General features: G+C 40.0%; 5 protein-coding genes across 10 annotated transcripts; 2 read left to right on the top strand and 3 right to left on the bottom strand.

Annotated features, from left to right (window-relative positions):
- Nucleotides 1-2,540: 2,540 nt before the first annotated feature.
- BEST3 (bestrophin 3) lies at nt 2,541-27,734 on the top strand. 3 transcript variants are annotated; one of them, XM_032107589.1, is made up of 10 exons: nt 2,541-2,763; nt 6,480-6,649; nt 8,309-8,403; nt 8,966-9,199; nt 14,863-15,017; nt 15,708-15,785; nt 16,199-16,351; nt 19,617-19,697; nt 21,006-21,157; nt 23,514-27,734. In XM_032107589.1, exons 2-10 carry the CDS (start codon nt 6,498-6,500, stop codon nt 24,418-24,420), a joined length of 2,007 nt encoding a protein of 668 aa, XP_031963480.1. In that variant the 5' UTR covers nt 2,541-2,763; nt 6,480-6,497; the 3' UTR covers nt 24,421-27,734. The 3 variants fall into 3 exon arrangements, with proteins under 3 accessions (XP_031963480.1, XP_031963481.1, XP_031963482.1); XM_032107590.1 differs by lacking the exon at nt 15,708-15,785; XM_032107591.1 differs by lacking the exon at nt 6,480-6,649 and having other exon boundaries at nt 2,683-2,763.
- Nucleotides 27,735-29,581: 1,847 nt separating this feature from the next.
- LOC116443084 (cathepsin E-like) lies at nt 29,582-42,069 on the bottom strand. The gene is made up of 9 exons (XM_032106945.1): nt 38,592-42,069; nt 38,238-38,415; nt 36,105-36,222; nt 35,475-35,593; nt 34,777-34,976; nt 33,989-34,111; nt 32,929-33,073; nt 30,399-30,497; nt 29,582-30,306 (listed from the first exon to the last, which is right to left on the bottom strand). The coding sequence occupies exons 1-9, from the start codon at nt 38,645-38,647 to the stop codon at nt 30,127-30,129; spliced, it is 1,218 nt and encodes a 405-aa protein (XP_031962836.1). The 5' UTR covers nt 38,648-42,069; the 3' UTR covers nt 29,582-30,126.
- Nucleotides 42,070-43,171: 1,102 nt separating this feature from the next.
- On the top strand, nt 43,172-46,643 carry LRRC10 (leucine rich repeat containing 10). The gene has a single exon (XM_032106947.1). The coding sequence runs from the start codon at nt 43,251-43,253 to the stop codon at nt 44,085-44,087; it is 837 nt and encodes a 278-aa protein (XP_031962838.1). The 5' UTR covers nt 43,172-43,250; the 3' UTR covers nt 44,088-46,643.
- CCT2 (chaperonin containing TCP1 subunit 2) lies at nt 46,644-57,347 on the bottom strand. Its single transcript, XM_032106946.1, has 16 exons — nt 57,238-57,347; nt 56,367-56,441; nt 55,836-55,901; nt 55,626-55,737; nt 54,722-54,798; nt 53,886-53,998; nt 53,143-53,345; nt 52,844-52,944; nt 52,636-52,763; nt 52,123-52,226; nt 50,468-50,587; nt 49,786-49,914; nt 49,597-49,700; nt 48,483-48,582; nt 47,627-47,768; nt 46,644-46,952 (listed from the first exon to the last, which is right to left on the bottom strand). The coding sequence occupies exons 1-16, from the start codon at nt 57,238-57,240 to the stop codon at nt 46,922-46,924; spliced, it is 1,608 nt and encodes a 535-aa protein (XP_031962837.1). The 5' UTR covers nt 57,241-57,347; the 3' UTR covers nt 46,644-46,921.
- A 1,643-nt stretch (nt 57,348-58,990) lies between these two features.
- FRS2 (fibroblast growth factor receptor substrate 2) lies at nt 58,991-108,909 on the bottom strand. Of its 4 annotated transcripts, none has more exons than XM_032106008.1 (7): nt 108,795-108,909; nt 77,658-77,763; nt 75,210-75,301; nt 73,170-73,356; nt 69,989-70,147; nt 69,015-69,178; nt 58,991-66,672 (listed from the first exon to the last, which is right to left on the bottom strand). In XM_032106008.1, exons 3-7 carry the CDS (start codon nt 75,273-75,275, stop codon nt 65,722-65,724), a joined length of 1,527 nt encoding a protein of 508 aa, XP_031961899.1. In that variant the 5' UTR covers nt 75,276-75,301; nt 77,658-77,763; nt 108,795-108,909; the 3' UTR covers nt 58,991-65,721. The 4 variants fall into 4 exon arrangements, with proteins under 4 accessions (XP_031961899.1, XP_031961900.1, XP_031961901.1 ...); XM_032106009.1 differs by lacking the exon at nt 108,795-108,909 and adding an exon at nt 96,212-96,283; XM_032106010.1 differs by lacking the exon at nt 108,795-108,909 and adding an exon at nt 88,993-89,016.
- Between the last annotated feature and the right edge of the window lie 16,323 nt (nt 108,910-125,232).

Here is a 125,232-nt window from a genome sequence, read left to right on the forward strand (position 1 = left end):
GTGACATTGTGTGTCTGTGCCTTTTGCCAATAAAAAGGATTGTTGAGGCTGATAAGAGTCACAGTAATAATAGTTCTAATAGCAAACTCAGCACTACTGCATAACAAATGATGTTTATTTCATTACAAGGAAGTTGCAAAGCATAGTGTTTCTGATTGCAGTTTTACAGTACTCAGAGAATTAATCTGTCAGGACAGCAGGCTTTATCCTGCAGACAAATTCATTTGTAATCCTCTCAAGTATTCTACCATGTGACTTCAGGAGATAAAAGAGCCTCCTTTAAAGTATATTTTCATAACCCACATTGAGTGATGCTAAGTACAGTGGTATCTCTCCCACTAGATTAACTTTTAATTATTGCAATTTCTCTCATGAAAGAGACTGTTAGATAGCACAGCAAGTCTCTACACATTCATTCTATGGGCAGAGGACATTTTATGTTAATTTACTGATTTATTTGAGACAGGAATTCCAGCAGCAAGTGACAGTAAGTAGGAAAGTATAACAAAACTCAATTTATTCTCATCTGAGAAAATCTGACAGCAGGTTCTTTAATACTGCTCTCTTCCCAACACTTAAATTATTCACTTCCTTCCAATAAGAAAGTTCTTTCATGTTGTTCAGACCACATTTTAACGTATTTTATGGCATTTCTTTGGATATTGGCATTATGTGTTGTTGTTACAGATACTGAAGTGCTTGTTTGAAGCTTCACTAGCACACAATATGTATTAATGTCTCTTCCAGAAATCTCCCAGTATAAATGGGCCCAAAAATCCAGAGGAAAGAGAAGCTGGAAGCATAAATATATTAAATAACTTTTATTTGATGGATTTCTACTATCTGTTGCACTGAGCTGTCTTGTTAAACACCCATGGATGATACTAGCAGAAACCTGTCTTGTTACATCATGCTCTGGTTTTGTCTCTCATGTGTGTTCAAAGTACATCAAGAGAAAATGAATGCAAAATACACCATTATTGGTGATCATTAGTAGAACTGCATATAGAAAGGAACTTCTGAAAACTGTTTTTGTAGATGAAACCACATTTCCCTAGAAGGAAACAGAGGAAGAGAGGTAAAAACATTGCCTATCTTTGGAAATATCTGACAAGGAATTAGGGACACCTTAGTAATAAAAAAAGGAGTACTTCCTACAGAACCATTCACAATGGAGCTACACAGCTGGAAACCTGTATTTACTTCTGCTTCTGAAAACATAGGAGCTCTAAATCTCATGTCTTCTGCAAAACAGCTCAGAGCCAGTAGAACAATCTCAGCCACTCCAATCTGCAGGAAAACTGAAGAGCCACCAGGAAAACCACCTGATACCCACTGACACACAGAGGTGCTATTATTTACTGCTCAGTGAGACCAGTAAACGATTATTCTCAGCAAAGAAAAATGTTTTAGCTCTAAGTAATTATTTTACCAATGACCTTAAAATATCCCTGTTGTTAAGAATTTTCCCTTCACAGGGCAGTCTCTGTAATAGGATCAGGCAGTATGTTTCTTCATGCCAAGTCACTGAATGCTAAAATGATTTGTCATCTTTCGCCACAGGCCACTGCCTGACACACACATGCCAAAGTCTAATATCTCGCCCGCTTTGACATCAAAGTGTCTTCCTTCGGCCATTAACAACAAGAAGAAAGGCAGACAATGGCAGAAACTTCCATTCTTTCTGAGAGAGTTTTAATTAAATAAGTGGCCTCAAATAGTTTAATGGGACTAAGGCAGGGGGGAAAACCTTTCATCATAAAATGAATTAAATCTATAAATCTTGCTTATTCTCTTACCCTGCATTTTTTTGAATTTATTTCACAGTCACATTATTTCATTCTCTGTTGAAGTTTATGACAACATTATGTGATATCTCCTGGGCTTTCACAGTCTATCACCTTTTACAGCTCACTCTTAATGCCCTGTGTCATAAACGACAGAGTGCATCTCATTTTACAAAGGGGAAGAGGGAAAGAAGTCCTATGTAAAAACTCCAGTTGCAAAGGGTTTTCACATGCTGAAATATACAATTGTGAATAGGTCCACTGAGACTTTTGGTAGCAGCAGCTCTGCCTGTTTTGAGGCATGAGTGATTTCTACAGCATACCCCAGAGACCTGATTTCCCAAATCAAATTAGCAAAGCAGAAATGCAGCAACATCTGTGCTCCAGGGTGGGATCAAGGTGCAGATGGAGCACATATTCAGGTTTGGTGGGGTTGTCTCTGGTCTTCCTATTTAGATGTATTTATTCAGTGCTATTCACTGATGTGTCTTCACAGGACCGTGCTAGAGACATAACACTTTTCAAGAGAAGTTGCAGAACAAAATGCTCTCTTCTTGTCCATCCCATTTTGGAGGAAATAAAATGCAAAAAACTGTATGTGCCAGCCAAAACCATTGCAAGATTCTTCATTCAAATGAAAGAGGTCCTTCCGATGGCAAGTGGCGTTATAATTATAGACTAGAAAAGAGCAAGATCAGCAGCTGCTGCTGCTGCTGCTGCTTGCGTTTGTTCCCTGTGTAACTGACAGGACAGAGTACTTGGCAAAAACAGACTTCCAGAAGTGGAAAGACATTTTAACCCCTGTTCTTGTCAGTCCACTCCTCTTAGGGCTCAGCAGCAGCAACCCCTTGCTTCAGGTTAAGGGAAGAGCAAGGTGATTATTGCGGATCTGAAGGGGACTTGGTTTAGGACGTCTGAGAAAGAGGAAGGGTCCAGGATTTGCCTTCGGGCTTGGATTGCTGAATCAAAATAGCAGGTCAGTGAATACAACATAAGCTTAATATATTTTTATAGCTGGCTTAACTCAAATCTCTCTCACTCGCTTTCTCTTCTATGCCATAAACTAAAAAATAAGGTAAACAATGATAAGGGGTAGGTCTGCCTTGAGGTACTATTTATTTATACATTCTGTAATGTGCCTTTCGTGGTCAGTTAGGAAATACTGATAGCTGTGATTTTTTACTGTGGTTTCTCTCTGAATCCTAATGCATCCTGAAATTCTCAGCCAGGCAAAAATCCCATTTACAGTTGGGTTCGATATTAATGGAGAGGACACACTTATATTTTAGCTGTTTATGCCTTAAGTCTTTTGATGATCTTAGCAAAAGTGGAGTAATATATAACTCAGATTTCAGTCTGTGCTTGAGAAAGTTTCAGAAAGGAAATAAACACTGAGTAAAAAAAAAGCAGCATCGTAGATATGAGTCAAGGTCTCTACAGGCATCAAATGGGCATAACTTATGTTATGTCCTCAAAACTCACAAATCCATACCAGCAAAAAGCCTAGCCCTATATCTGCTGATGAATTTAAGGGCAATGTGATTAATAGGAACGTTTTTCATGACACCGGTGCCTGTGGTATCTGATCTAATGTACTCTGTCCTTCTTCTGCCCTGGCCAAAAGAGTGCTCAGGAAGGAATGTGCTGGGGGGCATCATTATGCTTTGCTCTTCCTGTCTGTCTCAATTTTAGCTTTTTAATTTCCTGTAGCCATAAGTAATGTAGGAAGGACTCTCTGCCAACATGCTCCCCGTGAACCAAGGGCTTGGGACCCACCGTGCAACAGCCAGAGTCAGTGCAAGGCTTTACACCAAAACTTGTCGTTGCAAAGGGAGGCCGTACCTAAATGGTTGTAGTTGTTCTCAGAGAAAAAAACCACAAATGCAGATATAAATTTGTGTTTGTTGTCTTGAGAAATCTAACCAGACAAACACATAGCTGTCTTTCATAGCTTTGTATAGGCTAAATTGTTCTATAATCACCTAATCTGACCTAATGTATATTTTAAGATATTGAATTATATTATCCTGAAGTCCCTATATGAACCCAATGGTAAATGTTAGGGAAAGCATTTGCTTAGCAGGAAGATAAAACAGAGTGTACCACAGGCAAGGCAAGGCAAAGAAACGAAGGCACCAAAACCTAAAATTGCTGTAACAGTCCCACTTTTCTTTGCCCCATTTCAGAGGCAGAAAGAAAAAAGCAGGGGCAGCCAGTATCTTCCAAGAGTTTCTGTTCAGAGTCAAGGGCATTAAGTCCTAAGGGATGGCTGGAGTGTGATTAAGTGAAATATAATTGCTAGAATCAAGCAGACAAATTGCATTTCATGGATAAAACTCTCTTCTCCCAGTCTAATGTATGGGGAAATATTCTTAATCCTGATTCCCGTTATCACCACAGCTCTCCATTTGTGGCCAAAGCCCATCCACTAGGCCTTGCAAGACAGGATTTGCTTCAGGTCTGTAGAGAAGGTAGACCCATTTTGTCCAGCTTAACTACTGGCTGCTTAGTTTCTGGCTCTTTGCAGTCTCAGATACCTGGGAGGAATGAATCCTTCCTGAATCTCCTATGCAGAAACCAAGGGTCATGGTTTTGACACTAATCACTGCCTTCCTGCAGCGCTGCAGATTCTGCGAAGGTGCTGCAAGCAATCTTTTTTCATCTATGGCCCACAACACAAGAGACCTCATAGAAAGTTTAACAGATGCCCAGATACCAGGGAAGACCAGCAGAGCCCCTCAGCCCCTGTATGTCTCAGCTATGTGAATTTTTCCTGAAGGTCATCTTCTGTCCTACAATTTGTCCTCAGCTTAAAGATCCTAAACAAGAGGGTGACTATCCAGTCCCCTGTTCTGATATTTGGCTGCCCCCACAGTTAGCAATGTATGTTTTGTTTCATCCTGCATTTGTCTAACTTCACCCTCTCGTTGTGGCCCTGTGTTGTGCTGAGGGTCCGGGTTCTTGCCAGGCTATAAACCCTCCCATTATCAGACATCTTTTCTAGATCTAAGTCCCTACATTCAGTCATTCCTACTGGAGATTTCCATTACAAAGTGGATATTAATGGGGAGATAGAGACACACTTGTTGGTGATATGGCTTAAACACATACTCCACAGCATCAATGTGCAAAGTCTAAAGGCTCCTACAGCAATTCCAGGAAGCACAGTGTATTTTTAAGCATTTTTTTTACCCCATTCCTCCCCTATAGCCTACCCACAGATTTCTTTCATCGTTTATAAAGCCCCACTCTGCTGGAGAACGGAAATCTTTGCCTCCATTTTCTTAAGCACTGCGTCCTGACCACAAGCTTTTTAGCAGACAGGACTGCATTTCCATGCCAGTCTGACAGGTTGGCTCTTGCATTGAACTTCTTGGAGTACAACAATGACAACAAAAAATTTAAAGGTCTGTGCCAAGGCTCAGGAAAAGAAAAACTATCATTTGGATTCTAAACACCAAAACCCATACTTCTTTAAAAAAAAACAAACCTAAAATAATCTTCAGGCCCATGCTGGCAAATATTGAGTAGTCATTCTGCAGAGGAAAAGAGACAGTATGTCAGCAGTACAAGGCTTATGGTGTCTTTTCCCTGCTGATTTCCTTGGTGACTACAATAAGAAGTGGCACTTTTACAGCTGAATTTTAATGGCTTACTTTATGCTCTGCATCAGAGACACAGCCAAGATGCACAAAATACTACCAAGTTATCTATTAACTAGGAGTTCAGATTTTTCTCCTCCCTCCCTCCAATAAATTTGCTACAGTGGCATCACAAAAATATAGACAAGAATCATATTTGTGATACACAGTAACTTTCTTGAGATTTTGAGCTTGTCTTAATTATTCTCTTTCTTGCATGCTGTATAAAACTTCTTCCATCCACATTTGGAGTTAGGATTTGTGTTGTAAGCACACAGAATTTCCTGTAGCATTTCCCTACGCTGGGTAAGCAAGTACCAAACCCAGCACAATTTACCTGTGTATTTTCAGTAGTACTTTAATTACACTGTGTCTCACCCTACCTACCCAAGAAGCCCTATGGCTTGTTTTGCGTGGCCATGCAATGCTGAAGTCTTGACGAGTAAGTCTAGCTGCCAAGGAGAGAAATAACAGCATTCCTCAGCTGATTTCAGCTGCTGTCGTAACTGTTAATGAAAGAGGCAGTCTCCAAATCTCATTTGGTTTTGAAATGATTATAATTACTATAGCCAGCTAAAAATACTGGCTGGAGATGTACATGCATTTGTGGAATTTAGCTTTACTTCTCTTACCAAGAAGCTGAAAAGTTTTGAAAAAAAATTTTAAACAAATTTGCTTCCCATTCTTCATTCACGCTAGAGTGGAGCAAACTGAGAGTAAGCAGAGATTTCAGAGGTGTAACATGTCCCTGCCACTGCCACCCAGGAAGGTGGCCACATTCAGTGCTAACTGCTGGGTTTGGGTGGTCATTGATGCAAAGCCCAAATACAGCCTTGCATCAGTCGATCTCAACAGGGCTTGCAAGATTTTCATTTTTTCCCTCCCTTTCTATATATATATGAATACAAACACCATGTATTTGTGTACACATTCAATTATATATTTAAATTTACATGTATATCCATGTATCTATCTATACAAGGGTACATTCAGGTTAGGATATGCTGTCTAAAATGTTGTTGGTGTCCTGCTTCTCTTCTACCGTTTCTAGGCCCAGCCTACCAAGACGATGACAGTCACTTATTCCAGCAAAGTAGCAAATGCCACTTTCTTTGGATTTCACAGATTACTCCTAAGGTGGAAAGGCAGCATCTACAAATTGCTGTACAGAGAATTTATTGTTTTTGCTACTCTTTACACAGCGATAAGTGTATTATACAGGTACACTCTTTCCAATTCACATCTCATTAAATGTTATACTGAAATTTCAGACCTCCTTGTGTTAGGCTGATGAATGATGGGGGGAGGTTACTATTTACTTATTGTCTTTTCCTTGAACATTTTCTAACGTGCTTACCTTTCCATGTTTACTTTAAGGTTCCAGAGGAAGTACCTAAGGTGTCAATACTGTTTATCATATTCAGCTGATTGCACTTTTAGCCTAGCATTGAGCAACCGTCCCACTGAAGTTAGACTAAATAAAAACTCAAAGCTAGCCTAGGTTATACAGCTTTTGTCATTCTGACATTGTGACATGAGCATGCCTCCCTGCTTTAGGTCATAGGTATAGACCTTTTGTTCTCCCTGCAGAACTCTGTTTTGGTTGCTTGGTGGGAATATAACAACCTTGAGAGGTAATAATTTTAGAGTGAAGTTATATAGCCAGAAAAAGCAAAGTTTTGCTTAAAGCAAGGAAGGCATGCAAACTTGATTTTTAAGCTTGCAGAGAACCAAGGAAAACTGCCTGGAAGCCGGACGTGGTTATTATCTGTGTGTCATCCAGCACGCAGGAGGAACACAATAGAAGAAGAATTGCTTTTTCCACCAAGGTGTGAATTAAACACCTGTATGACAGATGCAATGCATCAATTAGTACAGTGAAACTTTTAATGGATGAAGTACATTACATAGAAGTATCAAAATTATGGTTCCATTCTTACCATGATCTGTAATTAGATCTCTGCTTTTTATTGGAAGCAAGGAGAAAATGAGCTTCAGTTTGTCTCTGATTAATCGCTATTTTTTGTTCAGTAATCTATACCTGTGAACAAAGAAAGAAAATTATGGCATTAATATATAAAGAAATAACAGAATGTCACGGTTATTTAAATTAATCTAGTTTTACTGAAATGTCAGGCAATAGAAGACCATGGTAAATACACCACAGAAAGCTTTCTATATGTGCTCCAGTTTTTATTGCACAATTGTAAGCAAAACCCACCAAGTACTTGTTATATGTTCCTTTTATAAGAAATGAAAGAATAACTGTAATACCTACACAAATGAAAAAAAAATTATATTGAAGCTTGTATTTCACTAGGTATCTTTTCCCATGGGCAGAAGCTGCCATGGTCCATTTGCTATCATTTGGTGAATATTTTCCTCATTGCAAAATAAATACAGTTGTATTTTAATCTTGTGCAAAACAAAAATTTCAGAGTAAGAATAAAAAAAACTGTTGCAGCAATGTAGCATTTTCAAATCGGAGGAATTATATTGGTAACTTTTTGCAATTCAAGCAGACCTGAACATTTCCATTAAGTACCACTCTGAAAAAGGAGAGTAAGCTCTACTTGAAGACTTAGACCTCTTTGGTCTGTATGGGACAGCAAACTGATTCTCCAGGCATATTGATCCAATTAGTAGTGCCAGTCAAATTAGTCCTGAGAGAACTAAAAAGACTAGGGAAAAATACTGTTGTCTCCTCCAGGCTCCTTAATACATGCTAAAGTGTTCAGCCTTTACCTTTAAGAATTTGTTTGAAGACATTAGCCAAGGTTGCTCCCGAGTGCACATATCTGATTATTTATACATGTTTGCACTTAGTAGCTAGTGCCAGAATATTATGCAAGGACAGATAACATTTTATTTTTGCTGCAGATTTTTTCTTACAGGTAGCCAAAAACGGTTCTTTGAAAAATTATCGATTTACTGTGACAAATATGCTGAACAAATCCCAGTAACTTTCGTGCTTGGTAAGTACCAGTTAAATGTGAAATTATTCTCCAACTCTGTTCAGGCATTTTGTGAATGTTGGTGCATGGAAGTGTTTCAGAGCTGAGGGGCATGTGGGAGGTTAGAGGTTCACAATAAATCATCCGCTTCCAACAGGTCTCCTCAAGTTCAAGTTGCTTTTGTCACATCAACATTTATGCTCATGTTCTTAATATATATTCTTATATAGCAAAATAGATTTCCCTATATTTAGATCTAGACACATATATCTAGATCTAGATCGTACCCACTAACACCGATACCTTGTACCTGATCTTTCGATGAACTAAATCCACCCTAAGTTTTACTACAGAAGAGGAAATTTGGAAGTTCGTGGGTATGAGATACTCAGCTGGAATGTACTGTTACACTGCAATGTCTATTAAATAATTAGTATTTATTGTGTCCTGGGTTTTGGCATTGCTTATTGCATTTATTCTGGGAAATGTAGCAGCTTAGCTGTGTGAACAATGGTCTGCAAACTAAAATTAAAGTAACTGAAATCCTGATAGGCACTGGACGTTTTTTCCTTCTAACTCTCAGGTTTCTACGTTACTTTGGTGGTGAATCGCTGGTGGAACCAGTTTGTGAACTTGCCATGGCCGGATCGTCTGATGTTCCTCATCTCCAGCTGTGTCCAGGGCAGAGATGAGTATGGGCGCTTGCTAAGGAGGACTCTCATGCGTTATGTGAATTTAACATCTCTGCTGATCTTTCGCTCTGTGAGCACAGCTGTGTACAAAAGGTTCCCTACCATGGACCATGTGGTAGGAGCAGGTACTGGAGTTTGCCTCCCCACAATTGCTTTCCTTTCCCTCAGAGGTAGGGGCTCAGGGAGGGAAGGAGCCAGCCTCATTTTTCTTTCCTGTGGCCCCATGTGTGCCTCATACTAACCCACGTCAAAGCAATCATCTTTTAGTTAGTGACTTAAATGACGTAACCTTAAGAGTGCATCTCTAATGTTCTTAAAGTCTTCATCTAGCAACACTGTTGCAGAATTATTGAGGGATCAGGGGCATGGATCATTGATAGAATTACGGGATCAATAAAAGAACTATACAAGCAATAGGCCTGCAAGCAAAAGGCCTGTGTGTGAGAAAAACTCTGCATGAGAAAAATCCCTGTGAGAACCAAGCAGGGAACAAGAAGGGAGTCTTGAGAAGGTACAGCTGTGTAGATAAGAGCAGGAGAGAAGGGAGGTGAACTCTGAATTCTTTTAATCATAACATAACTGTAGAAGCTTACCAGTGTAAGTCCAATTATGTAGACCCAGAAATGCGCTTTGGTAAGTTTTGGGCCACTTAAGAGTTAACAAGCTGGTATGCTATATAAGTGCCTCTGGATTGCTAATAAACGGAGTTTGCTCTTATCAACCACATTGGTTTTGGACTGCAATTTTCTCCCTCCGCCGGAGCCACCGGGCCTTTTTTCAATTCCAATACAACACCATAGAAATCAAACAAGTTTGGCACTCTTACATGAATCTGCTTTCAGACATCATGGAGGCAATAGGCCTGCCCCAAACACTCAGGTGTATGGAGCAGGTACAGCATTCTCTAAAGCACAAAAAATAACAAAGTTGTGATATAGCATGATGCAGTAGGAATGGTGACTTGTTATATGGCTCTGTCTCAATGTCTGGGCTATAACCTGGTCTGGTGTATCAGAGACTGATCTCTGAAGGCACTTCACAAGTACAGCTTTATCTCAATTTTTTTAAGTAGACTGTATTTTAAATAGATTGTACATTTTAAGTGTTGTGATTTACTCAAAAAAACCTTCAACCCCAAGGGTTTTTTATTTAAATTGAACACCTTACCTTAAACTTAGTTTTCCAAGGATAAATATACTAAGTATTAAGTATGTCTTTGTTTTCTGTTTCTTTCAATAACACAGTGAGTGTGATGATGGTGAAGAGAGTTCAGTCACGTAACACTTTGATTGTCTATCAAAGACTGGCTGCTCAGTATTTAAAGGCAAGGTGTGACACTGTGCCTTCTGACTGGCATGGTCAGTGTCAGAAGTAGAATACCAATGCAAAGATAATGGGGATCTGTTCCAAATAGGTCATGTTTTCTACCGAATGTCTTGAATTTCTTACAATTATTCCTTTGGCAGAAATTAGTAAGCAAAGTTGTAGCAAGTTAAAATATGCAGTGTGTATATACATATACACATTTCAAATATGTGTGAGAAGCTTTGGATATTAAAAAAAAAATTGCAGGCAGAATGCACCGATCTTACTGAAAAAAGAAAAAACCAAACCATTTTTGTTGGATTCATTGAATTTTAAAGCTCTCTTCCTTGTGCTGTTCAACAAAACTGTTTACCTGAGCCTGTGAGAGGTCAAGGAAGCTTCTGTCACTCTCCCCAGCAATCTGCTTCTTCTGCACACTGGAAAATTACAACATTTCCAGGCAGCTAATCCAGCTCTGCCTCCCCATTGCTAAAGACAATCTGTTCCAAAGATACAGAATGTCACAGTGTTGTACCAAAATTGTAGACTGGAAAGCAAGTTTTGATTGTTGGTTTTTTTAACAGTGAAAAATCTTCTACTATAAACTGTGTATATAAGTATTGATAGTGTAGTCAGCTCTGTATTTCAGTACATAATTTGTAACTTTTAATGCATATTGTGCTGCAGAATTTTTATTGATGCAGTACTGAGCGTTTGAGGGTATATTTTGCTCCTATTAACATCCAGTGACTTAGACAATACTCTGAAATCATTCCCTCCCTAGCTCCCTGTGGCATTGCATATCAGACTGCATGGGAGGGAAGCATTTAATATGAACATGAACAGCACAAATCTGATGCAGGACAGTCACCATTGAAACAACTTGTGACAATCTTGCATTTTTCTGTCAAACTGAGAACTGCCACAACATAACTATTGCTACATACTTCTTTTTTCAGCAAACGAACTGCTTAAATTCAAAGATCTTAAATTTAAGAACAGTGCCATGATAATCTAGTCTGACTCATCTGTAACACAAGGCACAAAAGCTTGCTAGCAGCATCCTCTATCACGCTGCAATTTCTGACTGAGCTATAATACCTTCTAGGAATATAATCAGCCCAGATTTAAAATTCAGATGGATATACTGGAGGCTACACTGCATCCTAGGTGAACAGACATTCACAACAGTGAACTTGCTGTTGAAGAGTGACATTTTATTCTCAGTCTGAACTTGCACAGTGTTATTTTGTATTCACTGGATTTTGTAATAGGTTTGAGTTCTTTTTTTAATTAGAAGGAAACATAACTTTTCTCTCGATAGTTGCCTGTTAGCAGACTGCATAAAGGCTTGAATGAAACTCAGGAGCTTCACCAACTGTAGTCAAGACTGTAGTCTTGAGTGCTGGACCTTCCTTCTGACTCTTTTTCATGTTTTAACACTTTTTATGGAACTGTAGACAGTAGATGCATGTAGATTCACTCCTTTATGATGCTGAGTGCTGGGGCACATATGCCATGAGTGTCAAATGTCCAGCAGCCGTTCTGAGCCTAGCAATCCTGTTGGCTGCAATGTGCAAGAGGGAAGTTGGATGCTGAAGAACACATCTCTTAAAAAACAGAGTAAAGAGTGAGCAGCTGAGCAGAGAGCAGCCCAAAAGAGCTGATGGGAAGTGCTGAAGAGAAACATGAGGTGTGAGCTCAGCAACATGAATACCTACGGATGGCTGAAGTCTGCAGTCCCAAATCCTCTACTGGAAGGAGGCACCTAAATTAACCCTTTCCCACATAACACAGAACCAGAAAATGAAACGTCTATCTACTTGATCATTTTCCTTCTTCTCTTATCACTATACCAAAATATTTAGTGTGAATAACCTGAACCAGTCTTGTCTCAAACCACTGAGTTTCAACAGGAGAACTGAATATTCTTTGAATCACTTAAGGGAGAGCATGAGTGATTTTTTTCCAGCCAGGCTTGTGTTCTCATCAATAATTTTCCTGTAAGATCTCTTTGGCTGACACTGTTCACATTAGTGTCCCTTGATTATTTATTGATTGCACTCCATGTCACTCTTCTCATCCTTTCACAAGGATTCAGTACCCTGTCATTCCTTAGATCATCCTTTTCAAGATCTTGGCACAATATTTGACAAATATTTCCTGTTTTCTGGAGCTGCTCCAGTCTTCCAGTGCTTGTCAAAACCAGTGTACTTGTTTATAGAGTTTCTTGATTAATTCTTTGAATACTCCTAAATAAAAATAGCATGACCATATTAAGAAACCATGTAATTTTAATAGCTGAGGTTTGATATCCTCCCCTGTATTTGATGGAATATAAGGTGTTTCTTTACCACTGCAATAACAGCGAGATATTCTCAACTGTATGTTGTCTGTATTGCCAGCAGTAAGAGCAATCCAGAATTAGTATTTTCTGCAATAAGAATACTAGGCATTATTAATATTCAACAAAGAGAATATTTAATCAATATTAACACAAAGACTTTAATGTCAATTTGAACTTTATAATTAAAAGCACCATACTTTGTTGGGCTTTCCTGAACAAAAAGTGCTCCATTTCAGTGGAAAGTTGAACTGATCCTTGCTGTTCTTTGTCACCCCCTCAGGCTGTGTCTTTCCAGAGCCTCCAAGTGACTTGCATCCAGTGTTTACTCCAGATTCAATTTTTTGTTTTTCTATCTGTTGTTTCAGCCTGACAGAAACATCTTTTCCTGTCCTGTAATGAGCAGGCTGGCCAGACAAAAACTAAAGGCAGCCTGAAAGACTAACTTTCAGGAGTCAGGAGTCATGACTAGCAGGTTAATTTGTCTGGTTGCCTGATTATTTCTGTGAAGTTGATTATGAGAGATGGCTGTAAAATGCCCAGGAAACTTTTAAAAGCTTTATGTTATTCTGTTCTCAAATTCTATGATGCTGCATGAGTACTGTGTCTTGCTGCTGAATATTTCCTCTTCCACAGTATTTTCTGGCCAGTCCTTGCCTTCCTTCTCAGTAGTTACAGTATTTCATACCTCCTGTGTAGTGTTGTTCCAACTGTACAATAATGACATTTCCCTCAACAACAAAATATTTAAGATCACTGTGTTTAGCAAATCTCCTTTAACTTTATTCACATTTCTATGCAACACAACTGAGTTTCTATATATTTATTTGTCTGCTGCCTCATGTATCTTTAGCAATGTTAGCAATAATGGACATATCCTTAGTTACTAGTTGGAGTCTACTGTCAATTCCCTTACAGGATTTTCAGCATTCAAACTTGTAATTGATTGGCTGAGCTCTCTATTTTGAGGCTGTCATGTTACTAACTTTGTCCTGTTTCAGAGCTATGTCAACACAACAAAAGAAGCTTTATACCCACCCTGATAGATGTCACAAACGTGAGCAAAAACTAAGATCCTCCAAACATGATGATTGCTCCAATATCAAAAAATCCAGGACTTGGAAAAAGGAAAATGTGAATTTTCTGAGGTTGTTTTTGTCAAAGCCTGGGTGGAAGGAGTACAGCAGAGCAGAGTTTTCTTCCCCAAGGGGGAGGAGGTGTTGCTTCAAAAGCCAGCTGCTCCCATGCCAGTCCCAGGCAGTGATTGGCTCTGGTGCAGGATTTGTCACACGCAGCCCTGGCTCCCGTGTTATGTGACCTTGGACTTGCTTGCAGCAGGGGGAAGCAGGGCTTCACGAGGCAGGGGAACTCTTCAGGAAACCTAATACCTTCCCAGCACCCCAGCAAGACAAGTTGCCAGGCGGTGAGCAGCTTCAGCCTGCAGCCCCACAGCATGTCACCTGGCCCAGTGTCCACTTAGCAGCGGGATTTCTGTGCATGATTCCCTCTTCATCTCTTTGCACGCCTTCATAACCCAAACGAAAACATGAAACAATCTGTCAGGAAAGTATTTCACTGGCAGAAGGCACACTCTCTGTTGGGCTCTGTTTCATGCGTGCACTTGTATCCTCTGTTGCTTGCTCACTGCTTTGCAGATTTAACAGAAAATTATCAGATTCAGGTCATGTAATTGCCCTTACAGTGTATGTCGAAATGCTTCTGAAAGCCATCATTGCTGAAAAGTGATTGTGTCTTGACTGATATATCCAGTTCCTTATTTTTCTGAAAGTAGAATAGGAAACTAGAGAGTCATTTGTACAATTCTCAGTATTCTATGTATCTACCATATGTCAGCAGTTACATATGAGAACACAGTGATAGCATATTATTGCCTGTATTGGTAAAGAGGAATTTAACATACGTAATTAATGCAAAAAGAAGTTGTTTCAAGAGAGACCTGTCCTGGAAAAAAAAAAAAAAAACAAAAAGAGGAGGTTACTAGTTAGAATTATAAGTTGTGTTTAGCAGGATTCTATGCAAACATTACATCAACAGATAGAAACATATTCCAAATTTATAGTATCAATAGCACTGAAGGCACAGAATAAATGAAGGTTGTTTCCATTTTTTGGTAAACAGGTTTTATGACAAGATATGAAAGAAAACTTTTTGATGACCTTAAGTCTCCACACCTGAAATACTGGGTCCCATTTGTCTGGTTTGGAAATTTGGCATCGAAGGCACGAAAAGAGGGAAGAATTCGAGACAGTGTGGATCTGCAGACACTGATGAACGTAAGTAGCAAAAGTAAATCTACAAAAAACTAATCCAAAATTGCTATGTGGTAGCTTTTCACTTACATAATTGATTCTATTTAGTGTGCACAAGTCTCCTGTGTCATCTAAATGACCTTACTCAGGATTTATCCCACTTTTCTTTGTGTACCAATGTACACACAAAGCAGCGTTCCCTGGGATTTTTTTTTAATATGACTAAGAAGGTATTGAAAGAAGCAACAAATTGATGGGTAAAAAATTGTTGTAACATCACTGTAAATTCATACTTGTTCCATTGCTGAGAATATGAGAAATGAGAATAATTTGGCATTTTGAAGATTTTATTATCAGTTTCAGAGACGATAATCTCCCTGAATATTTCATTAAGTGGTAAAACATCCTTTTTATGATATAATATATTCTCTTTCATGTATCACTAGACTACGGATAAGATGGAAACAGAAGATGAATTGTGAAGAAATACAAAGTATACTAAGCACTCCAACTCCATAAACCAAGTCAATATTCAAATAGGGTGCTGGGTACAGTTATAGTATCAATTTATATAAACTATACTTTCTTTTCTCCCTGTCTTTTTATATGTGCAAAAATGAACTGTAACAAAATATTTATAATTCAGAATTGTACCCCACACAATTATATTTTGTTGTGGTTTCTTGCTGTTTGTGGCTTTTTTCCCCCTCTTAGGAGATGAATAAGTACCGGTCTTGGTGTAGTCTTTTGTTTGGTTATGACTGGGTTGGAATTCCACTGGTCTATACCCAGGTACTGAGCTATTATTCTGTAAAAAATTCAAAACACAATTTCCATAAAAGGGGGGGTTGGTACAAAACATTCATGGTATAAAACATTCATAGTCTTAACCAGAATCTCTGAGATATTGAGCATGGGTTCACTCATGCAGGATTGTGGAGGCCTGGCTAACTATTTAAGGCATATTTAATGCAGAGATGTTCTGAAGATCTTGCATAATTTGGAAGAGAGAAGCACTGAAATGTTTTTATGTTTGCTGAGTGTTCTTCCTGGTCATAATTATTCCTGTGGCCTCTGTATGTGCAATACCTCCTACAGATTTATAAATTATATGGCAAAAGGCAGTCAAAGGCCTTCGGGTATGTGTTGCCTTATGCATAAGACTGTATTATTCCATTATTTCAATGAAGTTCTGTTCTTTGCAGGTTGTTACTCTCGCAGTCTATACTTTTTTCTTTGCCTGCCTGATAGGGCGCCAATTTTTGGATACTGACCAAGGGTATCAGGGACATGACTTAGATATTTACATTCCAATCTTCACGCTGCTGCAGTTCTTCTTCTACGCAGGATGGCTCAAGGTAAATTAGCTTTCTGGACAGGTGATGGGGGAACCCTCCCTGAGGGTCTGGTCAAGGTGTCAAGATATATGACACACATGGAAAATCACCAGTGAATACTGAAGTTACACCAGAGGTGAATTCAGCCTGAAGTATTCTGTAGTCATGTAGAAATATCATGCAATGCATTTTTAATTCCACCTGAGAGACTGTATGGTAAGAAATGGCCGTGAATATGAAAGAACCCATTTTAGTAGTACCAATGCAGCCACAACTCCCCAAGGGAGTATTACTCCCACAAAAATCAGGTCTCAGGACTTGAACTATAAAGTGACAGAAAAGAGATTAAAAAAAAACTTTCTCCCACTCCATCCTGCAATGAGAAAATATGGCTGCAGACCTGGCATCAGCTGAAAGGGACTGAATGATACTTTCCTCTTATGATCAAAGCCAGTAGTATCTGCTGTTAGCCTCATCAGATGCAGGTAATTAACGGTCCTCAGTTCCAGAGGGCTATGAAAGAGTGACAGACAATATTGGCTAGAACTCCGCTGCATAAAAATGTTCATTAAAGAGTTATAGAGGAATTGGATGCTGTCCATCAGCCCATTGATGACTGCTAGGCTAACATATCACAATCAATCTGATAGTGGAGTTATTAAGCCACATACCTCAAGGTGGTTCTCTCCTCTGCAATAAACTAACTGGAAAACAGTTTCAAATAAAAAGCAAATTGTTACACTGGGGTCTATGCACATTAAGATTTCCTTTTGTGTTTATTAATCATGGCTGAAAACATACAGCTATCTTGTCTGTTAGAATATAAATTGAACAAAGTTGGCCAGTTTTAGAGACACCTTCCTGCAGCCAGCTCCAAAGGGCAGAGTAGAGAAGGCAGCACACCGAGCTGGCAGATTGTGAGGAAAAGTGAAGCACCTGCAGGACAAGTCCCTCTAGTCCTGTGTCCTAGGAAATCGGGGGAAAGGGATTTTGCTGCATAGGGACCAGCCTGAATGGGAGCAGAAGAGAGAGGAAGGGAGGCTGGTACAGTGAAGGTAGCAACTTCTCCTGGAGAAAAGTGAGGCTTTATCTCTAGGCAGTGTCTTCCAGGGTTATACTAGATGGTTAAAAACTGTAAGCTGTTCCTCTTGACTGCCCTGCTGGTGCTCCTGAGAGGAAATGGGTTTTCCTTCTTCAGCACCCAAGGATGTTAATAGCATCTCTTCCAGTTAGGCTCAGAGCTTCCAGCCAACTCCTGCCTGTGGCAGGTATGAGGTGCCATTGTAACAGAAAAATCTTCTGCATAAGGAAATGAAAGGGAGGAGAAGAAGTTTTAAAAAGCTAATTTAATATCAGCAGTGTTTCCTCAGACTGAAGGTTTGTCCAAACCTTCAGTGCCCCAAGTCAGGAAATTTTTGTCTTGAAGGTTACAGCCAGTTTCCGGCTGAGTGTGTTGGACTTTAGCTGCCAGGCAGCAAAAAGGGCCCTGAGATATTGACTTCCAGTAACTTGGCAATTCCTCAGAAATAATGGGTAAACTGAGCTCATTCCTTGGCCTCAAGCCTGGTCTGTTATTCCTATAATACAGGGCCAAAGTTTCCCATTACATGAGACATTTCTAAATCCCCATTTTCATTACAGGGGCAGATGGACTGTCCAAATACAGAGTTTAGTTGTCCAGCACTATATTCCTTTCTGGAGAATAAAGTCATGTCTCACATGCCAGGACCAGGTCAGCCAAAAAAAGGCCACCATTGTTGTTTACTCTGTCCCAGTCCTGTTCACATTTTTAAGCTGATGTGATAGGTTTTATGGTGGATTTTTGGGTGGTGATCTGCTGGTTTACATGAAGCTAATTCATGTCTTCCCTGGAAAGCCACAACACAGACTGTATTCTGGTTCCTTCCTATTGCAGCTGTACCCAACATTTAATACCATGTCAATGAATGTGAGCAGAGGTGACCCATGTCTCCTTTCACTCCTCCCACCTTACAGGTGTTTTTGTAGTGTTAACCTACTCAGCCGTTCTTTTGTTGTGTGTCAGTGCTGGCCTGGGAAGTGGTGGCCTCGGACAGTCAGCAAGTGCTTATCCACAGATACAACCTAGAGGCATGTAGGAAAAATATCCAGGGACCAACCACCTTACAGCTGTAAGTTATTTAGATCATAGCTGTCCACAGTGAGGTTAATGAACAGGAGTGTTTAATCATACAGTCGCTTTACCCATACGCACATTAAACCAAGGACCTGACTCCTGCTCCTGGGCATGGCCCTGATGACAACTAGGAAGGTTTGGAAGGGTTATCAAGAATGTGATCAGCTTCAAAACCAGGGATTAAAAATATAAACAGAAGGAGAAAAGCATGGAGGAGAAAGGAAATAGAGAAGCAGTCTGAATTTCCTAAAACTTTTTTTTTCTATTTAGTATTTTTTTCCTCCCACAGCAGCTATGTGCTTACTCCTTGCAATGTACTTCAGTGATTGTGGGATGGGGGGCAGTCTTTGGGTTTTTTCCACTGGATGTGGGCAGCCAGAGAGGGTTCCCTTTACAGACTAGTTCCCAGACAAAGGTGCCTCACCATGAAGGTGTCTCAGCTCACTGTTTGATTGTGTCCTCCACAGGATGAACTTCTGCTCTGCAGTTTCAACCACTTCAGGTACAGAAACCCAAACCAGCAGGCTGAATTAAAGAACAGACTCGGATTCTGTCTCTTGGATTTGGCTAGCATGATGCACAGAGTTGACTTGAGTAAAGTTCTTTTGTAGGCTGCTTTTTCTCAAAAGCCTTGGAAGGTTGCCATCAGGGTTAACCCCGATAAAGAAGCAGGGGCTGAGGGCTGAGGTGGAGAGATGAGCTCTACTCCCTCCAGCAGAGTCCAACTGCAAGGCTTGGGAATACTGACCCCACGGGCTGGTGGACTATTGCAGACAATAGTGCAATAACAGCCTCTAGCTGCTAAACCATTCATTTTAATGAGCCAAAGACAACATTAAGGAAAGGTAATGACTATTGTATGTGACAATTACCTTGGTCCAGACATATCTCAGTTCCCAGTAGGCCAGTGCTGATGATTATGATTGACAGCACCAGCGAGGCACAGAGATATGAATCTATAGTGAAAGCAAGCTGTTCCTTTGCTAGGCTGGCAGAACCATCACACAGAGCCCAAGCTATGATTGCAAGTGACAGGCAGGGAGAGAGGGAAAAATCCAATCCTACTTTCTCTGCAGCAGTAGTTCTGACATGACATTCCAACCTCTCTTCACTGTCTCATTTTCTTTCCAGGTCGCTGAACAACTCATTAATCCGTTTGGAGAAGATGATGATGATTTTGAAACAAACTGGTGCATCGATAGAAATTTACAGGTTGCTGTTGTTATTTCTACTTCCAGCTCTACTCTACCATACGTTATCGTTACATCTAATACAATGTCATATATAGAGGAACAAATTAGGGCAACAAGTGTCAGCAAAACATACTCTTTCCCTGAAGGTTTACCTATGGCTGTGATCCACAGAGTTTGTTTTTACAAGCTAATTCGTCTTGATTTTGGTATTTGGCATTTAAAATGCCTGAATAAGCATGCAAACAGCTGACCTTAAATTATAAGATCACTCTATGCCTGGAAAAACTTGTAATGTAGGTCAATCCTGCAAAATCCAGAAGCCATTCCCACATAGATAAGAACATGTTTTGCTAATCTGAATGTCTTGAGATTAAAATATTGCACATGAACCTTCCTTTAAAAAGAAAGGCATCAAAAATACTAAAAAAGACCAAGCAGGGCCCTGAACTAATAAGCAGGGCCAGTACCATGATTCATGTTCTGATGCTGCCAGGCACGGCAGTATCCATGGTCAGCACAGGAGCCAGTGTCCCCAGTGGCAGGAGCTTTGAGATGACAAGGGCACGTGTTTATTGCAGGTACCCCTGATTCCCAAAGAGCCCTGTCGGTTGTGCTGTGAAGGAGCTCAGAGACATGAGGAGGTCTCACAGCACCTGCTGTTCCCCTTGCATAGAGCCAAACATAGGGCTGGCTGAGCTGCTGTCGGACTCCACTTCAGCAAAGCAGAGCCCAGGAGTTAGGGGGAGCAAGGGCCAAACAAACCACCAAATTAAGCAAAATAACCAAAGTAATCAGTGCAGGTACGTGCAAGAGTGGGAAAGGACTTCACACTGACAAAGATGCCCTCTGGCTTAGCACCACTTCAGGGTATTCATGCTACTGTGCCTTAGAGCCTGTTGTGTAAAACTTATTAGAAGAATATTCACATACTTGATTCAAAATGTCTTAAAATGGCAATGAAACCTATCAGAAAGATTCTTGACCTCTGGACATTTAAGGAACACGTGTAATACTTTACACAGACTTTCCATAGCACGTGAAGGATCACATTTAACTCATTATATATGTGGGAAGGACTTCAATCTGGCATAAATATCTTTGCAGTACAGAAGACTCAAGTTATGATAAAATTTATGCTTTCATGAGTATAGGCAGATATAGGGGGATTATTTTATCATACTGAGTCTCTTCCTAATGCCCAGGCCATCATACACAGCTTATGTTAAAGGGTTTCTGAAAGAAATGTTGACCCAGGGAGTATAAAGCAGACTATTTCTTATACTGCACTATGTTGAAAGTGACATGATTTATACAAAAAAAATCTAAGGTTTCACTTCTGGCGGTGGATGAGATGCACATGAACTTGCCAAGGATGGAGAAAGATATTTACTGGAATGATACCTCTGCCCGGCCACCCTACACAAAAGCAGCTGCTGATTACTGTATTCCTTCATTTCTTGGATCAACTATTGAAATGGGGTGAGTGGCACTAGGGGTCCTTAATGCCATCAGAAAGATCACCACCCCGACAGCCCACGCTGATTGGCAGACAGTCAGTGCAGGGATGCGGGCTCTGACAGTACTGCAAGAGGGCAAGATGGAAATGGAAAAAGAAATTAGATGGGAGTGGACAGGCTGCTATTGGTGGGATGATGTCTCCAGCGGTCCATGTGTTCATCCAAATTGTGCATGCATATCTTAAATTGTATAACCAATAAATAGAGCGTGTTTGCAGGGAGGGTTTGTTGATAGCCTCTGAGCACAGGATGATACCTGAAGACAGTGACTGATTTCTCTTAATAGTGCTTTCTTTACTACAGCTTCTTCATGCATCCCCAGTTAGTAAAATAGCTATTTCTTTGACAGTTAAAATCAGTTCAGATTTTTGTGAAGATCAACAAGAAGTCATCTTAAATGTTGTATGACTTTTCATCTGCTAATAATCTAGGCATGGAAGTTGAAATGGTCAGATTTTGTGAGGGTATGAAGAGGATTTATTTGCAGAGATCAGCAAAGAACAATGGTTAGAAAGAAACATAGAGGGTATAGGATTGCCCCCTGTTGTCAGGATCTATATGAGAAATCAGGGATAGGCAAGTTAGCTTAGAAGCTGTTAGTTTAAATACTTGTGACATGCTGTAATATAGGCGGGTCAATAAGTATAAAAATATCATGCCTGAAAAAATACCAGGCAAGTAGATGTTCTCATCTGAAAATCTTTTTTAAAACTTTACAGAAGCCATTTTTTTTAACTTTAAAAATTATCTCAAGATATTTACAATTTTCCCATCATTTCCCACCATTATCAAAATAAAATGTCTTTAATTTTTTGTTTCATTTGGCCTCAAAATTGTGGTTTTCTCATTTTTGTTCCTCTTATTTTTTCATTTTCGCATGCATTCTACTACAAAGGACAATGGTTTATATGAGTTCCTTTTATCACATACCGCCTCTTCAGAAGTTATTTCCTTGTGGAAAAACCATAAAATGGCAAAAAGAAAAGTAAAGAAGAAAGTAAAAAAGTAAAGAAGAAAAATTCATAGAATGTAATTCATTTTAAGGCAATTTCTAGGGGGAAAAGGTGGCAAAGAAGAAACATCATTAAGTCAGCAAACAATTTTTTAATAAGAAGTACTTCACACAAAAAAATTAAGGAAGGAGTGAATGAAAAGTAGCTCCCTGATAGCCCCTGTGGAATGCAAACAGCTCTGATGTGTTGATTTTTTTATTAATTATCTTCTCATCTGAACCACTTCTCTGTTTGTATCTCTAAAAATAATGGGTAGATCTTATCAAACGTCAAAAACAAGCTCTAAAAATTCTTCCAAGTCCAAAGCAAATATATAAAGCTTGAGCCCAAAACCAAAGTCTTCTCCAGTCACCTCAAGCTAACATCTGGAACAGGTTGCCCAAAGAAGTGGTAGATGTCCCATTCCTGGGAACATTCAAGGCCAGGTTGGATGGGGCAATGAGCAACCTGATCTAGTTGAAGATGTCCCCACTCATTGCAGGGGGTTGAATTAGATGCCTCTAAAGGTCCCTTCCAACACAAACTATTCCATGATCTTCACAAATGCTGGATGAAGATCCTCTGTCCCTCCAGGTTAGTGTTGCCTGCCTGTGCTCCTTGCCTCAGATTTGGCCCAAGCCCCTTTGCTGTTCTTGTCCTTAGGACAGGTAACTGGGCCCGTTTGGCTTGTCCGGCCTGCACTGAGTCAGTGACATGTACTGAATTGACTGGCACGTGCAGCAGTAGTTGTTCTCATGAAGCACCAAGGCTGTGCAGGAGAAGAGTACCGAGTACAGGTGAGACCTCCAGACACACTGTCATGCCCCAGAAGTGAGAGAGATTTGGCCATCTGAGTAATTTCAACATTTTTTGAAACTGTTGTCCTCTGTTTCCAGCAGTTGCTTTTTCACTGTTGTTATTTTGCCTGTAGGATTCTCCTGAAAAAGTAACTACAGCACCGAGTTCCTACTCCTTTCTCCCCTTTCCCTCACCCTTAGCACAAGCTTAATGATGTGGAGCTGCCTCAGAAGGCTGCAGCTCAAATATGAAATGGTGCTAGATGCCTGGCTGGACGCCCTCCCAGCCTGGTCCTTAGGAGAAGAGACACCTGGATGTAGAGAGTTCTCTGTGTGATCTGGCTGCATCAAAGGCACTGACACTCTTTCCTGGCACCCTCATCCTTTTCCTGCTTTTCTTTAGGGACACACTAGGGCCTTGGTTCCTGTGTCTTGGCTCCTCTCTCTGAAACAGAGGGATATATATGGGCACAGAAACCCAATGGTTCCTATATTTAAGTGACATCTACTACCTGGCTTTATTTGGCAGGCTGGCTGATACAGAATTCCTCTATGGGGAGGAGTGGCCTTGGGAAGAGGAGAAGCATCAGAGACAATATTCTGTTTTGAGAAGAGTCAAGAGGTTTCTCAGCGTCCATGAAGGTCCTTCGTACCCAACTCACCACCGCTACAGTCGGCAGACAAGTGAGAATTCGGTCTTTTTCCCAGCAGATGAAAAGGGGCACATCAGACGGCTGCAGGAAATGCACACAAGAGGGAGGCGCTCTACCTCAAGCTTCAAGAAGAAACATGAAGGAGTTAACAGAAGTAGCAGACTTCATGGTAGCCGAGAGCTTGGACCCATAACAGAAACCTCAAGGAACGAGGCACAGTTTGGTGACAGTGACACCTCATCCGAGACAAACAGGCCAGTTCCTGAGGTTATCATCTCTGAAGCCAAGGAGATTGCACCTGATATGCTGGACAAACCAGACCTGCCCACAGAGCGCTCTGCAAGCATGCCAGAAGAGAAGCTCCAAAGGATCCTATCTGAGGCAAATGTGGCCCTTCTGAACCAACACTTTTTCCCACCAGAAATGACTCCATACGTCTCAAGTTCAGACGTGCATCAGTCACTTCCTAGTGTGATAGGAGAGCCCAAACATGAGCCCCAGGTTAGTAACATAGCTGGTCTCATAACAGATCATGAGAGAAGCCTTCAGAGATGGAGTTTACCAAGCTTCCATAGTCCTAGTACAGCATCAAATGCTGATGCTGCACCGCCTTCAACAAATTCTGGGACAACTTCACAACAAAGGACATTCAGTGATGCAAAAAATGTTACTTCTGCTTCTGCTGTGCAAACATTTGAGATGCAGGACTTATGGGAAAACCTGGACAGCAAAGAAACAGCCATAGTAGAATTTTCTCATGCGGAAAGTGAAAGAAAACTTTGACCATTCTTCCTCTGGGTTTGACTGAACTTCTTGTCTTCTCTTGTACATGGTTCTCACACAAATTTGCTGAAAGTGCAGAAGGGCAGACTCAATACTCAGACAAGTCACAAACAAGAACCAACAGAGGATTTGGGCACCTAAATAGGAGGTGACATACTTTAAGCCACTTGGTCACTGGCTTGAAATCTGTGACCCTGTGGGAAATACATTTACACAGAGAACTGAGAGCCTCAGGAGTGGGTGCAAATCCACTCAGCTGGTGTATATGGCAGCAAGCTGTGTAGGCTCAGCTAGAGGAAACACTAAGGTTATCAGAAGAGTGGGGGTGGTTCTGTCCACTTTGGATACACACTGAACTCTGCTGCCTTTGTCTGCTCCATCAGCTTGAAGTCCATGACATCCCTGTAAGATCCACCAACAGTTTTGGTTTCTGCTTATGTGGCTCAAAGGCAAGATGGTGGGCTCAATTCCCTTCTCAGCCTGAAGAGATTCAGCCCACCATCTCTCACTGCCTGAAGGGACACTTGAAAAATCAGGCCCCTCATTTGCGTAGGACAGTATCCTGCCCTGCTCCTGATGAGGCTATGCCACTAAAGAGAAGAAAAATTAAAATTATTAAATATTTAATTTCATTTTTAAAAATGGAAGGTGCAAAACAGCTGATGAGCTGGGCATGGGATGTCTGAGCCTTGGAGCACATATGTGGCATACCCAGTGACAGTCTATTGTAAAAGGAGGCTCTCAGGCAGCCTCCCTAGTGATGACAGGGCTTCAGCACTCTATTAAGAGCTGATAGAGCTGCAGGTGCTACTAAGCTTAGGGCTCCAGTCTTGTGGAGATCTCCAGCTGGAAGCGCATGGGCTGTAGTCATCCCAGGCAGAAAACAAAGTGGTCCATGGCTGCTAGCAAAATTGTTCTCCACTTCCTAAACCTGTCCCCCATTCCCATGCTTCCCAGATGTACCGCACACATACAAACCTGAGTCAGCATTAGGTGGCTCTTGCTACTCCAGGGGTGACCAAGCCACCTCCCTAAACCTCCTGGGAGTGACCTGGCCTTTCAGCTATGACTCCTGCAAGATGTCTCAAAGCAGGCCAGGAAAGCTGCCACAGCTCCTTGGTTTTGCTCTCACCCACATTTACCGAAGTGCAGCCTGGAGCATGTTGCCAGCATTCTCCCATGAGTGAGTATCCAAGTAGAGGGTCTCCCCAGACAAGGGAGAGACAAGGAAGCTCAGGGACTGGAACGAACAGAGAGAGGGGGAGACCGAAAGTTATGAGTCTGCTACAGCCAGCAAAGGCAGTATGGCTGCATGGACAGCAAGTCCACCCAGCCCTCTTGCTCAGAAGGGTGCACTTCAGAAAACAAACCGGCCTCTCTGCATGGGTAACTGGCAACACCAGTGGTTCCTGGGAGACTTTAGGACTCCCTGAAACTGGGAAGGGGATGAACAGACCTGCCTGCTCCTGCTCCTATGGCCAACAACTTAGGTGAGAAGCCCTTCTAGCAGGCTGTCACATACAGCAGGACTCCATGTCATCTGAGTAGGCTTTGAACAAAATCAACCACTCTCCTCACTTCTACTTCTTCCAGCTTTATTTCAGTCTGGGAATTGGCTCCTGCTGCTGTATATTAGGCAAGGTCTGAGCAGAGCCACACTCTCAAATCCTCCAAGACACTAGACAAAAGCACATGTATCTCATTGGTTTAGGAAACACAGGACACTTAGCCCAAGGAAGCACCATTTAAACCCACATTATGGGAATTCCAGATATGCAGAAAAGCCAAGCACAGATTTGTCAGGCACCAATGGACAGACTTCTTCACACCATGAGATGAGCTGACACTGGTGTCTGACAGCAGCTTATTGAAATTTGATCACAGCTTGGAGTCCAGTGTTCTAGTGCAACCTCACCCTTGCCACTCCACAAGTCTTCAGGCAATTCAGGTTGCTATGTTCAGGTTTGACCAACAAAATGAGAAACTCTATGGAGTGAAATTATACTGAAGTAAACAGCACCTCAGCCTAGGAGTCCAATTTTCTGAATGCCCCTTACCCAACTTCAGGAAGCATTCCCTTTTTTCTCCCAATTCCTTCTTTCTTCTTGTAGCTGAAGCCACAGTTTCCAATTAAATGTTTTCTCAATCTAATTGTATCTGCAATTGTCAAGGAACTTAATTTGCCAATGAGCTTAACTTAAATAAATGGCAAATTTTAAGTATCAACAACACATTTTTAAGGATAGCCAGACAGCTCCAGTCACACAGCTAGAAACAAAGTAAAAGTAACTGCTGCTCCCCTCTATAGCACTTTTTTAAAGTCAGGAGAGCAATACAAATTCCTGGGGAGTTTGGCCATACTCCTTCCAGCCGTGCATGTATAGGAAGAGCTTTCAGCAGCTGTGAAGGAAGCCTGACCCATTATCTAGCTCTCTTCTCACAGTATATAAGCTTGAGGAGCTGTGCTTCACACTGTAAGGGAATTTAAGCCAGAAATAAGAGATGACTCTCAAGTGTCCACCACAAATCTGCATTGAGAGTCCAGTTCCACCATACCTCCTCATTCTACCCCACACAGCTTCCACCAGGGCTTAAGGTATTGGACCAAAGTGCTCTGTGTCCACAACCCAGACACCAGTTTGTTTCATTCCAGCACTGCTAAGCATCCCAGCTTCTCATCATCCAGCTCTGCTCATCTTCTTCTCAGCCTGGCCGCTGCCTAGGATGCACGCTGCTGCTTTCCACCAGGACATTAGACATCTGATCAGCAATGATTTTGCTACCTCTCCCACTCACTCTGCCAGCACTCCCTGGCCCTGAAACTGTGCTCATTATTTGATGGAGGTGAAGGTGGCCACACAGCAGCCATTAGGTAGGTAAGAGCTTCAGTTAAGCCCCACAGAGGTGTCTATTAGACATGTAGATGCATGCTAAGTTAGGAGTTACAGCTCTGAAGCCACACAATGCAATCTGTAATACACAACCAACATTTCACACAGTGGGCCAGCTCCACATTAGCTACAGTAATCTGTTAATTGCTTGTGAAGAAGCTAGTGCTGGGATGAGTTACCAGAAAAATTTGCTCTCCTTATTTACTCTGTTATCTCACTTTTTGCAAACATCTGTGGACTCTGATTTGTATTAAATTATCTTTTGGGATTATGGGTTCTCTTGGGCACTTCTCTCAGTAAACTATTTGCCATAGCATGGTAAATGGGTTATTTTAGCAAACCCAACAATCTACAATTCATGTTCACGGGTATAAGCAATGTTCAATAAAGGCACGTTGAGAAACACCATCGTCCTGGTTGTACTGAACTCTCAAGAAACACTTCTGGCAAAGGTTTGACCTGTCGTGCAAATCAACTTGATGTCTACCAGGAACAGCAAGGCAGACTTACGGAAACTGGCAAAGCTGGAAAAGGATAGAACAGGGCCAGGATAGACAAGTAGGTCAGAGCAGCAATTTGCTCCCATCAGATGGTGTTAATCTTGAGCAGGATCAGATATATCAGAACAAAGAGAGGGCTAGTTCTTCTGCATGCTGCCTGACTTTCCACCTGTTTCTAGGATGTGTTCACACTCTGTGCTGGAATTCATAGAGCCAAGATGTTGGTTCTGGGACCAACTGGCTGCGGGGACATGTCCCAACACCCTTAAAATCTTCTGTCGTAAATAACGGATCTCTACCTCTGACTGCAAACTCATATTTGAGGAATATATGCATATTTTATACATAATGAAAATGTACCAGAGTGTTAAGTCTGCTGCATAGTAGAGAAAACAAAAATACCCTGCTGCTGTTAAATGAGGGATGGGGCTTTATAGATGTTTGCTTGTCTTGGTTCCTAACCAAATGAATGGCATTTTCTAGACAAATAAGTTAGCTCATGGTCAATCCATTCCTTAGGAGTGACATGGACAAAGGGCAATCAAGGCAATATTGGCCTGAAATACACAGTAACTTCACACAGTTCAGTCTTGTCTGCAGAAAGAGACAGCTGGCAGCAAAGTCTCCTTTGCTAGAGGTTGATAGCCTGGATGCCAAATGTGTAACACAATGTGGCTGCAAACAGAATCATGAGAACAGGCACCAGAGAGAAGGAGTATTTCATACTGGAAGGCAAGAGCAGTATTTCAGAGATACCTACAGTAAACCATCCTGGTTTTGTAATACTTACTGAGTCTTAAAACTGACAACTTAAAATCTAAGGGGTTGTGATTGTGATACCGCCAAGGCCAGCAATGAATGTTGGCTTTGGTCTGTGCCAGGTGCATCCAGACAGACGGCAGCAGCAAGTCCCTGAGGGCCACCAACCCCTGTCCCAGCGATGCCACCATGGGGCCAGTCTCTGTCTCCCCATGGCTCTGCCGTGCTGGGAAGGTGCCCAGTGCACAGGGCTGGGACTGCAGGCTTTTTTGGCTTTAGGAAGATACAAGCAACCCAAACACGCCAACACATCACATTTTCTTCCCTCCAGGACACAGAGGAACCTGAATTTCCAATTGGTTTTCCACCCCCAACTCCCCTTCCTCTCCAGCACTGGAACCACTGTAAAAAACCATAAAATGTAACTGAAACAGTGCTAAGATCAAAGCAGATTTTGTTTGGTTAATTTTTATTCATGTGTATGGGGGCAGCATGTTTAGCAATCCAAACAAATACTCCAATGGGCATAATTTCAGTGAAACTTTTGCCGAATCAGCACAGCTACCTGTGGCTGTTTTGTTTGAAACTGCTGCCACTGCTGACAAGAACTGGCTGAGCAAGAGGCAGTAGATGTGTAGTGCTGGTGCATGGGTCCCACAACTCCTCCTCTGAGGAGGAACACTGTGGTATCTCTGCACGGGCTGCAGTCTGGGTTTTCTTATGTGAATAGATGCTGTTCCAGCTGCTCACAGTGCCGGGGGGCAGAGGAGTCAGGCGCTAATAGCAGCATGTGACCTAAGGCACAGATATCAAATGCTGAGACCCAAAAGAGGAGAATTATCAAGGGATAATGAGCCCAAGGGAAAAAGCAGGTTTGAGAGACTGCTGAGACTCAAAAGAGGAGAATTATCAAGGGATAATGAGCCCAAGGGAAAAAGCAGGTTTGAGAGACGGTGTAAGGAGCAGGAAATTGTGCAAGGAACAGTAGTCGAAATTAGTCACCCCACAGGCATCAGTCAAATTCCCTTTTATATAAGCTGGTTGGAGCAAGCTAATTTAAAGAGAATTTCCATGGCACTCAGGAAACAAAGTTGAACAAGACTCAAACCATGGAAAATAGTGACGAAAAGGAAATCTGTAGGAAATGAGGTGGAAACTAGCACGCAAGAAGAAAAAAAAAGGATAGCCAGACCAGACAGGACTAGGATTAGTTTTGCCCAGTAAGAGCTGCTATCTTGTTAGCCTGGCACAGTTCAGCATTTTTATTCTTCCTGATCTTTTGCAAATCTGAGTGCTGAGCTGTTCTGCTGCTTTATCCTGGGAGCTGTAGTGTCCGTGAGTTACTCAGGAAAAATTGTTTCTCCATTGTAAACATATAGATATTTAACCAAACTATATAATCTGGGACAAGGATCACTGCAAAGTCCTTAAAACGTGGAGGGAGAGAACACAATATGCATTTAGGTCCAGAGTTTCAGTAAAAGCTCTTCTTCACACATGTGTTGAAGATCATTACATTAACATTTGAGTAAAGACAGAATAAATGCTATTACGGCTCAGTGGTAATCCTTCCTGTGAACAGCTTTTGCAAATCCCACTCTGTCATTCCCACGGTCAAAAATGCAGTAAAATGCAGACATGAAGACATCTCCTAAAATCCAGAGCGAGCCAGTGCGAGTGGGGATGTCGAGAGACTGAAAGCCGCTCATGCAGAAGGTTTGGTCATCAATAGACTCCTGGAAGAGAAAGCACCTGTCCCTGCAGCAGCCTGCTCCCTCCCCAGCTCAGGGAGTAGGGAACAGGGAGCGGGGAAGCTGCAGATACGCACCTTGATGATGTACTGCTCTGCAGTCAGCTTGTACTCGCGGTGTCCGATCGCGAAGCTTATGTGAGGCAAGCTTGACAATCTTCTGCAGTCTACGAGAAACTGGACACGATGCACTGACTGAGACGGGATCGCTTTGTCTTTCTTTAAGTATTGCCCTTTGAGTTCAAGGCTTTTGGAGTAGGTAATAGTGAATTTACTACAGAGAAACAGCATCGGGCTGACTAACAGCCTAACACTGCCCCCCAGCTTTCCAGTTCCTGTACTTGGTCAAACCAGCCCAGCAGCCCACACCACAGCACCCTAGGGACCCAGGGTTGATGAAAATCCTTGCAAGTCCCAAAAGAAAGGAGGTGAAGTGGGCTCTGATATCCTCCCTGTGCAACTCAAAGGCAAAACTAAGTGTGAGAGCCCCAGCGAGCATACATCAGCAAGGTCTGCTGAGCAAAAGTCCTCCAGTGCTCCGACCTTGACAGGGTAGAGGGAGCTGCTCCAGCCACAGAGGGAGCACCCGATGGCTGCAGCTCACCCCAGGTCCTCCCGTAATACCATCATGTTAGGGGAAAAACAGCTAGTGAGGAATACAGCACTTTATGCTTATACTTTGCCTTGGAGTGGGATTTAAAGAGTAGAAGGACTAAACTCTGGCATGGTCGTTAATTTCCATAAATAATACATTCAGTTACAGTAACAGAGAAGATAATTTCCTGTCCTTTCTAGTTATTTCATAAAACAACTGGTGTGTGAAATGGCATTGCAGAATGCTCCAAGTCCCAGAGCTGCTGTAAACTGTGTAGTGTTTAAAGCCATTGTTGTAGAGGCTTCCCAGAAGGAAGAATCTGCTTTTTGCTGTTTTTCAATCTGTTTTATGAAAACATAACCTTACATCTTGTGTACACTTACCAACTGTCATATCATTAGAACAAAACAAACCATGGGATACAGAGGACAAGGGTAGAAAAAAGCCAGTAAAAGGATTTGTAGGATACAAGAAGCAAGATATAATTCTTTTACATAGCTATTACAGAATAGTATATCCAGAACAAATCAATCCTTGCTGAAAAGAGATGAAAATTCTGGTAAAATCCTGGATGGATACAGTCACTTTTACTGGGATAAATTTGAGCTGATATGTGCAGTCTGTCTTCGATTGCTAAAAATCAATCATAGAAAGTCTTATTTTCAGGCTGCTTTCTTGCGGAATCTGAGATGCCAGCTGAGTGTTCTTCCGTCAGCACTAGCATATATGAACTTACACAGCAATGACCCATTCCTTGTTTGTATTAGGCTAGTATAAGCACATTGGAAATACGTATTTTATCTATATTCATTAGCATGAACCGTTATAAAATCAACTTGTTATCAAAGCAGACTCTTCAGCATGTATCTAAAAATTTGAACAAAATCAAGATTAAAGGTTTAATTGAGAAAGAATCAGGAGCCTAAGGAGTTACAGATGTCACTCCAAGCCCTCCTATTACAAATGAAAGTGGATCAAGAGTCTACTTTTGTCTTTGCTCCTTGTCCCGTGCACTGGGCACTTGTAATACTCTTAATTTTCTTCCAAGAGCAGTTTTGGATCAGGATAAAGACGAATTAGTTAGAATATGGTGCTAATAACACCAAGGTCGTGGTTTTGATCCCTGTACGAGCCATTCACCTGAGAGCTGGACTTGATGATCCTTGTTGGTCCCTTCCAATTCAGAATATTCTGTGAAATGCAAAGTTAACAAAAGCCATACACAGCAGCTTTCCTTGGGCACCAGAGCTGTGTAACGTGCTAGTGACCTGTGGGAGTCAGCCAAGGACCAGCAATAAGGCACGCTAGAAATAAGCTGCTCTTTCCCTGGAGGCAGGGACAGGAAAGAGTGGTGAGGAGTGTCTGCAAGGGAGATGCAGGAGACAGCAGCAGGGAAGAAAGGAAAACCAGCAAGTGATCAGAGGAATAAGGTTCAGGAGGAAGAGTAAGAGACAGCAAGCTTTGTCCTGTACCCTCTGACTCATCTGCAAGGAGACAGAATTGTGAGTGACACTGATGTGCCTCCCTCCCAGGAGCTCTGGCATGACACCAACTGCTCCACTGCAAGCTGACAGTGAGAGGTCCTGTCAGTGAAGCCACTGTGGGGTTGTCATTAAAATACCATTCCCTTTCCATTTGATGCTGACATAGCTGGCCATCAGCACCAAATCCCTCTTGGCCTGGGAGAGCCAACAGCTAGAGCTGGGGGTCTTGAAAATCCTCTGAGCTTCCAAAAGAAAATTCTCTCTCATGCAGAGTACAGATCGATTCCTCAAACAGATGTGCCCATTGTTTCCTTACACACCAGTAAAGAAGAGGAGGTGAACATTTGGGAGGAGAGCTGGGGTGAGGCATACAGGTCAAAAGCAGCTTGGCTCAGAGTTCAGTGCTGTCCTGGAAACAAGGCTTTCACTGGCACCTGTCTAAGCAATCATTTTGGTTATTTTCCAACTCTTTGCATCAAATACCAGTTTCTCTTCCTCTCTAGCTGTTTTCTGGCTGCACAGTTCTTACCTCTCCAGTATTTGATGGACTTGCCCCAATATATTCCTGCAATCGCCTGATTTGTGAAGAAGGGCCGGTGATAAGAGAAGTGCCCGAGTCAACGATGGCTTCGCAGCCATGGGAGCAAAATGCCACCCGGCCCTGGATCTTTATACTGTAAGTAAACAAAAAAGCAGCTTTAAGCAAACAGCATATACACTGTGACTGAAACACCATATTATTGCTAGCTAAAGTACCAGAGTACTGACCGAAGTTAAACCCAGACAACAAGTGACAGGACAAGAGGAAATGGCCTCAAGTTGCGCCAGGGTAGATTTAGATTGGATATTAGGAAAAATTTCTTCACAGAAAGTGTTGTAAAGCATTGGAACAGGCTGCCCAGGAAAGTGGTAGGGTCACCATCTTTGGAAGCGTCCAAAAGATGTATGAATGTGGCACTTGAAGACATGGTTTAGTGGTGTACTTGGTGGTGGTGCTGGGTTTACAGTTGTGCTCAATGATCTTAAAGATCTTTTCCAACCCTAATGATTCTGTAATTCTATGATTAAAACTAGCTGCCAAGCTTTGCTTAAGACAAGAACGTCTGTGGACCCACTGTTCTCTCTCAGGTCTCCTACAGCTCTAATCATGTGCTTCCTGCTTATGAATTTGTCCTCATCCCCAGGTATGTGTTCTCATGAATTTAGGCAGGGTGCTAGAGGTGGGACAAAGGAACACTGGCTACTTTGACCAAAGTTATCAGGACCGATGAGAGCAGGACCCAGAGCTGGATTCCATTCCTGGGTGCCTTAACCTCTTAAATGAACAGCCCACCAAGACTCAACTTGACCACTGGTGCATCATATTAAAACATACTAACGTGCTCTCCCAGAAACCAGCTACCCACATCACAGCAGATTTAGAGAACTAACAAACCCCAATCTCATCCTGGAGAAACCCCTCTTTGAGAGGCATGGAGGTACAACACTGCAGCTGAGTCCTCCTGCACCCATGTCACCAGATGCTTCTGTCTCTGGGAGTTTACCTAAGGAGGTGAATTCCACCAGGTTTTTTATATATACATACATACTTGTTCATGTGTATTTGCCAGTAGCTTTTCTCTGTGACTGGGACCCAGTGGATTGAACCTTTGTAGAGAGAATGGTCTATTCCCCCCAGAATCAACTCACCACCATTCTCGGTGTCGTCTCCTCTGAAAGCAGAAAACAGTTTAACACAGGCATGGGAGTGTGCCAGCAGGCACCAGTGAGATTACACTTAAAAAGCAAAAGACAAATCACAGCCCATTCTAAATTCAGATATGGGTGGCTGAAAGGGATTGTTTCTAAATTATAACTGTATATGCCCCAACTCAGACCCTCCAAACAACCTCTGAGAAGCCTTACTGTAGACACCAAGGTGGGCATCAGGAGCAGGCTGAGACAGTTGCTACTCTCAGCTAAGAATAAACACAAGTGAAATAGGTGGAGTTGCAGCTAGGTCCAGATTAGAGAACAGTATTTTTCTGAATTGTGGCTATTTGGGTGTAACACAGCATTTCTGTTCATCTCCATGGGCCAGAGGGAAACCTCTGGCAACAGACATGGAGAGTCTGAGCTGGGAACTTTTCTTTTCTTTATGACCAACTCCAAAAAGAATAAATCTCTGTCCGAAAAGTCATGATCCTCCCCATAACATTTTTTCTTTTCATGCCATAATCTTCAATGTCAAATTGAAAACAAAAAAAAAATAACACAAAGAATCTTTAAAAAGGGGGACATTTTCTAGGGTTGAAGCTTTATAGAGATGCACAGTTGTTTCTATCAACTGTTGAAAGAGATTTACTTCTTTTTTGGCAGTGTCATTTTAAAGACAGACCTTTTCAGATAGAAAGAGAAGACCGGCTCCTCTACCAGGTTCTGGTTCATGATGCTGTCAAACACAGGCAGAGCATTGCCCACTGCTAAGGAGGGGTAGCCTAAGCCCAGTATACCATCAAAGTGGGCAAGGATAAAAGTTGCTCCTGGCTCAAACACTGACTCGCCGAAGTCCTGTCCCTTGATGGAGATGTTACTTATCTGTTTGGTAAAAAAACAAAGCAAAAAACAACCAAGCAAAGAACAACCACAACTGAAAGTAATGACACCATCTATATCAAGAAATTAGCCATATTTCTGATCCATATCAATGGATTCATTCAGTTTAAAAAGCCTCGGTATCTTTGTGCGACTTGCATCAATATAGCACGTGCACACTTGGCAGGTAGGCTGCACTGATTCCTTATTTATTATAGAATTATATTTAGTAGCCATAATTACGTGGCTGCTTGTTCATAAACCCAGGATAGGATCCAAGAAGACAAGCAGAAATGAAAAATAAAATCTGAGGCATTTGTGTTGGTAGTCCAAAGAGGTGTGGGTGTTGGAGCAGCACCCACACCTCTCAGAACCTGGCTTGGTGGGACCTCACCCTGCCCTTGCCTAAATGAACAAGGTTTTCCAGGACAAGGACAGTATCTGAACTGCCCTGAAAACAGCTGATGTGGCGGCCGACACCCATTTTAGGTGGGCACTCACCTGCAGTGTGTCTTTGCCAGCAATGCCCAGAAGCTGTCCTGAGCCGTACTGCAGGGAGAAGGCTTCCCCTCCGTGCTCATATGAATCTGACTTGAAGGACTTAAATTTCTGATGCACCCCTACACAAAAAAAAAATGACATCTCTACGCTGAGGGGAGGTCCTGGCACTGCACCCACTCCTCAATGCGGAACCAGATGAGATGTAGGAGAGCCAGATTTCTGCTTCTCTCATGAGAAAAGTGTTGAAGAAGTACTGCAGGTACCTCAGCTCCCCTGCAGGCACACCAGTTTTTCTGTACCTGAGAGGTAATTTTGCATTTTAAAGAAAAATTAGAACAAAAATGGGAATTTCCACCTCTGTTGGTAGGTCTCCCAGGTCTGTTGTCATGCCTTTTACCCCATGGTGCAGAGGGACTCTGGGCAGTTGCAGCTGGCGCCTGCCCTGGCTGCAGCGTGACACGAGGGACAGAGACAGAGGAGCAAACTGGGGAGAGGAGAGCGGCCCTAAGGGATGCTCCAAATCCTCGCCTTGCAGATCCCTGCTGCAGACAAGCCTCTTGGGAAAGGAGAAGTGGGCAAGGTCTCTGGACCCAAGACACGAGAAGCATCAGGGAGAATAACATTTCTTACTGCAGGCCTCGCTGATGCAATAAGCGGAAGGGACCCAGAAGTTGGAGGAGCCAGTGTCGAACACGACGGTGAACCTCTGGGGCGGTGTCCCGACGCTCACAACCCCGTAGTACTGCGCCTGCAGGAGGAACAACCCGCTCAGCCCCGGGGCAGCCTCCAGCCAGCTATTCCTGAGGAAGAGGCCTGCTGGGGAGCATCACACAGCACTTCCTCAGGGGGTTCTGTGCAATTCCACTTAAAAGTAAATGCACACCACACAAAGCGTGTCTGGTTCCAGTGGCTCCAGGCAGCAGGTTTCACTTCAGCTGAATGCACAACAGTGTGGCATTTTGAAAGCGTTTTAAGCAAACGTTCAGTTGGGCTCCCTATGGAGTCAACAAACCCACTTTCACTGGCTTCAGAGGTGGCAAGGTCATCTCCAAGATGAAACTCTCACATGACCACACAGTCTTTCAGGCTGTTCCTTACTGATGTCAATAAAAAATCAGTGCAAAGTCAGCATGACCTGCCTCTGCCAGCTTCAGAGGGTTCCAACCAGTGGCACAAACACTGTCACATGTGGCTGCCCTTTTTCCTTTGTAATTATCAGGTATTATAGCAAGTCAAAAAGTATTGTGTTGCACAAACTGTTCCTGATGTACTGGACAAAGTTCATCCAGCAGATGAAGAAACTACTGACCATCCCTGGATACTGAGATAATCTGTGAACACGTGAATGCTGGAGTGAAGTGCTTATCCACATCCCATATACAAGTGTCTAAGTGCTCCTATCTGGCCCTGGAAGAGCACTTCAGCATTAAGAGGCCTATTTTTAGGAAGAGGCATTTCTGGAATTCAACCACAGATAAAGAAGCAATAGCTAGTGCCAAACTTTGTTCAGCACTACAAGTATTTGAATATGTACCTTCAAGTGCATACTTGTTAATTAATACACTGACATTTCTGACCCCAGAATTTACTGTCTGAGATACTCTTGAGAATGCAAGCAAGCATGCCATTTAAGAAAATATCCAATTGTACAGTAGGATTGTATTTCTTCCTGCATTAAATAAACCTAAGTGATGTTCATTAAAAAAAAAAAAATTCCAAAAAGCATACAACCAGAAAACCCACATACACACTGCAATAAAACCTCCAGACACACTGCAATGAAACCATTCCTGGTGCTACCTGAATATGATGGGGAAGTGGGTTTTGCTTTGTTGTTTTGAGATTTATGCCTCTTTGAAATAAGCTTTAAAGCAGGTTGAAATGCTTCAGTGTCCTTTGTTCTTCTTCACATACTTATTTCTTCATGGCCCTCAAGTGTCAGTAAGCTCTTGCTGAATGAATTTGGCCTTCCCTTCAATTCTGTTCCCTGTTCAGATGAAGACTTCACAACATTTCTACAGCTTAGTTTTCCTTGAGATAAGCATAGCAGAAGAACCAAATAAAACAAAAATCAGAGACCATCCAAATGGACAAAATTGTAAACCCAGGAAAGACACCTTACAAAATGGTAGACCTGCTGACTTGCCTGTCTGAGATCCAGTGAAATTAATATTTTTCCTTTTTCAGTTTAGATGGTAGATCCTCCCAGGTCAGTCTCCAATATTTAATACATAAAAAAACTCCAGAGATAAAAGCAGAAAAATAAAAAACTCTACTTAGGTCTTTGTTATTGCTGATTTATGGCTCCACCTGATCAAATAAATGAGATTTGGAGGATTTTTTTATAACACAGAAGCATCCATGTGTCTGGTAAATAGAATATGACTAAATGAAGTAATCAGATTCTGCTATGAAAAACCCTATGCTTCCCCAAGACTGATACAGGCAAAACTCCCATATTTCTTTGGGGACCCAATGGAGTCCAACACAGACCTATATAAAAATAAAGCTTGTCACAGGACTACCACTGCTACTCTACATCAGCTTTCTACCCAGGTCCCATGCTATCCTAGATCTAGACATGCTCTATTTCGCAGATTTCAACCTGGTTTTTTATGCTCTAATATTTATAGCATAAAGCAACGAGATACCTCAAGCCCTATAATTTCATTGACAGAATAGATTTGAAATGTGCTGGGAAAAAAAACCTGCCTTCAATAGAACGATGAGTCCTAATGATTGCATTACCAAAACTGTACTTACATTCATGTAATCATACAGCCTTTCTGAAGCAGTTCCTACTGATAAAGCAATATCTGCAGGGAAACAATGCAGATACCTCCGGGCAAAAACATCAGGGTGGTGATTCCTCCAAAATTCCTCTAATTCTCCCTTTTCCTTCAGCTGTTTCTTGATAGATTTGAATCGAATCAAGGGGATTCTATGCAGATAAAATAAACACACAAAAAAATAACAGACTGTCCTTTCCAGAACTGTCATATACTCAATTTTTTTTAAAAAAGGCTTCTTTTTTGAGACCTCGAGTAGCAACAAGCACAGGTCACCCCATGAAGCCAGCTGAGATGTGTGCCAGCCAAGCCAGACATGTTTTCTTACCTTTCCACAGCCACGATGAATGGGATGTAAACCACAGCCAACAGTATTGCCCGCATGGCTCCAAGCGGTTCAGAGCTAATGACACTCCTTTGCTCAGAAGTCCCTTTTTTATGGCCTGTTGTCAGCTGAGGGTCGTTTGCCAGGTCAATCAATCGCAGGAGGTCAGTGCTTTGGCAGAAAAGGGATTAATTTACTCTCAGACTAACCGCTGGTTTGTGCAAATAGTGGTGTCCAGTGGAGCTACTCAGGCACAGATAACCAGGGCACAGTCTAGACCAAACAGACATTTCACTAACAATCCTAAATGTCTTTTACATAAATACAATACATGGGGTGAGCTTGGCTCCTGTTAGCATGAGGAAGAGGAAGCAGTCCAAGGACTTGCTGCTTTTCAAGTTGCTTTAGTGAGATGTTGCTCAGAAGTGTTCAACGCAGAGAAAGAGGACATTATAACCATTTCCCTTTTGCATGGAGACATTTCAGCAGGGCTGAGCAGACAGACATTTGATGGGCTTGTGACAAGTCACCCCCTGACAGCTGAAGTTTAATTCCCTATTTATGGGAGAGCTCCAGTCTGAACATAAATGCGACTGCCACCCCATAAAATGGATCTTCAAAGTAAAAAACACAACAGTACAATACTGCAACACACAGTAAAAAACAGCAATAATTTTGCACACATTTCAGCAAGACATTTGGAAGAGTTCTTTTGGATTTATTTTCCTGCAAATTTCCTGAGGTTAGTGGCTCCCACCCCTGCCTAACACTTGGGTTCAAGTCAAGTCTGCAGAGAAATAATGGTGTCAAAAAGAGGCTGATTTGGCAGAGCACAACCCCAAAACCATCAGCTGCCTAGGAGGAAGCTGAGCACTGAGCCTGCAGTTTACTTACAAGACTTTTTTGAATCTTTCCTCTGCGCAAGAAAGTGCAGGAAGCAACCATGTACTGCAGCCTATATATTAAAGCTAACTTTGAATAATCAGCCATTTTTGTTCAAAAGGCTATGGTAGGATGCTGGGAAAAGAGCAACCACGTTTCCTTCCTTGCAACACACCACTTGTTTAAAATAAACTGCTCACTAGGCAAAAGTGAACTGGAACTAAGTAATCCTCTCAAAAGAGAGCAGATGTGCAACAGCACAGCAAGGAATGAATGTCAAAGGACATGGAGGTGGCAGGAGTTGTCATCATCTGCCCTAGTAGCAATGTCAAGAAAAAACAGCTGAAAAACCCAAACACAGCATTTGTGAGCCAAGAAGGGGTCTAAACGCCTGTCACAGACTTTAAATAAATGCAAAGCAAACCAAAATTGTTCCTTTCAGTCACTTCCCTTGCTATGTCAAACTGATTGAGGAGGGGCATGAGAGCCTTAAAATCAATAAGTTTAGAGCTCTATTTATTAGTGTCCAGGGATTTTGAAATACATAGTTTGCTTTTGCCAGCGTACCTCCAAAATTGTAAGGGCTAAAAAAACTCAGCAAAGACTGAGTCTGGTGCCATCACACAGCTGCAGGCAGAGCTTTGGATCTGAAAAAGCACCAGCATCTCTATTATAATATGTTATTTCAAGAAATAATACAATCTCCAAAATGCATCTTCTATATTGATTTCTATTTTATTATTATTAGTTTTTTCAATTATCTAGCTCTGAGTAATATTCCATATTTCTCCTGGACTCAGAGATTTTACACAAGTTATCAGCAAATGATCACATTTTCTGTCCCAGAGTCATCCCAGCCACTGAGCTGCAGGAGCTGGGTGCTGGAAATGAGAATGGTGAGCAAAATGTGGTCATATGCGAACTTCTAGAAAGCAAAGGCATTTCTCAAGGAGCCTCCACCTGTCATCTGATGCACAGCAGAGCAGATGTCATGCCCTTGGGTGAGGCAGTGTCACTTTGACAAGAGCAAGACAATGTCTGTGCTGAGTGCCTTTATCACTTGAACTTTTCCTCAAATGCTACAAATGTTTCTGGGAAGTCGCTAATGTTCGTGTTGGAGGGCACCACGATAACTTTGAAGACATGAAGTGGCTTTCAAAACACTGCCTGGGTCTACTGTGGGGACTGCCTTTGCCTTGGTGCCTCCACTGAGTGGCTAATTCTCAGAAAGAACATGATTGTTAATTTTATTGCAAGTGTAGTCCTTTATTAATCCACACACAAAGGTTATTCTTTCCCAAATTCTCTGATCTCACACTATGTTCCAAGCAGACATTAATTTAGCTAACAGAGGTACAAAATGCGGCAACAAAAGGTCATCGTGACTTTTTTTGATAAGCTGGAATAATGATTAAACTACAATGCAGAGCATCCCTAAGAAATAGTTATCTGCAGCTTAAAAGTTCCATTAAGTAGAAATAATTCAAGTAGAAAAAAAATACATCCATATCTGTATCTGCAGACACAAGGTATTTTGCAAAGTTATTTGTCTACATATGGATTATTGAGGAAAAATATGCCTAAACTAAATCATTACTATATTCTTACCTATGCTCTTATGTTGTTATGATTAGTAGGTTATCTGAAAAGATTTGTCTAAAAGACAAGGCTTTGCTGTGGATGTACATTCATTATTGATCATGTCAAATGTATTTGGTTTTCCACACCTGTAGCCTACAGTGCGTTAAGGGGAGGGACCCTTGCCTTCAGAAGGTGCCACGGTTGTTTAGAAATGAAAAACAAATACAACAACCTGCTGACACATTCCCCACAGTGGTCCTCCGACAGGACACAGAGTGTCAAAGCAGAAAGAAGTGTCTAGAGGGATATGCTCATGCAGTGCAAACCAGCCTCTTGCTGCTGGGGTGCCATGCACAGCACATCCTGCCATCAGAGAGGAAACTTTCAGGCCTTCTATTCCACAGCACCACCACAGACGACTGTGACATTATCTTTGTTCTCCAGGCTTGGTACTCTGCCCAGCTTCTCCATCCAAACCCTATTTTATGGCACTCAGGTCTCAGCACTCACCGTTCTCCGTCCTGCTGCAATACTGGTTCCCAGGTGTGCTCTCTGTTGTTCTCCTCCCAGAGGAAAGCCCTCCATACATTTCATAGCATCACTGCTGCATGGCACAACCACTCACCTTGTGGGGAAAAGGCTCATAAACATCCTATACCAAACTGATAGCTAGTGATAGTAGAGAGCTCTGTATTACCAGATTTGACCAGAAATCTACAAGCCCCTTTAAGTGGTGCCTTTTCCTCAATCTTCTGTTTGCTCAGCCTTTTGTTTTTCAAGAGCATATGCCTCTCAGCAGTCATGGATTTTGGTAGTATATAACCTAATACGCCTAAACCAATTGCTGATTGTTCGAAGAAAATATTCTCCCTAAATTATGGTAGAGTGTGGAAAATGACAGCAATGAGCTGTAGATATCAAGGCAAAGAGCCAGGTGATGAAAAGGTTCTTTTACCTTAAAACACTCTGCCAGCTTTAACGTCCAAAGTTCATGGTAGAGCCATGGCCAACACACAGGCAGGACAATCAGAGAATGGGATGGGTTGGAAGGAATCCTAAAGATCATGTAATTCCAACCCCCCTGCCATGGGCAGGGATACATATGAGTCCCCAGGAAAGCTTGAAATAGCAGCAGCTCAACAAGTCAAACTATGCAGAGGTTCCTATACATGGGAATGCTCCTGGAAATTATAACTGAATAGCAAAATGGGTCTTGATGAGAGGAGAACAGTTTATACTGTCACATCTAAATAGCCGTAACTTTGCAACATTGGATTTATGTCACTCGTAACAAGTCAGAATCTTGATGGAATTAAATCCATGGGAGTTTCTTGAGAGGTTTTGGTACAGACACGGGTACTGCAGTAGCACAGTTGGAAGGTGAATGGAGAACAGCCTTGGCAGTTTGTGATAGCACATTACATTGGGATTCAGACAAGGAGTAAAACATAATGTAATGAAAAAGGCCCTACACAGTCAAGAGTGCCAGAGGCTATAATAAATACCATTAAACTAGGAATATAAATAGTAGAATGGCTCAAGATAGCAATTTGCCAAGTATTTGTGTTAAAGCTTTAAAATAGGTATTGGGTGGCAAGTTACACTCTGAAATCCAAGTATTTGGCACCTTTCAAAATACATCCTGAAAGTGCCACTCATCTTGAAAGTCAGTCAAGTCTTGACAGTTATTTTAAATCACTATTTGATTATATCTGACATTTCTGCTGAAAGTTTCATGAAAGTTAAACATCTGAGCTTAAAAATTTGGTCTGCTGTAGTGTTTAGTTTCCCAAGCCCATCCCTGCTGCCTGCATTGGCTACACAGACAGTGCGGCTGCAAGCAAGAGGTGAGGGGCTGGGGCACTGGCGTGACCCTGATTTTGTTTGGGGCAAAATCAGAGAACATTTACAGTGTGCAAGAAGAGGCAAGAAGGAATGTTTTGGGGAGGGGTGAGCAAGTGGGAGTGTGAGTGAGAGAGGGAGACCTGGGCCCTGAGTCGCCCTGTCTATAATCCCCGTCACCAAACACTCAGTTATCAGAAACATTTCAGAGCCCTTGAGATTAAAGGCTGCTGCCATGTAAACAGAGCCTTATATTGGGAAGAATGAGTTACCAACAGGCCAGTGCGCAGCAGGAGAAGAACAAGGCGGGCCTCTCCGTCCCTCGCAGTCCCGGCCATCCCAAAACAAAATCCCGGGATGGGCAACAGTCTGAAAGCCATAGCTGCTTTTGTGCCCTCTAACAAGTGCCAGAAGTACCTCCTAGAAGACCTAGAAGAGATGCCAGTGGATAAAATGGTGGATCTGAGTGGCAGGCAGATGAGGCAGCTGCCTGTGCATATTTGCTCTTTTAGGGAACTGGTTAAGCTGTACCTGAGTGACAACAACCTTAACCATCTGCCCCCGGAGCTGGAGCAGCTGCAAAACCTGCAGATCTTGGCACTGGACTTCAACAACTTCAAAGCACTGCCCCTAGTTGTGTGCACGCTGAAGCAGCTGTGCATCCTCTACCTGGGCAACAACAAGCTCTGCAGCCTGCCCCTCGAGCTCCGACTCCTGCAGAACCTCAAGACCCTCTGGATCGAGTCCAACTGCCTGCAGCACCTGCCCGAAGTGGTGTGTGAGCTCAGACTGCTCAAGACCCTGCATGCCGGCTCCAACGCCCTGCACACGCTCCCTCCCCAGCTGCAGTGCCTGCAGGAGCTGCGCACCATCTGGCTGTCAGGAAACCTGCTGTCCGAGTTCCCTCCCGTGCTCCTGGACATGCCCTTCCTGGAGGTGATCGACGTGGATCGCAATTCCATCCGCTTCTTCCCCAGCCTAGCTCACCTCCCTGGCCTGAAGCTGGTGATCTACGACCACAACCCCTGCAGGAACGCACCCAAAGTGGCCAAAGGGGTGCGCAGGGTGGGGAGATGGTCAGAGGAGACCCCTGAGCCCCGCAAGCGATCCGGGGCGGTGATAGAAATCACGCTCGATGAGAAACCATTGCTACCTCCTGCCGCCAAGACCGAGCCAGAAGCTGAGCCCTGCTGATGCTCAATTGCTCCTTTTGCCCAAGGTGGCAGTGCACTCACGCCACTGCCCAACCTCTACCTCGCCCTTGCTTGCTGGTGTCCAGGGATTACCACACCACCTGGCAGTCATCAGGAGTATGTGCACCAGCTTGGAGATAATGTGACAGCAAAACTCTTGTACAGACCCATCTTGTACCTGTCTTTGTGCACCACCCAGCACTCTTCCTAGAACAGACTTCTTCCCTTCCCCCCTCCCCCCATGCTGGGACCACTCAGAGTTCACAGCAGAGATGAAGACTCAGTCTAGCTGTTTTCTATGGGTAGATTGCATGGAGCACATATGGACTTGCTGCTCTTCACCTGTGGGCTCACTCTTCTCCCTTCCACCTTGCTGAGGTGTCCCAGCTCAGCTGGAAGCTACTGTTCAAGATGGTCACTGCTGAGACCCACAGCTCTAAAGCAACCCACAGCATTTGTCTCAAATTACTTATCTGAAATGCAGCAACACCTTGAAGGTTCCCCTGTCTGACGCGTGCAAAGTGGTAGCAGAGTCCTGGCTGCACTTCCAAGGAAACAGCATGTATGAAAAGGGGGCTCTCCTCCTTTGCTGCTGCCTTCTTCCTGCAATAGTTCTTGGTACTGTTTGAGTACTGCCAAACAGCATTTCAAACGATGGTGAGGAGAGCTGTAGGCTTTACTGCTGGGTTTTGTTACTGACAACACTGCCTCTAAGGGCAGCTGTACAGGACAAGTTTTCATGCAGGAGCAAAGAAGAAAATCAAAGCCTAACTGAAAAGGAAAAGCTACAAGAATTGCAAAGGTAAACTTGCATGAATAAAATCCAGGGCTGTAAGCCTGTCACTACAGGCTTGCACATAATCTGAAGGTGAGGCAAACTTTACTCAACTGATTTCAGCTGCGTATTTCTCAAGCTTGCAGCTTGGACCAGCCCAGATCCCCCTAAAAATGCCCTTTTTTTTAAGCTTTGCTTCAATTGAGTAACAGAAATCTGTCTCAAAGTGACATTTTAAACTTTAGACTCCATAGCATGGTTGAATTAGATGAAAGACAGCTGTTTTAAAAGGGTGGAGAGCCGTGGCAGCACGCTCTTCTAGTAGAACTGTCTCAGCAGTGCAGCCTGCAGAAGCAGCAGTTGACTTCCCAGAAAAGATTTGATTCCATGCCAGTTCATGACTGCTTAAAGTCATCTACATGCTTGAAAAATTATCTGGGAATATATAGACTCTGCTAGCACGTGTTGTCTTGTTAAATGAAGTCCAAATTTGGATCTGGCTGGCACCCATGTAGTGTGCTACTAGTCAAATTAAAGTATACTAGCATCTTGCCAAGTTAAACCATCCTTCTTTGGAATTAACAGCAAATTCTTTATCTAGTCTTGTTCAAACAATTTCTTCCTACAAAAAGAAAAGTAGAACAAAGCTTTTTTAATATCCAAGGTCAATGTTTTATAACCCATAAAACTGAGCTGGTACTGTCTTCAGCTGAGCGGATGGGGAAGAGTGTACTTCCACTTGCTTAGCAGTGGTTTATGTTGCACTCAGCTCTCTCCAGTCTTGTCACTTCTGGAGAGCTGAAGAGTCTCTGTCAAGAGTTAAGGGGAGGATTCTCTAAGCAGATTCCCTTCATTTTATGAAATCTAAGGGAGAAAAATGTTTGCACATATACTTGGTTATTTCAATTTAATCTTTCTGCTTTGGCAGACTTGCCCTGGTGTTTGCCAGGTGCTTTACTATACTTGCAAGGGCCAGAAAGGTCACAAGGCCTTGCAGGCATCATTCTGGGCCCCCACACAGACAGGGCCCCTGCTTGTCTGTGCTTACAGTCATCATAAATCTGCATGCAGACTTCTGCAGGCATCAGAGGCTTCCTTACAACCTAAGCACAAAGAAACCAGTCCAGTTAAGAAACATGTTGCCTTTGCAGTAACTACTAGAATGGGAAAGTGAATATAAAGACAGGCTACAACCGACATGAAAAGGGCAGGGCAGAAAGGGCAGGAAGTCAATGTTATGGAGCCTGGCACGTTTTCTGCTAAGTGCCCTCTACTGCTAAGTGCCCTCTATTGTAAGTGTTCGTAAAGTCAGCGCAGTACTTTAGAGATCAACACTCAGACTGTTTGGTCCACAATGTTGCTATCTCTCCCAAACTCCATGTTCCTCTCAACTCCCCTCAGCAGAATGTAGAATCTGTGGTGTAAAAAGCTGTAAAATCACTTAGTTGTAGTTCTGGGCATTGACTGAGGTTCCTCTTCCACTCTCTCTCTTCCATCATAAAAAAAAAAAAAAAAAAAAAAAAGAGTAATATTCCAGTACCCCTAGAAAAAGATATCATCTAACTTCAGAGCCTATTTCTAAAACCCCAACTCAAAACCTATGCAGCCAGGACTGGAATACACCACTTACACTAACACAGCAGGCCAACATGAACCAGTGAGCAACGAGGGCTTAGTCACTCCCTGAAGCATCCAAGGCCTGAGGATGTGCACCGCAGCAGTCCTAATGGATCTGCCCTTCCTGGTTGTACAGAAAAGAAATACAACTTTGGGGAATCTGAATTATTTATTTCTAGCTTTTTATTTCTGTGTATTTTAAGTGGAACCTGGAAGGAACAGAATGAATAGGGTTGTATAAAACCCCTGGTTTATACACCCCTGAAAGTGAATTCCTCCCCACAACACATAAAAGCTCCAGTAAGTAAAAACCAACTGAAGACAGTGCCATTGATGGAGACATTTATCTCAAGCTTCTGTTCCATAACCTCACAAAAACTAGACCATTAAAAAAATTTACTAGGTGAGATCTGGTCCACACATCCTCAGGAACTGAAGAAAATTTAACAGGGGCGATGGTCTGGTACACGTTTTCTGGGGAGAAAAAGAAAAATCAGAAAATTCCCACCACGCTGATGTCCACCAGCCCCTCCCCACCCACCCTTATTTTTAATCTTTAGTTGGTATTTTGCATTCAGTGACATCTTTATCTCACAGCACAAAAAGCAGTATCACCTCAAAGCTAACACACCACCTATGACCATGGTAAAAAAAATCCTGTGATTCAAAAAGCACTGAAAACTACCTGGTAGCAGGCACCCATGGGATAACCTGCCTAACAGCAGCAATTCTTCCCAAACCTTTTAACAAACGTGTTCCTGTTTCAGCTGCAGACTCTATCTCAGAAGCAGCTGGACATTTCACTACAACTCTTGCCAAAAGAAAAAAGAAAGCATGATCCCTTACATTTTGGTCAGCCACTTGTGCAGATGCTTGAGTGCTATACACAACACAAGCAGCTGGTGACCTAAGATTAACTAGGCATTACTCAGGCACAGCAATTTAAGTTTGCTCATGGCTCTAAAGGCCTGACAATACTGCTAGCTAATGCAGTAAAATTATCTAATATGAACATCAGCATGTCAGGTGTCAGGCTCCATTTCAAGTGAAGTATTTTTAGAACAAGACTTTTCTGCACCACTACTCTTCCACAGAAGGAGGTTTACTCTACACCACTGTGAGCGACCATGCAGATACTCTGGTCATACCTTGGTGCTGCTTTAATGATGTCATCTACACGAAGAATCATTTCTGCTGCTTCAGCTGCACTCAGCAAAACTTGTCTCTTGACCTGGAAACTTTCTGTTACTCCCAAAACTGACATGTCTCCAATGACACCCTCTTTCATATCTGGAAGAAGAAATACATTAAGAGGTGGTTTTTTCGGTTTTGTTTTTTTTTAACTTGGCTTTTTTTTTAAGGAAATTACAAGAAGCTGAGAGCATAGTAACTTACATGCTCAGATGAACTACACTGATAGTAAGGGAAGTATTAAATAAAGTCTTTTACCTCAAGACTCCTGATTTAAGCCTAATGTTGCAATTACATACAAACAATTAATGATAAAAATTTTATACACTGTGATAAGGAGACAAGATCCCAACAGGACTCTCCACACTATTCCCTTAGATATATTAACTTCAAGGTTCTTCTCCACAACTCTGGTTGTTGTTTGGTTGTTTTTTGGGGGCGGGGGGCGGAGGGGGAAGAAAGGAGCAAGGGGAAGGATGTGTTCGATTCTGCTGGGTTTTTAGCAGGTTGCTGGTTTTAAAACAATGTTTTCTTTTTAAGCTTCCTATAACTAGACTCAGTGTAAGGAAAGTGGTTTTTAGAGGTGTAAACCATCCACTTCAAAAATAAAGGTTTCCACTCCACTGTCAAAAGCCTGGTTGAACAGAAAAGGAACATAGTGCTGTACACCCAAGTTCTGTGCAAAGCAAACAAATCAACATACTCAGTTCTCCCAGCTGATAATATGTGACAGACATATGTGAACAACTTTAATGAGCCTAATGGACCTGCCAAACAGAAATTCGAACACAGAAGTAAAACTGAACCCCTTACCCAGTCCATAAGTAGTCTTCCCTTCACTATGAGCAGCTCTGAGCTGAGCAACCAAATCAGCACTGTCATAGCCAGCATTATCAGCTATTATTGTTGGGATCTAAGGGGATAAACACAGGTTGGTTTTACTTAACACAGGGACTGATCCCTAGTAAACATGAAACATACTTCGATGTTTTAAGTTTACAACTGAATTTCAAAAAGATGCTTCAGAAACATGGCAGATGATCTGTTACTGTGTTCAGAAGATATAGAAGAAGTAAAAAATCCAAACTACTTTTCCAAGAATTTCAAGATCCTGGTGTAAGAAAGTATCTAAGAGGACAGAAGTATGTTAGCAGATTTATCAGTTCATTTTACATGGACAGAAGAAAAAAAAGAATCTTGTAGTTTATCATTTCAGACTATAACTAAAGAAATGTTTCCATTTAAACTGCACAAGCCTGCTGGTAAGCACATTAACCACCTGATCATTCTGTTCACTGTTTCCGTGACAGCAGTGCAAACTTGCATGTGCTGACTGAAGAGGTCACGTGTTACTATGCTCTTGAAATTAATTTTCTTAGGAGAAAGGTTTTGCCTAATTTAAATTGCAGAAAGTAAATTTCTTCTCAAATTGACAGCCTGTTAGCACAATTCTATTAATGTTTCTTGTGACACTCTTACTTCCTACTAAGATGCAATCTACAACCCAAGACTAGAAACTTGTAGATAGTACTGGAGTATGAATACACCCAAAGAGCACTAGAGCATCAATGGAACAGAAGGGTTGCTCTTTTCTAAATCAGTCATCAACTACATAAGATGAGATTTTTATGTACTATTTCTACAGCACTTTTAACTAGCAGGTAAGGTGAACAAGAACCAATTAGAGGAGGGCTAGCATATAAACCTCCACAATTCTGTAACATGCAGAATTATTAAAACACCAGTACTTTTTCCTAAGACAAAAAACAAAATTCTCCCTTTGTTTATCCAAGATGTGTTGCTAAACTTCACTTTTTTATTTCAGAAAACCAAAACTTTTAAAGTGAAGCAACTATCTGATGTCACAAGTTAGTAAACTTCATGAAGCTTTGTCTCTTAATCCAGCAAACTGATTAAATATACCTACCATTCGTAAAGCCTTAGCAAAGGACTCCATTGCAACAGACTCTTTGCCAGGTGTTCTGACAGCAAGTTCTGCAACAGCATTAGCCATCAGCATCTCTGAACAACCTATTCATTGAAGACACACAGATGTTATATATCTGATGTACAGTAATACAAAATGTGTGTCATATACAAAGAATCTGATATTCACCTCCACCATACACAGTTCTTGTGTCCTTCACAGTCTGGGCCAGGACACAGAGAGCATCATGCAAAGACCTCTCTGCTTCATCTAGAATCTGCTGTGTGGCTCCACGCAAAACTATGGTGCAAGCTTCACCTGGAAAGCACAAATGCAAAAGGATTAAAAAGAGAATCCAGGACACAAAAATAGGCTATCACAAAGCATTTTAAATGGTTTTGCTATCACTGCAGACAAGTTTTGTATTACTTAATTTTGGGAGCAAAAGCAAGCGTGATGACATTTCAAAGATAGGATGAAATTATGTACACAGTGCTATTGCTTTGGTTCCACAATACCTTATTTAATTTAACAGAAAATTAATATCACCTCAAAACTCCTTGAAAACTTAAGGGAGTATTGGTATTTACTAGAACAAGCTCTCAAAGCTGTTTATGTATGATATATTGCTACTTTTCTTGTCAATTTAATCTCCCAAAGCAGAAGTCTTGGTTCCCATCTTTAAAAATGATTGCATGTTTATTTATGTAACATGAAACATACACAGGATTTTTACTGAAAAGCAAGACTTTAATAAAAGCAGTGACATGAATCATTACAAAATTCCTATGCCTCACTGGAAACTGAACAGCATTAGCAGAGGGTTACAGTAACGAACGTTACCATACACCATTAGTGACAAAACACTTACCCATTGCTACTCCAGAGAAATGAATGAGTTTATCTTCTCCAATCATGACTTCTTCAATAAGCTTGCAGCTTCCTAGTTTTACTAGCTCAGGGTGATCAAAGGTTGATGCAATTTCACCACCTACAAGTGTAAGATCATAAAGCAATCAGAGCTCACAACGAAAGCATCCCTTCAGGCAATGTCTTACCAAGAGGGGACAGGGAGGGGATGTGAAAAAAATCATCTTTGTAATTGCCCCAAAATAAATTTAAATTAACAATACTGATAAGCCAAGATTTTCTCATGTCAGCATATGGCACCAGAAACCTTTAACCAATGCTGATAAATCCCTAAAACACCTATGTTTTGTTTCACATCACAAGGACTACAATGCTTTCAAGTTGTGTCTGATAGCAGAATAAACATTCATCTTTGCTAGCATTAAATTGTCAGTATGTTTCAAGTTTTCACAGTATTTACTAATTAAATATTTAGAAAATACTAAATGAAGTCTCTTATGCTTTAAAACTTGAGCTTGTGACAGTATTCACTTTGCCTGCCTGATGATGGCTGAGAACCAGTGGCCACCATTCTCCTGCATCACAAGTCTCATTCCATGCTGTAGCAGCAATACCGTGCACAATTTGTAAACTGCCATATTGTCAACAAAATAGGTACTACAAAGACCAAAATGTCTTTGAACAGAACACTGCTCTAGTTCTTTCCTCTTCCTATGAGAAAACTCTTTGCATTACCAATGCATGCTCAGTTATTCCACAGTAGCTTGCAGCACTGTGTAGTTGCAGCACTATAAGGAAAACCAAGATACATAGCAGAGAGTTTGTGCATATTAAAAACTTGTCTTTTTTTCAGCTATACTATTCAAGCCAGTGTGGTCCGGTAAGGCCCATTTGCTCTGCCTAGAAAGCTTGCTTTGAATTCAGAAAGAAAGCAATGCTCCTCTCAATCACGTATTTGCCTCTGTCAGTGTGCCTACTGACAGTTATATACAATTGCTACTCCAGCTTTGCTAAGATAAATAAGTCATTGTCTTTTCCTTTCTCCTGCAAAACTACTTCATCCTCCTGATCACTTTCAGAATCAACTATGATGTTCCAGTTAACTATCTCTAACTTCAGCAACGAGAATTATCTGTAGCCTTCCAGAGATTTCATTTTCATTAGTTACTAGAATCACATTTATGCTGACCACTATCAGAATATCCAGGTTGTTCATGTCATTTGAGGTCCACCTCAAGTCGACAACTCAAGCCCACATTTTTAACAAAGGATGGCTCTTTAGTCTTTTCTATCATTACAACTGAACAACAGCCATGTAGAACAAAGTGTTATTATCACAGAATCAAGAACTATTAGTATTAATTTGTGGAGTTCTTCTTTTATTGCTAAGTTTCATCTTTTCCTTAGAAAACAAGCATTTCAAAATCTTATCCGTCGGGAACTTAACTAAAAATGTTTTTAAAATGTTTTTAAAATATGGAAGAAAATTACTAACTGGCACTAACTTGCTAAATTATATCCCATGTTTTCCATTATGATCCTTTATTCAAAGATGCTGGAGAAAAAGAAGCAATGTTCAAGTAAGTTTAACGGTTACTAACGATCAAACAAATAATGTGCCCCTCCAAGTTCCATACAAGATGGTACTCTACACACCTGTGACAAGAGCCAGACGTTCTACACCAGCAAAGTCTGCATGTTCAATAGCCATGACACCAGCAGCTCCAAAGAGCTGTTCAGGGTAGTTGTAGATCAGCTGCCTAAAATTAAAACACATCTCCCCATCACACACAGAACAAACCTTTGAAAATAACAGAGTAACAAAAGATACCAGATTCTCAGTAGCATGGACACAGGACAGATTTCTGAAAGCTACTAAAGCAGTCAACGTATGAGGCACCTGCCACACATGGAATGTTACACAACACAGAAGCAAACACAGTGACAGGAAAACATAAAATGCTAAGAAAAAAAAACAATTCAACCTATGATGCTTTTTGAAATACCCTTCCTCTGAAGAAACACTATCACACTAAGCACAGGCAGCCATATGCTTTAAGTCCTTTGATCCTAAGTGCCTGCAGGGCACTTAACTGCCTATTCCAGCAGAGTGAACTAGAACAACATGGGAAGCAACGTAACTCTCCCCTTTTCTCAAGAAATACATACCTGTTAATAAAGCAATTAATTCCGTGTTTAAGAATACGATCCACTTTCTCCTTCATTTTTTCTTTTTCTGCCTGCTCTATTTCTGCCACTTTTGCTGTAGAGTCCACTCTAACACGAGAACCAAAAATCTAAATGAAAGAAAAGAGAGATCAGTCTCAACACTCCATTTACAGAAACACTGTATCTCAACAGTAGTTCTGCCACATACCTTAATCTTGTCTGTATCCATACCAGTATTTGCAATAAGAATCTTTGCATTTTCAATTCTTTTTGGTTGATTTACACCAATCTTCTTGTCAAGTAAAAAGCCTATAGTAACAGAAAGGTCTTGTAAAACTTCCAATTAAAAAAGGAGTACAATTCATAATTATAACAAAATCCCCTCATCTTTAGTATTCAATTTAATAATAACACAGTAATGTTTCCTATAACAAATTTACATAGATGTGTAACTTTCAGAAGCTTTATTTCTCAAGTGCATATACGGTCAACACTCAAAAGACTTACCTTCATCTAAGTAGGAATCAGCCAAACTTCCACCAAGTTTCTTAATGACATGGATAGCCTCCAAGTTACCAGAACCTTTCAACCTAAGAACAGCTTCTACAGCTAGCTTGACAAAGTGATCCTTATGGTGAGTAAGTAATTTTGATGAAAGAGTTGTTCCTGCAATGTTCATCAAGTCTTCACGGAACTTCACTTCATCATTACTACAATAAAGACAGTTCAGTTAAAGTGGAAAGTCTGAAAGCCCTACCGCTAGCTACCACCATGAGTCTTTGTTCACTTCCTCTAGCCTGTGCCTTTATGTACCGTATTCTGTTTTGAGGAATGCTGCACAGAATCCCTCCACTGTCCTGGAACACAACCTTCTATTTGAAATACAGGTTTTGTTAGGAGAATTTTCGCATTCAGCTTTAGAAAGTTTGTGCTCTCAAAGTGCCAGGCAAGGGAAATTGTTACATTAATATGTGAATGTGAAATCTGAAATAACACTTCAAATTTTTGTTCCAGGGAGCAAATTACTGCTTGTATTTCGTTTCTGCACATCCTAAGTAATTCTGAGTATCAAAAAGCTTCTGTAATTCACTTGAAATAAACCCCAGTATTTTTTTCTCAACTGTTAAAAATCATTAGCTCAGCCTTCACTATACTTTAATACGAGCGAAGATTTTACCAATGGACTGTAATTCACACTGATGTTTTGATCTTGAGTAGTTTTTTGTGAAGAGCAAATGGACATTACTAACCCATGATCCACAGCTGCTTTCAAAAGTGCCTCTCTTGAAGCCTTTGTGGCTGCCCTCCAGCCTGCAATGATGGTCTGAGGATGAATCTTCCTCGCAATCAGTAATTCTGCCTCCTATTTAAATGAAATCAATATTATTTCCCCCCCAAACGTACAGTTACACTAACTAGAAAAGACACGTTCATTTATGAATGCAACTTAAAGTGTACTTGAAAAATGACTATCTTCATTTTTCTGAGGGAACTTGGCAAGCTGATGGATCATTCCTTAAGATGCTCTTGATCCCAGTTCCTGGACTTGAGATGATCAAACTTTCTGACACAGCTCTGCTAGCAAGAATTACTCACTTCTCATGTCCCTTTCACAGTAATTTCAGGTTTAGAGTTTGGCAATGTAAAATTTTACATAAACAAAAAACCCATACAGAGTTTAAAGGAACACCATGAATTCAGGTCTTGAGCAAAGAACAGAATTTAGCAGTAATTTCCTCATTAATGTTATGGAAAAGGACTTCAGAGGACTTAGCCTCACAACTAAGCAGTGCTGCATGCTGCCCAGTGCAATAGCCAGGAAGTGACCTGTTAGAGTCAACTTAAAATACTTGAGAGTTTATAAAAAATAATGTAAGGAATAATAGTCTAAAATAATACCAAAAAAATGATGATGCAATACCTAAGGGTTGTTTTTTCCCCCTACCAATTTCAACAGCAAAAGAGCAAGCTATTCCTTCCTATGCTTCGGGAGCCCTTTTCAAAAGCGTAGGATAACACACCTCCTACTGGTGGTATCAGACAACTACACTGGCAAGCAAACATCCGAAAAAATGTAATACATCACCCTCAGTAATTCAGCTGCCAACACTGTGACAGACGTAGTTCCATCACCAACTTCATCATCTTGAACCTTTGACATATCTGAAGAAGGAAAACATAGTATTAATGCTATTTTTCTCATGCATTAGGAGGAGAGAAACAGATCTTACTCTTTGCGTAAAGAGGGAACTCCAAAAAACAACCACAGAAAAACACTACATGCAAATGAAATTCAGCATCCTTCCAATTCCTGCTCTTTATTTGCAACCTAGACGCCAGTTTCAGCCTGGTGATGGTCAAGATGCTCCCCTCTGTTCCCAGTCCTGAAGATGCTTATCAAAAGGAAGTACAGCTGGATAGAAGCTCTAAGGTACAGATACAGGATCAGAGACTATAATAACCAGGTCTGCTGCATGAACTGCTGATAAACTGGGACCCAGCAAACATAAAATCATTAGGAAATCTGACACCCAACTCTTCAGGCTCCTGCTTGTCACCAGAACCGGACCACTGAAACAGTAAGACAGTTGATCACAGAGGTAAACTCTGTCCAGAAGTACAGTGCTCACTGAGTGACAGAGATTTAAACCTGGGAGAACCAGAGAACCTCTGTTGCCTCGTAGATTCCTGTTCTGAATTTTCCCACTGAAAAAAGAGGGGCACACAGCTGTCTTTTGTCCCTTCTGACTCCTGGGACAAACCATGGTTGCGGGAAAGAAGACATCAGAACAGTTCTGAAGAGCAGCATACACCTCAATTTTACTTTTTCAAAACTCCCTAACTCTTGCAGTACCCTGCCCTCCTTACTTCAGGATTTCTGCTCCCCCCCTTCAATTTTTCACAGTATTTCAAGAACAGTTTTCTAAGAACAAATAAAAACTCTGTAACAGAGTTACAAACTAACAAATATCAAGCCTTTAAGAACTCACCAACTAAGACCTTGGCAGCTGGATTGTCAACTCCAATAGCTTTCAGGATGGTTGCACCATCGTTGGTAACTGTCACAGAGCTGTCTCTTCCAGTACTTAAAAGAATCTTGTCCTACAAGACGTGAGATTTCAAACACTGCTTGAAAACGCACTGTAACTATTAAAGCCACATTAACAGGTATGACTACTGAGAGCCTGCAGCTGTCTTACCATGCCTTTAGGGCCCAGCGTGCTCTTGACTAGGTCACCAATGGCGATGGCACCAACAAAGGACGACTGAAATGAAAATAAACATACCTCAGGGAACAGTTTATTTCTACTGTAATACAAGAATTATACACTATCACGTAGCTTTCAAGAGGACATTTCAACCAACCCTTCCACCTCTTTCAATGGAGGCCGTGTCCAAGTTTCTTTACTGCTATATTTTGATAACCAGAACAAATATACTTAATTCTCACAGAAACCATTAAGTCTGTCTCAAAGCCAGAAAAAATGCCTCCCAGTAAAACACCAATCTTCTGAGCGCCAGTAGTTACTTCGATTTTGACAATGAAGAGTTTCTCTAATTTTCAGTATGAACAACACTCCTCCTCTCTTCTGTTCGCAGACGTGCAACAAGGAAAGCCAGTTAGAGACAGAAGTTCCATATCATGATAAAGTGAAAGTATTTTTAGTAGTAGAAAAGACAAAAGTTTAATTACCTCAGGTACTACCAGTTTCTTAGAGAATTAAACTTACCAACCGAGCTGTTTCTGCTTTCTCTTCATCTGCACCTGCCTTGAAAATGTTGACAGGAGCAAGGGAAATGGATGCCTGAAACACAGATATCATAAGGATATTATTCTAGCTTCAATAAAACTATGTGTTTTAAAAATCCCTGACACTAACAACCTAAACAACCTTTTTATTAATAAAATTACTTCCATACCCCATTTTGTTGTGATAAAAGATATATTTAAGAAACAGTCACAGTTCTTAAAAATCTGCCTGGCAGTCTCATAGTCCTGAGAAGGGGTTACGAGGCCGAGCGCAGCTGCGCGCAGAGAGGGCGGCGCACACGCCCCCGGCCCCACCAGCACACCGCTCATGGCTGCGCCTGCACTGCCGCTCTGCCCGACGAACCGGCCTTCCATGCGACCCGAGGGCAGGCACAACCAGCAGGAACTAAAAAAACTCTATTTACTGACCATGCTGAAGCGTTAGCATTTTAATACCTATGCTGATTTTTTTCTTTTTTTTTGCATATCAAGGTAAATTAATTACAGCAGTTACCAATATACGCCTTTAAGGACCAACATTTGCAAAGCATCCAAGGCCTTAAAGAACAAGGATCAAATAGCCAAACATCCGTATCGCGGCTCCCGGCACTCAAGGCGGGGCCGGGAGGCCTCGCCCCGCGCGCGCCCGGCCCCGCCCCGGCTCCAGAACCTTCGGGGCCCCCCGCCACCCGCGCGCGGGGTCGCGAGCGCCGCCCCCCCACCCCCGGCACAGCGCAGGGAAAGGAAGGGCGCGGCCTGCACGCCTCGCACGCGCGCCCGCGCGGAGCGCGGCCCCGCCGCACCCCCGGCCCTGCCCTGCGCCAAGCCACCGCCGCCACCCCGCCGCTCACCATGGTGCCGGTACCGCCGGGACCCGCCGTCCGCCGCCTCCTTCAGCAGAGAAACAGCGCCGCGCCGCAGCCCCCACGAGCTCCACCGGAACGGGCGTCAGAGCGGCCGCCCCTTCCGGCGGCGCCCGGCGTTCTGGGAGCCGCAGTCCGGCCCCCCCGCCCGGCGCCTTCAGCGGTTGCGCGGCCCCGGGCTGGGTTCTGTGAATTGGAGACCTGCGGGGGAGAAATTCCTTACGGGGGCGCAGAGGCACTGGAACAGGTTGCCCCAAGAAAGCGTGGGTGCCCCATTCCTGGCAGTGTCCAAGACCAGCGTGGATGGGGATCTGAGCAACCCGGTCTAGTGGAAGGTGTCCCTGCCCATGGCAGGGGGTTTGGAGCTAAGTGATTTTTAAGGCCCCTTCCAACTCAAACTATTTTATGGTTCTGCGGTTCTGTGATATGCCTGGAGGTCAATTCTCAGACAGGTCAAAAGCATTTTTAGTTACTGCTTCTGGCCTCCAGTGCGCTTGACAGACCATCCCAGATAGCTGCTCATAGACCACGTCTGCAGTTAAAAGCAGTGAACAGGAGCACAAACTACTCAGTACATTTTGCATTTCAATACAGAAAAATTGGTAACTATGCCCCTGGTAACTTTGCCAGTGTGAGACAACACCCAAACCCTGCTCTGTCACAGCTTTTCCTCTACACAAAAAGCCTGTTACCTGGTCATATATAAAGAAAAGAGAACCAAAACATGTATTATTTTGTATGACTCATCCTCAAGAATTAATTCCAGCTGGTATCCCTCTTCTTGCTGCCAGATACTAAATTCTTGGGATATATGCAAAGTTGTTTGTTCTAGATTTAAATTGGCCAAAGACAGAAATCCATTCCAATAGAGATAGCAAAAAAGAACATCACTAAAACTCTGCCAACTACCTGTATTGCTAATTTTAAGTATCTCAATACTTAAAATTATGTGTATTATTTCTTGAGTACATTAGGCTTTTTGTTCTATTTTCTTCACAGTTAGATACACTTCCTTCCACAACCCTGTTCCAAAAACTAGACTACTAATTTCATTTAAGTATCTTTAGTTTTCCTCATAGTTATGCAGAAAACTATCTAAGTTTTGTCTAGGGCAAATAATCCAACTAAAACAATGTAAACAGCTTCTCTTTCAGAATCACAGCATTCATAAAGATTTGCACTGAGGTAATAATTCATTTTAATTCACATTTGCTGCTACTGTGGTGAGCTGGGAGAAAAAGGATTTTAAAGTGCCTCAGACTTATCCAAGTTAATGGCCTTTGAAAGATCCAATGCCCACAGCAAAACTACAGCAAATTAGTCGATTTGGTTTAAGGGGCTTTTGGCCACTGCTAGGCTATGATTTATAATGTGTAAAAAGTAGTGACACCAGAGTAGGAAGAACGCAGAAGCAGGGCTGGTTCTGGGCTCCTTCCTCTCTCAGCTGTGCAGTGCCCTCACCTCTGTTGCACTGTATGTGAAGGGAAAAAGTGCCTTACTTAAAAAATCTCATTTAAAAAAAATCTCAATCTACATGCATGACAAAGATGTGACAGAAAACCAGCAGAAATGAAACAAAATCTTGGAGACGAATTTACAGACTTCAGATCACCACGATCAGTTTGGGGGGAGTTTTTTTACTGTTGAGCAATGAGTTAAAGGAAAGCAAAAAAGATTATACGAACAAAACACAACACAGCAACACTAACACTGCAAACTACTGAAGTAATCCACAGACAACTTTTAATGTAAAATCAATAGTTTATTGCCATGCTACATTTTTTTTTTTTTTCCAAATGAAGTTGGCACTGGTAAGGGGAAAAATGTTGTCATAATACATAACACATTTTTTTTTTTAAATGCACATTTGGTAAGCTTTCTCAATAATGACAGCTTAAAAGAAGTGAAATTATTTTTTTAAGATTAATGTGGAATGGCATAAAAATACACTCTTTCTGCATAGTATAAGAAATATGGAATGTTTGTAAAAACAAATTCACTGAACAGGGAAAATTACTTGAAATTTTATAAACAATTTGGCAATGGTACTCCCAACTGTTTAGACTTTTTTTTATAGAAAAGAAATAAAAATCTAGAAAGCTACCTTTATACAAAGTTGCTATATTTATGCCTTTAAGTAGGAAAAACATTTTATAATGCAAATTAGGACATACAATAATCTTACAATATGATACAATGTAATGACAAGAAAGGAACATACAACATAGGATTTTGGCCTTTGTAGAAATGTCTATTTCTGCATTTAATAAATGCATTTGTGGCACACTGGTGACTATTTTATCACTACTACCAGTCAGCTTTGACGCTAGCGCAGCTGGCCTGCAGTTTGGCTGGACACACACTGCCTTCCAGGAGACCAAAGGTGATGCTGCAATGAAGCGAGATGTGACAAAGGCAACGTGCCTGCTGGTCGAGCCATCTGGACTGTGGGACACCATATAACACTCTTTCTTCTCATACCAGAGTATTTCTTATACATTCAGTTATTAAATACCAAAGTCTTACAAGTGAGAACATCTGTGTTCGCAATTTGGCAAAGTTTCAAAATACAACGTTAGTACCAAATATATAATATATTATATATAAAATGTGGGTGTATGATATACACACATATTCCAATGCAAAAAAACTGCATTATTATGGAGTTAAATTCGCTGACATCCATTCCTAAATAACATGACCATTAAAAAACAGGTGTAATCCTGATCTTTCACACATTTTAGAATCACTTCCTCTTTCATACACAATAGTTAAAGCAATATATATGCAAGTATGGCTAAGAAATCAAAATTCCCATAATTATCTGAACTCTGACCACAACAAATAGGATTTTTCAGTACATGTAATTAAATATATTTATATTTTTACATCTCTTTAGACCATTCCTGAAGAACTTGATCAACCAGGTCCTCTGGTGTAACAGAGCTGTTACGTCAGCAAAACTTATCTTGCAGGAGCTCATCCAGTGGCCCTTGAAGTCAACATGAATCATTTGATCGGCTTCAAAGGACACTGCATGCAGACCGAACAAGCTCTGGAAGGGTCACCCTGCTAACAAGGAAGACTTCCTGATGACATCAAAGCTCCTTGTCAGACTTCCTTTCCTACTGCCAAAGGGAAGGACCAGAGCAAAGGATACCTGGACTCTGGGCTCTCTGGGTCGCTCAGCAGGTGGTGTTGGGAACAGCCGTACACAGCACAACCCCAGCACCAGGGATTGGCAGGGTGAGCTTCAGGGCACCTTTTATACTAAGGCTTCTCTTGGAAAGCAGAGGAGCTGCTTCCCCCACGCTCCTCACTTGGCAATTCGGTCACTACAGGTCTCAGACTGGAGCTCTGGCTGGGACCTCAAGGCATTTAGTACTTTGCAGACACAGAGGAAGACGGTCCCTGTTCTGAAGGGCTTGAGCCTATTTTTTTAATCGTAGTTTTTACATTTTTTCCTTTGTATATACACATATTTGCAACATAAAATAGCATTACACCGAAGAAATGGATATAGTGGAAAACACTGTCACAATATATGTATATTGCCACACTAAAGAATTACTAAAACTGCAAGAAAAATTTCAAAAATGCCCTTCATTATATATAAAAATATAGAAATGTCCAACACTTGTTTCATCAACCTTATTTCTCATGTTCTATTTCTATCTGTACACCTACATACTTCCAAACAAAATACTGCGTTAATCTGGAGTAAACACCGTGTTAGGAAAATATCCTCATAAGACATCTGACAGACTTAGTCACATACCTTACAGCACAGTACAAGAAATAATGTAGACATGGTCAGAGTTGCAGATGCTAAGTTGCTCCTTTTTTCCTTCTGATTCACTTATCTTGTCCAAAAGAGGAAGTAATTCCTATAGATTGCGAAAGAACCTCCATATGACCTCCTTTTTCATATGCTTTGTAAGAAGGACATCAGCAAACCTGACTCCGTCTTAACGCAGTTTTTTGTGGTGGAATTTCTTCTGGATTTTTTTTTTCTTGGAGTGTATATGAATTAAAAATAAAGATATAATAAATGAACTTAGGTTTATATTAAGTAAATACTGTCAAATATAAATGCCTGAATTGCTACCTCAAAGAAGAGATGGGAAAGATCATATCATTAAATTCCAAAAATACCTAACTCTATCTATCACAATGAAGGACCAAACTCCTTTAGGGGAAATAGGAGAATTTCAGCTTTAAGTCCACTACTAGTTCCTATTCCATTAGTTTCATCTTATTTGCAGCCATTAAATAAATTAGTACAGTGCAGAAATGGAATTTCACCATTGATCTCACCTTACATGAAGCGAGGAATACTGCTTAGGAATAGACGTCCAAATCAGATACATCATTATATGCTCAAAATAATAACTGACATTAATCAGAATTTCCATTTTTACTTCACCAACAACGAATAAGAACGATCTGCTTTCTCCTGAATCTCTCTCATTGAGAAGTGGTTAAATATAAAACAAAAACAAGAACAGCCAGATTTTGAGCCAATACACAGTGTTATAAAACCAGCAAAATCAGCTGCTGGTCTGTCACCTATAAAAAGCAGCCCTGTTTTGACATTGGTTTGGACTTTGTACAGTTTACACATTTCCATGATCCTTTTTACACCCAAGCCCTAGTCAGGGGTGCAAACACACAAAAATATCCAAACATTGAGAGGGGAAGGGAGGGGGGAGAACATGTTATCAATTCTTTATATGAAATTTCTACTTCAACACATATTTTCTGTAAGAACTCTGAAGACTTTAATAGGAATAGTGCTTCAATGCACACCACCAGATTCAACCCCTGTCACATGCAAAACATACTTATTGGGGGAAACAATAACATGTTCTAATGACTATCAAGGTTTTCAGAATGGTCTTTATCAATATTGTTTTAGGAAGTCAGCAAAAAACACCACAAAATTTAAAACAATTGGTCCTCCTTCTGACATAATTTTGAGGAAAAGATTCTTTTCCTGATATAACAATGGAATAAATTCTCACTCCCTGTATTCTAGCACAATCTTTATTATGTACTTTTGGTCACTTTTTTGTGTCCTTTAACAACTCAGTTTCCTTGTTTAAAAAATACAGTAATGGATGTCTTTCCCAAATCATTGCACTAAAGGAATACCTACAGTTGAAGGTTTCCCCTTGTCAAATGTGTTTGAAGGGCAGCAACTGACTGCACGTTACAGATGAAAAGTAGAATTGATGGAGATGCTACCATTTTTACAGGACCTAGTTTATGTAAACTTAACATGCCACATTTACTAAAGAAAATGGTTACATATTTCTAGTTTCTCTGTCTATACACCTGTGGCCCCAAAATAAATATGATCTAAATACCATGGAGAGATTTCAGCTGAAAACTGAATCCCAGATTACAGACACTAAATCTAACATCACAGCCTTTAAAAGAGACTGAATTGAAAAAATATTTACCAAGTCTCAAAGGGTAAAGTGCATTGCAACTGCATCTACTTCAAGGGGCAGAAAATAAGGAATTCTAAAGATGAGTCATGTGAGTGACAGGGACTATCCAGGATGTTTGCAGCGTACACAAAATGAGAAAGCATTATCCCACCTGTAAAACATAACAGGTTAAAAAAGTAGTCCTGGAAAATATGTCAGACTTGTTAATATAATTAAGGCTACAGACAGTTGAAATTTCAGTATGTTCTCAACTTTGGGGACCAGAGCTAAGAAAACACTGTGAAACTTGCAACAATGTAAAAAAATTGCTCCGACCATTCTTTTTATCTGAGACTATTCAGAATAAATGCATAGGACAGTGCACTGGAACTAAGGAGGGATATGGCTGGTTGCTGAAATTTCACCAGGTCACTTATGATCTACACAAAGCCTCTGCTTCCCTATTTAGCAGTTAAGAATATTATTACATCCCTGCCTCACAGATGTGTTTTAAGGGTCTAGTTAATTAGTCCCAACTATACAGATGAGGACCATATATTTCTAAGCAACTAGCTAGATCAAACACATTTGCCTCAAAACACATGCTGAAGCATTAGTTCAGCTCACAAATTTAAGTGAGCTATATGCTGAGAAGATGAATCACATCAATATTATTAACCCAGTAAGTATTTTGCAGTACATGGTAATTTCTCTTCAGTACAGACCAGGAGGTCCAAAGCATAAGGTGAGGCAATGGCAGAGATCTGAGGGAGCAGTTACAGAATCAGTAGGCTTGGAAGAGACCTCTGAGATCACTGAGTTCAACCTATGACTGAACATCACCTTGTCAACCAGTCTTTCCTTAAACATTTCCAGGGAGTTTGTGACACTACCAAATCCCTGGGCAGCCCATTCCAATGCAATTTCTTGCTAACATCTACCTGGCACAGCTTAAGCCTATGTCCTCTTGTCCTGTCACTGGTTGACTGGGAGAAGAGACCAACCCCCACCTGGCTACAACCTCCTGTCAGGCAGAGATTTCAGACCTTTAAAACGCCTACATCTAGGTAGTCTCTACCTTCTTGAGTACCAAGGTCTCCCCATAAGTCAGCAAGTCTATCACAAGAGTATGCAGAGGCTGACCATGAAATTATTAATAAGGGGGTTTTTAAAAAAATCTCTTTTAAGTTCCTCACAATGGTCTCAATGACTGCCATCTTTTACTTGTACGAATTATGTTCTTTGTCCATCTGGTATTTCAGTACCAGTCTGTAAAGAATTATGAAAGCCAGAGTGAAAAGGCTGCCTGATAGCACCTAATGGTATGGCAAGAGACATATATTTCAGGTGCTACTACTGCTGCCGCTACTAAATGAGAGAAGACCAAAGAAAAAAGTTGGAGGAACAGAAATACACACCAATTCAAAAGACAGAAAGTAATTGTAGTTTGGCTTTTGTAAAACTTCAATTCAAATATTGCATAGAGACCCTTAATGCTTTTTCAGATCTCCAAATGGCTTTTCTTGTATGTTTTTCCTCACAGTTCAAGGCTTATTTTACATCATACCAGTTCACACAAGTGTCAGTTCCTTTGCAATCACAGGCTCAAGAGCAATCTCTTCTGTTGCTAGTACCAAGGTGCACCTGCAATACTGCCAGAATTCTAAGATTATTCAGAGTATTATTAAACAAAACAGAACAAAATCTTCTGAGGGTGCCTCTGGCATATTCAATAAACAACATTCTACCTGGACGTACCTGTTACACTGAGCAGCCATCACTGTAACCAAATTCACCAACTGCAAAAGGAAAACAAGTATGCTCATAGATAATACTACCTTCAGATAATTTACTACCTATCTTTCTAAATTAAAGTATACTATCACCTATGGATGCACATTGCTAGAACATACAACTTTCTATAAAGAACTATCAAGTCCAGTACCCTGCCTCCCGTGTAACCTGTGTTTGATGCTTTAGAGGAAGACAGTAACTGCATAAAAAACCTTTCCAGTTGTGCAATAATGCATGCTGCTGGAGAGCTGGGATATTTCTGTCAGGCATAAAAAAGTAGAACACTGGACAAAGACAACCATTTGACCTTCAAGAGTCTGTCTTTGTCAAATGCAGAGAGTAAGACAAATACATAGATGACCCTGAACAATTAAAGCTATGTACAAAATTTTGACTTTTAAACAAGACATTATGGAACAAATAAAAAGGAAACACACAAATGCAAAGAAAGGAAGGCACACTGAACTAAGAAATTACAAGAGAGCCTTAATTCATACAGCCCACCTGTGAATTCCTTCACAAAAACCCCAAAATTCTGATGAGATTAAAATTTTGTCAGATTTCAGAGGGAATTTGATAGGTCACTTGGAATTCTATTCCATTGGAAGGAGCTTACGGCTGGTTTTTGATGTGTTTATAGCTCTGATCAACAACGTGACCTCTCAAATATCACACAAGTTAAGGAAACTGTCAGGAATTAGAGGCCTTCTTGCCCACAGACAAAAAAGGTATGGTGTTTATATTCCTTGAGATGAACCAATATATCTTGTGTATGTCAAACTGAGTGAATTAACGCATTACATACATTTCATTCTGGAGGAACCACTTCAATGAGGAATGAACGTCAGATATGTATATTGAAAGATTAGGTTTACCTGCTAATAATGCACATATCAAGAGGCTTTAAAAAGTGTTATAAATGCCATTAATGAGTATAGGCACCAGACCAGAATATTTATAAATTCAAAACTGGCATGTCACTCAGACTCTAATCAATTAAAGAGGCACTGTGAAAGGTGGTGATGCTGCTATGCAGTAATTACTTCTACTGTAGAATGAAATAGTGTTACCTAAAATGAATACTTGCTCTACATTAATTCCCTTTAGTTAGACAAGTACATGAAGTATGCAGAAAAAGTTCTATTAGTCTATAAAAGGCGTTAGTGTTAAGAAATGCAAAGTACTCGCATCTTCAATTTTAGAAACTTCACAAAAGGTGCAAATGATTCAATGCTCCCCAGGCTCACATAGGCAGGTCAGTACTGTTATGTCTAGTTTTCCTAGAAGTACCATCATCTCGGGGCAGTGCTTTTTGCAAGCTTGACATAGCAGCAGTTCTTTCAATGTCTATCACAGCATACAGCTCTGTGCGCCTGGTTGGAGTTTGCGGAAGTGGAGTGGTGGGGGTTTTTGGAGTCTGAGGGTTGTCAGAGTCACTGCCACCTTCCAAGTCAACCTGTATATAGTTGAGCTGCCTGTGTTCTAAACTTGGACGCCTAATGTCAAAGTTGAAGACTGTTGGGGTACAGTCCCGACGTCGTGGAAATTCTACTTTATGAGCACTTGCTGGTACTGTTACATTCTCTGTATTGACATAGTTATGCATTAGATCTAGGTTATTGTGGTAGCCATTCAGAGACGGGGTCTTTGGTCCTAAACTGTCATCTTCATCTCTGCTCAGCTTGCGGGCTTCCCAAACAGGAGGCAAGGATGGCAAGTTCTCGTAGTTCAGCAGCGCAGTTCTCCTCTGAGCAGAGTTGTTAATATTCTGGGTGTCTGAGGTACTGGTTGATGTCAAGCGACCTCTCCTGACCCCTGAGGCACTAGGGATTGATAACCTATTTATATTTTCATACACCAATTTGTTACCAGATGGTGTCTCTCTACGTTCATCACTGTCGTACCCAGTGTCCCACTCAGTGTTGTTTGTGCTGCTGCCGCTAACTTGATCTCTCCCAAGTTGTTCCAGTTTCTCTCTTTCCATTAACTGCCTTTGAACAGGTGTTGGTCCTAAAACAAACTTCACTCCTTCAGGCTCCAGGAGAACCTGAGCATCTCTGTCATCAGTACACATCTGATCTTCTTTCACTTTAGTTGTTTCAGTGTTTGAAAGCTTTGATTCCAGTGGCACATGCACACTTGATCGATTTTTTCTTTCCTCTTGTACTCCAGTAGTGTTTACGTAAGTGTGCACCTAAAAGGGAAAGAAAAAAGAGGAAATTCAAACACTGCTGTGTCCTTCCTTCCCCTCCTTCCATATTTATTAGCTTCTTAACTCCCCACTTTTCTAATCAAAATACCTGAAAAGAAAAACTTGTGATGGCAGGTGTTTAACAGCAAAAGTCACCTCTTGCATTTTGCTGAACTGTAGTCAGTTTTAGGTTTTTTCCTGAAATTTTGTTATTACACATTAATGTTCCTCTAACAAAAAACCAGAATTTATATCTTACACTGATAATTATTTTTATTTGATGTTTTATCTCAGTTGTGCTCTAGTTCTAGCTTTTCAGGGTCTATTATAGCTTGGCTCTGATCAAGGCAACCCTGGGCTTCTCCGACTTAGCTCATTACTTTACCTGGGCAGAGCAGTGAGAGCTCTACTTTGCTGTGCCTTACCAGTGACCAGCAATTACTTTGGCTAAGTTTATGTTCATAACTTCCACACTGCAAAGGAAATCTACTGTTCATAAAAGGGGAAATAAAAAAAAAAACCTCAACCAAAAAGAAAACCACAGAGACCTAAGACAACTGTCGGGCTCTTGCCTTGTGTACTACTCCAGCAACAAAAAGAGAGTTTAGGTCTATGGGAAGAACTGTCCATTCTTTCTTCAAGAGCCAACAGGAACTCCTAAAAACAGGAACTCAAGTAGAAAAATATACAATGCCATATGAAGTGTGGCACTCAGAATTAAAAAGAGGCAGGCCTTAGCACCATATAAGAAAGGCAGAAATACTTTCCTAGGTTATCCCTCCAATTTCCACAGTGGATCAATACAAGGCTGAATGGGAAAGCCTGTATTCCTTCTCTAAATTTTAATTCTCTGTATGGATACCCAAACAGCAAAAGTAGTATTTTACAGCAGCAGTCATGTAGCTTGGCCAACCTCTCTGTCAAGCTCTGCAAGCTGGAGTGTCATTCACCAGATCACTTGACTCCTACACGGATTTTTTTAAACTCATTTACTATTCAGTAACTCCAACAATAACACCTGAGCTCTTCTGTGAGGGCTCCTAACAAATCCTTTCCCACAAGATAGTTCACTGCAGTCTGCTCTGGTTACCAACACTGTTTCTTGTCACACATGAAAGTCTTCTTAAACCACATTACATTATTAAACTTGACTATCATTTTCATCAGCAACCTGAATGATGAGAGAACATACCCTGAAAGCTTTCAGTCTATCCAGACTGGTAGGGTTTTCACTGAGAGGGATCTCAGCGGCCTGGAGAACCAACCTCATAGAAACCTTACCAAGTTCAGCCACAGCAAATACAAAGTCCAGTGCTTGGTATGAAACAGCATGTACAGTACAGGCTAGACACCAACTGATCGAAAACAGCTTTGCAGCAAAACTTCAGGGGTCCAGGTAAGTTGAACATGAGTGAGCAGTGTGCTCTTGCAGCAATGAAAACCAAACATGCACTGGTTTGTGTTAGCAATAGCACAGCCAGTAAGTTAAGGAAAGTTACTGTTATCATCAATTCAGCTCTCATGAGCCTGAATCTGAGCTCCCCAGTACAAGACAGACATCACCATACTGAGGCAAGTCCAGGGGAGGGCCAAGACTAGAGAGAAGCTGGAGCATGTGACATACAAGGAGATGCTGAGGACACCATCCTTGTTCCATTTTAAGAGAAGGAGGAGGATCCACCTAATAGCTGTTTTACTACTACCTAACAGATAAAGCAAAGACAGAGCCAGACCCTTTGTGGAGATGTTCAGCAAAAGGCTAAGGGACAGCTGACACCAGCTGTAACAGGCAAAAATCTGATTACATATTAGGGAGAAATGATTTCACAACAAAGGTGGTGAAACACTGGAACACATGGCTCAGATATCGTGGAATCTCCTTGACTGTAGTATTCAAAACATGACCAGGACAAGGCTCTGTGCTACTCTCTAATTTAGAACTTTGATCTAGAGGACTAGAAGTCCCTTCTAACCTAAATTATTCCATGATTTCTATTTGGCAAATAGAAGACTTACATACAAAAAAGGTTTTTGACCAGGATCTCTCATTATAACATACAATTACTCATGTTTAAAAATAATTACTGAAATTTTTGAAAAGATTATTATGCAAACACACACATTCTATATCTTTATTTGTATATAAATATGAATTCCTCGTCAAGCCATTCTAGAAAGTATCATTTTAAAGAGGCAAGGCAAACACTTTTCCGAGGTAGTTAAAATATTGTAGGAATACATTACACCTGATACTGAAAAACACAGGTGAAAGCCTACAGAACAATCCTTAGAAAAATCTGAAGTAATGTAGAACCTAAGCTGTATGAAGGGAAAAAAACACCCACTTGCTCCTCTGCTACAAGTAAAGGATGTGTTGATTCTTCACCGACAGAGGGGAGGCGTGCGCTGCCGACAGAAGGATGTCTGCTGGAAGGGTGTGATGATGCATCTCCAAAAGATGGGTATCTGGGATAGCCATTAGGTAAACTTTGTGCATTGAACCCAGGAGCTGATTCAATTAGAAAACAAGCAAAACCATATTAAAATAGAACATTTTACTGTATATGAATAAGACACCTTATATCTTAAGTTTCAAAAGAGAAAGTAAAATATGTAAAACAGTATTAAATATTCACAAAGCTCAATTTTGCTCGGAGGAAGGAAATGGAAAACAGAACAGCATCCCGGTATTTACTGGAACACATTTCTGAAGCAACCACTGAAACCTAGGTGTATTACACACCCAGTAAACTCCCTATGCAACTTCTCCTTCTACGATTAGCATCTCTCCCCAGCAAACAGAGACTCATTTACGTAAGCTTCCATTTCTCTGAAATCATCAATAAACTGGAATTCCTACTTTCAAATATCAAGCCATCTGAGATTTCAAAAATACCAGAAGATTTTAGCTAAATACTTCACTCACCCATCCATCTACTCAGAGCAAAAGAAAGATTCCAAAGGCACTGCACGTGTGATTTTAGCAGTACCTTTTTTCCCCCTAATAAAAAGTTTGAAACATTGCCCAACATTAACATTTCTCTGAAATGCTACAGGTAAAGCATGCTGATGTATCATAGTGCAATTCAATAGGTGGATTCGTAAGTGTTCTTATGCAACAAATAAGGTCCCAAAACTTATTTCTTAAAGATAATCCTCAGCAAGTACCTCAAGAGAATGCATTACTAGTAATTAGCCTCTTAGCTTTAAATTAGCTTTCTTTTTAACTACTTAAAGATTAAATTCAAATCAAATGCTATTTTCAGCTAAGTACCACATTACATTCAGGTATGTCATCTGACAGTAGAACTATACTTACTGGTAGGTGTTCGAGGGGTTCTTGGTACTTCCAACTCAGTTTGATGATTATTCCTTTCTACTACTGGTTCTTCTACCACATTTATGCTATTATTCTGCATTATCTCTTGTAACATGTTAAATAGCTCTTCTGCCCGGGCGCACTTAAAGGCAAAGATTCCTATAAATACACCAAAAGAAAAAAATCAAAATCCTACAACTCAGAAATATGCCTTACAATATATGTAACTTTCAAGAAATAGAACTGGAATCCACATAATGAATACCTGTTAAAGAAGCAAAAGTGTTATGAAATTTTTAATTGCACCAAAACACACAAAATTACTGTGACAACCTTTAGAGTGGTTATCTAATAGAAGAATAAGGTTCCCATGCACCAAAAGTTAAATTAGAACAAAAAACTGATTCAGTTAGGAGCAAAACTAAGTTTTGAGTGCTAAATAAGGGGGGGAAAAACCAGCAAGATTTTTTTTTTCTTTTTTTTTAAAGCTGATTAAAACGATACCTGTTAAATAAATATGTATTTAAAAAACATTAAATGAAACTATTGTGCTGCTACAAAGTCATATTTCCTAAATCAGATTTCTATTAAACTACCATAAAAATAAGATACCTGCACAACAGAAAAGGATTTAAACACTGGGTAAAAGTTTAGTTTCTTTAAGAAGACTAAAATGAAAAGCTAGTAAGACAAACTGTGTGAAACGGACAGTAACAAACTAATTGTTTTAGGCTAAAGGATAGACACAGAACACAAAGTTAGCAGCAATACCATGTATTTTGTGTGTGTATTGTGCCACTTTGCCTTTGAACAGCAGGGAGTGTCCCAACTTACCCTCACCAGCAAAGTCGCAGCTTTGGATTATTCTTCCATTGAAAGCATGAAGTTAAAGTTGACACGCTTGTTAAACGTGGGCGCAGGTACTCATTTTTTAAAGCGACTATTACAATCTAAAAACACTCTTTACTGAAAACTACCTACCTATACAGCTGCTTCTGTAAGTGCAGTCATGTGAATGTGCTGGCACTCACTATCATCATGTATTTATTTAGGGATGCAGAGCTGTGATAGATCAGAACCACCAGAAACGCTTCACATGGCAGAAGTTCACACAGCCCCAGCTGGGAATATACCGAATGGGCTTTGAGGAATGATGCTCAGCTATTAATATGCAGCTACTGCACTGAGTAAACTTCATGTTTGCAACACTGCAGCTACAGTGCTTCTACTACTATATGTCCCTAATCCAGCCAAGTACAATAGCCCATGTTTAGTATTTTGTATATTTCTGAACATTTGCCTGGATATTTAAATCTTAACGGACAAAAACCAGAATTTTAAAAAAATCTAGGTTCACAAATTTTAAAAAGTTCCCAGTAGGTTTCTGGGAAATTTAGCCACCTTTAAATACATTCATATTAAATACAATGTGATCTGTCACACAACTGGTGACATACCAACTTTTCCAGGTTTCATATCCTGAATTATCTGTTAGATGTGCTCCCAAAACATGTCTTCAAGGTCTTTAATGCCTAGCACAAACTCAATGTTTCACCATAATTGCTTCGCACAACTTATCAATAGAAATAACTTAATTTTAAAGAAAAAAAACAGAAACAAGAATACTGACTAATGTAAGAAGTTGCTGGACAGTATTCAGGGAATTCTCAAATGAAAAACTTCTTGGTCATCCCATGAAGTGAAGTTTTGCAACTGTGCCCACAAAACCCACTGTAGGTCTCAGGAACAATGTTCCATTGCAAAAGGGCAGGAGAGAACATTTTCTGCCACATTTCTTTTTTCTCAATATTCACAGTATTTTAGTATTACATAAGGAAGGCAAGAAACAAAAGAGGGAAGAAAGGGTTGCTGCTTACACAGCCTGCTTAATCTTGTTTATAAAAAGAAAAAAAGAAAAATTAGAAAATTAGAAGGAAAGCAGAGAAGTCAATTAGACTTGGTGTAAGATTTTGCAGACTTGCTAATAGACTGTAGAGAAGAACCTTCAGATTAGTATTTTCAATTAAATGTTATTAGTATCTGTTTTCAACGTTCAGAAGAAGCAGTAAATTAAACCTACAAAACCCATTAAAGTGATTATCTTCAAAACCAAGTTTATTACTTTAAGAGTTATGAAGATTTCGTTTAATATGGAGTATACTTCATTGCTTGAAAATATCTACATTTCTCATTAGGAGATGAACTGATGCCTTTTAAATTCTCATTAAAAAAAACTTGTCTTCCTTTACCTCTGCTTGGACAATGAATATTGACTAGGTTTATTTATGATCAAGTTCTTCCATCTTTCTGATTTTTTAACAGTGAAATTAAAAAACAAAACCCGAAATTCCTCAGTGTCTAAAATTATTGATAAGAACACTAGTAAATGCTAAAAATCCAGAAAAACATTGGAACTTAATTTCACAACATATGAATGCATAAGAATTCCAACTACACACGGCTATCTCACGGTAGGAAGATGCAAAACCAGGCTGAGAGCTCAACTGAAACAGCTGTTCCCTCGGGGACTTCTCTAGGGAAGAGAGAAACACCTGAATCTTCTCAGGTGGAGCCAACCTTGGCCAAGGCAGGCATGGTCTGGGTACTGGAAAGGTAACCATCTTTTTCCAGTGAAAGCCATACAAAAAAATAACTGAGCATAACTGAAGTATACACACTTCATAAAAAAACATATCAAAATTTGAGAATTATGTCATTGATATTAATGAAAATAGTATTTGCTTTAGGAAGAGGATGACACAGAAGTTTATTACTGGAGACAATAATACGGTGGGGATATCCAGTTCATGCTCCTGTCTTTTAAAATCTTAAAAATAGAGATTCTTTGAATTCTGAGGAGATTCCTCCACAGTTTTAGATTCTACTGCCTCCCCCTAAGTCAAGTCAACCTTTGAGGCCGGAGAATTTCCCTGTCAAATCCACCTCCTAAGTTGACCGAAAGAATACTCACATAGAAACTTGAAGTCCTCCAGACCTACAATGCCAAAAACTATGTGCAACTCAAATCCTCAGAAGACCATTCTTCATAAGGTAATTTTTTTCCAGAAACCACATTCACATATAGAACTATAGCCTTTGTAACTCTTGTCAAAGGACTGGCAAATATCTTCCGACATCAAATAAATTTCCACAAAGCTTTATATACAACATTTGCACATACCTTGTCCAGTTTGACACCTTCGACCACTTTCAAAAGAGAAAAGATTTGAGTCATAGCCATAGCGACGGAGACAGAGGTAGTGCCATTTTACAGAGTCCCTTTTACGGGTGTACAAAATTAGTTCTGTATCTGTAAGTTCCATTATGCCAGAACCCAGTTCATTACCATCATCATCCACATTAATAACCTATAAAAAAGAAATTAAAAAGCATTAGGTAATTACTCTATTGAGAAACACCACCACTTTTAACAATCTTAATGCCTGACTGGTAGACTCCATCTGCACTGTCATATTAGTTACAATCCTTGAAGTCAACATTTAAAAAAAAGAAAAAAAGAACTCAACAAACTAGTTTCTTTGCTACCCTAACCCAGAATTTAAAAAATTAAAGTTATACTTATTTAAAAACAATACAAATGAGACTGCCTAACATTAGCGTAAAATCTGATGAGAAATTTAAAGTAGAAGAGATTTGTAAGCTAAGTATTTTTTTAAACTGGCTTTATGTACATATTCTAGTATTCCCACATGGATAAGGCATACCTCAGATAATGGAATATTTCAAAACCCCATTTCTAAAAAAAAATAATATTTGCTTTGTCATATAACCCCACTTACAGTTGTGAAAAGGAATGAGAAAGAGTAAGTGGCTCCAAGATAAAGTTTCCTTCACATACATGTGCAGCCTTGCACTGTGCTGAATCACCTGACAGTTTTAGATATTTTGCTGCCTTTTTAAAGTCAACAAATAATTCAAATACCTTATAGTTATCTTGTGTGAAAAGATGCATATAAAGCTAAACTCTTGTTCTTCTTGCTTTTAAGCCCGTTTTGAGATCATCTGCATCCTTTACAGAATTTGGACAATATATACTTCCTCCCTATTTTACCTTACAATGCTGCTTTTAGTGGGATTCTTTCTTAATCAACAAAAAAGCTACCAAAAAAAATTCCCTGTGGAATTAATGTTACTCTTTAAAGAAACATTTTCAACTTGAAATCTAGTCAATTGAAAAGAAGTAGGAATAGTTTCATCTGCCCCTGAGGCTTATGCCCATTTTCCTCATTTTGCAAATTATATCTTTCATCTCTCTCCCCCTGCTGCTAAATCAGTGACCCACACAAACAATAGAAGACTTCTACATGGAGAAAAATAGGAACTAGTTACACAAAGTGATACATAAAGAGCAAGAAAACAGAAAAATATTTTATCCTTCAGCTTTCTTAACTTATAATACTAAACATTTCCAGAAATTCCCATGGCTTTAAAGCTCGTTTCATTGTTGCCTTCAAGCAACACATGAATCATTTTTCACTATGGAAGCCTTACATTCCTTTCTCAACTTACAGATACGGTTTGGAGCACAGAAGCAAATCTGACTTGTGTGACTATGCAAAGATATGTTTACTTACAGTCACTGACTTCAGATGCTTTATGCTTAGCAGGTTAAGCACATGAACGAGTGTTCACATGCTTATAAATTCCAGAGATATATGGGACAAAAGGCACTTAAAATTTCTCCATGTAAAGGACAAAAGTTTTCAAAATGTAAAATCGGTAGAGACCTTCAAGTAAAATCAGCGGTCTTAAAATTTTCCATTTCTGATCCCACATTCAGGTTCATAATCACACTTCTCCAAAAGCTATTTATTCCCTTATCCTAACGACTCCTTCCCTAACTTGACCTTCTATAGCCTTCCAGAGGCAACACCACTTACTTGGACTCTACCAACTGAAATGGAGATTGATAAAAATCACAGGGCTTCATCTCTTTCCTGAAGATCAGAACTGTCCTAAAAAGCCTACCCTGTCTAGGGAATTCCTGTCACCACTGGTAAGAGAGGGTTTCTCAAAGGTGCAAGAGAAACCTGTAGCCACAGGGACCTGCAACTCTGCAATGTGTCAGCTGTTCAGAAATTTGCACTCTATTTTCATTTTTTTTTTAAATTTTTTTTTAAAAAAAGGTTTTTTTAAATCACAGGCCTAGTCTGCAAGAAAGCAACAAAACAGTTCACAGCACATCACACCAGTTGCATACCTTAAACTTGTTTCGGTGGTTATCTGGGACAGTTTCTTTATCTGGACAGCTACAACAGCTACCCATGACTTCTTTAGAAGACCATCTGATCTCTAAAGTGGGAAAAAAAACCCCACGCAACAAAATGATCACTTAGTTGAAGTTAAAATAAAGTAATATAAACAAAACAACCCAATGCAAATTACTCTCTGGCATACAATTCTTCATAATGAATTTTCCAGTCATATGTAATAAAAAGTCAACATAGATACTAGAAATATAATAGTTAATTTAGATTTGACAGTAAGGAGTGGCAACACTGAGCTGTTAAAGTCCTACCAATAACTCGAGGTTACTACCAAACAGACTCATTTGATTTGTCACCTTAATTCCCATGGTAGCAGCTTGGGGGAAAGCAAAAGCTAAACACCATGCGAGATTTTCATCTCCTAAACCAGGCTTTTACACAAGGCTCCTATCTGGATTCCAGCTCCATCTGATTGAGCACTTCCCGGCTCAGAGCACAGCACTAGTGACACCCCTAGAAGCCCTGGGCTGTAGCAGGTTACCAGGCACAGGCAACACAGAGCCCGTATGACAATCCTGAAAGGCTGCCCTGGCTTTGGCAGCTCCAGAGTGGAGGCATTCCAGGCCTGGAGGCAGCCCTGTGCTGGCAGCCATGCAGTGAGGCTCTGTGCTTCCAATTTTGAATACTTCCCATATTGCAGTGTGCATCAAACTATGTAACTGAAGTCAAGGGAAGGAAAAAAACCCACATTCAACACAAATATTTTAAAACTTGGGGTTTCTTTTATTTCTATTAAGTTCCATTTGGATTAAATTGTGTTACACATTCGTTATAAAACAGCAGAATACCCAAGTAACACCGAACAGCATGGCTAAAGTAATGAAACAAAAAAAAAAATCGGTATTTTTGGTATTTTCATTTAAAGATTTTTGTGTGTATGGCAAAACTTTCACAAAACAATATGATAAAATGTTCACAGAATGAAGTCTCACAGCTTGCTGTTTCACCCTCTACCACCATGAAGAGGGGGTTAAGTCTCGTATTTCTTAAATACAAGAAAATACTTAACCCATTTACATCATCTTTTTATTGGATAAGAACTACAATTTCCACTACACAAATGAACAATGGGGCAAAATCCTGGAAGAGAAATCCTGGAAGAGAGCTGTTAGGTCAACAGGAGATATGACATTAGAAATCAAGGAGAAAGAAGACAGAATGGGTTGGTAAGTTTTCTTGACTAGAGGGGGAAAAAAAAACCAATATCATCTTGAGAAAACTATGACTTGTTTTCTAGGCAGGCATTTCTATTAGCATGCAGCAGTAGTATCCATGTAGCACTTTAGTCTGCTAAGGAATAAGGTGCAAGGAATACAATGAAGAACAGCTAACTCTTCCGCTCTTTTTGATCAGAAAAGCCTCTCAAAAGAGATACTCCTGCTCTAGAGACTGTATAAATCAGCCAAGAATCCCCTGCAGAGGGGGCATGGCTCCAATTAATCCAGTCATAAAGAGGCAAAATAATCAAAATCATGGATTCATTTCTGGCCATAACATGAAAACATGCATTATATTGACAAAGTTTTTTCCCCAAATCAAGATAAAACTGGGGGGTTGCTTGCTTGCTTCTACTGCTGCAGAGAGAAGCTATGCTACACACAACAATTTTTTTTTTTTTTTTTTTTTTTGCATGGTGAAGTTTTTAAATTTTTTTTTGTAGTAGTAGTAGTAGTTGTTCCTCCTCTTCCATTAAGCAAGGGAGATACAGGTAATAACACCCTGTTCCTGGCTTCCTGCCCTGGCACCCCACAGTGCCTCAGTACAGTAATGTTCAGATGTTGTTCTTGTCAGCTTACTCAGTGCCCTATTCACTCTGAGAATCCCCTGCTATGAAGGGCAACAGGTGACAACAGCCTCAATGCAGATTAACAGTGAATACTCTGGTCCATACAATGCAGTTGCATCTCCCTCTAGCTTCCTTCAGGGACAATGCATGCACTTAATAAAGCCTAGACTTAGACCTCCTCAAATGATTTGCAGTGCAAACAGAACTACACAGCTGCATGCTGTTAGTATCACACTTTCTATGCATTCAGCATGAAATAACTGACCAAGTCTGTTGAAGACAGCTGCCTGCAAACTTTTTTAAAAACCCCAGAATTGAAATGCAGAGCAGTTTGGGGGGAAAAAAAAAAAATCACTAGTTTCAAGAAGAAAGCTGTAGTATGCATTTGAAACACAGCTTCTGTATCTCAGGAACAACAAAGAAACGGCATGTAATCAATTATCTTACAAGCTTGTTATTTTGCCTCAATTATGTTCTAATATTAATATTTCAGAAAACCAAGAACTGCAATGCTGCTTCAAAAGAGATACGTGAACCAAGACTATGAGGAAGAAATTAAACAGCTATGGAACTGGCAGGATTAAAAATCACTCACCTAGATTTGGCCATTAATATTCCCAGCCTCTGCTGCAGCATCAGGGATTCTGTCATACTCAAAGTGTCATGCTGTCTTGTCACAGAACTAATCATTGGACCTAGAACTAGAAGGGTAAATAACAAGAAAAAAATTGACATTTTTGTTAAGATGCCAGTTAGTAAACTAACAAAAATACATGCTTTTGTTTATATTTTGTGAGTATTATGTCAAGCAAGGTCTTCACAATGTTTGAGATAAGACTGATCTCTGAGTTACCCTGGCATTTCAGTGCCTTGGAAGAAAATAATCTGGCATTCCTGTCTGCAGTGTAGCCTGTCACACTGGGGACTCCATTCATTCTCCACTGCGTACCCAGTGCAGTGTGGAAATGACAGATGTGAAGCTCCCATTATCCTCAGTGCATACCAAACCAAACCACAGCTGACAAACAGAAGAACACATGTAACTTACTCTACTGAACTGCCTCTTGCTTATCCTACTGAACACATACACAAATGCTGACTTGTATGGCTAACACATCACCCTTTCTCTGCTTCCCTCATGATTCTTGCTCCATGACACTAACCATAAATTGCTTGCTTTTACTTCCCCACCCCCCCGACTATTCTCACACTAGCTATCCACTCACATTTAACACTGAAAACTAACTGCTGCTTCCATCACACTAACAGCTGGCAGTCTCTGTTCTCTGCTTGTAAAATTGCCAAACAAGCACTTGATGTTTCCTTTGACGCTGCTTACTACACTCAACAGAAAGGCTAATTTCTCAAAATAATACTTTATTATTAGTCTTCCTTATCAGTCTTTCAGGATGTCTGTGCAAACTTCTTTGAGACCACTGCAGCTTTGCTCATAAATTTTTTGCTTCAATTCTTTGTATTCATCAGCTGTCCCCTGTGTTGCCCCTGGATTAAAATCATTTTGGGAAACCAAAGCACTCTGCTTTTTTGCATAGTATCAAGAGTAATGTAGTCCCAATTTCATCCCACATCCTAGGCATCATTATACCAGTTGCAGAACCCTCTCACTTGTGAAGGGATTGTACAAGAGAACACCAGAAATTCAACACTGGCAAATGCAAAAATAACATACCTAGCAAAGGAGTTCTATCTGTTAGGAAAGATCAGTCACATAGTCATGCAGTCCAATGGAAACTCTAGCTGGACAGATATCATAAAGCAAATGAAACGAAACTGTTTGAAAAGAACTAAAAGTGCCAAACCAAAAATACTCTTCTATTGTATGAATCCATAGTGCACCCACAAATTTAGTAATGCATGCCATCAGGCCTCCCTGTCAAAAAAAACAGATTAAAAGCAGAAATATGCTACTTAGATGGCTCAGCCTGAAAAAAGGGAGCACACAGAGCAGAAGAAATCAGTACAGAATTACAGGTGGCAAAGAGAAGATAAATAAAGCACAACTATTTTCCAAACGCAACCATTGGGGAACAGCAGTTGACATTATTAAGAGGGGGTTCAAAGAAACACACAGAAGTTCTTTTTTCGCACATGGTACATAGTTAACCTTTGTGATCTGCAATGTCTTGTGGGAATGAGTTCCAAATATTTAAAGATTCAGAAAGTAATTGGACAAATGAAAGCTCCATGAAGAGCTTTTAAACTCAAGGATGTCACATCTGGCTCAAAAAGCCCCTACGGGGCAGATATTTAGAAGGGTCTTAAGGAATGATCATAAAATGTTCCTTCTTACTATTCCCTTCCCTATATATTTACTACTGGCTGTCAGAATTTACTATTTACTGTAAGAAACAGGATACTGGACAAACTGATACTTCAAGTGTGACCCAACAAAGCCATTCTAATTAACATATATGGACGACATCTACTCAGCATAAATTTGTGAATGCTCTGCTGTAAGACATTAAAAAAAGGAAATAATTAACAACTTATACTTAACTTGAAAATAAACCCTAGATTTCACAAAGGTACCTAAAGGTAAACTTATTGAACTGCTTGACAGATACGTACTTTTGCATATAGTTGTGTGCAGGACCTATCCCTCTGCAACAAGCACAAGCTTTGTTTATGTGATGGCCCTACCCAATCTAGTTGGTATTATTAAACTGTGATTTCAGTCAGGTTAGATTTTTGCTGGCTTAGCATACCAGACCGGCCAGCAGAAAGTCTAGCAAGTGCCAGAGCCAGCTGCAGACAGAATCACAGCCTTAGTTACCTCTACCCAGTTTTCAGAAAAACTAGCCACCTCACTAACTACTGGGATTGAAGTTTACCAAATTCCCTGCTAAAATTTTCAGAACAGGAGAATGGAAAGAGGGAGCAGAAAACCTGACCCACCCACTCTGGTGAAAACTTAGGAGGTAGTCATTAGAAATATAATTAAAATAAAAATATTCACAGGCAAGCTGTCCTAATGCAGGTATGTTTGCACTGGTCTTTACCTTGGTATTTTTCTAGCAAAGTTTTAAAGCTTTTAAAGGGTTTGGCTACCTAAAGCAGACTAGCCTATTTCAGTTACTAAGAATGATTCTTAAACAACCTAAACAGTTTCATAATGGATTAAAGCAAGCATACAAACTTGCTGCACCTAACTTCTTTTAAATGTAAAGCAATAACAGAATTCTCCAAACAGTTGCTTCCAATTACAAGTTTGCTGTTTACTCAGTTCGGGATTTTCTTAAATTTTCCCAGATTGCAAAATATTTACCCAAACTTAAACATACAAGAAGAAGTAGACATTTCCACAGTCACAACCCTAAGTTATGTCTACAATGTCAAATTTAGGAGCTGTAATTTCCCCATTCACAAAGCATCAGTGGTGGATGGGTGCAGTCATGCAAGGAGGGGGAAAGGGATGGAGAATATTTTCTGCTTCTCCCTAACATTACTGCATTGCAAGGTAAAAATCCCAGGCAAGACAAACCAGGACCAGCATTCATCTAAACCTTGTTAATGGGAGGGAAAGGTAGGAACTGCCGTAACTTCACTAAGATTTATTACTTGGCTTTGTAAAGCAAAACGTAGCTCTTTCCCTCACAGACTAAGCAGGGCCAACAAGTTATGCTAATCTCTCAGAAGTCAAGGAACATAAGGCATCAGTGTAAACAAGAGCAGATACTTTAAAAAGAACAACACAGTCAAAAGCTTGTATAAATTCTAACATTTGCAGTTCTACAGTCTCCCCAGGTGGGGAATGATCTGAACGAGGTGTGCATTCCCCTTCTGTAAGAAAGGCTACATGGACACACTGCTATCGTACTCCTCATTTTGCTCGTAGTCACCCCATTAAAGTCAGCTCATGGTTGCAAAGCTGATCTAAAAGCTGGTTTTAACTTAGCTCTGCATGCTCTGGTTACAGAATCAAACATTAACTTTGGGAGATATTTTCTGTACACCTAAATTCCTCTCACAAACCTCCTAAAAATCAGAAAAGGAAAAAAACCCAAACCATAGCACACCTCAGAAAAGGTAGGGAGAAGCAAAAGTGTCATGTCTCTAAACCCATCTTTTGCACAGTCTTTTCAAATGAAAAAGTGGCCTTCCAAACCACTAGCTGCCACAGTGCTAGGTCCTCTCTTATGTCTTTCCATTTAGTGTGTAAGAAACAGAGTCCAAATGTTGTTGTCTAAACTGCATCTAAACTAGACACTAGGAGTAAGTATCACAGATAATGTGCTAGACAACGGAACACACTGAAGGAGACAAAACTAATTTGGATAACTTCCTCCCAAAATCCATGGCCCTCAAGAATTTGGATGTTTACATATACAGGGATTCAGAGAAGTATCCCCAATTTAGTATTACGATGACCATCAGGACACCTGCCCAGTACATCCTGCAATCTCACACACAAATTGGCCATACTTGAAGAAAACACAGCCAAATCCCTACAGATACATTATAACTAATTTTCTCATCTCAGTTTTAGAGCACTTGTTAATGTCAATGGTTCTTCTACAGCAGGGGGATAATTTCACCCGCAAAATGTTACCTCAGAGATTAAATTGAAACGTAGAGTATAAATCTGAACATTTCAGGTTATACATAGAAATTTTCTAAGTAACTCATTACACCCTCTGCCCACCAACCAGAGCTGTCACTACAGCAAAGCAGCTTTCCAAACAAAACAAACTTTGTATGAAAGCGTAAGACAGCAAACAGACAAATAAGAGAAGCCAATTTACCATGTAAGAAAAATATTATTGAGTAATATAAGGCCTGTTTTATTGGCATGTTATTCATTTCAGAATACAGGCGAAGGAGGCTGAATGGTACTGCAGTCAGTCCTTTGAATTTTGCTGGTAGCCAAATACTGCCCATCTCACAACTGGCTAATACAACGGATTAAACAAATAAACTCTGTATCTAATGTGGTATATCCTAGGTCTTTAGAGTCATGATGTAATCCATGCTGGCAAATTCTATATGATTTAAGAATCCTGGTATCGTACTTGGGACTTAAAAATAACCCATACTTTGACCTTCTGTTTATTTTGGCTAGCGTATCTTCACTGCCATGAAGCCAAGTTTTTCAACTGGAAAACAAAACTTCACATTTCTGGTACATGGGACTCCCACATACCAGACCTCACATGCACGTAAGAGATGAAGCACCAAAATAAAGCTAGTAATTATTGAGTGTGGCCTTAAAATCCAAGAACCTTATTTCCCCAATGGTCAAAAAAAAAGACTTCTTCACTTTATAATTACCAAAAGGAAAAAAAAAAAATCTGTACATCAGCAAAGACTGACTTTAACATTTGGAGACACAACAGACAAAAGAGGTGCCAAAACTGGAATGTTCTCCCATGGAAACACAGGGGTTTAATGGGATACGAGTGTTCAAGAGAACAGGAAGAAATCCACGCAAAATACAGCAAAAGAAGCACAAAATGCTCTCCTTGCCTGCCCACGCCTGCTGCCATCACTCAAATCTACTCATCTTCTTTCAGGTGCCCTGGAAGGCTCTTGCCTTGCACAGTCTGACAAACAATAACATAACAATTCACACCCAAGAAGCAAATGCATTTTGGGAAGAAAGTCTGCTTTACTTTAATAGTAAAGCAAACTGAACTAAGGTCAGACATAGTCCTTGCCCTTCATCCACTTGGCAACAATTACTAAGAAAATTACTACTGAAGGTGCCTAAGTACCTTGGATGAAAAAAGCAGTACTAACAAACCATAATGGAGTTAAAAACTACAACGAAGGAGATCCAAAAAGAAACTAAACATGCTGAGAAAGAGTTTGGTGCCACTGGCTGCCATTAGCGAAAACAAAGTAGGAATGGTTGAGGTGAAGTTGCAGAATCTAGTTAATGACTTTGCTTATGCTAACAGGTGGAGTTTTCCCTCAAGATTTTTATTAAAGGAGCATGTTGTCAGGCTTATGATTAAAACGCAGTAATAAATGTACACTCCTTTTCTCTCTTTAGCCCTTTCCAAAGCAAAAAAACAAAAACAAAACAACAAAACTGACAAAACCCAAGCTAAACTGTAAAAGCTTTCTGACTCCAATGAAAACAAAATTATTGCAACCACATACCAGCTAAAGCACACTAGCTTGCCATTTCAGTGCAGTGCCCTCAGAGGCCTCTTTGAACACGCCTGGAGGAGGCTGATGCAGGATCGCACCAGAACTCACCCTCTCAGCAGCATTCCTTTGCCTGCACCTTCTGCTGCTGCCAACTGCCTGCTCGTCAAACTCACAGGAGGCTTTCTTTTTTTCTTACTCCTGCTTTTTAACAGTCAGATCACCTCACAACTCGACCTGTTTTGCTATATATGTTTTCATATATTTGGATTCAAAATGAACAGCAACTTTTTATTTCATCCCACTTTAGTGCCATATAAAAATAGCCAATACCATTTAATAAAATTAAAATGAAATAAAATGAAACATGAGGAAAAGCAAACTTGGAGCCTTGTTGTTTGTTTAAATTCAGAACTAGCAACTGATCTTGAGGAGTCATTATGCAAAAATTTGAAATGGTATGCTACTATTAAATTAATTCTCTACTGTTCTCCTTAAAAGTGATCATTTCAACAAAATGCTCAAATTTAGGCGAGATAGTTAAACATTTGCAGGAACACTGTTCAACAGTAATTCCTTAAAAAAACATGCTCATTCAGACAGAAAAGCTCTTATATTCACCACAATTACAGTAGAAGTGAAGATTAAAGACCAGGTCAAACAGCTGAGCTAAGATGAGCAGAGGGAGAACTGCAGCAGGCAGCAATGTTGTGCCAACACTAAATACTTCATGATGTTTGAGACCAATTTATGTAACACCAATCCTACACCTCTCCACTTTGCTCTAGCATGACATTATAAGAACTGCATTCCCTTATCCTGAGATGTGGTACCCCCATACTTTGGCCTGTCCCAATGCAATATAAAGAGTAATGGCACATTTCATTTAAGTAGTAGGTTGGTACAACTGTTCTATTCAACAAGTGCACATACACACACATACATACAGCATTAAACAGAGTTTCTAATTTTCACCTCAGTGCATTTTGAAAACTCTACGTCTTTAATGAACATGAATCTTGAACAGAAGCACAAAAGCTGTTTGCTCCACCATCCCCATTAATCCTTCTGAGGATGTGGGACGCTGTTTCTTGTTCTACTCTTTAATCGCTCTCCAAAAAATGATCCTCTTACTCTAAACTTCCAGAGAAACAAGACTTATGTTTTACTTGGTATCATTTTTAAAACAACTTACACACATGCAAATATTTTTCAATTTCTTAGTAAAACAATTTCTCCAGATCCACACTACCATATTCTTTTCTGTGAATGTCTGCCAGATTAACTGCATCCTTTTAAAAGAAAACAGCCAGAACATCAAACTCCAAACCATGGCATTAGGTTAAACAAGCAAGCATTACTAAATTGTTTTATTCTTGGACAATCTGAATCACTTTTAAAACATCCTATAAGGAATAGCATATACTGCAAGCATCATTTTTACACAATAATAAACAGCAGAAATGGGACTGAAGTTTTAAGAGCTGTGCTATGGAAATGCTTTTTGGATTCAGGATAAAGGAGAAAGGCAAGGAGATGGGAAGATAAAGTGGAAGGCTACAATAATTAAGTAATGGGGCCAAGGAAGAAAAAAGTATCTAGCTTAATTCTTAAAAAGGAAGCTTGACTTGAAATTGTTTGAATAGTGAGTCAGTTCTCCAATATTTAACCACAAATGCCTCCTAAAACTTGAGGTCTGCAGCTCTTGCCAAGTTTTCAAAGCCAGTGAAGTGCCAAATCTTGTAATTAAGTAAATGGCATTGAGTTTATATTTTGTAATATTTTAATCTTTGTAATATTGTCTGTTCAAACATTTCAGGAAGGGTTAAGTTCTGCTTTTATGTTTTTGACATATTTTACACACAATCTTCTAATGCATTAATAGAAACAACTCTGGAAAGCCTACAAGACTTTCTTACTGAAATGTTAAGCGGATTGAGTAAAAAATTATCAAAACTGGGACCATGCCACTGTGTTTTATTAAAATAAATAAATAAACACAGTATGTCTATCATTTCAGTATGTATTCTCAATATGTGCCCTTTTTCATCTATCCATTGGTTCCACTATCAGCAAGTTCTTAGCACTTTGATATAAGGAATCTGGCCTTACCTGAACATCAAGCTTTTATATATGGTTTTTATTTCTTGGAAAACCGAAAACCAAATCCTCCCAAGATCTCATTAAATCTGTGTTCTTTAAAAAATAGCTTGCCTTCTGTATTTACCATTTTTCCATTTTCCACACAAAACTCTTTTTACCACTTTTGAAAGGGTCACAATTTTCTTGGTCCTGTTTACGTATCTCCTCATGTGCTTCTTGTACCTTTTTTTCTTTCTACTTCAAGGAGAAACTCTAATAATCATTTAAACTAAGCTACCCCTGTGGCCCCAATTCATTACATAAAAGGGAAAGATTAACAATAGCTAGTTACACCTCTAGATCAAAACTATGCCGATTGGTCATTGAAGTAAAATTCACAGTCTTAGGGTATCTTTTGTCACTACTGAACTGCATCTGCCAAAAAGCAGGTTTAGGTTAAAATTATTTTCTTTGTATTCACAATGAAGAAGAGCATAAAAACATTCAGTTAATGTGTCTGATTTGCCAAATCGTGGTAACCTGACTGCATAGATGTCTGTCTGTGCTTTGGGCTACACCAGCTCATTAAAATTCTGATTATTAGGATGTGTGCAGCAGATTTAAGTAAAACCCATTTATAATCATATCTGTGCATCCAAACAACTATTTTCTTCTTTTCATTGCTGAATCTCTTACAGTCAACTTTATGTAATTAAAAAACTACATCTTCTTTAGATTTGAGTACTACTTTGCTAGTGATTTACACCCTCCACATTAGTCTAGATGATCTATGCCCTAAAAAATATTTTCCAATTTCAGATGGAAGCTACTAAAAACTACTTTGATCTACCTGTACAATGGAGAGCAAAGTTTCATTAAGCAAAAAATCCTTTATTCATAGTCCTTTATAATTAAAGCAGCTAAAAGGTCCACTTCTTTATACTCCCATGTTTTAAAAAAGCTCCATTTAGGGTCTTATAAAATGTGTCCTCCTTGATCACTGCTGAAACAGTACAGAAATGTCTGTAATAGCCTACAAAGCCTACAGAGCCTTACAAAGCATTATTCTGTTGTGGATGATTTACATCACATTAGACTACTGCTGTTCAAAGTTAACATCAGGCACCATTTTCTTTTAGCAAAGAATAAACATACCTTTTTATAGAATCCATATTGTCTGCTTTGTATAACTCTCCTTTTAGCATTTTAAAAAGCTATAAAAGTACTATTAGAAGACTATATGTCTATCAATAGAAATGTGGATGTCAGTGTGTGCATGTGTGTGCCGTATCTACACACCAGAACAAGGAGCAGGACAGAGATTAAAGCTTAGCTTGCCGTGATAAGGAAGAGCACCATTCCCACAAGAGTGCTCCCAGCAGTACTGCCTGATCACAACACTCGCCAGCAGAACAGCCTGCAGCCTAACACAAAGTTGCATCTTACTGTGTATATTGTTCCTTTTCCTGTTACCGCATCCCCAAAACAGACTACCGACACACATTTAAGACATAATAAATAAATAAATAAAGCAGAAAATTAACAGATGCCCCTTCTATGACTCATGGAAGCTGATGATTGAGAAAAACGCATCACATCATCTCATGATGATTAAAACACCTAAAAGATCATGCAAAAATCATTTTGACGTTACCAGTCAATAAGGATCCCAGATATGTCATTAAGATTTTACACCTTTTTTCTTGTCCTGTGTCACTCACAAGGGATCCTGGCTAAACCACTTGGCCACAAGTCCGGCTGCATGGTGAGCAGGCGGACACAAGAGTGCAAGCAAATTAAACCTGTCAGAGAATGCATCTCAGGTAACTTGAAGATCAGAGAAACAAATATCACCTTGCCCTACCATAGGATCTTGCACTGAATTTTGTTATACCATTCTTCCTAAAAAGACAGAAATAAAACTAAATCTTTGATTCTTATTGTAAAAGAACTGTCATAGAACAACTGTTTTCATTACAAAGTTAGCCTGAGTAACCATTTGCTCTCTTCTACTTTACAACATAATGAATTGTAATGTAAGAATGAACATATGGCTTGTAAACCCAGCCAATACTTAAAATTCCTCAATACCATCAGTTGTGGACCTCATTATTTGCTACTATTTACAAAATTAATTTTTTTTCCCTGAGTCACCTTTTTGAATCTCTATTTCCAACTCTATTTCCTGGAAGAGTATGGCCTGGGATAACAAGATTTGAGATGGTGGGAAAAGGGGAAGATCATCTGATTTTTGCCTTCTTTTTGTAAAATTTAACTCTTCCCAAGACATTACTGAAGCTTAATCTTCAGGCACTTTACTGTCCCAAATTTTTAAATTGAAAGACTGTCTGTACAGTGAAGGTGCCCATTTTTGAAGAAAGGAAGTTTACAATGAAATTAAGCTTTCCTCACCAGACAGAAAAAAAAATAATACATTAGAAGTGTGTGTGTGTGTATATAGATATATGTATACTTCTGTTTAAACAAGTCCTTCCATAAGATTCTTTCTGTTAACAAGTCTGAATAGGTGTCATTTAGAAAATAATTCCTGTGGGAGGTTTTTAGGATTAAACTGTCAACTTTCTGTGTCACATGACATTTAGAAGCACTGGTACATTCAACTACACAGAAAAAATCATATTCACTTTCTTGTACTGAAATTATCTCCTATTGTCATAAGTGGCAGGTATTTAAGGATAAAAAGCAACCTTTCTAGATTTTCATTTTCCTAACAGATGCATGTTTTCTAAGCAACAACTATGATGCCTGAATACGTGCACTACAATCTCTCACAAAGCAGTCATATCCAAGATTTGGATTCACAAGTACTGTGAAGACTGAATAAGCAAGAGTGACACAACTCAGTTAAAAAAAAAAAAACAAACTCCTAAGTGAAAGGCCTAAAGAAGTGCCCTGAACTTTCCTGGTGCAGGCACAGTAGCCTTAAGTTCCAGCCTCAGACAAACCTCACACACCTTCTCCTCTCCTTGGCCATGGGGAATTCCAAGCACTGCAGAGTGTCAAATATCACCTGAAACGCTGTAGCCCTCAAAGCCTCCACACAGATGTTTTGTTTCTCTACAGCTGCATTCAGTGGTAATCTCTACATATCAGTTCACACTGGCTACATGTTTCTGTATTATTTTGTGACTCAATCTTTTGTGCTGCAAACTTCTCTAACTTCTAGATAATAAGAAAGAGGTTGATGTAGCGCAGGAACTCATGCTTTCTGATCAACGAATCAATATGATTTCGCAGAAGCTTCTTATTGTTTAAAATACCCTCTACTCACACATCTCACAACTTTGACGTAATACCCTACTTACACACTTTGCTTAATTATACATTCTACCTACTTATCTTATACTACTTATACACATATCACTCTACTTACACATTTTCTTTCTTACTTATACTTTTTACAACTTCTGCATAACACAGTACTTACACATTTTACCTGCTTATACATCTTACAACCTTTACGTGATACTCTACTTACACATTTTACAACTTATCCATAATACAGTATGTATACATTTTGCAACTGCTGTGCATGAGATTTCACACTGCTTGATTGATTTCTCTATTCTGTCCATGAGCTCCGCACGCACTTTTCTGATAATACAATTGGTTTTAATCCAGCGCAGCACAGTCCTTTTCATCTATTCCTTGCTGTCTTGGTATTTAGTTTTTCAGCTTCTTCTTTCTCAATTCCTTTCCAATTTAGCACAGTTTACCTTTCAGTCCTTGATGAATTCCTGAGGGCTCTAACAGGTGGGACTCCTGATCCAGGCAAGCAGCATTGAGATGATGACAACAACAAAACCCATCCAGCGATCAGCAGCCAAGTTAGTCCAGGAAATCCAAACAACAAGACAGCAAAGAACAGAAAGCAGATATAAATCTATCCCTCCTCTCCCGTCGAGCCTTCAGACTGGAGCTTAAAAACCCTTTTGGGGCTGATGTGCTGCAGCTGAAGGTGGAAAGGCCAGGTGAAGCCAGTGAGGGTAATTCCAGCCTGGTCCCACTCTGAGGGCTCTGATAAGAATAGCTAAAGATGGTTTCGCTGGGGCACACTATCAAGGTTAAAATACCTTACAACAACGTAGTTTAAAATACCACACAAACTCCAAATACTTTTGTCTATGGAAAATAAGCTGATTTGATTTATAGCTAGCATGAACAAGCTTACCCTTGCCCATCCATTTTGTTAGCATCTGATGGCTATATTGAATGCCCATTTTCTTTCATAAAGAATTAATTCTAGAAACTGCTGAAGATGCCAAAACTTTACTACCATTACTAACCATGACTACCTCAAGGCAGCACCCATAGCACTCTTTTAAAATGATATTAATTCCACAACAGGGTCTTGTGTTTACTTGGGACTGAAGTCTCCAAAATTTACCCTCCGCAGATACACAGTTTGAACTTCCACGGTGGAAAACATACACATTGAAGCCAGGGAGGCCAGCAGAGTACAGAGTACACTACATTAATTCTTCATATTTATATGATACTCTCTTTCACAAATAACTACTCAAACAGATCACACTCTCATTATTCTGTGCCAGCTGCGCTATTCAGTGGATAGTGAAGTAGTACCACTTGGCAGAGTCCATTAGCTTATAAGGTCCAAACAGTAGCTCTTCCGTTAAATTTTTTATTATTAAACTTAAAAAAGGCCTTGCAAAGAAGAAACCAAAACAAATGGAATACTGATGCTTTGAAAATCCTGTGGACCCCCATGTGAGCTGCTGATTCTGAGGTATTATTGGCTGAAGCAGACAAGTTGTCTCCTTTATGAAGAGTCTCTATTCATAAGTCAGCCACCATGTCCTAAACCAGGAATCCTCAAACCAAAGACTGCAAGCTCAAGGTTCATTTCATCTTCCCATCCTTCCTATTCTCCCCTGCTGTTCAAACAGCTCTTTGCAGAAGGCAATGGAGAATTGCAAGGGGATAAACTGACTTATGTTCCTCTTCCAGCTAATGCATTTCTACCTAAATGTATTTAAATAGCATTTATTGTTACTGAGAAACAAAATACAAACAAAAAATAATAATAAAACCCCATACACACCTGAATTTCAGCTATCTCAGGTTTTCCTTTCTAGAAATATTTTTTCAGTTACCCATCACTTCCAACATCAGCAGGTCACTCGTAACTCATATTTGCTCTGGGTTAAAAATAATCATTATTTTCCTTGCTCAGCTATTTTTTAACCTAGACCAGCTTCCTGATCAGGTTCCCCACATGAACACTCAAACACAAGCCAGGGGCTGGCACTGTTTACACCAACACCACCACAAAGAGAAATGCTCTTTGAAACCCTGCCTACAGATACATCTTTGTAGTTACTCTATTCCATGTTCCAGTTATCAGTCACATCTTACTCTCAGTGAAAAGTCACAGAAAACCTGAAAGGACAGAATAGAGAAGAATTTGGATTTAGGCAGGTTCTTTCTAATAGAACAGTTAAAAGAAATTTATGATTCTGACCCATCCATGGGACTTTTTAGATTTAATTTTAAAGCAGTTATAACAAGCAAAATGGACACCACTCCAATACAACAATTTTCTAGAAGAGTACAGATAGGTTTAGTCAAATAGTTCCATCAGCCAATTTGCTGCTTCAAAGTATTAGAAGTCTGCCCAAAAAGGACAGAAAACCCAGTCATTTACAAATGCTGGAAGTACAGCCCTTTGTGGGTAAAAACTCTGCAGTCTCTAGCAAACCAGCACCACTTGTTTAAAAACATGAAATGTAATATGATATGGCACAAATCCCATTTAAATAACAAGACCATAAAGCTTGCTGGCACTTACTTAGAAAAGAGTGGAAAGAAAACAAAATCTATTCTAATTTGCTCAATTCTAAGAACTAGATTTGTATTTTAAATGTAGTATTTATACATGACTCAATATCTTAAACTAGACTTCAAGTACAGAGGAATTCAAGTTAAAAAACAAATCCAACAGATAACTGACTTACTAAGCCCCTTCTAGATTTACTCTCTAGGTGAAAACTCAAAGCAGTAACATATATAAAGTACTGATTTCCCTTGTTATATTTCTCTACTCCAGCTTATTAGCATTCCTGTAGTGAACTATATATTTTACCAGCTTTTTTTGAAATAAGGGAAATTGCTTCTTACCACTTCTTACCAAACTCCCGTAAAGTAGTTACAGGATCTTCTCACTCCCTATAGCACATTTCAACTGCTCAGCAAAGTCCAAGGAACAATATACAGAAAGTCTAAACGAGCTAAACTGAACTACCACTGTCCACAGAGAGGACTGGCTTTTACTAGTTACCATGACAAAATATAGTAATTTAGAAGTAATTTCTGCTGAACACCCTGCCAGCTGAGACCCATGTGTTTTACTGTGTGAAGAAATGCAGTTATTTTTGAGGTGCTCTCTTGTGTATGAGAGACATGGGATATTACCAGATTCCTGAGCTGTTTTATCCTAAACAAGTTCTAGGATTAGAAGTTACAGTTAATAAATATTTACACACAAAAATTATTGGCTGCATGGAAAAAAAAAGTTTACACTTCAAGATGAGATAAGTTGATAGAATGTTTGAAAATGAAAAAAGCCTTGAAAATCCATTAATTACAAAAACTACCAAATAATTAAACACAGAATAAATACATGGTAATTAATGTCTGCAATAACATTACAAGAATACTGGTGGAGCTTTGATGTCTTGAAGAGCTCCAAGATCAAGGTCAAAAAATTTTCTGGCATACATAATTAGGTAGAAAGTTAACAGCTTGCAATAAATGGGATGTAGTGTCTTATCAGAACACAAATTTAACTGTCTTGAAGTAGTCTTTCAATCATTCTGAATTTAAAAGTGAGGAGAAATCCCAAATAATTTTGCATTTTAATATATTCTGCACATCCTAGGACAACACTAATCTAGGCAGAATGTACCCAAAAGTTCAATTCTTTCGTAGGCAGCAACAAGTATTTAACCTGAAAAGGAAATAAAAAGGTTAAAAGAAAATGGGTGCCTTTTCTACTCCCATAAGCTCATGTTAGTAAGGGCCATGTTTTATGCCAGAGATTTGAACATTATAGCCAGACAGCTTTCAAACAGTTGAAACTGTGAAAGCTCTTTTGACCTTATACTCAAGACTAAAGCTAAACTTTTAAGAGCTTTGAGTTTCTTTCAAATATTCTCTTTCCTAATTTTAAAAAAACCATGTGACATTAAATGTGTCCCAGAAGCATATTTAAGTACATGTGATACAGGAATGAATGGGAGGTAGGGAGAAGGATGTAAAAAAATTCTATAAACAGAAGAAATTCATTTGTATTCTACTCAATATAATTTTCCTTATAAGAAGTACCTGTGTACTTTAACCACAGTGTTTGATTTTAGTTACATAAAGGGAGTAACTTTAGATGACTGTACAACTTTAAAAAAAAAAAAAAAAAGGCCAAACAGAATATTGAATATTGGTAATCAAAACAGTTGTGTAAAACTCACTAAAGATTAAGTTGGGCTGCTCCAAAAATCTTTACACTTCCAACCTCTGCTTGCTTGCCTGAAAAAAAACCCGAAACTAATTTCTTACCACTGTTGTGAAATCACAGGGAAGTCCAAATGACTCAATACTAATATGCACATACCTATGTCCTACTCCACTTGTTCTTCTTTATATGTTGACATTGAAGCCCAAAATTGCCAAAAATAATTATTTTTAAAAACTGTCATTTTCTCTACTGCAATTATGTCTACTAGAACTGACATAGTAAGAGGTAAGAGGTAATAAAAAAGCCATCTCTTTCAAAACCAAGCCTATGTTTCTGAGATAATACAAGGTCAGTATATAACAAGGATGTATCGTTTCCTCACACGTATAGAAAACAGCTGTATGTTTATCAAGTAGTGTGAAGCCTTCCTTTTGTGAATTAAAGAGTCATTGTGAAGTGGGATATTTTAAATTAACTGCTTTTCTTTCTCAGAATGCTATTTTGTGTTCCCCTCAGTTGATCTAAAGGTGACAGCAGCTGAAAGACATGATCTTTCCTGCTCTGGCCATGTTCTAATTAGCCACACAAGCTTCAAGCCCAACTACTGCACTGGTCTTGCAGATCAAATGACCACACCATGATCAGTGCCAACAAAAGGAAAGCTGGACCATGATGCCTTGGGAGAAATCAGACCCTCCTTTTTTCACAGCAGGTCACATTTCAATGATCTTAAAGCTGTCATGAAAATAAAGCTTCATTAATATCTAAGATGATACTACAGGAGTTTGCTAAAATAAATTAACCTGTGTATCACTTCTACAGAACCCTATAGAAAATCTAATGGAAAAGAAACCAATCTGTAGACTCTGAAACTGCTTTCTTTTAACATACTTTATGCAAAGCTAAGTTAATATAAAGATGAAGTTATGTGCAAAGTGTAAATCTGTTTAAAAGTTGGGAAGAGTTTTATACATACAAAGTACAGTATTTAAGTTGCAACATCAAAAATTGTATTGATAAGACTTATTAAATCTAGACTTATACATGCAGCTTCTTGGCATTCTACAACTTCAACAGTGCTATTTCTAACTTCCATTTCCACTGCAGTGTTAAAAATTCTGCACAAATACAGCTTCAAAAATTCCTAAATATTTAGGAACAGGATCAGTGACAACTTAGCCAGTACAGATTTTGTTTTCTTACAGAAGTGCACTTAATTTTGCATTTTGTTTAAAATAAGAACACAAAACCTCATTTAAGTGTACAAGGTAAGATTAAGCTCCTGACAGTTAAGCTGTTTCAGCTGACTGACAGAAGTCATTCCCATCATTTTTCAAAAAGTCAACTACAGATACCAAGCATCCTTACAAACTCCAGCTCAAACATTATCCAACCCAGTTTTAAATTATACTTTACATAAACACTCAGCATGAAACTTTTGGAAGTTTGTCATTTGCTAAACCTGATCACTAAAGTATTCAGTAAGTACAGCTACAAACTGAAAGGTTTTTGTCCTCCCATCTGCAAAAGATAAATAGGAGAAAAATTAATTCAGAGCAAGAACATAAACTTTAAGCCTTCACATTAAGTAGCACATTTCACATCTGATTTCTAATGACAGTGCAAGATAAATTACTTGCTTTCACCTTACACTTACTGTCCTAGTTTACTGAATACCATTTTAAAAACTTACTACACTACTTAGCTTTTAACTTTGAAGTTAAAAGGATATCTTTGAAATGATAAGTACGTATTGTCTGAAAATATTTTGGCACTGGCACAGAATCTGCAAAGAATAGCCCAAGCTTTAACTTAATTATCCTTTTACAAGAACTGTGGTTTGAGAAAATACAACAACTTCATAAACATAATAATCACTAAGAGTAATTGCCTTTGGCAGTAATATCCCAAAGCAAGTTTGGATATCCAAGATAAACCATGACTCCTATTCTTTCTCTCTGTACTTCTCAGTTATTATAAAAATTCAAAAGCAAATGAAAATGGTGTGTCTAACACTGTACAAGCAAACAAAAGTTTCTGTCAAAGCAACATATTACCATCAATAAATAATGAAATCAGTCAACAAGACTATGTTACAGAAACTGCAACCCAACAATAAAATCTGCAAAAGTTACATTATTTTCTAGAACAGGAATAGAAAGGAACTGACGAAAGTTTAGATGCAGTTACAGAAGCAGTGTGAAATAATCATTATGTTACTTATAGGGCACTTTAATCGCAGATACACTATCCACTTACTGCAACCCCTTTGTATATACTTGAAGACACCCAGAAGCACAGAAGCCACTTATCCCTACCTAAAAATATCGCAGATATTTTGAAAGTAATTTAGAACGAAGAAACATGATAATTAGCTAATGTTAAGACAGTAAAACACCATAATTCAAACTCTATATGTAATACGCAAGATTAGGATAAATTCAGTCAAGCACACAAAATTCAAAATATTCCCAAAATCAAGCTTCTTCCTAATTGATTCCAAGTCCCCTTTCTTTATCAGTTCCCATACAATTCCCTGTGTTAATTCACTGCCTTACCTTATCTTGCCCAGCTCCTACAACTTCTGTTTTAACCCACCAACCTTTAGGCTGCTCAACTATGTGAAACACTGCAAGTTTTCACAAGTCCAGTTCTACATCTGAATTGGATGAATTCTCTCTAACAGCTGATCATTAAAATAAGCAAATTATTAGTGTGCTTGTAAACACGTGCTTTGATACTGTTGTACAACTCCAAGTAAATTATTTAACTCTGAACATTTATAATATTAGTAAACTAACATCCCTATACTCCTTCATAAATTCCAACCCATTTATGTTGACTATCTGAATATGCAGATCAATTTCTGTACGTTACCCCCTAAAGTTTACAGCAGGAGAAAACTGCTGGGTTTGATTGGAAGTCAATACTGTTTAACAAGGAGGACTTTTAACATTATTTCAGTCAACCTATATACACCTTTAACATCTCAAGTGAGAGGGAAGCAAAGTGTAGTGCAGAAGGGAAAACAAGCAGTTAGAAAACTTTTAAATAATACATGATAGAACCACAGCAAGATTATATTCATACCTTGCTTCTGCTGTGCCAGCAAGTAAAAGCCTGTGGTATGATGCAAGGAGGGCTGCTGTCAAGTTCTGAAACCTGCCAGTGCTGCAGGCTGATACAAATTCTCCTACTGCAGCCAAGACTTTCACAGGCAGCCCTACCACACCTTCAAACAGGACCATGAGCATGTTAACTTTGCCCTTTCCAATAGCCCCACACAGCAGCAGCATGAACCAATTAGCCCCAGTGGTGTAGTATTTATATTATTCAACCTAAATTGCATTAATTCTTGACAGCTGAGGCAATACGTTTTCTCTATTATATTCACTGAACTATGACCAAACTGGAGAGAACTAATTTGTATGGGTATGTTAATTTTGGCCATTTTTGTAACTTACTGTGTATTGAAGCAAGAGCTGAGTTCTTTAACCTCCAGCACACCTAGGCTTCCTTGATGGTCATCAGATAGCCTAAGGAACAAGAAGCAATCATAGAATCCTATGAACTCAGTCTGCTACTTGTGTGGTACTGTACATGACACGTACATTTGAGAGTTTCCCTAGGGAATCTTCTAAAGTGGACACTTTTCAGAAGACTCATGACATTTGTGTTTAAAATCTCTGCCAAGTCACTACTATAGACTTACGCCATCAGTCGTGAAGTTTAATCTGAGTTGAAGCACATCTAGTAGCTTTGTTAAAAAAAGTACTAAAATAGATTTATAAATCATGCTTAAAATCTGTATGAAAAGCTGCAAGGCACCACAAAACCCACTAGTACAATTCAGTACATCAGGCACAGGTCTAATGTGTGCCTGTGAATGCACACACTTCATAGAGAAGCATTTACAGTTTTCTTGGAAATAAAACGAAATTCTGGGAAGCAGCAACCACCATCCCCAAGAAACCAGCTGATAAATTCAATGTACTCACTAGGTGCCAGCCCCCAAAAAAATCTCCACCTTATTCAGAGGACAAACACTGAGCCACTCACAAATCAACTGCTAAATTGCTGCATCGTACGTGGCCTTTTGAAGCAAACCAACAAAAACACACCATAAGGCATACTGTAAACCTATTCACAGATAGTTTAATCATGCATGTACAAGACAATTGCAAAACAAACTACAGAAAAAAGTGCACTACCTGCCCCAAGATATGCCGTCACTATTTCTGACTTAGAAAATCCAAACCTACTGACATCCAGTTTAACTGTTAACACTTCACCCAAGTGTACAGGAGCCGGGCCGAATTGTGCTGTTCAAACATACTAAAAATAAAGTTAGAGGAAGTGGGAATGATCTACTCACTGTGCATCTGCACCAGCACAAAACTTTCAAGTGTTGGTAATAAAGTGTTTCTATAAAAATATTTTTTTTTAAAAAGTAAAAGTCCCTGGTCCCACATTACACAATATTTAGCAAAGAAAAAAGGAAATTCAGCTTCTAGATTTCTAAGACTTTTGCCAAATTTCCATTTAATAATGGTTTTACTCTCACCACTAGCATAAGCATAATATATTCACAAATACAGATCTGAAGCCCAAAGAAATCCTTGTTATTAGGGTTAGCCTATCAGTAACTTGGCAAATAGCTTTTAACATACAAAATTTAACATCGAACACTTTGGTTACAATTTTTGGTGACAATTTCAGTTGCATTTTAGTCACAACTCTAGACTTGTACTTCAAAGACAACACTCCCTTATTCTTTCTAGTTTTACATTCTTCTTACACGTCCCTATGTAGTTACAAAATTTCCTACAAGTACCCACTTCAAAACAGTTCACTCACAGTGAAACGTAATCAATGACACCTTTTGATGACTTCAGTGGGAGTTTGGTATTGGAATTAATTCACAGAAACCCTCTGCAATGAATGTAAACCAAGATCCCTCACAAACCACTGTCAGACCACAATTATTTACTGTTCGAAGTACCACGTAAAACATTTCTACTGTTCACCACTGCTAGACTTTATTATTCCATCAGCAGAAGTATTCTTCTGTGATACTTCCCTGTTTGGTTTGAAGTCAAGACTATAGAAGGTACATTTCCCTGGTACAGCACACTCAAGAAATAGTATTTCATACAGAACAAACCTAAAGTGTAACTACTTTAAAAGCTCAGCAATACAGCATGATAGGACACTACTGATAAGAATCTAGTGCACCCTCCTTAATGTACTGCTCACTTTAGAAGTCAGCATCAGCATCAATGAAATAGTACCACTGCAACCAGTCATAATCAATTCAAGAGCATTCTGACATATCACATAACAACTGATTAATATCTCTACTTACCAGCATAAAGTATCTTCTGGTAGTCAACAGTTAATCATTTATTTAGAGCTTTCCCCAGAGTACACCACTTATCATTAAGTACTGTAGTCTGTCCTCAAGGCCTCACATGAACAGGTTTCTTCTCTTCGGACATCATCCTACTCTGAACTTCAAAGAAAACATCCTTGCTATGGAGAGCTTATAACCAGTAATGCTAAACTGATGTGGTAACGGCACAATCGAAACTTCAGAAGAGTAGTTTTCATTTGACACTATTGACAATGTTAAACTGCTTTTCACTTTGACATGAAACTATTTTAAAACCACACCATTTACAATTAGTAAGTTACACCCATTTAACAAATAAAATTCTATATTACAGCTGACATAAGAAATACAAACTCTTCAAGAGAAGTAAATTTAAATTTAGCAGACATAAATGAAGTTGTGCTCTATAGGACTAGTTAATAGGGACTTAACAGAATAACGAACTCTGAAGCTGAAAGAAATAAATATTTATTAAGCAAATGTACTGACACTTAGGGACTAAAATCATCATAAAAGAAAACACATTTGTGAAAGTCAGATGATTCACATAACACTGTAGACAGAGAAAATCCAAGACAAATAACTTGAACTTCAGATTTTAAAAAGCACTTTGTTGCACTTTACTGGTAGAAATATTTCAAGACCCTAAGTGGCCACGAGTATCTTAAAATAAGAGTCATAGTGTACATTTAAACCCAAAGAGTCCTACAGAAACTACAAGCTTATCTAAGTTTCTGGTATATGTTGTACCTCTGAGAGACAACACACATTTCTCTAGAACTAAAGAGCCACAGGACAAGCTGGAAATACTCTCCCCAACCTCTGTTATCAGGAAAAGTTTTGGAACTTAGGGAGAGAGGATATAAGTACTGTATAAGAAAGGTTCACCACTCTACTAAAAAAAAGGAGGAGGGAAGAAAATATTTTAAAAAATAGTTTGTCTGAGGTCTATGTAGCACCTTCCCTTTTTCCTTTCCTGTACACCTACTTTTCTACTCCAGCAATTTTTAGGAATGGAGCAGTCTCTGGAGTAGCAGGACTGATAAACTGGCAGGTATTACTCAGAATTTCTCAAACTATACGGACAATAATATTGTTAATATAATACTAAATAAATACCACAAAGTTCAAGCTTAGAGAACAATTGATTTGATTGGATTTAATATTAGCTTGTTCATTACTTTTTAAGATCTAACAAGTCTTAACTAAATGCCTTTTAATAACAAAGATTAACATAATGGTATGCTTCCTACCAAACTTGCAAGAGCAGAGGAAGCTCTTTCAGGAACTGAATACCATCACCTAAAACCTGTACAGCAAATGAAGAAAGAGATAGCTATCAGAGAGAAAAGAAGGCAAGCATTTGCATTCACACTCACGCTGAGATCTGAATATTTGCCAATCAAATGCTTCTTGGAATGCTAAAGTAGGAGACAATTATTTAAGAATTTAAGACTACCTCCAGTCTAGCTGCACAAATATATAAGCTGCACACTGTATAATCTGACAGGAAACATCCAGCTTGCTTTAGTATTAGCATTGGTACAACTACAAGAATTAATACTCTAACTACCACTGCTCTAGTCCTTTTACATTTATGGCAATACAAATTGATGAGCAACACAAACACTGCATTCTCAATTTCAAGCTATGAAAGTCTACTCAGCAGATTTTAAGAGAAGAAAACATAAGGCAGCTGCCATGACACAGAAGAGATTCACAATGATTTAACCATACTATCCTAGAACATGCCTAAGACACATACAGCTAGCTATATGTTAAAATCTATTATTTTATCTATTATAACTAGTTTACTTTTTCATTATATTACCAGCCAAAAAAACTCAAATTACAAGTAACCACAGCAGTTTACCTTTCTCCAAAATAAAACCCATAAAAATCACAAACAAAATGCAAAACACAAGCCACAGAAACCTTGGGACCCAAAGCTTTATGAAACATGAAAAAAAAAATATTTAAGAGTCACTTGGCTTTCCTTAATAACAACAAAAAAAAAAGTATTACCTCTGTTAATATCAGTATTAGTTCTGCAATAAGTCAACTTTATGACATAGCACTTAATACTACTTTGATTGCTAGTTTAATTCAATTCTTATATCATTTCAATAAAAGCTGCAGATTACATCTGCCTCACCAAAGAAACCTGCCAAGTGCAGAAACCAGTATTTACTAACTGAAATCACATATGATACTAAAAGTCCGCAAAATATGACACTGTATTCACATAACAGATTTTAAAGCATGCCATTGGCGCACTTTACTCCAAAGTAAATCACTGGAAAAATAAATCAGATTTCGAAGATATACAGCAACATACATTTCACAAGTACCTATAAGAAAAGATTCAAAGGTAACATGTATCCCTGTCTGCTTATGTAGTTTAAATCATAATTATCTGTATAAGCAAAGAGACAACAGGATACTCTAATACCCAAGAAGAAAGGTCAGAGGTGCAGTCATTTTCTCCTGTAATAGTATTAACATACATAACCTAAAATTATTCTCAGAAGTTTTGTAAATCAAAGTAAAGAATATGACATGAAACATAAGTAAAGACATACAAGGGGGGGAGAAAAAAAGACAAATTCAAGTGCCAAAAGTAGCAAGGAAAACAGACTATGATGCAGAAATATGAGACACCGGTCTTTGAATTCAAAGACAATAAGCGAGCTTTAACTTGATGAGGAAAGAGTAGTCAGACTACTGAAAAATCGTAGCAGCTGTATTTTGAACAGATTGCAGAGATAGGAATATCAGCAGAGGGAGAAGGTACTTGAAGTACTCCAGATGACAGATACAGAAACTACATTTGCAAAGCCAGAAAAAGTGGTCTTGAAAATGTCATTTGGACAAGGAAGGAGTATATGAATAAAACATGACTGTGGATTCAAGGAGAAGAAGAAAAAGAAAGGGCTACTCCCAAACAAGTGCCCTCCCTGGGTGAGGGAGGATTATACCACTGTCAGCAGCATTACAAATGGCAAGCAAATGAGTTAAGTTTGAGAGAGAAGACCAAGTGCTCTGAAACATTCCAAATGTTTTTGATGATAAAAAAAAAATTAAAGGAACTGCAAGACTGAATAAAGGCACACAAAGAGCCATGAAACTTTACAAAGAAATACGGCAACCTACATATAGGACATGCAGAGATTTCTATGAACGTTGCACACCTTGGGATTAGCGGGAAGAGGGTACAGAAGTGGGAAGATGCTTGCAGCAAGTAGTACCACAAAGGCAGGAGAGGGTCAAGACTGTGACAGCCAGGCAAGTTTCCCTACATCATACGTCCTCTCATTCCCACAAACCTAAAGCAGTTTAGTTATGTGTTTTATAAAAAGCCCAACTACACTTTGAAAATTTAAATAATTTTTTAATTGTATTATTGTACCACCACTGTATTGTGACAGATGCACAACAGCAAATACTTTCAATTACAATTATTGCAGCAATTTAGAAGAGCATATTTTATTTAAACTAAAATTTGTATTCTAACTACATGATTCAATCAGTGTGGAGTTACTGAAAAACACAGACAGCTAGAAAGAAAGTATTCTAATACCCTCTACTTGTAATGATTGCCTGAAAAGGCTAAACTTGTTGAGTGACATCAAGGGGAAAGAAAAGTCCCCTTGGGTTTCAGTAAGATTTTTCTAAAAGAAAAATAACAACTGTGCTTTAAAGGAGTTATTCAAAGAGACTAAAAAAAAAGAACAAGCCCTACAACAAATGCTAAGATGTCAGAAGAATCTTAACATACTTCCCCGAAGAAGTAGCCCTCCCTGTGTTTGCTTGGTATCTTAATTTGCCTTTGGTTTCAAAACCGTAGGCTTGCCAAGAGCTATTCCTTTCAAAACCTCAGGAATTCCATTACTAGTTTTAAGCTAAATTAAAGGAAAATAGAAGCATTCAACGCATGGCAAAAGTATGCACAAAGTGTTTGTTGATGCTCATAAATAGACTGAAAAATTTAGCCATGTCTGAAGGATAACGGCTGCACAGTCAACTCAGTTTTGCTCTGCTGTGCTGCTAAGCAAAAAGCTACTGCTGTCAGTTCAGAAAAGCTCAGCATAAGATTGATACATTGCTACAAAGATCGAACACAGCACTAGATCGTTCATTTCTCAATGCAAGTTTATATTTAAACTAAAGTTTGCATTTCTGCAGGAGAAAAAGAGGAAATAGAGTTCCCTCTTTAACTGCTTCAACATCTCCATCAGGGAAAAATGTCTCACTGTCCTAAAGCATGGCAAAACCAGTCAACTCTTGCCCCTGTCAAACATCTTGCAAGTAATGAAATAAAGACATTTCATCTCAGAAATTCGCCTAGCACTGTGCTGATGAATATCTTTCCAATGTTCACACAATTGTGTCTCTTCCAAATCATGTTATTTTATGATTCTCAGCAAGCAGTATTACTACAATCACCTCTGCCCACTAAATAACAGTAAGAATGAAATGCCCCCACCTGCATATTGTGCCAGGTGTCATACTATAACACAAGGTAACATCCCTGTGCAAAGCATTTAAGAAAATCTTCGTGAAAGACAAATGCTTCATCTGCATCAAGGTGTGCAACCCCAGCAGATAAGAACTACTATGCAGATTAACTTCTTTGGCAGCAGCGACAGGAGAACAGTGAAAATATCAACACACTATTTTAAACTGCCGCTCTCATGAGAGATCAAAGATCTGTATCTTGCATTAGAAACACGGGAGTCCAGGCATAAGGGATAGAGAGTTTTTTTACCCTTGGAAAAGCAGGAAATTAAAGCAACTTTTCATCATTGAGTCAGCAGCACCCAGTAGGGATCAGGGGCTTACAGTAACCAGCCACTGTGTGGATGACAGCAGTGGCATCTCAACCCTGCCAGGACCAAAATCACTATGACGAAAAGCCAAGGAAAAGAGTCAGTTCTTCAGACTTAAAACATGAGGTCTCCAGTCTATCCTGACTTGGGCATACATACAGGAAAACTATCACTATCTAATATGCCAACTGCCCTACAGTACTTGATATTTGCTACAAGCAAGACAATTAATACAGTATTTCTGAACTAGATTTTTCTCAACAGAAAAGTAACAAACACATGTACAAGAAAAAGCTGAATAGTAAGATATACTTGAGTGCCTTTTCCATAAGATACACATCTATCATAAATAAAGGAAAAGAGAAATGATAAGCTTAAAACCTACATTTGGGGTATTTTTTAAAATCCTGGTCCAAAAATGTACCAACACAGACGTGTTTCTATCAACAGCCAAAACAGAACCCAAACAGCTGCAAAAACAAAACCAAAACCAAACAACATAATAAAACAAATAAAAACAGTTCTGTGAGAAGAAACAGCAGGTCTAGTAACTGGCTGATTCTAGAGACTGAAGTAAGTAAAGGCCAACCAGCATGGCCAGGTATGATTGCAATGCCATGCAACACAATGATTTTACACTTGCAGTATTTGAGAGGAACACACCACTTAATACAGATACTAGTATTACTTTGTTGACTGAGATTCAAGCAAAAAGGTCAGGGATTACCCTGGACTGCCTGAGAAGTCAGTGACAGATTACATATCACTCCTGTGACAAGGAGCTTCTCATCCCACTACCCCCCATATGGATGTAAAAGCGTTTTAGAAACAGAACAAAATAAAACATGAAATTAAAGTACTCTAAGGCATGAGAAGGAAACAGTCAGTAATCACAATGCCATTTCCACTAATTAGAAAAGAATGCATACAGTCAGTCCCAAGCATGCAATAAGCATGAATTTTTATTGTATAAACATCAGAAATAAGTTATTAGTTCTTTTTATTTAAGCCAAGAGGTAATTATTTCTGTTGTCATTTAAAGCTTGAGGGGAGAACTGAAATTGTGGAGAATCCCATGGTTGCAGGAAGAGGGAACTCAATAAAGAATGAACTAAATTTGCCATCATGATTGTTGCCACCCTGCCAGATGCGGTGAAGATGAAGCTTTGAAAAGTACACTATAGTTGGAGAATACATGGCATACATACACAGACATTTGTATGCACACATACTTATAGAGGAAGCACCACACACCTGTTTATCACCAGCTCAAGTTTAAAAAGAATCGTCACATCTAGCACTGATTACACAGAAGGGCCAACAAGAAAAGATGATCCTTAAGAGCAGAAAACTGAAAGTCTGTTAGAACTGCTGCTCTACAACTCATACACAACAAAAACACCATCTGCATGCCCTACACGAAATTACACATCTCTGGACAACAGTTTTCAGCCAACAGCTCCTCAAACAGTTCTGATAAAAAAACAGTAGCAGACAAAAATAAAACCCATTACATTTTTACAGAAAATGTTACTTAAGAGCTGCAGATAGGTCATCTCTTCCAGCAGCAGCTACTACTCAGTTACTCATCACCACCGAGCAAAGAGGGACTACCACCCATACAGACTTGCAACAGGGTGAATCATGTAAGAGCACACTAAGCCACTATGGGAAAAATTAATCAAGGTAACTGACCAGAAAAGGTAGGCTGAGCTAATACTGTCCATTTAATGGCTGATTATGTCTAAAGCATATAACACTGCATACGGCTTCTCTGGTGGAAAAGATTATTACACGTGGTAATCTATGGCAGAGGAGGAGAGAAAAATGGATGGGGGACACTGTATCTACAATTTTCACAGATCTTAGGGGATAAAAAAAAAGATAAAAATCAATGCCTATTCATATCCTGAGACGTTACCTACAACCTCTGTGATAGGCTGAGTAAGACAGATTTTTGAAAACCACTAACCATTACAGTTACTTAGGAAGAGAAGCCACAGACTGCCTCCCCAGAAACTGTCTGAAGTTATAATGGTATCTTACATCAGCCTCATAATTTTCATAGATTTGTTCTGTCTCTTTATCTACTCATTACTGCAAAATATCCTGCCATTTTCTTAGTGGACACACTGATCACTAACTTTCCTTATTTAAATTTAAAATTCAATATACATGCCAAACAAATTCATTTGTTGCAGTAATGTGATGAACACCAGTTGTATGAAACAACAGGTACCAAATAATTTTTTTTTAATTAGTTACTATACGAAAGGCCAGATTCTTCCCTCAAAATCCCTTCAAAGCACAGAATGAAATCAGACACACACCACCCTGGTTTGAGGGGTCTTAGATGTAAATACCCCCATGAACCATAACCAAACGATGTTTTCAAAGCCTTAATGCCACACCATCTTACCTTCACAGAATTAGGCCAGTATCAAATATACTCTAAGCTGGCATAATGTGTCACTGTCACCAAAAGAAACAGACACACCCTGCTCCCCTTACTGCTTGCTTCCACCCCCATCTCTGAGCCAGCACAAATGTTTGTGCAGCAAACTGATCCAGCTCAAAGCGAACCCTTCCCTGCCTGCCCCTCCCCCAGGTTAGTTCAGTCCTCAGCCCGGCTCACCACACAACCATACAAGTATTTGCCTGCACAAAGGAGGAAGCAGCAGAGCAGAGTGGAAGCAAACAGGACCATGTTTTTCAATGGTGGAGCTGGTCTATGCCAGCTGTATGCCAAGGCAAAGCAAGAGTAGGTCGAAGGCTGGAGTCCTGCAACGTCAACCTCATAGATCCAGGCCTATGGTGTGCCACTCTTACCCTTCCTTTTTGGGATCCCACCCCTTCGCTCACACAGCCACTACTGACAGGTATGCAACTGCCAGGTGAGTTGGTTCAGCGTGCCGAGTCAATTGAAAACTAATTCTACCAAGAAAAAAAAAAAAAAAAAAGTTGCTAATTTTCAGCCAGTATAGGTTCCTGAACCAGTTCCTAGTGCAATCCATACCAGCACAAGGAAGGAAGAGAAGGAAGGATGCTGGGAAGGTGGAAGGTCCAATTTTGATCAGCTTGGGATGCTGTGGAAACACTCAGACACTGCCACATTTTAAATTTCAACTTGCCTGCACAGCTGAAAGTAGCTATTTTAATCAACTTTTTCCTAAGATTAAACCTTATTCCAATCTTTGCAGGAACCTAAGCAGCCATAGTCTACTTGGGCATAAGAAGCAAGAAGTGAGGCCAGTTCACTACATTAACCACTTTCACCCTTCATATTCACTAAAGCAGAGAGCATTAGCTTCTCTAACTCAATGATAGTTTTACCAGATAATTATTTTAAATATCACTGATTAAATCACCTCAGATATTTGCATAAGCAGAATATACATGGAATAAAACCATTGCAGCCATGTTAAGTATTATCTTAACCATCGTTTAGTACTTACAAGGAATTTAAATGGTTCTGGTGATTAAAGTCGTCTAACAAACCTCTCTACTCAGGAGTGAATTTCATCCATTATTCAAAAAGTTGTTTTGCTTAAACTGCATCCCAGTGATCACAGAAATGAACAAAATTAATTTCAATGAGGTCATAATCAGATGCCTAATAAACGCGGATGTAGCCACTTTCTCGTAAGTAGGTACAGACTGTTAGCAATAATCTTTTTAACTTAGAAACAATGGGATTTATTACTGGATTGCTAAATTTAGCAGAGAACTATTTCCACGCAAAGTAAATGTATCTGCTTATGTTCATCCACTTAACAAAAAAAAGAAATATAATCATATCAATTCAAAAGGTAAGACGTATCAACATTACAGTTCAGGAACTGAAGTGCAGAATCAGATGCACGTTTCTGAAAACCAGTCTTCCCAAGTGCCATGTATTATATTTTTCCAGTTAATGAAACCCTCATTTTCTTACAAAGCTAGATTCTTCCACAGACTACCACCTGCCTACAGCAGCATTTTAAGACAATTGATCTTCTCTTTAACAGAAATTTCTTGTATGACAAAAAAGTGCCTGTAAAAATTACACAGAAATGAGAACAGTTTATTTTGACTACATTCACCATCAACACTTGAGACAAAACACTGAACTGGAAAGTGAGCAAAACCCTGAAAAGCCATTTAACCATATATTCATACAACTGCTGGCACACTGTTTCAACAAGCATTTTCAAAGCATTCTTGACATGGAAGTAAATAAACTCAGGGAATCTCAGTCAAGGAATAAAGTTCTTAATTTCTTTCCCTTTATTAGAGTGGAGTTAGCAGTATTTGGACCTGAACTGGTGCTTTATACTGATATAGGTTTCTTTTCAAGCAGGCATAGACAGGTGTGCTGTTCAAATGCACTTGCTAACCAAGGAAAACAGACAATGGATTTCCCTGGCAGTTCTGCTGACTTCAACAGAAAAATCAGGATGCTTATTGGATCTGAACCTGTACATCTTAATACCAAGCCACTTTTAACAGAGCAATAAATCTTTAAAAATTAGGGGGTTTTTTTGCTAAATGCAAATATACTGTAGAACTAGAAGAACAGATTTAATGACAGGTTCATTATATGGAATTACTGCTAACGTTAACACCATTAAAGACTTATTCAGAGAACTTTTTTGCTCATTACACTAAATATCACTTCGTCACTAGGCCTTAGAGTAAAAAAAAAATTTTAAAAGTGGCTATTTAAAAGTCACAAATAAAACACTTGTTAAAAATATTATTGATAACAGACCACAGTTGGCAACTTTTTCAATACTTACTAAAATCTATCCTGATTTCTGCACTATGTCTTCAGTGCAACAACAGTATTGCTTTCAACTCACAGTACAACATTGCTAGTGATTTCTAATCATGATTATGACATCTTATGCAATGACTTTGAACAAGATGCAGTGACCAGTAAGATGCAAAAACATGCATTCTTCTTCAAAAAGATTTCAAGTTTAGATGAGCACCCGAGCCAAATGAGTACTGAGACAACCTTTGACGCCTGTGTGTCTTCACATTAAGAAGACATTTAAGTCTAGAGATATGTCATAGGAAGAGTAGTTTAAAATGAGGAGGAAGTGAGCTAGGGACCGCTTTCATTCATACACACAGCACCCCTTTGAAGAGCCTGGAGGACCCCCTTCCCTTGGCAGGCTCTGTCTGCGGGTCCCAACCCACTGACCCGACAGAGCTCCCAATTAGTCTCAGGGCTCGCACCTCAAAGCCCCCCGAGTTTGCTCAGCGACGTGGAATAGCAAACGCACTTGTCTTGGGAGGCATATGACGGACGCAGCTGACCTGGAGGAAGGCGCAAGCGCTTGACAGGCCACACGAGATGAGACACAACCATCAGACACGCCGAGCACCGAGGAGGCGGGCGGGCGGTCAAGGCAGCCGGGACCGCTCCCCGCGCCAGACCTGCCTCCAGCACAGCCACAGCCCGGACAAATTTATCGCCTCGTCTTTTGTTTTTAAACTCGCACTCCGCTCGTCCACCCCCGCTCCCGGCCCAGCCCCAGCCCCAGACTAAGGCAGCGATCCCCCCTCCGTCCCCGGCCTTCCCCGTCCAGAAACAGCCCCAGGCCGGAGTCCCCCGTGCCCGCGGGGGCGCAGCCGCCACTGAGCTCCCGCGCCCGGACCCACGGGGAAGGAAAAGCAGGTCCTATCGCGGGGCACATCCCAGCCCGGCTCCCACGGGAGGAGGCCAGACAAGGGGGCTGCTCCGGGGCCCGGGAGGCTCCGCTGGGAGGGGGCGGCAGCGAAGCCGGCCAGGCACCCCGCGGGAAAGAGCCGGGGGAGGGGGCGAGGACCAGCACCCACCTGGGCCATGAGCCCCGCGCTGGCCGCCGGGCCGGGCCGCCTGTGACGGGCGAGACGGCGGCCCCGCGTCGGGCCGGGGCACGGCTGCGCCTCCGACCGCGGCAGCGACAGGGCCGCGCTCTGGGACGGACCCTGCCCGGCTCCGCTTCCGGAGCGCGGCGCGATCGCCTTCCGGGGCAGCGCCCGGGGAGCAGCGGGGCGGGCGGGGCGGCGGGGACCCGGCACCGGCGCTGGCACCGCCCGGGCGGCGGGGCGGCCGCGGGGTGACGCCGGAGCTGTGCGGGGGCCGGCGGCGAGGGAGGCGGCCGCGAAGCGTGTCTTACTGGTTCCTCAGGTTAAAAAAAAAAAAAAAAATTAAAACTGTAATTGCGCGCACAGCTCTGGGAAGGATTGGCTCGGTTTGCTGTAACTTTTGTAACACTCGATGTCACGGTGTTACGTTAGATGCTGCCGCGGTGACTTCTCACCTACGGCTGTCGGAGTTGTGCTGCGTTCGTAAGGTTGCATTACACGCGACTGAACACAAAGGCAGGGGCTGTGCACGTTATAAACAAAGATACAGCACAATTAGTGTGGGAAACAAGAAGAACAGAGGAGGTGCCACACCTGTGCACGTTTGTGGAAACTCTTAACACTCCTGTTAGCCAGTGCAAAAAACCCACACGTTTGTTCTGCTCTCGCTACCTGCGCGTCACCGTGTCTGTTCCCTCTTTACAGACCAATACGTGTGACAGGTCTTGGGCCAGAAGACATTGTGATCTACAATTAATCTTGAATGTGTAGGTCTTGTCCCAACATACACAGAAACACACTGCTCACAGTTAGAGCAGCCAGCAGCCTGCATAAAATTCAGCTTTGTCTCTTCTTGTTATCCACCTGCTTTGGCCATAATCTAACTTCTGAACGCTTCACCAAACAATGCCTTGCACCAAGTTGCTTCATAGAACAGGTCTGTCTATGTGACTTTCTCAGGAGTTGTGCAACTCCTCTTTTGTCTCTTTTTCAGTTACTTCATGATAAAGAGAATAGAAAATCTTGCTCTCACAGTTGCTCACTTTCTTCCCTTCCCTGGACAGTTACTGCTTTGTAGCAGAAATGTCAAAAGTAATGGATCACTATCCCAACATTCATTTAATCTGTATGTTGTGTGAGAGCGGAAAAAGCTGAAGTCCGTGCAGAAATTTTCTTCAGATGGACATGCTAGAAGGGTGATAATACCTAGAAGGAAAAGGATGGAGAGAGCACAACTGTGGTTTAGCATTTGCACCACCCCAGCTGTTGGCTCCTGTGCATGTGAGACCAGAGGACTAATGCACAGAGCAAATGGGATTCTCCTATATCTGAGTCATGTAATAGGTGAAGTCATGTAGCAAACGCTGTCATCTAACATACAGTATATGCTCATATGCCATAAACATACTATACCAATGGGCTACAAAGCAATAGGCTGTTCTTAAGATAAACATCTACAGGATTCCTTGTGACCTTCAGGTCACAGGACTGGCCTTAAAGTCTGTTCAGTTGTTGATCCCGATCTGTGAGTGCACATTCAACTAAGTATTGTGCCTTGCAATTTTTCCCTAGTCTTTTTGGCAGTGTCTAGATGAGCAAGGAACAAAGTTTTGATGTATCTCTTCTTCTGGGTCATTTATTTATTTTCTCCTCCCTCTAGCTCTCACCATGCCTTCACCAGTTCATGTGAACGGTCGCACTTAAATTATGTCAGGATTTGTATTAAATTAGGATAGCAGAGCATCTCTTTTACAGTCAAGTTCAACATCTTCATCAAAGGTGAAGTGCTGTTTTTGTTCATGTGTGAAATTGGTCATTCTTACTGTCTAACTGAGTGTTACCTCATCCAGGTCACCCAGATTTACTGACAGACCAATTCAGTATTTAGATAATGGAACTTTGCTGCACTTTGTGGCCATCATAGATCTTTCTCTGGGGGATTTTCTTGCTTCTTGAGACCTTGTTGTGTTGCATTCTCGCTGGGAATTTCTGTTGTGTTGTTCCTTCTCTTTCTCACTTCATAGATGTTTTGGATCCATGACATACTTGTTGCTGCTCATATCTACAATCATTTCTGTCATCCCAAACTGAGATTATTGCAGCTCTGTCCAGATGCTGCATCAATTACAAGTCTTTCAAAGATTTCATAGCTGCCTACAGACTTTTGTAAATTATGAACTTCTATTGCTTTAAGTCCTTCGATGTCATCTTCATTTCTATTAGATCTTGCTAAACTTTCTTTATGTAAACTTTGAAGTCAAAAGCCTTCTCTGTTATTTCACTATAGCTCACATTCTCTCTTTTTAAAAATTAGATGCTGCTACCATCTTTAAAGCTTTTCCCTAAGTGTTTCACTCATAGATAAAATTTGTAAAATTATTATTTTAGTAACTAAACTTTTCAAATTGTTTGCTTTGGCATTTTTATGTGGTGTTATACCACTGCTGGGTGTGCTAAATATATGGCTTTTCTGAGGCAACAGACATAATCATACATTTCATAATTCTCTTGATTCATAAATGGTTTACCCAATTAAATGGTCATTTCAAAGGTGTTAAATTTTAGTACTATTTAAAATTTTTTCCTTTATTAAAAAACTTTCACTCCAAATGAAAATTTTCAGAGTTTAACACCTCCTTTTTATTTAAAAATGAGGTCATATAGATATTTTGGAAAGATTCTCAGTATTTTAGGAGGAAATAAAATTGAACTGCATCAGATATGTGGTAGATTGTATTTCCAGAAGTTCTCATTGCACTGCCCTAATGTATTTCCGTGTTGATTCATTCCAGGAACTCCTTTTCCACTTCCTGGATTCTTACAAGATGACACCAACATGTTTTGGTGGGTTTTATAACGAAATTTGGACTCTGCAGGTCAAGTGCTTTTGCCTTTGGCCTATGTTGATTTAGGCAGCATTCAATTCTGTAAGCAGGAGCGCAGTGCAGTCACATACATTTTAACAGCAGATTTTTTCCCCTGTACAGAGCACTGGTGAGGCCTCACCTCGAGTCCTGTGTCACTTCTGGGCCCTTCACTACAAGAAAGGCATTGAGGTGCTGGAGCATGTCCAGAGAAGGGCAACAGAGCTGGGGAATGGTCTAGAGGGTAAGTTATATGAGGAGGGGCTGAGGAAGCTGAGGTTGTTTAGCCTGGGAAAAAGGAGGCTCAGGGGAGACTTTATAGCTCTCCACAACTATCTGAAAAGAGGTTGGAGTAAGGTAGGGGTCATCCTCTTTTCCCATGGAGCTAGCAACAGGACAAGAGGAAATGGCTTCAAGCTGCACCAGGGGAGGTTCAGATTGGACATCAGGAAGAATTTCTTCATGGAAGGGGTTGCTAAGCATTGGAATGGACTGGCTGGGGATGATAGTGGAGTCACCATTGCTGGAGGTGTTCAAGAAGTGACTGCACTTTGTACTATGGTCTAGTTGACAAGAATCACAGAATCACAGAATCACCAGGCTGGAAGAGACCTTCAAGATCACTGAGTCCAACCTATGCCCTAACACCACCTCAACTAAACCATGGCCCTGAGTGCCACATCCAGTCTTTTTTTAAACACATCCAGAGATGGTGACTCCACCACCTCCCCAGGCAGACGATTCCAAAACTTTATCTCTCTTTCAGAAAAAAACCTCTTCCTAACATCCAACCTAAATTTCCCTTGGCACAGCTTGAGACGGTGTCCTCTTGTTCTGTCAGTTGCTGCCTGGAAAAAGAGACCAACCCCCACCTGACTACAACCACCTTTCAGGTAGTTGTAGAGAGTGATAAGGTCACCTCTGAGTCTCCTTTTCTCCAGGCTAAACAACCCCAGCTCCCTCAGCCATTCCTCATAGGGCTTGTGTTCCAAGCCCCTCACCAGCCTTGTTGCCCTCCTCTGGACACGTTCAAGCGTCTCAACGTCCTTCCTGAACTGAGGGGCCCAGAATGGGACACAGCACTCAAGGGGCAGCCTCACCAGTGAAGGTGGTGATTGGTCACAGGTTGGACTCAATGATCTTAGAGGTCTTTTCCAACCTAATTGAGTCTGTGATTTATCTGATTAAAACAGTGTTTTCTTATTTATTTTGTATTCTTTCTTAATATCTGGACCTGACAAAGGACTATTGGGGAGTAGAATGCCAGATTCTGCATTGTGTGTCTGCAGTTTCCTTTCATATGCTGTTCAGAGATTCATGGCAACAAACTTCTCAGGGGCATGAAGTGAAGACTTGTATCTCTTTTTCTCAAGAATTTTGGAACCTTTCGCATGTCATGTATAGTTTGTCTTCTCATCAGGGAAGTCTTTTCTGACCAGTATGAGATATGTCTACACCAGCATGAAGGCTGGATGTGTTTTTGGAGATGAACATGGACTCAGATCTTTAATGTTTCAACCATAACTTCTACTCTTGCAGAAAACATAGGAGAGTAAACAGTTTAGCTTAAAAATAGAATCATAGCAGCAGCCTCATGACAAATCACTGAACTTTGCAGTCACTTTGTTATGTAATACAGAAGGCCTTTGATACTCCTGTAGGCACCACCTAACACAGCTATAGGTGAGGGCTCTACTATAAACACTGTCTTTTCTGGTTTATGACTGCAGTGAAAGCATGTTTCTGGTTGAAATGCGGTGCAGAAGCTTGTGCACTTTCTCTGCTATAGGAGGCTACCTAGAGTAATTGTATTCTAACCCACGTTTTCCAAAATTCATTTGACACTAAAAAACCCTGCCTTTTAAAAATAAAAACCCGCACATTCAGACTATGACAACATTTCAGGAGGTGGAAAACAGATTTACAAAGACAGAGAGCTGGAATTAATGTACTAGCTGAAAAGAATAACGCCAGTCACGTCACATTCTGCATCCCCTCATGTGTGGCATGTTTGATAGAATAACCCTTTGTATATCACATCAGGAAGTTTTTGTTTTCACAACCAAACAAACCCCCTGCATACAGTAGGGGCCATACAGCAGCTGCTTATGGCCAGATCCTGCCCTTCTTATGAAAGCACACCCCCCCAGTACAGTTCATAGTATTTGGTTTTTCAGAAGGAAGTGCAAGATTGAGCTAGTTTAAACCAGTAGTTTGTTGCTTCATTGAGTATTGTCATTAGCTGTGATTTCACTTAAAAGTGAAAAAGAAAGTTCAAATCCAATAGTAAATAAAGGTGTCTTGCAGCTGGACATTTTAATTCACATAGTGATTTTTTTCCTGAAATGACTGCTGGAATATGACAAACTTTCTGCTCTTACAGGAAAAAGTGGAGCAGACCTAGTCATTCAGAAATTCTTCTGATGGCTCTTTATATTGTAATTTGTTTTTTCTCAGTTGTATAAATTGTCTTGTCCTTGTACAAATAAACCACTGACAAGGTTAAAGGATCCATGAGTTCTAAGTAATACTCTATGAAGGACAGGGTACTTGTTGTGACAGTTGGTCAGTAAACTTTTAAAGATAATACAATGAGTTGCAAAAAGGTACTTTTAAACTTAGGTATTTCCTCTGACCTCATTTTAGTCTGAGCTTGCTGGCTGAGGTACTATGTCATTTATTCTTAGACACGCTAGATGTTTGCCTCTTTATCATTTGAATGTTGAAAGCCTGAAAAACATCATTGCAAATGAAGCTGCTTTTTGGGCCTCACAAGTATATATATTATTTCAGTTCTTCTCACAAGTTAATGTTCTGTATAACCAAATTGAACTGGTTTCATTTCCTTAAAAAGGCTGTCATATGCAGTTCCTGTAATTTCTTGGTGATTGTTTCCCTGGAGAACCACCAGTTTGTTGAATATACACACGTCTGTTTCCAGGTTATTAAGCCTGTAATAAAGAAGTGGGATATGTCTAATTAAGGGCCTCAGAACTGCGTACACTTGACTATGTACTATCTACAAAACAGTGTCCAAAGAACATCATCACAATGGCAGACTTTTAAAAATTAGGCAACTTGTGCAGCTGTGTTTTTGACTTCCTTGTGGGCACCAAGTATGATGGAATTACGTTGCCTATCATACAGCATTTTTCTATTTTGCGCCTTTGGGGGACAGAATAGAGGCCTCTCAGAGGAGGAAACAGCTGGTTATTTTAAATCTCTGCATGCAGCAAGTGCCCTTTGCCTTACTCATTTAGTGAATAAATACTTAGATATGCTTAGGGCAGTTGTCATTGTGTTAGTTGGTACTTCATTAGCATTAGTGGAATTATTTCTGTGCTTCTTGTGCAATAGAAGCAATATAATTTCATTTTGCTTACAAAGAAGTGTGGGTTAGGTCTGCAGCAGGTCTTGGTACTGCACAGCTCGGATTTGTGGCAGTTAACATTGCCTTGGTGGTGGGTGAATTCAATTGCATCTAGTTCTCTGTCCAGGTTTCCTACATGGTATGTGGTGGAAGCAAGTGGACCAACAAGATCACTGGGATCTACTCTGGAAAAGATGCCGGCTAAACTTTTCACTGTGAAATGACATTTATGTGACTGAAGTCACAGTGACTGGGGAATAGTGCTAAATAATCTTGACAGATGCTGGGCTCGTGTCAGTTGTGTCCCATGAGTCAGTATTATGACTGCTATTGGAAAACTTGCGGGCGGAATGTGCACCTTTGCCTCAGCCACTACAGTGCTAATCCAGGAATGTTCAGTTAAGTCCACGCTGCGAGTTCAGAACCAGGACACTGACAAATACTCTGTTTTACCAACACAGCTACGTGGGAAGTGTTTCACTGCAGAGGCAGAACAGGCAGACAAGTACAGATGCAAAACTTAAAAGTGTGTCCCTCAGAATCCTCAAAATAACAGAGTTGGAAGGAGCTGCTTGCTCCACTTGGAGTTCATGTCAGTCAACTTTTTTTTGCAAGACACCTAAGGGGGCCCTTTTATGCAGAATGTGCATATTCAAGGCTAGGAGAAGCCATCCTGTCCATTTCCTGTAGTTCAGTGATTAGAAAGCCTGACATTCACTTGTGGGGGACGTGGGTTTCATTTTGTCCTCAATCTGTGAAGATATAAATTAATATTTTCCACATAGTCAGGGTGTGCTATAGCCATCATACAGTTATTACCGCTTCCTTAAGCTCTGAAATCAATACGCTGGAATTGTTTAATTGATCATCTGAGCTGGACTTCTAGGAGTAGAACTATCTTGCTGGGAGGTACATGTGAAAGTGGTCAGAGATGTTTTGGGAACCTCACTGAAGTAAGAATTTATGGAATGTAAGCACCTCCTCAGCTGGAAAACAACTGGATGAGAATTTTTAAGACAGTAATTTTGGATTTAAGGAATATAAATGTTCATTTTCAGTGTCTGAGCCCTCTTATTGGAATAGTCACCAAGACTTGTCTCAGGTCACACAAGCTAACCAGTGACAGAGTGGTGGGGTGAGGCTTTAGCATACAGACGAATACGTCAGACTGTGGAAAAATCAACATGGGTTTTTGTAGATAGAGAAGCTTTGTCATCATTATGAAGTTCTTTGACGAAATCAAGAAACTGATAAACCAGGGTGATACATTCATAGTAGTGATTTCAAAAGAGCCTCTGGCACAGTCTTTCAGCAGTGCTGCTAGAGAACACTGTTGGAGCAGCTGTCATAGGTTAGGAAGGAAGCCTCTCTTGTGAATTAGTAACTAGCTGAAAGAGGAGGGTTAACAAGGTAGCAATAAATAGTCATTTTTTACAATGTGGGAGGGTGAGATTGGATTCCCACAGGGATTCATGCTGGGACCTGCACTAGTTAGCATACTCAGAAGTGGTCTTGGAAAGAGACTTGAGTAAAAGCAGCAGTACAGTTTGCTGCTGATGCAAAATCCTGTGCAGTAGTGCACTATGAAGCTGACAGCAAGGAGTTTCAAAAGGATCTCCTTCTGCTGAACAGCATGGGTATTAGACTAGAGGTGGAAATTCAGTCTCTAACTGTAAAGTAATGCAGGCAAAACCAATAAAGGAAATAAAAGCAAAGCAGTGCATTAGCAGCTAGTAAATTGAATGGAAGACAGTGGCCTTTGGTTCTGGTTTTCCCTAGCCAATGATTTACAGAAAACTGAATATATATCAAAAAGGATTGTGCTGTACCTGACCTGTTCTTTCTACCCTTGGTGGTTTAGTTCTGGTCATTAAGTCCAGAAGCAAGTTAGGGATACTTGTGTAGTCTGATGCAGTATGGCCATTTGGCAGCTAGTATAGGACAGAGACACCAAGATGGTCGGGGGCTGGGAAAATGGTGTATTGGAGTAGTCTGAGAGAACTGATATTGTTCAGCCTTAAGGAGACAGCTACAGGAAGATCTTACTGCTGTTGCCCACATGGAAAAATGTGCCAGATTCTTCTCAGACGTGCACTGAGACGTGCAGCTGAGAGGGAATGGACACATCCTGCTAAGTTCTGCTTAGATTCAGAGATTTATTTATTTCTCTTTCTTGATCTCTTTCTCTCAGTCCCTCTATCTCTCTTTCTTTCTCTTTCTGTCTTTCTTTCTATTGTGAAGGTGGTCAAGTATCGTAAGAAGTTGCCAAGAGAGGCATGTGACCTCCTTCCAGGGAGATACCCAGTTTGCCTAAACATGGTCCTGAGCAGTCTGGACTGAGCAGTAGGCTGTCCTAGGTGGCCTCCAGAGGCCAATTGCATCCTATGGGTTCTGGCTTCTTAAAATGGGTTCTTACCACCTACTTGTGCCCTAACTATACATTATTTCACATGGTATATTCATGACAGAAGTGGAATATATTTGCTCCAGGTTAACAACTACATACTAAAACTCAATTCAGGAGCATTGTGGGGCTAAGACACTTCGGATTTGGCATAAACAAAGCAAGAGTCAGCTATGGTCCTTTCTGTCTATTGGCTTGACAAAGTATTAAAATACTTTGTAAAATGTCAAGAAGAGGAGTTGATTGTCAGGGTGCAGCTATAGCAGGAGTCAGTAAATGGTATTGTTGTCCATTCTTAAGGTTTTTGGTTTTTTACTTCCAATGTCTTCTTTAAACAAATGAGATATATTCATTTTTCAGACACTGAATGATGGGGAAGAGTATACCTAGCATAGCATGTGCTGCCATGTCACGATGTGTTTGTGCAGGTGCATATTCTCTGCATCTGGATCAAACCTGTCTCCAACAAGGAGGTCAGTAAAAATATGTTCTTCACCCTGATATGTCTAACTAGGGTCAGTGCTTCTTAGTACTTGGGTTAAGATCTTTGAAAGGTAAGATAGTGCTATTTGTGGCTGACTGCGTCTGTTCAACACGTGGCACGCATGGCCTGAACAAACAATTCAGACTACAGCAACACGCAAAACTGCCCATCACTCCATCACTGTTTTCTCCTGTAATAAGAACTTTTATTTGTAAGCTGAAGATCCTGCCACAGCTCAGCAACTTAACAACCATGTGTTCACCAGCAATACTTATGGAATAAGCTGAGTCCTATAGTTTTAAAGAACAAATGTACTTCAACTTAATTACAGTCAGGCCTGAATAAAAATTAAAGGGTTTGCATGTCTGTTAGTCTGTATGTGGGTAGAAAGGCAGTGAGGTTAAGATAATAGGCTCAAAATGTATTCTCAGAAAACATTTAAAACCACAGCAGGGTGTGATTGTATGCAAATAAGTATTTTTGCAATAGCAGATTAAACACCTTATGGAATTTGTATGGAAAACTGCATGCTTGTACTTGATGCAAAGTATGGTTAAGCACCAGTGTGTGGAGTTTTTGCCTTTGGTCAAAAATTAAGGCAGATTTAAATCAATCAATGGTTTTCTCAGTCTTTTCACAGAGTATATTATAAGTTATGAATGGTGACTACTAGAGAGAAAATATAACTTTCTCCTTGGGTCTGCATTGTTACAGGAATGTGTCCTACTATGGTTTCCAATCAGTAAATGCACAGCAATAGCTGAAAGTCTGGTGATAACATGGCAACATGTAGGATCTGAGACAGTGAGGGAAGAAAATTGGCAAATTGATGTAAACTTTTACTAGAATAGCTGTTACTGTATGTATTTTGCATCTGTTTACAGACAGCTTTTTGTGAATGGGTGAATTAAGCATTTCAGGTTCCAGGACTACATTTAAATAAACTTTTTCATGTTCAAAGATGATGAAAATGACCCTCAGGCAACCCAGTCCTATAGGGGCAGCAGTACCTTCTCATAAAGCTATCCTTAGCAGTAGTGGAAAGACCTGCATTGTCACAGGCAGATAATCGCTGCTCTACTTGGACATTTGCATAACTAAGGGACATTATGGTTGGCAGAATGACTTAACTGTCTTTGCAAAATAGTCTTCAATGTTAAATTCTAATCTACATTACATACCAGAGTTGTGTATCTGCCTTTCTGAAACTCCTTTCTCTTGCACACAAGTTAGTGTGTCCTGTGCAGTGAGAGCAATACCATTGCTTTTCCTAGAAAATTGTCCTTTGGTATGCTCAGGAAGAAGTTTAAAGGAACATTTAAAGTTGCAATCTGATTTTTTTTCCCTTAGCAGTGATAGAACTTATTTAGCAAAATCAGATATAATGGTGATTGTTTTAATCCCGTATTTTTCTACTATCTGGAGTAGAAAAAATAAAATACATTACTTCTATATATACTTCACTATATAAATTAGCTTTTATATAAATAGTGACATAAATTGGACTCACAGTGATATGCAGTTTCTCTGGGATGGATATAGTACTTCATGAAAGACATAAGAGCTTCTCTGAAGAAGTCAGCTTATCATGTTGAGAAACAGTAAAACACACTCTCTTTCTGTCTTCCAAAACAATTCTGCCTGCTCAGCAGTAAATCTACAGAGGGAACCCAAGCTCACACTGGCAGGATTACTCTTCTGCCTCTTAATCATAATTTGTTAGTGAAATCAGTGGTCAAAGGAAGTGCAAGGTCAGCTGTTCTGAACACTGGTAGAACAGGCTTCACTCTCCATCATTCATGTGCCATTGTCCCACGGACTCCAAAATCCCATCTGGACATGAGTAGATAACTAAGCATTGTGATTTATACAGACAGATGGGAATTGGAGCACTCTGAAAGGTATCACCTACCCTCCCCTGGAAGGGTCTCACCACTGCTTAGTGGAAGGCTCAGTTTATGAAGCTGTTGCTGAAGTACTGATCATAACCCGATGTTTTAAGAGAAGAAAAGCATAAATGCCAGGGTTTTTTCATTTCTCCCCAGCAAATAAGGAGTGGTCTTCTTCAGGAAAACAAGAACGTTATTACCATGTAGGCAGAAACAACCAAGTGAAGGTGATGGGCCGTCCAAAGTGATGAACCACTCCCAGCCCTTGAAAAAAATAACTTCTAAAGTTAGAGCTGAAACAGCCAACATAAAAGTCTGTGGAAATAACTTTGGGCATGTTCCCTTAGAAGTGGCATAGAAGAAGAAAAGGTGACTTATGACAAAGCAGAATTATTGGTAATGGAATGTAAAGCTGTTTTTACACTGCCTCATTTTGCAGCCAGCATATTATTTCTCACTTTTAGGACTGCCTAAGTTCACACACAAGCCAGTAGAAGCAAACTACATAATTGCTTGAAACAAGGGAAATAAAAGCAGCCTTGTTAACATAATGATATTTTAATAATTATTTCAAGCAGAAATCATTAGATTTCCCTTCAGTAGCATATAATAGTGTAGGGTATGCCCAGCCTCGGTCAGAGCTACTGACCCCTCACCAGCTGTAATATAATAGCTTATATTTTAAGGCAGTTTAGGGACAAAATCAAAATATATACCAACATTATTCACTCATGCAGAAACAAATATGGAGAAGAGTCTGAAGGATGGAGACCAAAGAAGTCTTGCTCATAGAATTTTTCCTGAAGCAGTTCGATTCAGGTGGGACTAACTGACTGTACTATACAGAGAGATTTGCCCAATTGTGTTTGTTATTCCCCACTGCCTCTTTGCAGGAGGAGGGAAAGATGACAGAACAGTTTTTGTTTTAATGAAGCATTTTTTAAAAAAGAACCCCAAAGAAACAGACCTTCAAGATGAAGGGAGAAAAGGTGAAGTTTATGAGCCTGCCTCCTGGGGAAGTTCATTCCACTACTAAGAAAACTTCTGCCCCTCACGGCAGAGAGCTTCGTTATGGCAGGAGAGCCAAAGTGGTGACTGTGGACCACAGACAATCTTTGATGGGCTTTTCCTTCTCTCTCTGTCACACTCTTGGCCTTTCCTGAGATGTTCAGTCAGTTGCTATTAGTGTCAGAGCTCGGGATAGACTCCATACCTTGGTTTTAAATAAGACCCACTCGTCAGTGCAGACTTCTGTGAAGCAGCCTGAAGTATTTGGGTCTTTTGTTCTGCTTTCAAAATTGGTGGGTACAGGGTTATTTTGTCAAAGTAATGATGCAAGATGCTTAGAGTTTTTATTCTTAAGTTTTTTTCCCAAGGCTACTTAATTCTGTACAAAACGTGTGCCCACTCAACCCTCAAATAGCCTTTTTGCTACAAATGGCAGACTTTCAGAATATTTTTTTCTCAACTCTTTTTTCCATCTCTCCTTTCTTAAACCATAACAACAATTTTCATGCAAGTGACTTCCTGGAATATTATTTTTTAAGAAATAAGTCTGATTTGTTAAAGATGGTGAATTCATAGGCAGCAGTTGCTTCTCTTACCCACTACAGTCAGACTGTGTTGCCACAGGATGAGAACTGTAGTGTACTGAATGCTTCTTCAGATCAAAGTGGATGAAGGGTATAATTTTAGAGCTGAAAGACATTTCTTACAGTTGGAGTAAAGGGCTGCAGTTTATTATACCACCCATCCTATATTGCACATTCAGATTGCAGGCCTTCAGGCCTGGAACTCTGCCTGTGCATTTTACGTGTGCAGTATTCTCAGGATACAATATAAATAATAATATATCATCAGTGAAGGGAATAGCCCACTGGAGCAATCCACAACTGAGTGAACCTTTCAGATATTGTGGAACAAGGCCAGCATTACTTCAAAAACATTTCTTACTTCACAAAGTCAGTCAAATACCTAAATTAAAATCCCACTCAATTGCTTTGGTCTTATCAGATAAAGTATCTGTGTGTTCATTTAATATGCCTCTCATGCATTTTATCTTTATGCTTCATTTAAATATGAGAAGCAAACACATTTTATATAGTTGTTATTCTCCAATTACTATAAAAGCTTCTTGGAATCTTTGATCATGAGAATGTTATTTCAAATCTGGTTCTGCTTTGCAATTACAAAGTGTCTTTACTGAAGTTAGTTTGGATGCAATTCTTACCCCAGTAGAGTAAATCGCAGTCAGTCCTCAAAAAACCAGGTATGACTATGGAGCAGTAAAGAGATCAGAATGAACCCAAGTAACTGAGTTGATTTTTGTGGTGTTGGGGTTTTTTAGACAGAAATTCCAAACAAAGCTGTAATGATAATAAGCATCTGATGTGAAACATCAATGATTTAGCATTACATGGCATTTACAAAATGTTATTATTATTAAAATACAGTAGATCAGCTTTTTTTTTTTTTTTTTTTTGTATTAGGGACACTAGGATAAAGCGTCAGCCACAGTGTTTTGGTTTTTTGGGGGTATTTTTACATAAGGCCACAGAGAAGTGATGCAGGTATATGATGGCTGCTAACCAAGTTCAACATGCTTGAGTGTGCACAGCTATTAGATGATCACAGTGTATTCAGAGCTGTCACACAAACTGTCTCTAGACTTAGGTAAGACTGAAGCTAGCACTCTACAGCATCAGTGTCAGATAAAGCTCAGGAAGTAACAGCAGCAGCAAAACCAAGTTGCACTGCTTTATGTCTTACAGATCATTTGTCCAGTATTTATTGAGTGGTGACGTAGCTGTAGCATAGAACTGAGGAGAATGATGGAACTTATAAAGGCCAAATCTTCTGGCAAATGTACAAAATACAGTGCAAGAAAATAATTCTACTGCAAAGTCAACAAGAGTGCATGCAGTAGCAATGGCTAGGTGACAAACTGACAACTGGTTTAAGTTTATGCATAGGGTATCTTCAGACTTCCAAAAGTCTTAGCTTAATACTTGTAAAGTCTTAACTATCATGAAATATAAAACATGATTAAAGTGTCCCTTCTACTATTAAAATGTGGCTCCTTCATTTACTGATTTATTACCTTCATGCACCAGAGGTCTGATTGAAATTCACTCACTTCACAAGGATCGAAGGTCAGGTTTATTTAGTGAAGTACCAGGCATTTCCATCTCCAAACACAGAGGCAGAGCACTTGCAAGCATTTAGTACCATATGGGGTCAGATTAAACTATGAACAAAGAATTTTCAGACAATGAATCCATGAAGAGTTTTACTGCTTTTCCATTTAAAAATACACATACTGTGTCAGCCTCTTCCAAAAAAGTAGTGCTTTTGTTTCTGTCTTTTATGCCTGAGGGGAAAAAAGAATACTAGAAAGAATTCACAGCCTTAGAAATGTATCTTCTTTTTTCTCAGCAAATGCACAAGGACTAGGACTCATTTCTCATTTACTAATAAAAAACAAGCAAAACTCACAACACAGTTTAGTTTAAATTCAGCTAGACTGTGCTCTCTATTTGAAACTGTAGACTCCTTACTGTTAAATAATTTCGAGTGAATCTATCAGGATGCAGGACTAGCAGACTGATCAGTGATGAGATGCTCCATGAGCACAAAGTAGCACCCAAGAGGAGCAGCCTTGTGGTTGGTGACTTGCAGGCCCAGCAGTTGAGTGCACAGCAAATCAGCCGTGCCCTCTGACATGGCCCACAATGTTCTGTCATGATCCAAGGCAACGCCCATCTTCATCTAGCACTGCCCCTCCTGGCTGTTGTTGATAAGGACTATGAAAGGAAGATTCAGAGCAACCACAAAGCTTTGCAAAGCAGCGGATGCTTTGATCATTTTAAACACTATGTAGTGGGTGCTGGAGTTCAGTCTGTCTAGTTTAGTCCTGCGTCTTTCTTCACCATGCAAACATGCTTAACCTGTAGCAGGAAGGAAAAAAAACCAGTTCCAGTTGTCCAATACATATATTTATTCTACAACCACAAAAAAGTTGTGTAACTTCCAAAGGTAATGGGAAAATAATTCAATCTAATTTAGACATATTTATTTACTAAGGATGCAACCCTTTCCTGGGATGGTGGCTTTTTTCAGCTTGAAAAATAGCACCCATTTGTTTTCTCTAATGCCCTAATCACTACATGAGGTTATGGTTTTCCTTTGCCTGTTCCCTGTCCAGTCTTAGAGAAGTCCTTCAGAGCTGACTGTCTACAGCTCACTGTGGGCAGCAGCACTGGAGAGCACTCTCATGATCTCACGGTGAAGAATGTCTAAAACTGTGTGATGCAGATTCAGTTTTCCTCAGGAATATTTAGCTTACCAAGTAAATGCTTTACCTACTACATAAACTTCCATAAAGAAACCAGGAAATAACACCAAAAGTTAACTGCGAGCTCCTGAAACATAACTTCTCAACATTCTCCTTTTTACTTACTCGGAGTTCAGGTGGCTTGGGACCTGAATGGAGTGTTATGTGGAACACAGTTATCACTCTACTCAGGACAGTAATTAAAACAAAAATTACCTGGATTAATTCTTACTTTAATAAACAAAGAGATAAAAAAGGAGCCACATGCTGGCCCTGCTACATTCACCAGACTCAGTGTATGGAACAATACAGTGCTGCAACCCTATTCAGTTTCTACATTTTAGGTCCAAAAATTGTCACCCTTATTACATGCATGAGGAGCATAAACCTTGGTTTTGACAACTCTTAATACCTGCATTTACCCAGCATGCTTAAAGATGCAAGATTAGAAAATATGATTTAACTGTGGAATGATTCTATTATCTTTTGTTCAAAGTCATTTAAACTGAGGTGCAGTTCTGCCTGAGCAATTCATCATGGGAAGAACTTTCTTAGTCATATATCCTGTTTCTTGATTCTATGAATAAAGACAAGTTTCACTGAGAAACTTAGAAGCATGTTTAACTAAAACCCATGCTTTTTATTAACATTCTAGATCAGAGGTTAAATGAAATGTGCACTTTGAAAAAAGCTGATTTTGTAGACTAAAAAAAAGGTGAGATTTGCCAGACACTGCAGAATTGAGATATTGAAGAAAACAAAGCTGTTGGTCACTTCAGGGGAAAGTATTTGCAAAGCAGAAGCCAGTAGTACATCAGATGAAATCTGTTTCTGTCCTAAAGTACAGAATTCCCCACGAGTATGGGAATAAGAATGGCCAGCTTCTCATTTAACACATGAACGCCTTAAAAATACAGTTGTTATTAGGGGCAGAGTAGGATATACTGTATATTGCAATGTTAATGGAGTTCTTTTTGTGGCCTTTTCATTGACATTCAAGAGGGTTTTCCTATGAAAATCAAAACATAAACTTTAATTTTGGATGTGTACTAGCTATTTGCATAGGCAAGCCTGTTTCACTA

This window comes from Corvus moneduloides, chromosome 4 (assembly GCF_009650955.1).
Source record: "Corvus moneduloides isolate bCorMon1 chromosome 4, bCorMon1.pri, whole genome shotgun sequence".
Lineage (NCBI taxonomy): Eukaryota > Metazoa > Chordata > Aves > Passeriformes > Corvidae > Corvus > Corvus moneduloides.

What these genes read in the sequence shown, in the direction of transcription:
- FRS2 (XM_032106008.1), bottom strand. Translation starts at nt 75,275, where the DNA reads ATGGGTAGCTGTTGTAGCTGTCCAGATAAAGAAACTGTCCCAGATAAC. An exon ending in AACCCCTCGAACACCTACCA is followed by an intron (nt 69,179 to 69,988) that starts GTAAGTATAGTT and finishes TAATTGAATCAG; the next exon opens with CTCCTGGGTTCAATGCACAA. An exon ending in TACTTGTAGCAGAGGAGCAA is followed by an intron (nt 66,673 to 69,014) that starts GTGGGTGTTTTT and finishes TTTCCCTTTTAG; the next exon opens with GTGCACACTTACGTAAACAC.
- BEST3 (XM_032107589.1), top strand. Translation starts at nt 6,498, where the DNA reads ATGACAGTCACTTATTCCAGCAAAGTAGCAAATGCCACTTTCTTTGGA. An exon ending in ATCTGCAGACACTGATGAAC is followed by an intron (nt 15,018 to 15,707) that starts GTAAGTAGCAAA and finishes TCCCCCTCTTAG; the next exon opens with GAGATGAATAAGTACCGGTC. An exon ending in TCTACGCAGGATGGCTCAAG is followed by an intron (nt 16,352 to 19,616) that starts GTAAATTAGCTT and finishes TTTTCTTTCCAG; the next exon opens with GTCGCTGAACAACTCATTAA.
- LOC116443084 (XM_032106945.1), bottom strand. Translation starts at nt 38,647, where the DNA reads ATGCGGGCAATACTGTTGGCTGTGGTTTACATCCCATTCATCGTGGCT. An exon ending in TTCTCTTTCTATCTGAAAAG is followed by an intron (nt 34,112 to 34,776) that starts GTCTGTCTTTAA and finishes TTCTGCTTTCAG; the next exon opens with AGGAGACGACACCGAGAATG. An exon ending in TGGCAAATACACATGAACAA is followed by an intron (nt 33,074 to 33,988) that starts GTATGTATGTAT and finishes GTTTACTTACAG; the next exon opens with TATAAAGATCCAGGGCCGGG.
- CCT2 (XM_032106946.1), bottom strand. An exon ending in AAGCAGAAACAGCTCGGTTG is followed by an intron (nt 55,902 to 56,366) that starts GTAAGTTTAATT and finishes TTTTCATTTCAG; the next exon opens with TCGTCCTTTGTTGGTGCCAT. An exon ending in ATTAATTGCTTTATTAACAG is followed by an intron (nt 52,227 to 52,635) that starts GTATGTATTTCT and finishes TTTTAATTTTAG; the next exon opens with GCAGCTGATCTACAACTACC.
- LRRC10 (XM_032106947.1), top strand. Translation starts at nt 43,251, where the DNA reads ATGGGCAACAGTCTGAAAGCCATAGCTGCTTTTGTGCCCTCTAACAAG.